The 110,500-nt window shown below is 43.1% G+C and overlaps 1 protein-coding gene, 2 long non-coding RNA genes and 1 other non-coding gene across 8 annotated transcripts; 2 read left to right on the top strand and 2 right to left on the bottom strand.

Annotated features, from left to right (window-relative positions):
- Positions 1-29,134: 29,134 nt before the first annotated feature.
- LOC140134476 (U6 spliceosomal RNA) lies at positions 29,135-29,239 on the bottom strand. Its single transcript, XR_011856303.1, has one exon. It is a non-coding gene; the product is annotated as a U6 spliceosomal RNA (small nuclear RNA).
- Positions 29,240-30,960: 1,721 nt separating this feature from the next.
- On the bottom strand, positions 30,961-90,706 carry B4GALT6 (beta-1,4-galactosyltransferase 6). 4 transcript variants are annotated; one of them, XM_072152020.1, is made up of 10 exons: positions 85,545-85,885; positions 58,709-58,825; positions 53,446-53,559; positions 51,887-52,008; positions 45,660-45,776; positions 38,911-39,098; positions 37,115-37,237; positions 36,551-36,652; positions 35,651-35,715; positions 34,510-34,649 (listed from the first exon to the last, which is right to left on the bottom strand). In XM_072152020.1, the coding sequence occupies exons 1-9, from the start codon at positions 85,660-85,662 to the stop codon at positions 35,679-35,681; spliced, it is 1,038 nt and encodes a 345-aa protein (XP_072008121.1). In that variant the 5' UTR covers positions 85,663-85,885; the 3' UTR covers positions 34,510-34,649; positions 35,651-35,678. The 4 variants fall into 4 exon arrangements, with proteins under 4 accessions (XP_072008123.1, XP_072008122.1, XP_072008119.1 ...); XM_072152022.1 differs by lacking the exons at positions 35,651-35,715; positions 85,545-85,885 and adding an exon at positions 90,686-90,706 and having other exon boundaries at positions 30,961-34,649; XM_072152021.1 differs by lacking the exons at positions 35,651-35,715; positions 85,545-85,885 and adding an exon at positions 90,328-90,379 and having other exon boundaries at positions 30,961-34,649.
- Positions 66,594-74,928, top strand: LOC140132794 (uncharacterized). Of its 2 annotated transcripts, XR_011855712.1 has the most exons (4): positions 66,594-66,723; positions 71,310-71,390; positions 73,628-73,690; positions 73,776-74,928. It is a non-coding gene; the product is annotated as an uncharacterized lncRNA (long non-coding RNA). The 2 variants fall into 2 exon arrangements; XR_011855711.1 differs by lacking the exon at positions 73,628-73,690.
- A 1,347-nt stretch (positions 90,707-92,053) lies between the features above and the next one.
- Positions 92,054-101,714, top strand: LOC140134012 (uncharacterized). Its single transcript, XR_011856022.1, has 3 exons — positions 92,054-92,274; positions 100,460-100,591; positions 100,701-101,714. It is a non-coding gene; the product is annotated as an uncharacterized lncRNA (long non-coding RNA).
- The last annotated feature ends 8,786 nt before the right edge of the window (positions 101,715-110,500 follow it).

Here is a 110,500-nt window from a genome sequence, read left to right as displayed (position 1 = left end):
CATCATCTTTCCCCTCCATGTGGGACACAATCTGAGTAGCTTTTCTAGGTCCGCACCCTTGGCTTACTTTACTTTGCTTACTTCCCATCACAAATGTCTACATCAGCAACACTGCCAAACCTGTCCCCCACAGATACAACAAATCCGACACCTTGTGTGACCGACCCCAAAGAAACTAGATACCAGACTTCCACAGAGGACTCTTTACCAAGTCTCCCTTATTGACTCTTTACCAAATCAACTCTCTTTACTGAACTACTCTCTCCTTGACTCTTTACCAAGTCAACTCTCTTACTGACTCTTTACCAAGTCACTACTAGTTCTTACAGTCATCCACAAAGTCGTTCAGATTCCAAAATGAAGCTAAACGCACACTTGATCAGAGTGGGTCTCCGCTGCACGTGCACAAATTGAGCTCTCTACCTCTATGGGCAACCCTATTGACACTAGTCAAACAGTACTATAGACACTATGATAATCTGACAATCACAACAAAGTATCTCCTACTTTAGCAGTGCGGACCTCTAAGGGTTACTCCCTCCCGTCCCACAGTTTCAGCTAACACCACAGACTGTCTGACCATCCGTCTCTGTCCAGTCTCTGTCCATCACCTTACAAAGTGGTTCTTTGCCAAAAACTCTGAGCTTAGGTTACAGTGAACAACAGTGGCAAATACATAACACAGAGACAGTCTTACCCGGTCCGTCCAACCAGTGAACCAGAAGTGACATATCAAGGGAGACAACAAAAATTAATCTCTTACCCTGAGAGCTCTCTGGTCAGTTCTGTTCACCGAGCTGGCGGGGACACTTCACGGAGGCTGTCTTGGTGTTGTTGTTGTTTACTCCCCCCAACCCACCCAGATGGACGCCAAATATTGTTCGGGATTTTTATGCAGGGCCCCAACAGCCCTCTTGACTTTTGTAAGGTGAGTCCTAATTAACCCTTTCATATGAGAACATAGAGACCAAGACATGTCAATCTCTTAGTCAAGATCTTCTCCCCTTTAATAATGAAAATGCATAATATATAACAAACAGAAGAATCATCAAAGGGGCGTGAATAGTATACTGCAAAGCTATTGGTCATCAGCAAATTCTGGGGAAAGAAAGTTAATTAATTGTGCTCAGTTCTCAGAGACCTTGTACACAGATATTGTTTATACCAATGCTGAGTAGGAGATGATAAGTGGCTCCAGAATCACAACACAATGCAGCCTCGAGGACAGACCGGCTTCTCATCAAATGCCAAAGGGAACTAGCTGACAGGCGAGCAAACAGGCCACACAAAACGAAGTCTGAACCATGACATTAACCTGACAATGGTCAGGGAACATGGCCGCTGTATCTAAGATGGCGGACAGTAGTCAAGATGGCGTCCGAAACCAGTGCGACCTCCTTAACAGCCCGGGACTCATGTCAAGCAATTAGTCTAAACACTCAGCTCACCTGACCCTCACTTGTCCATAGTGTGCACAGATATACGCCCTGAAGCAGGTGCCAAATTGCAGAGAAAAAGAGAAAATATTCCAGCACCCTAAAAGTTTTTTTTAAATTCATAGTGTGTGAGTGCATATAGCCCTTAAAACTACATGTTTTGACTTGATTTTAAGAAGCTTTGAATAAAGAAGATTTCATTAATCCTTTGGAGTGATGGAATATTTTCTCTTTTTCTGTAACCCGGACTCTTACAGCTCGCTCTGCAGACAGTGGCATGCTCTGAGGGCTGACTTGTACTCTTGTAGCCCACTCTTAAATGGCCTCCCACAAATTGGGCTGAAAGAGTCTGGGGCCACACTCGGAGTCGGCTGCAAAAGTCCAGGACCAACCACAAATCAGTCAGCAAGAGTCTGACCCCACCCTTTGAGTGAGCTGCAAGAGTCCAGGCCCACTCACAGAGTGGGTTTCACGGGTCCAGGTACACCCTCAGAGCAGGTTGCAAAAGTCTGGGACCTAAATGAGAGTAGGCTGCTTTAGTGCAGGGCAACCCTTAGTGTGGGCTGCTAGAGTCCAGGTCACCATCAGTGCAGGGTGCAAATGTTTGTGGGCACCCTGAAAACAGTCTAAAGGGCCACCCTTTTGGTGAGGTTTGCATGAGTCCAGGGAAACCCTCAAAGAAGGATACAAGAATCCGTTCCCACCCTCAGGAAGGGCTGCAAGAGTCTGGTCCAACTATCAGAGTGGGATTGTAAGGTCCAGGCCTCTGTTAGAGTGGGCTGCAAGAGTCCAGACCCACCCTCAGAACATGCTACAAAAGTCCAGACCCACCCTCAGAGCAGGCTGCAAGAGTCTGGACCCACTATCAGAGGGGGTTTCTGGGGTTCAGGCCCACCCTGAGAGCAGACTGCACAAGTCAAGGCCCATCCATGGAGTAGGCTGCAAGGAGACTCCAAGAATCCCCCCTAAAAGAGGGCTGAAAGAGTTTGGAGCTACTATCAAAGTGGACTTCAAGAGTCCAAACAACCCTTCAGAGTGGGTTGCAAGAGTCCAAACCCACCATCAGAGCATGCCGTAAGAGTCCTGGCCAACTCTCAAAATGGGCTGCAAGATTATAGGCCCTCCTTTAGGGGAGACATCAAGCAGGCTGTAAATTGCTCCCAACAATTTATGGAGGGTGCACCTGGACTGGTGGAGGCTGTTTAGGCGGAAGAAGTAAAGTTAGCTTGCACTTTAGGGGAGGAGGTCTGCTGCAGTGCACTTTCCTCCTCCCCTTTATTTCTCTATATAAAGGGGAGCGAGTCTCCTCCCCCTCTCTTGACTGGAGATCTGAGATTGGTGCTTTGCTCATCTGGCCGACTTGCCATCTGGGAGTCCAAGTGCCTACCGTTTGAATAACTATGTTTTTGGAAATTGTTAAAATAACGTTGTTAATAAATGCTGTTACCAGTTTTCCACCATCAACCAAAAAACAAAAAAGCTCTGTAGCGTGTGACTCCTAGTGTGTACACCGGTCTACAAATGAGGGCTCTCATAACCCATTAACCAAGCATTTAGAGACATATGACCGGAGTCAGCAATATAAATCAATTTTTCTTTATATCCAAATGTGAAAAGACATAAAACACCAGTACATCACCATATCTTCGGCAAACAGTGTCAATTGTCCATAAAATTGTAGCACGCTAGGAGATCATGGCTTTTCACTGAGCAACCGACGTGCGTATGGTCTAGTGCAGTGATGGCAAACCTTTTAGAGGCCGAGTGCCCAAACTACAACAAAGACCCACTTATTTATCGCAAAGTGCCAACACAGAAATTTAATTTGTGATTTATACTCCCTTCTCTGTCACAATTTTCATTGATACCAGCACCTGAGGACACCAATACAGCAGAAAATAGTCCCAGGTACAGCTGTCACTTTAAAATAGCTCTGTGCACAGCAAGTCCTGGGCTGTTTGGGACTGGAAGAAGATACCTGGACTCATCTATGGTGATGTCCTGAGTGCCCACAGAAAGGGCTCTGAGTGCCACCTCTGGCACCAGTGCCATAGGTTAGCCATCACTGGTCTAGTGTGACGTTTCGGAGGTGTGTCCTCCTTCCTCAGACATGTCTGTGTTTTATGTCTTTTCACATTTGGATATAAAGAAAAATTGATTTATATTGCTGACTCCGGTCATATGTCTCTAAATACCAGTTTTCCACCACCCAACATGAGCCCTGGTCTTAAATGTTATACATGTTTAAAATAAGTTTCTACAGGTTTAATATAATGCTGTTGGTAAAGTGCCGGGTTTACCCATATCTTTAAGTGGGTTAAAGTTAGCATTCCACCAGTTCCACCCTCAAAGAGAACTGCAAAAGTCCAAGCCACCATCAGTGCAGGCTGCAAGAGTCCATGAGCACCCTCAAAGCTGGCTGCAGAGTCTAAGACCACCCACAGAGTGGGCTGCAATTGTCTGGGACCACTCTAAGAGCAGACTGCAAGTGTCCAGGTAACAGTCAGAGTAGGTTGTAGGAATCCTTGCCCACCCTCAGAGCATGCTGAAAGAGTCTGAGGCCATGGTTAGAAGGGGCTACTAGAAACTGGGACCACCCTCAGGGCAGGCTGCAAAAGTCCACCCTCAAAGCAAGCTACAAATATCCGGGGTCACAGTCAGAGCGGGCTGCAGGAGTTCAGGACCTCCTTCACAGCTGGCTACAATAGACCGGAGCCACCCTCAGAGTGGTCTGTTAGAGTGTGCAGCCACCCTCAGAGCGGGCTGAGTCTCCTGACCCACACAGTGCGAGCTGCAAGCAGGCTGCAACAATCCGGGGCTATAATCAGAGCAGGCTGCAAGAGTCCGAACCCACCCTGAGAATCAGTTTCAAGAGTCTTTGTCAAAACTTTGAGCGGGATATAAGCATTCCAGCTCACCCTCAGTGCAGGCTGCAAGAGTCAAGGCCCAATATAAGAGCAGGTTGAAATGGTCCATGCCAACCCAGAGAGCATGCAACGAGAGTTCAGGCCAACCTTTAGAGCTTATTGCAATGGCCCAAAGCAACCCTGAGAGTGGTCTGCGACAGTCCGGAGTCACCATCAGAGTGGACTGCAAGAGTCCAGAGACACCTTCTGGTTGTTCTGGGCCCATCCTCAGAGCAGGCTGCAGGAGACCGGCTCCCCCTCAGAGTGTGCTGCTTGAGTTCAAAGGCACCCTCAGAGCAGGTTGCAATAGTCCGGGGCCAACCTCTGAGAAGAGTGCGATAATCTGTGGCCATCCTGAAAAGGGGCTGTAAAAATCTGTGGCAAACAGTGAGCATGCTGCAAGAGTCCAGGCCATCAATTAGAGCAGGCTGCAAGAGTTCAGGATGTAAGTGTCCAGGGCCTCCATCAGAGCAGGCTTCAGAATACAAGTCCTCCTTCAGAGCAGAGCAGTCTGCAACAGTCCGTGCCACCCTCAAAACGGACTGCAAAAGTCCAGAGCCATTTTCTGAGTGGGCTGGAAGAGTCTAGGCTCACCCTCAGAGCTTTTGCAAGCAAGTTTCAAGAGTCCGGAACCACAGTCAAAGTGGGAAACAAGAGTCCGGGACCACCCTCTGAGGGAACTGCAACAATTTGAGGCTACTGTGAGATCAGGCTGCAAGAGTCCATGGCCATCCTCAGGACGGGTTGCAGAGCCCACTCTGAGGGTGTAAACTACCGTAGCATTCTGCTCTCAGGGTGGACATGAACTCTTGCAACCCATTCTAAAGGTGGCTGCAGAATATTGCAGCCTACCCAGGGGGTGCACTTTCAGAGTGTGCTCTGATGGCGGGCCCTAACTTTTGGCCTCAGACTTTTTCAGCCTGCTCCTTAGATGACTCCGTACTCTTGCAGCCCCCTGTAAGGATGGTCCAGGACTATGGCAATACAAACAATATAATACCCTCTACCTGCAAATAAAAGTTTACAGGAAAAGAACGGTGCAAGCTGGAAAAAATAGTCAGAAAAGATCCAAAGCTGACCACTTTGTTTACAACAGAGCAAATACAAAATTAACCTCCGCCTCTACGTTCTCCTGTTATTGCTGAAAATGATAAAATGAAATAAGCATATCGCACGGCAGTTTCTTTTTTCAATGGGGGAATCCCGGTACTCACAGATCTGAAGGTTGTCCTATCAGGTCAGTGTCCCGAGGCCCACAAAAAGATCAGAGAGGTATGAATGTCCTCCTCTGGTATACCTAATTTGACGCAAGCTGTCTTCCCAGCGTCTCCAAGGTAAGCGGTGGTTCCTGTGCTGCTGCAAATTCCTCCCACCGGGGAACTTCGTCTCTTTCACAGTCGTTCCACTTGCTCTGTCCTCTCTCCTGTTCGTCACTCAAATGAGAAAAGGACACACGATGGTGCAGTAGGTTCACAGTTGTTAAAAAGATTTTTATTAATATTAAAAATAGTCACAAAGGTTGAAATATAAAAAGGCCTTAAGTACAAATACACGCTCGGTAATGCATGCCCAACTCAGAGTTTCGCCTGGGATGGCTTCTTCCGGGGCTTACCGGCGTGTTACAATGCGTGTCTTTTATACCCAAATTATACATCAGTATACACAAACAAATTTATAAGAAAAAATACATATTCAAATGTTCCTCATTTTTTTGCCCATAGAAAGACAAAATATAAGGTGTAAAATATACCAATGCTGTAAAGCTTTAGATCTCCGTGTTTCCAAAAAGATATCTTAACGAACAGGTGTATACACCCAAGTGCATACAACCATACATAGCCCTAGAGCAGTGGTGGCGAACCTTTGGCACGGGTGCCAGAGGTGGCACTCGGAGCCCTTTCTGTGGGCACCCAGGCCTTCAGCCCAACACAGAGTTTGGCAGACAGGACTCAAGGCTTTCTCCTGTGGTCCAATAGAGCCCAGGATGCACCATGCTCAGCGCCATTTTAAAGCAACATCCTTGGCTGCCAGGACTACAGGAGGAGCGGGAAGGTGTGAATAGAGATGGATTGTCATTTGAGCTCCTGCTCTAGGTCCCATGATTCTTCCACTTCAGGAGACCCTGGGGGGAAGCTACAATCCAATTTTCCCCATCATCTTTCTATTGTATTGGTGAACTCAGGACCCAATACGATTAAAAGCTGTGATACAGCAAGAATCAATAAGTTACTGCTGAAATTGTCATGTTGGCACTTTGCGACATATAAATGGGTTTTGGTTGCAGCTTGGGCACTCTATCTCCAAAAGGTTTGCCATCACTGCCCTAGAGTATTCGAAAAATTTATGTCCTCATTTAAAAGAGGAAGAAAATTTAGATTAAGAGAAAAAAAAGGATGGGACATGATCCAGTTATGGAATAATACTAAAGGTATAAAGTGCTATTGTGCTCATGATTAAATTCATGAAAAAAAAAATTATTAAAAAAGTTATTATAAAAAGCATTTAATTTCAAAATCAGCATTTAATCCAAGTGGGGTGAGAGTTTTTAGTTGGAAAATCCAAAATGATTCTCTTTGACTCATTTTCTTATTTAGATCCTCACCTCTCCAGTGTGCAAAGACCCATTCCAAACTAAAAAAAAGAAGGAACCTATGGGGTTTTTTTTGGTGATGTTGTGCATAATGAGCGGACAAGTCTAACTTCCCTTTCTTTAAATTCCTAAAGTGCTCGTTTATCCGTGTTTTTAATTTCCTTATCGTTCTCCCTATATATTTCAATCTGCATGGCCAGACAATCATATAGATAATTTGAGTGGTGTCACAGGTTGTCACAGGACTATGGCAGCCTGCTCTGGGAGTGACCCCGAACTCTTGCAGGCCACTGTGAGAGGGTGGACTGCTCTGAGGGTTGTCTCAGACTCATTTGTATAGTGGCCCTGGACTCTTGCAGTGCAGTTTTATTGTGGCCCTCGATTCTTACAGCTTGTTTTGAGGGTGGTGCTCGACTACTGCAGTCTGCTCTGAGAAAATTTCAGTCCACTCTAAAGGATGACCCCAGACTCTCACAGCCAGCCCTCAGGGTAGCACCAGACTCTTAGTGCACACTCAGCCCACTCTGGCGGTGACCCTAGATGTTTGCAGCCCCCTCTTAGGGTGGCCTCTGAGAATGTAGCCCACTCTAAGGGTGACCCCAGACTTTTGAAGCCACTCTGATGCCTTTTCTGAATATGCCCCCTGACTTTTGCAGCCCACTCAGCCAGTGGCCCCTGTCTCTTGCAGTCTGCTGTGACTATAGCCCTGGAGTCTTGGGGCTCACTCTGAACGTGGATCTGTACTCTTGCAGCTGACACTGAGGGCATTCCCAATCTCTTTCAGCCCACTTAAAGCGTTGTCCCTGACTCTGGCATTGTTTCCATGGACTCTTGCTCCCTGATTTGCTCCCTGGACTCTTACGGTCTGCTCTGAGGTTGGCCACGAACACTTTCCCCTAGAAGTGGGCTATAAGAGCCTGAGGACACCCTAATATTAGGCAACATGCTCAGAGGCCACCCTAAGAGTGGGCTTCAAGGGTCCAGGGCCACCCTAAGATCGAGTTACAAGAATCCATGTGTCCAGGCCTATGCTTAGAGTGGGTTTCAAGCAGGCTTCAAGAATCTGCCCTCAAAGTGAACTGCAGGAGTCCAGTGCCAACGTCAGAGCAGGTCGCAGTAGTCCATCCCAACCTCAGAGAAGGGTGCGAGAGACCCTACTGAAGCCATACTCAGAGTGGGCTGCAAAAGTCCGGAGCCACCATCAGAGTAGGCTGCAATAGTCACCCTCAGAAGGGGTTGCAAGGGTAGTGGCCACCCTCATGATGGGATGCAAGAGTCTGGAGCTCACTCTCACAGCAGACTACAAGTGTCCTTGCCTATGCTTAGACTGGGCTACAAGAGTCTGCCCTCAAAGTGGCCTGCCACTGTCACACCAGGCTGCAATAGTCCATCCCACCCTCAGAGTGGGGTGCAACAGTCTGAAGCCACGCACACAGTGGGCTGCACGAGCCACCCACCCACCGGGGCCACCCACAGAAAGGTCTACAAGAGTCTGGGTCCATCCTGAGAGCTGACTATAAGAGTCTAGGCCCACCAACCGAGTGGTTTGCTAGGGCCCAGGCTGATCCTGAAAGCGTGTTGCAAGAGTCCGGGCCCACACTTAGAGCAGGTTTCAAGCAGACTGCAAGAGTCTGCCCTCAGAGATGGCTGCAAGAGTCTGGGCCCACTTAAGAGCAGGATGCAAGGCAACGGCAAGAGTATTCCCTTAGAGTGGACTGCAAAAGTGCAGGGCCACCATTAGCATGTGATGCTTATTTGGGGTTAGCATGAGATTGGACTGTCAAAGTCTGTGGACACCCTGAGAATGCACTACAATAGTCAAATACCACCATCCGAGTGCGCTACCCATAGTAAAGGGCCACAAGAATCCAGTCCCAACCTCAATGAGGGCTGCAGGAGTCCGGGCCCACTCTCATAGAGGGCTGTAAGAATCTGCGCTCTCCTTGAGAGCAAGCTGCAAAAATCTGGATCCATACTCAGAGAAAGCTGCAAGTCCTGCTGACCCTCAGAGTAGGCTGCTAGGGTCCAGGCCAACCCTGACGGATAGCTGCAAGTGTCCGTGTTTACGCTTACAGCTTGCTGTAAGAAGGCTTCAAAAGTCCCCCCTCGAAGTGGGCTACAAGAGTCTTTCCCACCCTCAGAGTGGGGTGTGAGAGTCTGATTCCACCCTCAGTGCAGGTTTGAACAATCCAAGGAAAACATCAGAATGGGCCACTCTGCAAGAATATGGTGCCCCCTTCAGAGAGGACTGTACGAGTCCAGGGGGAAAACACAGATAGGGCAACAAGAGTTCATCCCCAAACACAGATTAAACCTCAAGAGTTTGGGCCCACTCTCAGAGTGGGCTTCCAAGGTTCTGGCCCTCCCTTAGAGCAGTCTGCAAAATCAGGTCCCACATTTATAGACTTCAAGTCTGGGTCCACTATCAGAACTGGTTGCTAGGCCTACCCAAAAAGAGGGCTGCATGAGTCTGGGGGCACCTTTAGATAGGGCTACAAGAGACTGGGCCCACACACAGGGAAAGAGTCCAGGTCCACTCAAGAAGGGGTTACAAGAGTCTCAAGAGTACAGGTCCGGCCCACTCAAGAGTGGACTGCAAGAGTCTTGGCCCACCTGTACAGAAGGCTTCAAGGTCCCAGGCCCACACTGAGAGCAGGCTGCACCCTCAGTGTGGGTTGAAAGAGACGTAAACCACACTTGATGCTAGCTGCAACACTCCAGACCCACCCTCAGAGCAGGCTGCAAGAATCTGGGGCTATCCTCAGAGGGTGCTGCAAGAGTATCGAGCCACCTTCAGAGAGGGCTATATTAGCCCGGGGCCACCCACAGATAGGGCTACAATAGACTGGGCCAACTCTCAGAGCAGGCTGCAAGAATCTGGGCCCACATTTAAAGATGGTTGCAAGAGTCTGTTTCCACCATTGGAGCTTGCTGCTAGGGTCCAGGCCCACCCAAAGAGAGGGCTACAAGAGACCGGGCTTAGCCACAGAGAAAGCCCCAGGAGTGCTTGCCTACTCTCAAAGTGGGCTAAAAGAGGCCAGGCCCACTCAAGAGGGCTGCAAGAGTCACAAGAGTACAGGTCCTCAGTGTTGAGGCCTAGGCTTTGACTGGGCTGCAAGAATCCGGCCCACTCAAAGTCCAGGCCCACACAGCAGGCTTCAAAAGCCCATGCCCTCACTGAAAGCAAGCCACAGGAGTTCTATCCCACCCTCAGAGGGAGCTGCAAGAGTCCACATCTACCCTCAGAATGGGTTACAAGCATCTCTGGCCACCCTCAGAGTGTGTTGCAAGAGTCCAGGAACTTACAGATAGAGTCTGGGGCTACCTTAGTGTGGGCTAGTAGAGCTCATGTCAGAGTTGGATGCAAGAGTCAGGGGTCCATAGCCACCCTCTCAATGGGCTACAAATGTTTGGGGCCACTCTCAGTACAGACCAAAAGAATCCAGAAGCAGGCTGCAAAATTCTGAACCCATCCTCACATCAGGCTGCAAAAGTGAGCTGCTAGAGTCAGGGTCGTTGTCAGAGTAGGCTGCAAATGTCTGTAGCCATGAGAATGGCCTGCAAGAGTCCAAGGTCTCCGTCAGAGTGGACTGCAGAGTGGACTCACAGGAGGCTGCAAGGGTCTGGGCCACCCTCTGTGAGGGCTGCATGAGTCTGATGGCACCCTTAGAAAGGGCTTCGAGAACCAGGTCCTACCCTTAGTGAGGGCTGCAAGATAATCTGAGAATGGGCTGGGTCCAACCTTGGAGCAGGATGCAAAAGTCTGGACCCCCATAAGAGAAAGTTACAAGAATCAGGACCCAGTCTCAGAGCGGACTGCAAGAGTTCGGGCCCACTATCAGATATGGCTACAAAAGTCTGCGCCCTGCCTGAGAACGGGCTGCAATCCTGGCCCACTATTATAGCAGGATTCTATTGTCCATGCACATCCTGAGAGTGGGCTGCAAACTGACTCTAAGAGTTCACCCTAAAATCAGACTGTAAGAGCCTGCGCCCACTCAAGAGTGTACTGCAAGAGTGCGGGCCCACCCAGAGCAGTATCCTGGAGTACTGTGATCCTGAGAGTGGGCTGCAAGTGACTGAGCCTCCCTTTAGAGGGAGCTGCAAGAGTCCGATGCCAACATTATAGCATGCTGCAAGAGTCCAGGACCTCACTCAGAGCTGCTGTAAGGAATCCAGAGGCATCAACAATGCGGGCTGCAAGAGTCCAAGGCCACTTTGAGAGTGTCCTATCTGCATAACATCAGGGACACCCTCAGAGGGGGCTGCAAGGGTCCAAGGCCACCCTCAGAGTGAGCTGGTAGAGGCCGGGCCCTTAGAGTGACCTGTAAAAGTTAGAGACCACAATCGTAGCAGGCTTCACTGTCCCAGGGCCATCATCACAAAAGGCTGTGAAAATCAGGAGCCAACGTCAGAGTAAGCTACAAGAATCTGGGGTTAACATCAGAGTTGGCTGCTGTAATTCAAAGCCACTTTCACACTCCATGCCCTAATGTCGACCACTCCATTTCGTGGAATCCTGCAGCCCTCTCCGTGGGTGGCCTTAGACTCTTGCAGCCTCTTCTGAGGGTGGCCTTGAACTACTGAGGCCTGTCCTCACTGTGGCTCCAGACTCTTGCAGTCTGCGCTCCATGGGTGGCCCCGGAATCCTGCAGCCTGGTAAGAGGGTGACTCTGGGATCTTGCAGCCCACTCTAATGCTGACTCAGACTGTAGCAGCCCACACTTATGGTGGCACAGGGCTCTTGCAGTGTACTCTAAGGGTGTCCTCAGACTCTTGCAGCCCACTCAGATGGAAGCCCAAGACTCTTACAGCCTGCTCTGAGAGTGGTTCAATAGTCTTGTAGCCTGCTCCGACCATGTCCCCTTCAGCTTGCTGTCATGATGGATCTGAACTCTTGTAGCCTGCTCTGAGGGCGGCGTCATACTCTTGAAGCCCATACTGAAGTTGGCCGTTGACAATTGATGCCTGCTCTGACGGTGGCCATGGTCTCTACTATTGTTCTCTTAGGGTGGACCCGGACTCTTCCAGCCCATTCTGAGGGTGACCATTGACACTTGCAGCATGGTCTGAGGTTGACTCCAGACTCTTCCAGCTTACTCTGGGGGTGACCTGAAACTCCAGCTGACCATTTTGAGCATGACCCAGACCCACTCTGAGGGTATCTCCAGAGTCTTGCAGCCCACTCAGCCAGAGGCCCCATAATCAACCTGGACTTCTGCAGCACGGTCTCAGGGTTACCCTGCACATTTGCAGCCCACTATGAGTGCATCCCTGTTTTTTTGTAACCTGCGCTAAGGCTGGTCCGATAATCTTGCAATCTACCGAGGTAACACTGGAGGTCACCCTCAGAGTGCCCTGGACTTTTGCAGGCCAAGCTGAAGATGACGGAATACGCTTGTACCAAGCACTGAGACTGGCGCTGGACACTTGGCATCCGCTCTGAAGATGGCCCTGGTCTCTTGCAGCCCAGTCTGAGGGTGGACTATTGCAGCTTGCTCTAATGGTGCCCCAATATGAGGCGGCCCCAAACTCTTGCAGCCCTCTCTGAGGTTGACACCAGATGCCACCCTTTAAAGTGCCTGGGCTTTTGCAGCCCAAGCCAAGGTTGGCCTTAGATTTCTTCAACCCGCTCTGGGGGTTGCCCAAGACTTTTTCAGCCCACTGTGAGGGGGGATCCTAATGCATCCATCCCACCTAACAGTTCCCAAAATCTTGCAGTCTACTCTGAGGTAGCACATGAGGCCACCTTCCGAGTGCCCCTGGACTTTTGCAGCCCAAGCTGAGGGTGGTACCATACGCTTGCACTGAGACTGGCCCTGGTCTTTTGCAACCCGGTCTGAAGGTTGTCCTGGACTACTACAGTTAGCTCTAATGGTGCCCCAAACTGTTGCAGCTCATTGAATGGGTAGCCTGAGACTCTGGCAATCCTCTCTGAGGTTAGCACCAGATGCTGCCCAGGCTAAGGATTGCCTTTGGATTTCTGCAGCCCACTCTGAGGGTGGTCCTGTACTTTTTCAGCCCACTGAGGGGAGCTTATGATTCCTCAATCCAGGTTTGAGACTGGCCAAAGTGCAGCCCATTATCACAGTTCCCTGGACTGTTGCAGCCCACTGCCGCCTGCACCAGATGCGACCCTTAAGAGTGCTTTGACTTTTTTAGCCTATGCCGCGGCTGGCCATGGATTGTTGCAGCCCACTCCTAGGGTGGTCCTGTACTCTTGTGATGGCCTCGGACTCTTGTAGCTCAGTCTAAGAGTGGCACAGGACTCTTGTAGCACTGCAAGAGGCCATCCTCAGAGCACTCTTGACTTTTGCAGTCACTCTGAGGGTTGCCCCAGACTCTTGCAGCTGGACTATTGGACCTGGGACCCAGAGAATGGACTAGAAGTGTCCTCCCCTCAACAAGGGCTGTAAGTAGACTGCAAGAGTCTGCCTGGACTTTTGCAACCTAAGCTGAAGGTGTACCTGGACTCTTGCAGCCCACTCTGCAGATGACCCCAGTTGGCAGAGTCTGAGGGTGACCCTGGATATTTGCAGATCGCTATGAATGTAGCCTTGGACTTTTACAGCCTACACTAAGGGTGGTCCAAGAATCTTGCAGGGTACTCTGAGGTAGCACCGGAGGCCACACTTAGAGTGCCCTTGACTTTTGTAGCCCAAGCTGGCCCTGAATTCTTGCGGTCCGCTCTAAAGATGACCCTGGTCCCTGGCAGACTGGTCTGAGGGTGGCCCTGGACTATTACAGCTACCTGTAATGGTTCCCCAAACTGAGCATCAGCCCTCTCTGAGCACCAGATGCCACCCTTCAGAGTGCATGGGCCTTTGCAGCCCATGCTGAGGGTCGTCCCAGATTACTACAGCCTTCTCTGAGGATGGTCCCGGATTTTACAGCCCACAGTAAAGGGGGCTCCTGATTCATCCACCCAGCTTTGAGACTGGCCCATGTGCAACCCACTCTAACAGTTCCCCCGACTGTTGAAGCCCATTGTAAGAGTAGCCTGGGACTTTTGCAGTCCTCTCTGTAGTTGGCCCCAGAAGGCCCTTCTCCATTGTTGGCACCAGGTGTCTGGGCTATTATAGCACACTCTGAATGTGACTTAAGACTTTTGCAGCCTGCGCTAAAGTTGGTCGCGGACTCTTGCAGCCTACTCTGGGGTTGGTACGAGAGACCACCTTCAGAGTGCCCTGAACATTTGTACCCAAGCTGAGGGTCTACCTGGACTCTTGCAGCCCACTCTGAGAGTGACTCCAGACTCTAGCAGCACACTTTAAGGGTGGTCCTTCAATCTTGTAGAATACTTTTACGTAACACCATAGGAAAGCATCAGAATACCCTGGACTTTTGCATCCCAGTCTGAGTGTTGCCTTGGACTCTTGCAGCTAGCTCTAATGGTGTGCCAAACTGTTTCAACCCATTGTTTGTGTGGCCTGGAACTGGTAGAGCCCCCAACTCTTCCATTCCACTCCTGCAGCCCTCCTTGGACTTTTGCAGCCCAAGTGAGGCGGCTCCTGATTTTTTCAGGCATCTTTGAGACTGGGACTTATCCAGCCCACTCTAACAGTTTCACCAACTCTTGCAGCCCTCTCTGTAGTTGGGACCAGATGCAACCCTTAAGATTGCCTGAGCTATTGCAGCCCAAGCTGAGGGTGGCCCTGGATTGTTAAAGCACACAGTTCCCCAGGCTGTTGCAGCCTACTCTGAGGTTGGCACCGGAGGACACCTTTAGAACGCCCTGGACTTTTGCAGCCTAATCTGAGGGTGTACCTGGACTCTTACAGCACGCTATGTATGTAGCCACAGACTTTTGCTTCCCACTCTAAGGGTGATCCCACAATCTTGCAGACTATTTTTATGTAGCACCGAAGCCACCCTCAGTATGCCCTGGACTTTTGCAGTCCAGTATGAGGGTGGCCCTGTACTATTGCAGCCCTCTGGCGAAGCTGCCGGCGGCTTCCAAAAGATGGCGGCGCCTACACAGGCTGCAAGCTACATGGTGGGACGTATTCGCAACAACCCCTCTGCCTTGCATCGGCGAGGGTGTTGCACATCCTTTAGACTGCCTGGGCCTTTCCAGCCCAGGCTGAGGTTGGCCCTAGATTTCTGCAGCACGCTGTGAGGGTGGTCCCAGACTTTTTCAGTCCACTGTGAGAGGGGTTCCTGATTCATTAAGCCAGCTTTGAGGCTGGTCCCGTTCCAGCCCACATTAACAGATTGTTGAAGCCTACTGTAATAGTTGCCTGGGACTCTTTCAGTCCTCTCTGTAGTGACCAGACACCACCATTAAGAGTACCCGGGCTATTGCAGCCCAAGCTGAGGCTGGCCCTGGATTGTTGCAGCCCACTCTAGCAGTTCCCCAGACTGTTGAAGCCCAATGTAAGAATGGCCTGGGACTTTTCCAGCCCTTTCTGTAGTTAGCACCAGATGTCACCCTTTAGAGTGTCTGAGCTACTGCAGCCCAAGCTGAGGGTGGCCTTGGATTGTTGCGGCCCTCTCTGAGATTGGTCTGCACACTCTTGCAGCCCACACTAGGGATGGCCCTGGACTCTTGCAGCCCACACTGAGATTGACGCTGGAGTCTTGCAGCTCTCTCTGGGAGTGACCCAGGACTCTTGCAGCCTGCTATGAGTGTAGCTTCAGACTTTTGCAGCCTGGCCTAAATATAGTCCTGGAATCTTGTAGTCTACTCGGTGGTAGCACATGAGGCCACCCTCAGAGTGCCCTGAACTTTTGTGGCCCAAGATGAGGGTGGCCCTGGTTTGTTGTGGCCCAATCTGAGGGGGGTCCAGCACTCCTGCAGCCCATTCTGAGGATGGCCCCAGACTTTTGCAAGCTACTCTGAGGGTGACCCTGGACTCTTGCAGCCTGCTATGAGTGTAGCCCTGGACTTTTGAAGCCTGTGCTATGTTTGGTTCCAGAAACTTGCAGCCTGGTCTGAGGTTTGTGGCGGAGGCCACCCTCACAGCACCCTGCACTTTTGCAGCCAGACCTGAGGGTGTACTAGAACTCCTGCAGCCCACTCTAAGAGTGACCTCAGACACCTGCAGTGCACTCTGAGGATGACCCGATCTCTTGCAGCCTGTTCTGAGGATTGACCCGGACTATTGGCGCTAGTTCTAATGTTGCCCAACTATTGAAAACCATTGTATGGGTGGCATGGCACTCTTGCATCCCACTTTGAGATTGACTCCGGACTCTTGCAGCATTCTCTGAGAGTGAACCTGGACTCTTGCTCCCTGCTATGAGTGTATCCCCAGACTTTTGTAGCCTGTGCTACAGGTGGTCCCAGAATTTTACAGTTTGCTCTGGGGTTGGCACAGGAGGTGACCCTCAGAACACCATGGACTTTTGCAGCCCACTTTGATGGTGGTCTTGTACTCTTGCAGCCCACTCTAACAGTGATCATGGACTCTTGCAGTATGGTCTGAGGGTGACCCTGGATTCTTGCAGCCCGCTATGAGTGTAGCTCCGGACTTTTGCAGCCTGCGCTAAGGGTAGTCCAAAATATTGCAGACTACTCTGAGGTAGCACCGGAGGCCTTCCTCAGAGTACCCTGGACTTTTGCAGCCCAAGCTTAGGGTGTACCTGGACTATTGCAGCCTACTCTGAGAGTGATTATGAACTCTGGCAGCCTGTTATGAGTTTAGCTTCCAACTTTTGCAGCCTGCTCTGAGGGTAGACCCAGAATCCTGCAGTCTACTCGGATGTACCACTGGAGGCCACCCTTAGAGTACCCTGGACTTTTGTAGCCCAAGCTGAATGTGGTGCCATATGCTTGCACTAAGCAATGAGACTAGCCCTGGTCTACTGTAGCCCGCCTTGAAGATGGCCCTGGTCTCTTGCAATCAGGTCTGAGGGTAGCTACTCCAACTGGACTGCTGTGAATCCTGCAGCTATCTCTAATGGTGCCCCAAACTGTTGCAGACCATTCTATGGGTGGCCTGGGAGCCCTCTCTGAGGTTAGCACCAGATGCCACCTTTTATTGTGCCTGGGTTCTTGCAGCTCCAGCTGAGGGTTTCCCCCGGATTTCTGCTGCATGCTCTAACGGTCATCCCAGACTTTTTCAGCCCACTGTAAGGGGAGCTCTTGATTCATCCAGCCCACTCTAACAGTTCCCCGGACTATTGCAGCCTACTGTAAGAGTGGCTTGGGACTTTTGCAGCCCTCTCTAAAGTTGGAACCATTGCCATTCTTGAGAGTGCCTTGGCTTTTACAGCCTTAGATGTAGGTGGCCCCAGATTTCTGCAGCCTGCTCTGATGGTGGCCCTGGACTCTAGAAGCTTACTCTGTGGGTTTCCCAGGAATCTAACAGCATGCTTTGAGAGTGACCCTAGAATGTTGCTGCCTGCTCTAAGGGTAGCGCCAGACACTTGACATCCGCTCTTGTCATCAAACACTTGTTGCACAATCTGAGCGTGGCCCTGAACTCTTTTGTCTTGCCCTGTATGTTTCAGCCCACTGTGAGGCCTACTGTACACTTAGAGCAGGATTCAAGCAGGCTGCAAGTGTCCACCCTCAAAGTGTCTGGTAGTTCCGCACTGTCAGAGCAGACATCAATAGCCTATCCCACCCAAAGGTCAGGATGCAAGAGTCCAAGACCACTGTTGAAGTATGCTGCAAAAGTCTGGGGGCACCGTCAGTGCGGGCTGCTTAAGTCCAGAGTTGCCCTTAGAGGGTGCTTGAAAGGTACGGGGCCACCCTCAGAAATGGCTTCACGAGTCCAGGGCCACTCTCAGAGAGGACTGCTAGAGTCTGGGCCTTTAAGCATTTTGAGACTTTTTATTTTTATTGTTTCATGTGTCCATGTCTTCGTAAGTCTCCTGGATTTGATTCTATTCCATCAGGAACAAGGTAGGTCATGGTTGTTTCCATTTCTCTCTCTAAATGATAGGGTGGTCACTGGCGCTGCCATTTATACCGTAGCAGGGTGGGTGGGGCAGCACCAGCTGCCTCCTTATTCAGTTTTTGTTTTATGCTAATTAACTACATTTTGATCCTGATTGGTGAGTTGTAAATTCCTGTTAATTAGCCAAGATGTCTGGTCCTAGCTTGTATTACTGTAGGAATGTGGTTAGTAGCCGTTAAAGAGGTCCCTGCACACAGTAATGAACCTTATTACCATATGCATTTACAGATATCTAGTTGAATCATACTAGATTTACAGAGGTATAGAGGTTTTGAACGAAAAGTGTCTAATTAGCCTTAATTTCTGGCCCTAGCATTCATTACTGTAGGAAAATGGTGAGTATAGTTAATGTAGTCTAGCATCATATAGAGGCCTTAATATGGGTCCATAGACACAGCAATGAGCCCTATTACCATATGTGTTTACAGGTATCTAGGTGAATCATACTGGATTTAAAGGGGTAAAGTTGTATCATACAAGAAGTGTCTTGATGGATTTCCTTCTGGAGGTTCTTTGGACATGGTGATGTCATTGAACATGGTTGAGGTTCTATAATATATATATATATATATATATATATATATATATATATATATATATATATATATATATATATATATATAAATTTTCCTACTTTCCTCCTGATTATTAAACTGGGACAAAAATTAATCTTGAAGTCTGTCAAAGTTTTCTGTAATGTTTAACAACAGTGTTATAAACTTTGCCAGATTCATCCTTAGTATCAGACACTAAGATAAATCTGGCACATTCTAAAACTGTTTGTATAACATTAACATACTATAGCCATTATAGTATGACAACCCATGGAAACCAATCACAACTAATTTCTCATGTTTCCATAGATGTCTACAACTTCAAATGTGAATTGAGACTGCTTGCTATGTGCAAACAGTACAGATGGAACATCCTAAACAATCAAAGGTTCATTGGGTTCCCTCCTACCTTAGTTGTCCACCATGTTGAAATGGTTGAGTCTTGGGATCTATCTAGGACAGTCCTCGTTTATGAATAGGTCCTTTCATTTCCATGGTTCTTAGAGTCGGCTAACAATGTTCTTTTTCCCTATTCTTAGCTTTCTTCTTATTACCTGATTCGACCTCTCCCTCTGGTTCTCCATCTTCAGTTTTTTTTGCTCCTTTAGTATTTTCACATTTTTGTTGTCTTCCTCTTGTGCACCCTAGCATTCATTGTGTAGACTGTCCAACAAGAAGTGTCTTGATGCATTCCCTGCCTGTGCACTTGTTCTAGAGGTTCTCTGGACATTGTGATGTCATCAGCCATGGTAGAGGTTCTTTGTGATGTCATCAGCCATGGTAGAGGTTCTATGTCATTGTGATAACATTTACCATGTCATATATAGTACATTTACATAAATATATTTTACTATATTATACATCACATATTTTAATATTTATAGCCAAATAGAGGAAACACATTTTTTTCTTACTTAATCTGCTGAAGATATGGATAGCTAGAAACTAATATAGCTAATGCATTAAAAATATTAGACCTGTCATTTATATATTAAGGGACATGATGCATTATCACATATCAATAGCCATTATAGTATGGCAACCCATGGAAACCAATCACAGCAAAGTTCTCATGTTTCCATAGATGTTTAAAACTTGAAATCTGAACTGTGACTGCTTGCCATGGGCAACCAGGACATATGGAATTACCTACTAAAGAAAAAAAGATTCTTAGGGATCTCCTACCTTAGTTGTCCATCATGTTGAAGTGGTTGGGTCTTGGGATCTCACTAAGACAGTCTTAGTTTATGATATAGGTTCTTTCACTTCCATGTTCTTTATTCCCATTCTTAGCTTTCTTCTTATTCCCTGGTTCCTCTTCTCCCTCTGGTTCCCATCCTCAGTTTTTTGCTCCTGTAGTATTTCCACATTTTTGTTGCCTTCCTCTTCTGCACCCTAGCATTCATTGGGGCACATTTACTGACCCGGTCCGGAAAAGATGCTGAAAGTGCATTGTCTGACGACAATGCACTGTGCCACGATTCAAGAAGATCATGCGCTCGATATCCTGCATGTGTCGCTCACCGTTCAGGTCCACCGGAGTTTACCATCTTCCTCCCGATGCATGTAAGTGCATGGCTTCAGACACAATTTTTAAGTTAAATCCCCCCCCCCATTTCTGCTGCTTGAAAGCCAGGGCCGATGCGCCAAAATCCAGTCACGTGTGACACAATCCCCTTCTAAATCCCTGTCCCAGCTGCACAATGCCGTAAATGTTGGAAAACCTGAAGGAAATGCAGCCACGGGACCCTCCGTAAATAAGCCCCATTGTGTCAAGTGTCCACGTTATGGGAACGCTTCTCTGATAACTGGACTTTTCTGAACAAGGTATAAAAGCACAATTCTCAGGAACAACTTTGCAAACAAGGTATGATTTATAATTTTTCTGCAAATAAATACCAGGAAAAGACAGGATTTCCGGTGCAATTGGTGATGTTTTACAACTTTCTGTCCATCTGACTGACCCTATGATGAGTAGCAAGATTTTTCTCCTCGTAAGTACCTGTGCCCCCCTACTATGAAAGTCATAAAAAATAAATAACTATTTCAAAGTTGCAATTTTAATGCTTCCTACCTTCCAAAAAACTGTATTAACCCCTTAACGCCAAAGCCACTTTTCACCTTCCTGACACGGCCCATTTTTTCAAATCTGCCCTGTGTCACTATAAGTGGTTATTACTTTGAAACGCTTTAACATATCCAAGTGATTTTGAAATTGTTTTCTCGTGACACATTGTACTTCATGTTAGTTGAAAAATGTTGGTGGTATGTTTTGCATTTATTTATGAGAAAATCAGATATTTGGTGAAAATTTGGAAAAATCCTCGATTTTCGAACTTCAAAATGTTCTACTTTTTCCACACATAGTCATAACAGCAAAAAAACTTAACAACTAACATTAACCGAATGTCTACTTTATGTGGACATGGTTTTTTATGCATACTCTTATTGTTGTAGGATGTTATGGGCCTTTGAACGTTAGGTGCGATTTTTCACATTTTCAAAATCCTGCTAATGAGGGACCTCAGGTTTCAAATCACTTTGAGAGACCTAAATAAAAGTAAAACCCCATAAATTACCCCATTATAGAAACTACACCCCTCAACGTACGTGAAACAACTTTTATGAAGTTTGTTAACCCTTTAATTGTTTACAGGGGTTAAAACAAAATCGGATACAATTTTGAAAGTACATTTTTTTGGCTAAATTAATGTGTTTTTCAATAAATGTACAAATTCTCAGTGGATAAAATACCAAAACGCTATACAAAATTTGATACCCAATCCCTCCCGTGTATAACAATACCCCATATGTAGTGGTAACCTGCTGTATGGGCACACGCCAGGGCATCAAGGGAAGCTGCGCCATTCAGAGCAGATTATGCATTTTGGCAATTTGGACATATAAGGGCCTATTTTTTGCGACATTAGATGCACTTTACAAATATTTCATTTTAGTGGGTCATTAGCTTATTGATGAGATTTTATTAACTCTTGAATGTATGGGTGAAAAGAAAAAAAAAGAAAATTCTTTTCGTATTCTTTGGGGGTCGTACACTAAAAATACTATATTATCTTTATTCTATAGGTCACTACGATTACGGTGATACCTCATTTATATAGTTTTTCATTTATTTTACAATTTTACTGGAAAAAAACTAATATAGAGGAAATCTCATTTGTTTTTGCATCGCCATTTTTTAGGAGACGTAACTTTAATATTTATTTGTTGACAAAGCTCGTTTAGGGCTTATTTTTTTACGTGTTGATTTGTCCTTTCAATTGATACCATTTTTGTGAAGAGATTGTATGAAAAATTTACATTTTTAGCGAGTTTTTCGGGTTTTGTTTTTACGGTGTTCACCAAGTGGGCCCAATTATGTTTCTCAGTTATTGTACGGATTGTTATGGACGCGACAATACCAAATATGTGGGGTTTTTTGGCGATTTTGTGTGTTTTTCACTTTATTGCATGTGTATAGGAAATGTTTGTGTTTAGGGGACTTTAACTTTATTTAATTAATTCTTTTTATTAAAAAATGTTTTTATTAAATATTTTTAACTGTTTTTTTTTATCACTTTTACAGGTGTATTCTTCACCTTACACATTGTAATACAGATGTATTACACTGTATTACACTGTGCGCATGCTCAGTGTGTTACAGCCAGGTTCTGCCAGAAGGCAGGACCCGGCTCACGGAGGAGGATCGTGCAGCCCCGGGCACTGGTAGTACTGTGGCTGTGATCGGAGCAGTGGAATCCCCAAAGACCCCCTCCGGAGAAATCTCCAATCGCGGGTGTTAGAGGCGGGTGTCAGCTATAATATATAGTCGACACCCGCAGCTTCTGGCCCCGGCTCCGTTAGCGCTCCCCAGCCCGGCCATAAGAAATTATTTTAAACCCGGATAACCCCTTTAAGCCTAAGGCTGAGTCTTTAAGTACAGAGAGTATTTTAAAGTTTAAAGTGCTGTCCAAGAGGTCCTTTGTGTTGGGGACCTACAAGCAAGGGAATAACTCTGCAACTTTTACTGTAATATATAAGTTTACCACTAGATGTCAGGCTCTCACTATTTAATACAAGGACATTGGTGGATGACTAATGTCGGTCATATTGAATATATTCTTATATTATTAATTATTATTATTATTATATTAGATCAGTGATTCAATTACTTGGTCTCAGGTGTTCGGCCGAGACACACAAGACACACATATTTGATTTATCACTAAAGAAGGGTTCGGTGAATGTGCATATGAAACTGGTGGGTTCAGTACCTCAAACAAGGTTAAAAACCACTGTCTTAGATATTCGATATATATAAAATCAATGACTGCAAGTTCCTAGAAATTCCTTATAGACATAAATCCTTTTTTTAAATTCATTGTGTCTTTGAAATACTGTAGAATAAAGCTTAAGTAGCCTGGCCCTATGTAAATGAGATCATCTGTTATGCAAAGTGATTGTAAATTACCCAACAGTTTGCAGGAATATGTCAACCGCAGTGTTTTCTTCATCACCATGCTGTCAGGCTGAGCAGCTGCTCAAACACAATCTGGCATTTGGTAAGTTGCACAGATAAAGGAGATCCCATAATATATACAAGCTTAGTAATAAAGTGCATGTAAAACATTCCGCTTACATGCTGGATTTCAGCTGCTGGAATGTGAAGTTACCTATATTAAGAGCTAGTGAAAAGAAGTATTTGTCTTTGTGGCCCCTGCACCATGTATTGTTCTACAGAATACTGGCAGAAAGATTGTGAATTATATTAAGGAGAAACCCTGTGAGACATAATATAGGTATAAGGAACAAGTACATAAGGTTCTGCAGAGGTCGCAGTTACACCCACGCCCAGGAGCCTTAAGGGGCCCATAAGGTGTCTTCCCATTATGAGGGGGACAGTACTATAAAGAATATATTGTAGTTATATGGCCTACTGTAGAACCAGCAGCTATTAGTTATGCCTTTGACCAGGAAAGAAATGATGGAGTGGGAATAGTCAGTTAAAAATACCAGTAAATTACTATCTATGATCCATTACAGGACATAAAGCTATATTTATATAGCGCCATCATATTCCACAGCGCTGTGCAGATCATGGACTTACAATCTATGACATGCCTTGTCATTTTGGTTGATTTACTCTAGTACACATATCATGGGCATGACCTACATTGCAGTATTTGCACAGTGATACAAGATGTAGCAGCTCTGAACTTGGTCATTGGAATAATGAAACACCAGCAGTCACACACCAAACACATCTGCTGCATGGGCAAACTCAGCCTTGAAATGTATATTATATATACATACACGAGGGCGGTTCAATAAGTACTCATGTTTGAAAAGAAGACACCATTTTTCAAAAAAAAACATTTTTATTTTTCAACATAGTCCCCTTTTAGAAAAATACACTTCTCCTAATGTTCCTGCCATTTTTTTAACCCCCCCAAAAAATAGGATTTGTCAAACTCTCCAAAATACGTCTCTGTCTTGGTGATGGCTTCCTCGTTTGAGCTACATTTTTTTCCCGCGAGTCATTTCTTCATGTTAGGAAACAAGAAAAAGTTGCAGGGAACCAGATCGGGGGAATACGGGTGCGGCAGCAATTCATAACGCAATTCACGCAGTTTGGCGGCGACAACTCCAGATGAATGTGCTGGTGCGTTATCTGGTGCACCTTCTTTTTTGCCAAATGACGCTATGCTCCTTTAATTTTTTGTCGAAGTGGTCCAATAACTCACTGTAGTATTGTCCAGTGATCGTTCCTTCCTTTTTCTAAAAAAATCCATGAGGATGAGCATCACTGTCTTTGTAGCAGATTCACCGGGAGAAATCCATTGTTTTGATTGTTGCTTAGTTTCTGGTGTGTAAGGATGAATCCAGGTTTCATCAACGGTGACAACTCGACTCAAAAACTCCTTCGGATCTCGCTTAAATTGCTCCACTGCTTCCAAGTTAACAGCCGCATTCGCTTTTTGTCCAGCGTGAGCAATTGCGCTTTTTGTCCACCGTGAGCAATTGCGGCACCCATCAGGCCGACAATCTTTTCATCGCCAACTTATGTAAAATATTCATTGCCATTCCGATCAACACACCTACGGCCTCTGCTACTTTGCACATTTTAGTTCATCGATCAGCGAGTATCATGACGTGGACTTTTCTAATGATTTCCTTGGTAACAACGTCTGCTGGGCGTCCTGGTTGCTCCTCATCAAAAACTGATTTTCGCCCATGTTTAAATTCGTGAATCAGTATCTAACTGTGATCATAGATGGCAAAGTGTCCCCATAAACAGCATCCAACTTTGCTTTTATCTCCTCATATTTTTTCCCATCCAAAAACAAAAAGTGAACGATACTGCTCTTTTTCCATCTGAGCAATAATCACAAAACACGTCTTACTCAAATGGCTGCCAAATCCAAACTAACCAATCAATCAGTCTGCATATTGTTTTGCCGTTGTTTGATAGATGGCAGCACACGATAATAACACCAAATTCCCTCAGGAACGCCCTCTGTCGTCAAACACGGGTACTTATTGAACTGCTCCCGTATATATATACACACACCTAAAGTCCACACTAATGATGAGGCAGAATGGTTTTGTCACTATTGTAGAAGGGTGGTTTTCCTTTCAGTGCTTCCCGACAAGTCTACAGATCACATTTGCTATTTGCAGAGCAGCTGCTTTTCTGCAGGTCCCCGCGTCATTAATGGAAATGAAAAGACACAAACATCAATAGAGTCAACAACTGTAGGGTGTCATGCAAAACAATGGGGTGATGTGTAGTGCTGCTCTCGCCCTACCTGCGCCTTGTGTGTTGTAGGCTAGCTTCACATCACCATGTATTTGTACACATTTATGTTGGGAGAGCTTTTGATATTATCAATAACAATATGCCATCATACGACTGTAAAAACAGAAGGTATCTACGTTATTCTGTAAATAAATGTGTAAAATTATTCTTGTTATTTGCTTGTAAGCAACAATAGATACTATATGGCAGAGGTGGTGAACCTACGGCACGGGTGCCAGGGGTGGCATTTCGGTACCCTCTCTGTGGGCACCCAGGCCATCGCGCAGCACAAAGGTCACCATTCAGGACCCAAGACCTCCTCCTATAGTCACAGGCAGCCCAGGAAGTGCCACGTCCAGCTCTATTTTAAAGTGACTTGAAGTGCAAGAGGAGCAAGGAGGTGCTGACAGAGCTGGATTATCAGTATAATTCCTTATCCGGACCTGTAATTCATCCTGTTAAAGGGACCTTAGAGGAAAGCTACAACGAAAATTTCTCCTTCTTCCTATATTCAGTGTCCTCAGGACATCAATACTTTTAAAACCTGTGACAGAGCAGGGAGCAATAATTTACTTAAAATTGGCATTTGGCACTTTGTGAAAAATTTGTGGCTTTTGGTTGTAGTTTGGGCACTCTGTCTGTAAAAGGTTCGCCATCACTGCTCTATGGCATCAATTTCATACATCTTTCCTAGCAAATATATTAATCCCATAGCGCAATAAGACGTAAGCTTATATCTTGCTGCGCATGGGGGAGTATGAAGAGGGCTCACGGGCTGAGCCCTCTTCATACTCACCGGGCATTTGCTTCATGCAAATGCCCGTCGCTAACACCCTTTGATCGCCGCCGGCAAAGCTGCCGGCGGCATTAAAGGGCCGGCAGCGCGTGGGCGCCACCATCTTGGCTCTGATCGTCGCTCGCCGTGACTTCATTGGAGAGTGGCAATCCGTTGCCATGACAGCCTCGGATCACACAAAGATCCAAGGCTATCATGATCTCTGCTATCTATTATAATGTGCGATTTGCACATTATAATAGATGGTGAGCAAAATCCCCATATACTGCCATACTGTAGTATGGCAGTGTATGATAGGATCAATCAGACAACCTAGGGTTAAAGTACCCTAGGGCAGTGATGGCAAACCTTTTGGAGACCGAGTGCCCAAACTACAACAAAGACCCGCTTATTTATTGCAAAGTGCCAACACAGAAATTTAATTTGTGGTTTATACTCCCTTCTCTGTCACAGTTTTCATTGATACCAGCACCCTTAGGATGCCAATAAAGCAGAAAATAGTCCCAGGTAGCGCTGTCACTTTAAAATAGCTCTGTGCACAGCAAGTCCTGGGCTGTCTGGGACTGCAGGCAGATACCGGGAGTCATCTCTGGTGATGGCCTGAGTGCCCACAGAAAGGGCTCCGAGTGCCACCTCTGGCACCAGTGCCATAGGTTAGCCATCACTGCCCTAGGGAGTCTGAAAAATAGGAAAAAAAATAAATTAAAAAAAGTTTTAAAAACATTATATTAAAAAAACATAAAAATTCAAATCATCCCCCTTTCCCTAGAACTGATATAAATATAAATAAACAGTAAAAATCATAAACACATTAGGTATCACCGTGTCCAAAAATGCCCAATCTATCAAAATATAATAATGGTTTTTCACTGTGTTTAACCCTGGTAAGGGAAAATAGCGCCCGAAGTCACAAATGGCATTTTTTTTGCCATTATGAAAAATAGAAAAAAATTCTATAAAAAGTGATCAAAAGGTCGTACAGTCCTAAAAATAAAAGCATTGAAAGCGTCATCAAAAGTCGGAAAAAAAATGACACATCCACATCTCCGTACACTAAAGTATGAAAAAGTTATTAGCGCAAAAAGATGGCGAAATGAAGAATTTTTTTTCTCTGTAAAGGTGTAAATGTATGAAAACGTTTTAAAACCTATACAAATTTGGTATCCCCGTGATTGTATTGACCCAATCAATGAAATAGACCTGTCATTTGGGGCGCACAGTGAAAGCTGTAAAAACCAAGCCCATAAGAAATGGCACAAATGTGTTTTTTCATCATTTTCACTGCAGTTAGAATTTTTTTCCCAGTACATAGCATGGAATATTGTATACTACCACTACGAAGTGCTATTTGTTACGCAGAAAATAAGCCGTCACACAGCTCTGTAAATGGAAAAATAAAAAAGTTATAGATTTTTGAAGGTGGGGAGTGAAAATTAAAAACGCAAAAACGAAAAAGGGCCTGGTCCTTAAGGGGTTAAACTAAGGCCATAATTGAACAGGTACTTGAACACAACGTGTGCATGTATACTGTTTGCATCCTGTGTGTCATCCATAGGTGAGCGCTGCTCATGTGCCAATGACCATTAAAAATGGGTCTTCTTCTATCTTTTGTGTCTGTACAGTCAGTTTGAGCACTGGGTTATGAAATTCACAGCCATGTGCATGAACCTATAAAAGCAAATGAGGATGTGCAGGAGCTGTAGAGAATATGGCTAGCACACATCATTTCCTCTTTGCGTGCTTTGGCTTGGAATGTACCTTAGATGTAGATATATTAGGACACAATGGGATGCATTCTGCTATTGTATACTTGATGGTTTATTTTATTTCACAGGGGCAGGTACGAAGGAATAAGGTGGTGACAGGCAGGGTTACATAGTCCCCTGTGCTTTCAAGCCAAATTGCCTTAAAGAGAACCCGTCATGCAAAATAACCCCCTAAACTAAATATATTTTCATAAACTGCCATTAGAGAGCATTGCCTCTATCCCTTCATTGTCCCCCTACATGCCTGTAAACCTAAGCAATGAGGTCCTAAAGCTGTATGCAAATGACCTGTGAAATGTCCAATGAAGCATTAGCATATTCAAGCTGTCCACCTCATTCATGAGTGGGAGGCACAGCCACACCCCCAGTGCATGACTGACAGCCTGTATAATGATGTGAGGCTGTATAATGATGTGCTTCCTGGTGCTGGCGCCCCCTGCAGCCTGTGTGTGCATGTGTGTGTGTGTTTAGGAGAGATACAGCAGCTCCAGGCAGCCATGTTACAGCAGAACATGTCAGGTACTTGTGTAGCTGGTGTCTGTCTTTCACCTGTCTATTAGGAGGATGCAGCATGTCAGCAGATGCAGCACACACACACTAGCCATGCTTTACTATACATTACACACAGACATGAGCAGGGGGAGGAGAGGGGAGGGGTAACAGGGGTGACATCACTGCCTCTGACCATGTGACCAGCCTCATTTACATGATAAAAAATAGATTATTTTACAATTAATAATGTATGAAATAACTAGATAAAGGCTGGGATGGGATCCTTGTGAGCTGCTCCAACAGGTAGTAGTGACAGGACTGGTGACACAGACCTGATGACATGTGTCCTTTAATTTCTACAGTTTCTGTCCCCTTACGCTCTGTTCACACTCAAAAGTTTTTCAGATGCAGTTTCCGATGTCCATACCAGTAGTGGAATAAAAAAAAGAGAGGAGCAGCAGCACCACTCATTGATATAATCTCACCCATTATGATCCACAGCGGCTGAACGTGAGAACGCACCCTTCAGGTTAGTAGGCCACAAACCAAGTGTCAAATTGTATGATTTTAGAAATTGAAAACCGTCTGATTTTGATCAGCAATTGGTCCGTTTGACCATATCCTGATAAAAACAAGCCCTCATTCAGAAGGTTTAGAGAAATAAATATAAATAATACATTTAGGAACTGTGGTTGGACCTCAACATGTGAAGTAGGATAGTAATAGGGGGTGTATACAGTTTTTTTTTGGTTCAATAAGGTTTTTTATTGCAAGGTTTTATCAAAATTTACAAAAAAAATGAAAAAAAAATGTCACGTCAAAATGTAACATTGAAAACATATACAGACGCACAGAACAACGATCTTGCAGATCCTCATAATTTACCCGAAATATATCGAAGGCTTCACAAATTTACAAATCATCCTTGCACAGGGTCCAAGCTAATCTCCTCTGTATCTTTCCAGTTTTAGTATATGAGCACGGGGTGTATACTGGTTTTGTTGCGACTTACGCAGACACCAAATCGGATTACACACAGACCCCCATCCGCACTAAGGCTTGTCCTGAAAGTCAAGCCTGCCAATACTACGGCATGGTTTGGACAATTTATTATATTTATATTGTGGGCACTCTATGCAAAAGTTATGAATATCCTGGTCCAAGTTTATACTCTCTAGCTACAAGACAGCATTATTAAACCTGTAATGTAACATTGCTACTTAATAAATCCAAATTGTAATGTGTTCCGCATTGTACAATACTTGTCTGCAGTCTACATTTGAGACGTCTAGGGCCAGCATAGGTAAACACATTGATTTTCCCCAGACTGTTCGAAGTACTTACATTTTTTACAACACATTTAGCATTTTTGGGGTTTTAATGAGGGTGTACATTGTCTTTCGCAGTCGGGGTCACGTGACTTATGTGGCTGTGATGTCACACATTGGGGGCTCATTTACTTACCCGGTCCTGTCGCGATCCCTGCTGTGTGTTGTCCGACGAGGATTCTGGTCTGCCGCAATTCACTAAGATTGTGCGTCCAATTTCCTGCATCTGTTACTTCCCCCACTGAGGTCCGCCAAAGTTCACCTTCTTCCTCCCAGTGCAAGTGAGTGCTGATCTTGCGACACAATTTCGTTTTTAAATTCTGCGGTTTGTCCGACGTCCACACCCCCGATTTGTGTCGCATGCAAGCCGGCGCTGATGCGCCACAATTCGATTGTGTGCGCCAAAAACCCGGGGCAATTCAGGGCAAAACAGTAAAAAGTCGGGAAACCCAACGAAAATGCGGTGTTCGGACCCTTAGCAAATGTGCCCCATTGTGTCATTTCCCCTCCAATGCAGACCATGATTAAGCCTTGGAAAGAAATACGAATATACGATTTTACCTGGAGTTCTGTGTATGTTTTTACAGACGCTGTATAAGTCACCCTGTAAATAGCTGGATACGTCTTCAATATACGGATACCCAATTAAATACAACTTCAGGGAGCTGAGAGATCACACAGTCGACACATTTCATTTTACTTTAAGTTTATTATGTAAGAATGTGGAAGAACAGCAAAATAAGACGACCTTCATTGACACATGCAATGCAAAAATTAAAAAATAAAAAGTAGCTTTGATCATGTGTTTAGAGTCTACTACAAATTAAATAGTGTAAGCGTCCCAGTTCACAGACATTATTGCTATTGTACTGGAGAGCAACATTCTCTTCCAAGACCGCATAACCATTAGCCTATTTAATAAGTAATGAACTGTGCCAAATGAAAAGGTAAAAGTTAGATTCGTCATGCCTTTCTTCTAAAACTGCTACTAATTTATAGTATCCCAATATTGAAACAAGACCAAAATAAACAAGGCACAATAAACACTGCCTGGAATTTAGACTTTGCCTGAAGAATGCATTTTGATGGATTCCCGCGATCTGCGGATCTCTGGATCGCTACATACTCATACATTATAAATTCACAGTGCTGCTGTAGTTGTTGTTCTACACCCTAGAGGAAGCCATTTTGGGGCCTGGATCAGAATTCATGGAAATGCAGCATTACTAGGATCCACTGCCTTATAAATTGTCATGTAGTGTTAAGTGATTCAGGTCACAAAATGTCTCAACTAAAGAGACACATTCCCTATAACAGGGAAAAGTCTATGTATAGTTTCACTTCTAACTTCACTCCCATCCCATAAAGAAGGTTTTTTAAAAAAAAAAATTATGTCATTTACACAAAAGTGTTGTGCCGAATTAGAAAAACATGGCTGCCACCTTTCAGAATCAGTGCCACACTTGCCCACAGGATATGGCTGGTATTGCAGGTCAGATACAAAGTAAATCGAGCCGACATGCAGTAACAACAAGCTGCAGACAGATGCACTATGGGTTCTGGAAGAAAGCCTCCATGTTTTATAAAGGTGGATAAATTATTAAAATAGAAAAATCAATGACTTCCTGCTAAGAAACAACTTAAAATGTGAATCTATTATATAAAGGTTTCAGCTGTGTAAAATCATAAAATTATCTAATCGTACCACGCTAGAGGTACAAAGGCCATAACACTGCATTACATCAAATAAAATGGCATCCATCTAGGCAAAACACAAGGCTCACAGTGTAGGGTGGAGATGCGGAATTCAAAAGGGTGCTTCAAAAGGTAAAAACACTCAAATATGTGACAATCTCTTAAGCGCCAATTTTGAGGAGCGTAACAGTTACATGGAGGAGGTCTATGGACAAGGAGAGTCTGCATGGCTGCAGAAGCTGTAGATAACCTAAGGCCTCTTTCACATGGACTGCAGTTTTTAGCATGATAAAAAAAACTGTGGGAAAAGTTTCTAGAAATTCGTGTGCCTAGTGTGTCATAAATACATACAAAAAGTTTGTTTACAAGTTTTTTGTGCTGTGACTGGATTCTAAATAAAAAGGAAATCTTAATAAAGTATTTATACTTTACTCCTGCAGCAAATTCTGCAAAAAGAAAAAAAATGTAAAAAAAATCTGCAAAAAAAAAATCTGTTGTCCTTACCAACCAGGAAACAGTACAGCTTTCTTTTCTTTCATTACTCTCTCTAAGTGAAAGTTTCACTGTGATTGGTTGCTATGTGTTTTTTAGTTTGATATTATAAATCTGACCCCAAGATCCAACCACTCCAAATCTTTCTCTCGCGCCGTGGTCAGTTGGTGTTGTGCCCAATTACAGGGGCAGACATGCTCGGCTCTGACAACTTCTACCCATCCCCTGTCCCAGCACTGTATCAGGCATTGGGACAGGGGACGGGTGGACACACCAGGCGGGCGGAAGTTGTCAGAGCCGAGGAGGCCTGCCCCTGTAAACAATCAGGACTCGCACCGACAGACCGTAGCGCCAGGTAAGGCAAGTACCGGTGTTTTTTTTTCTTTTCTACCCCAGTTACCCCCAAAAACTCTTCTAATAAGCTGCCATATTTCACATCTGGTTTGAAAACGATAGCCAAGTACGCATCAGTAAGGTGGTGCTTGATAAGTTCTTCATGAATAAAGATGAGCAAATGGGTTCTCACAGTCATAGATCACAAAAAATGGGTCATCACCACCATAGATCACAAACAAAAAGATGATAAAATGTACCAAAGATGAATCGTACACTAAGAAAACCCTCATGTCCAAAGCATCCTTATGACCATTTAGTAATACGAATCCCAAATTCCGCAAAAACTTGCTAGTAACAAAACTTATTCCAGAAACAGCACCAATGTTGCCCATAGGCTCTGTCTGGTGTACAGTAGGCCTATCCACAATTCCATCACACCCCATGGATAAGAGTGGCACTTGTCATTAACTCTTACCTTAGGGTGTGTTCACACAGTTTTGCGCCATTGTAATATATTATAAATACACCTCCAAACGAGATCCCATTGAGTATAATGGGACAAAAGTACAAAAATAAAAACTAAACTAAGTGCACATCAATAATAATTAGGAGGCAGTTGAAAACACAAAAATAACACAAAGATACAAATATAAATGGCTACAAATCAGACACAAATCCCGTGAGATAAGTGTCGTCATTTTCAACCCGTGTGAACACACCCATAGGACTGTCTACTATCAATGTGATCATTTCAATAAACTTTGTTTGTTACTCCTCAAAGACATTTTTAACAACTGTCTGTAACTGTACTGGGTATCCTTGATCATTAAAAAAAAAAAAAAAAACTTCTCTGTAGTTGACTACATGGGGTCCAAGCACCTGAATGCAGCAACTAATCCTCGCTGTACGCCAGATATCAAAGCAGCGCTACCAAATACCACCCCATTGTTCGAAGTTTCCCTCCTTAGAGTATTATACAATACTATGAAGGCAATTTGTTTCGCATTCTTCAGTACAAAGTCACAAAAAAAAAAAAATGTTCTGAAATATTTTATTCTCCTTACCTGTAAAATAAAAGACACAGTGACTACAACAAAACTCATAGACCTCCAAAAAATGGAGAATAAAACCAGTATTCTCTGGAGCGTTGCGAATTCTATTGTACTATAGAAAAAAAAAAAAACAATCACCAACACAATATGTCGTTCTTTAACAGAAAAACATATTTTGGCTCATTCTGAGTTTCACACAAAGTAATGTGCTGCAAATAATAATATACAGTATAAAAAAAATGTCGAATAAATTAGCAACCTAAAAACACATCACACACACACACACAAAAATAAAGAAATATTCTTGGCATCGGCTCCCTGACATTTAACACAGTTGGCACAGATATTTTGACAACCTGTATGTATGTATGTATGTTATGATATGTAGCTTTTATGATATATTATACAATAAAGATGCCATAGAATAAATCAATACAACTACAAATGATAGCGGGATCAACTGTACATTCTGCCCCCTGGTGGCCAAGGCTGCATTCGATAAACCCATCACAGCTGCAGAGACAACCATTGGGAGGTGAACCCGCCACAGCAGACTTGTCTAGAAGGCCTTAAGCTCACAAACCATTATAACAGTTTACAGTCATAGCTGGCCATTAATAAGAAACATGTCCTTCATATTACATAAAGCTTAAACAGATTTGTAAAATTCTAAATATTTACATGTTCCTTTTTCATGCAAATGAAGACAAGTCGGTATTAAAAAAAAAATAAAATAATAATAATAGTACAGTTATACAATAAAGACATGCAAAAGGTGTAAAACAGGAGTCATTAAAAACGTTGGAATAACTTTACATCAATCCATGTGTGTATACATAAATGTATCTACACATTATATACACACAAATATAACCAATGTATTTACACAACTCAAAAATGATATATACAGAAACATGTACACCGGTGGAATACAAAAATTAAAAAAAATATATATATATAACAAAATGAAAATTAAAAAAAATAAAAAGGCCTAAAAGAGGAAAACAAAAAGTACAAACAAACAGAACCAAACATAACTGAAGAAGTAGCAGTAGATTGGTGCAAAACTAAGAATTGTGTTCTTCAACTAAACATCACTGCACAGTGGATTGAACGGTGAAAATGTAGAGCATTTGGTGAGACAAGGCTTTTATTATGAGCAGTCTTCTGCTGTAAACATTGATATAGCAGCTGCTGGCTTCAGATGTATGTATGGTCACACATTCAGATAATTGGAATTAGATATCAGTCACTAGTCTTCCATTGGAGGTGGTCCGATCCTTTCTTCCCGATAGTGCTCCTCTGCTGCTCCGGTAGGCGGCGCAATGATTTCTGATAGTGAGCCTCCTCCATTAATAGTCTTTTACTGGAGCCAGCTCCGGCACTAGATTAACCGTGATGTTTTTATACAACTTGTCTATGATGATATTTGGAGCATATATCAAATTATTTAATCCATCAAGGAACTGCCGTTCTTTAGAATATCGCAGCAATTTGTACCTGTTCAGGAGGGGAAAGAGATTGTCATTAATTTGGATTTTACATCACCTTACAGACACCCAATAACTAAGGGATCTAGAAGTTACTAAAGCAAGGGGCTGGAACACAAGATGAGAGGCATTGTATACAAAGGTTAAATGTTCTAGAGCAGGAAAAGCTGATCACATTGTACATGAGCAATTGTAGCATGTTCTAGAGCACAAGCAGCAGATTAGATTGTACATAGTGTCCTATGAGCAATTGTAGCATGTTCTAGAGCACAAGCAGCAGATTAGATTGTACATAGTGTCCTATGAGCAAGTGTAGCATGTTCTATAGCACAAGAAGCAGATTAGATTGTACATAGTGTCCTATGAGCAATTGTAGCATGTTCTAGAGCACAAGCAGCAGATTAGATTGTACATAGTGTCCTATGAGCAATTGTAGCATGTTCTAGAGCACAAGCAGCAGATTAGATTGTACATAGTGTCCTATGAGCAAGTGTAGCATGTTTTAGAGCATGAAAAAATATGCAAAGTTTTCCAGGATGGGATAAGGAAAACCACGCCTCTTTTAGCTACAATGTAAGGAAGCATCCCCCCTAGTGGAGGATCCATGGCTATAAGACTCCACACGCCTACACAGCGGCCTTAATTAGCAGTCTCCATAAGGAGAACTCTTACTCCCTGACCTTAGTCACAAGCCTCTCGCTCAGCCAAACCCAGTTCCCTACGCTGTACTGAGGAGACCCAATCAGGTCCAAATAATGCTGTCTACAGTGTGGAGTCTGTTCCTTCTGGAATAGATACACTGGTTTGATTTTAATCCTGCATCATGTGATAAGGTCTCTTGTAGGTCATGCTTGCTGTCAGGGGAGCTAAAAGAGGTGTGGTTTTCCTTATCCCATCCTGGAAAACTTTGCATATTTTCCCAGAATTCCCTAGTGGAGCGTCCATGGCTATAAGACTCCACATGCCTACATGGTGGCCTTAATCGTCAGTCTCCATAAGGAGAACTCTTACTTCGCGACCTTAGAGCATGAGAAGCAGATCAGATTGTGCATAGTGTCCCATCTGCAGGCAGCAAGCTATAGAACAGGAGAAGATTAGATTGTACAGAGTTTTCTAGCCAGTCAGAATATTATAGAGCAGGGGAAGCAGATCATACAGAGTACAATCGGCAGGCTGCAGGTTATGGAGGAAGAGGGGTTGAGCAAAATGTACATGGTGTCGCATATGCAGGCAACATAGCTATAGAACATGAGGTGAGCAGATTATACTAAATCTATTCCCATATAGCAGTGGTGGCGAACCTATGGCACGGGTGCCAGAGGTGGCACTCCAAGCTCTCTTTAGGGGCACCCTCACCATCACCCCAGCGCAGAAATCGCCAGACAGGACTTAAGGCCTCTTGCAGTTCCAGGCAGCCCAGGACCCTAGAAGGAAGCTACAATGATAATGCAAAATTCCTCTCCTTCTTTCTACTATATTGGTGTCCTTAGGTGCCAATACAATTTAAACCTGTGAAAGAGCAGGGAGTCATAGGTTACTGCTTAAATTGTCGCATTGGCACGTTGCAAAAAATATGTGGGTTTTGTTTGTAGTTTGGGCACTCGGTGTCTAAAAAGGTTTGCCATCACTGCCATATAGTATCTAAACACCTACTCTTTTTATGGTGATGTTTCAAAACTAGGACTGGGACACAGCAATAAAACACTTAAAACAGGATGAGTGTCTGCAGCTGCTCCCGTTTCTATAGACCTGTATAAACAGCAGCTGTAACCTGACCTCTCAGTGAACAGATAACAGTGTTATCTTTGCTTCTCTAGACTCTGCAGGGAATCCTATTGTAGCAGGGAATTGAGAGTAAGTTATCAGATCAAGAGGCAGGGAGGAGAAGGACACAAGTCTAATGATACTTACCGCCCTAAGAACTGCACCTCTCCTCTATGATGATGAGGAATCGATTTGTATTTCCCAAGGTCTCCATCTGGTCTTGAGACATTGAAGCCAGCATAATGCACCCTTAAATCATACAATAAAATTAAAAATTACTGATCCGACCGCTACCACTCGCTGGTCAAAACAAAAAAACGACACAAAAGCAAGGAGCCAGGGGTTTTTTAACACTCAACATTCCCATCTTTTTATCTGCTTTCACCAACTATACAGAGCACAGGCTGCCATTACCATCCCCCGTGTAGGGGAATAAAGACCTGCCTGTGGCCGGACAAGAGAATTTCTGGTACAACTACAATTGCAACATTATAACACCACCCCTCCCCTTAATATAATACAGGATGCCACCAGCTCACTAATGATATACTCTACTAAACAAATGCTACATAGAACAATGACAGATCTGTTCAATCCAGTCATTAAAAGTAATATGGAGATCTGTGTGACGTCTTTGTTCTCATCAATGACAAACTGTACGAGATGAATGAAAGTGGCTTCCAGTTCTCGTCCTTGAGGCAGTGTACTCACCGGTTCCATAAATCGTCGTCTTCACCTCCCCAGCCCCAGAATGCATTGGGAAATCCATTGATCTTCCTAAATTGCTCCACAGTCAAACCACTGACACCACCAAAGAACTCATTGTAGGGCAGACTGAAAGACATGAGAAGATGAGCCTGGTTACTGGGAGGAAACACAACACACGCGCAACCATCTTGTCTACAATTAGTATCATCTACTGTAATTTTACCAGATATCCTTGATATGTAAGGCTCAGAAAGAAATAAAAAGACAGACTCATATCAGAATAGGCACATATAGCATGAAAATACAAAAACATAAAAAAATGAAGTTGTATTTTTGTTTGTAGATTTATTATTCTTGTGTGATGAAAGACAAAGCATTTTCAGTTCTGCTGTGACCTGGAGGTTGTTCAGAAATAAGGAAAATGGGTCTGTGGCTTATGGCATGGGCTTAGCCTGTTTTTCCAGTTCTATGAATTACTGATCTATTGACAAAATCTTTGACAAGTCAAAAGTTGGACTCCAGAGAGGTTGTGGTAATCTTTACATCCTGTAAGTTGAGGGCCTCAATAGATCATCTTTTCCGGGACATTCACAGATGCCCATTCAGATTACCATCTAAAGGGTCAAGTCAACAACATGAACTCGCGTCCTCTTCCCCACAGTACATCCTGTCACCATTGTTCAACAGATGGGAGACAAACCCATACCGAGTGGTCCGCACCATGTAAGGAAACAAGCAGCGTTAACTTCTAACTTTGCAGCTTCTGCAAGTTTGCATAGCAGGAACTATTAGTTATGGATAGTCCTTAGTCCTAGGATGGGTATTCAGACTCACAAACCAGCAGAGTGTAGTTTACTCTTTGTCTTGATTCCATTCTCGCTCTTCTCGCTCCCAAATCAAAAATCTATGTAGGGGAGATTTATCAGAGAGTTTCTGAGACAAAACTGTTCTAGTTGCCCATGGAAACCAATCAGAGCTCAGCATTTGTTTTAGAAATGGCTGTGGGAAAAAGAAAGCCGAGCTCTGATTGGTTACCATGGACAAGTAGAACAGTTATACTCTAAGAGACTTCTGATAAATCTCCCCCTATGAATCAGCCATTCACCATCTGTCCTACTTTGATCCGTGCATTGATGGTCACAAGACTTACCCAAGTCATTCAAAACCATAATCCCATATGTGGCACTAATTTTTATCCACAGGATAGTGGATACATCTCTGATCACTGGGATTTTGATGTGGAACCCAAAGCAATCAAAATAATTGGGGTGCCAGAACACCCCTTGAGTGCTGGTGGACTTTCCAACTTCTCCATCCAGAAGGGGGATAAGCAACCATCACAGACCTAATAATGTTTGGTTTTTATTCAGTTCATAAAAAATAAGCCTGAACTCTTTTTGATGACCTTTATGCTTTGTTTTACGCTTTGAGTGCTGCTAAATACAAGGTCACCATAACATTGCATATGCATAGCTAGTGTCTATCAGTCATTGTTTTGTTTTTTTTAGATAACATGATGAGAGCAATGGATTTCCCCGAATATGATGTGGAAGGAGCCTTGGACATAATAGAAAGTATATGACCGAACTGATTTGCTTATATGTGTCTGTGGTTAAAGGCACAGGCACATATAATTACATACACCCGAGCCTTTCATCAAAGGAGTCCATTGGAAAATCTTCCTGACAAACTCAAGATGGATGGCTCAGGCACAATGTTTGCACAGACATCCAAACACAGAGGGGGAAAAAAGGCTTTATTTTATCATTTATGGGTAAAAAATAAAGAAAATGACTTACATGTACATGTATTTGTCAAGTTTTTCAGCAAAGTGACGGGGCATTTCCCCACATCCATAATAATTTCTATCGTTTTCAGGAATGTGATCCACATCATGGAAAATTACACAGTCCCATTTTCGATCCTTCATTGCTTCTTTGAACCCAACATTAAACAACATGGCTCGATTGAATGTCTGCGTACCGGCCTGGAAACAAAGAAAAACCTCTTACAAAACACTGCATGGGGCAACGTGTGCAATGAGGACATCGGCATTTTCATTTACTCCTGGTTCCTGCAATAGCTACAACACACCATATAGCAAGTTACTTTCTATATTTTGTAACCACATCACTTGCAGTTAATGTCACTGGGTAGCGGATGTGGTATTCATTACCCGAATATGGTGACACTGGCTGTGACATCACTATTATCATTGTATTAGATAGTGATAGGATTAGGATCATGGTGGTGTCACCGCTTCACTAACTATTGGGTGTGATACTACTTCATAATAATAATATTCATAATAATATGAACAATAATTCACACGTGTTCTAGGACCAAAATGCCCACAACACTACATGTTACATGTGAATCTGAACGTAGACAACATCTGCTTTCTCCCTTCAAATTTATCAAGAAGATTTTACCCATTAAACTGTTATTATGCAAGTGAAATATCAAATATTAATGTTAGATTGATTCATAAAAAATTGGATTTCCTTGTAAACAAAGAATCCTAAAATCACCCGAGCTCCATGTACATGCAATGTTTAGCACAGTGACTGCTAAGCAGAAGTTAAAACTAAAATAGCACGAAATCTTCCTTCCTTTTAAGTGTGGAAGTGTAGGAAGCGCAGTGCTGGCGCCCTTCCAGGAGGCTTCCCTCTACAGGGCAGCACAGAGAGGGCTCGGATGTCACACTTCCCAGTATAAGTGACTCTTCCTGAGCTCACTCTAATACCGGAAGAGGTATCAGGACTCGGCATTGTGACATGTGAGACCTTGGTGGAGAAGCTGTGCCACATGTCCCAGTAGGACGTCACTAAGGATAGCAGAGAAGAGGTGAATAGTTACTAGGGAAACATGGCACAAACAATTGTGGGAAGAGAATCTGCTTAAAAAGGAAATGTGTATTTAAGATTTCACAACAGTGGAGGCCAATAATCAGCTGTAGTCAATGAATATGTGCAATCCAGAATTAGGATAGTACCCAACATTAATTTACCTGACACGACTATTAATACGCCCCCGGTATGTATTAGCAAGAGCCCATCCCAGAAACTCAGGGCTAGAATACTACTCCTTACATTGGGGGTCATTTACCATTAGGCTGGCTCCTTGGGACACTGGCTTTGGCCCTTTAGTACTTACGCTGTAATTGTTACTCGGGATTTTCTTTTGTCAAAAAGTCTCCATAAGGCATATACGCCATCCGAGGACTGGAGTGACTATGACTTATTTCAAAAGTCCACTAGCACTAGCAGTAGTTCTAGATTAACAGCAGATTAATGAAGTGCCAGAAACAGGCCTGTGCAACTTCCCAAAAATCCTATATGTGACTTTTTATCCCCAAAAAGACCGACATAACCAATGATAAATAACCCCCATTTTGTCTAACTCAAATGCGAAGAGGACCACTTCAGCCCCATAGTTACCTTGAGGTATTTGTTAGTTAAGAAGAGGATGTTACATTTGTACAGTCTATCAATGCAATGCACCTCAGTAACGTTCTCCTGTCATGTAGCTATCCCCCTGCACTATGTAGCACTTGGTTATATTCTCCTCCTCTCCAACATCTTACACCTAACCAACCACCCCCCTCTAATGCAGATCCTGCCAGGACCAATGTGGCACTGCACATGAAAGCCAAATTATTGATATCCTGTAAACCTAGTGGTCATATAAAATAAGGCTTGTCCTTGTTGGCATGTCCGCCTTAACAATTCACTAAAAATTAGTCCTACAAGTACGATCACATATGAAGGCAATCAAAGACCATTCTAGAAGCCATGATCAGTATCAACTATTTTAAGTTATCCCCTATCTATCCCAGCGGTGGCGAACCTTTTAGAGAACGAGTGTCCAACTCCAAAGCCTATGTAATCATTGCAAAGTGCCAACATGGACGGCTATTGAGCCTAAAATTACCGACAATCCCACTCCATAAGGTACATTTAATACTGCCACTTGATGACCAGTACTAAAATACTACCATGCTGATAATAAACAGACCACTAAAGAAAGAGCAACATCACCAATTATATCACAAAGCAGGAGCAAGTACAGAGAGGGACCCTGCCGCCACACAGAGAGGGACCCTGCCGCCACACAGAGAGGGACCCTGCCGCCACACAGAGAGGGACCCTGCCGCCACACAGAGAGGGACCCTGCCGCCACACAGAGAGGGACCCTGCCGCCACACAGAGAGGGACCCTGGAAATTGCAGAGCACAACGCTCAGCTATCTCTGACACCTCTATAAACAGTGTACGATGGGTGAAGCCGTGCTTGGCATTTTCCGGCTCACAGGCCTATCTTGCCACTTCCCCCCTTAGTGAGAGCGGTACTCCTGTTCCCCTGTTCGGGGTGCGGGTTCACAAGAGGGACTCTCACCAATCAGCTTGTTATCCGATAGGAGATAACGGTAATAGTTGGTACAAGTCATGCATGATCCACTGAAGTAAGGAACAAGCAAATGAGTTTTCCCAGAGTGGGAAAAGGCAAAAACTAAGCTTCCAGTGCTTTCTTAAATAAAGAACAGCTCCCTCCACATAAGTGGCTGCCTTTCAAGAAGTCTAGTGATATGGAATAATATGAGCTAGCACTGGGGGCCTAGTTTTCCATTTCCTACTCCTATTCTTTGCTAATTCCTTACCCAGAATCCCCAGTGGAGCATGCATGGTCTTAAGGGGTCCGTGTGCCTGAATTGGTAAATGCAAAAGGCCGTCTCTGTTTGGAGAAGAATTGCCATGTCCTACGTCTTTGGCCTCTCACCTATCCAATTAGTTCATGCACAATACCGACATGATGTAGTAATATAGAAACTGTGCCGTGTAACACTAGGTGTTAGGGCTTCTTTATAGTCACACATTGATGTATGAGGACATTGTTATTTTTTCAGACCTGTAAAACTTACTTACATATTCCTTACCCATATTTATAGTTGGTATATTTACCAGTAGATGGCACTGCAAACAAGGACTTTAGCTATTTGTTCCGTGACCTATCAGGCTATACTTGAATCTGAACAGGTTAATATCTACTATACACAGAATTACGCCTACACTCATAAAACACAGCAAGAGCCAGTAAGCCACAGAGCAGGAGGTTTTTATGAGACTGGCCTTAGCTGTGTAGGAAGGTGTATGCCTGGGAGCTATAAGATTTGTGTACCATTTTGCTTTGTGCTGTATAAATAAAAATTTTTGTAAGCCGCCAAGAGATAAGAACTTCCAAAAGAACTATAAATACTGGAGGTTACCCCATTGTTCATTGTGGATGGGACTTTAAGAGATGATTATTGTGATGATTATTGCATTGAGGAAGGGAGGATTATTATTGAAGGGAACCTGGCATTGGGAAGGTCGTTTTTGTCTGATGACAGGTTCCAATAGCTTACCCATGTGGATTTAAAAAAATGCCTGGAATTCGGACTAGAGTCAATTCTTATAAAAAGTTTATTCACATCACCTTTACTGGAATTCGTTATCGGGTAAAAATGACAGGTTCCTTTTAAAGGGGGTTTTCCCAAGAACAGAAAATCAGGGCTACTTCCAGCGCCACATATGTGTAATATCTCAGCCCCTGTAGCCCCCACCTTTTTCACCCGTAGCTATAATTTGCATATGTAGGCTAAAATTTTAAATATAATTATGGAGGATGTCCCACATTTAAAAGCTATCCCCTTTCCACAGATCTCCAATATAAACTGGGAACTCCTCCTTTAAGGCTCAAATAGACTTTACCATAATCATTAGGGCGTTAATGAAGGTTACATGGAACTTTCACAAGTATTGCTGATAATCACATCTAGGTTTTCCATAATGAGTCAATGACACATGACGTGTTGTCACAATGAAGTCACATATCTGGGCACAACTACAGCTTTCAGCATATATTACAAACAAAAAGCAGAGTCACAACTTCACAAAGTCACCAAACCTGGAGGGCTGAAACTTCAGACTAGAAGCCAAACACAGAGAACCTGTCTCACAGCATAAACCAGTCTAAGGAGAACACAAAGAGCCTGCCCGTAACTATGTCACCTTTACACTAAGGTTCCCAGCTCTCATCCCTCAACTTCCTTCTCGGAAAGTATGAAACAAAAGCAAAAATGACAATGGATATAGAGAGAGGCTGGTGACAAGTAACAAACGTGACCGTGGAGACAAAACAATGCCACAAAGGGAGACTAATAATCTAATAATAATCTGTACTCTACAGATGCGATTTATTCTTTAAAGGAAATCTAACATCAGGATAAAGGATTGTAAACCAAGCTCACTGACCTACCAGTGTGTGCCCCCTCTGGCAGGATCTGCTCTTTTTTAGCTTCTTATGGCCTCGGTTTACGAAAAAAAAGCTTTTAAGATGATGCAAATGAGCCTATGGGGCTCCATGCTTTATAGGTGTTAAGCCTGCAGCCTTCCGGGCTTATTTGCATAACATTGAAAGCCTTATTTTCTTTTCTTATGCCCTTGTTTTTAAGAAAAAAAGAGCCGATTGTGCCACAAAGGGCACACACCAGTATGTCAGTATGCTTGGTTTACAATCCTTCATCCTGGTGGTAGATGTCCTTGAACCTTGGTGGTAGGCAGCTCACAGATTAATGGATAACAGCACAAAACACTCATGAGGATTTCGACAAAATGCTCATTTTCACTTCCCTGCAGAGCACACTATATAAAGCATCTATACTGCCTCTCGCATTTCCATTTTGTCAACTGTACGCAAAATGGCGAAAAAGTGGCAATTCGGAAATTTGGCCAAGTTAAAGCATATATGTGGTTTTAATAATATATTTCTTGCTTTACGATTAGTGTGATCCTTACAAAAGTAACTAGAAATTTGTTGACTTAATCCTGCACTTTGCTGGATGTTGGACCTTACGGGGTTTTTTTCTACATAGAAAACTATCCTACATCAACCAAAGATTTCAAGCAGACACCTCACCATTTACGACTCCCCTTAGTTTACACCCAATCAAATCAACACAAAGCTTTGCCCTGACCCGATGGTGTAGGAAATCTCTGGCCCCCGATTCAGACTTTTCCAGTCAGTTCACACTTGCTGAAAACCTATGCCCAGGGTTTTATTAATAATCAAACCCTTATAAACCATCTACAATCCAGCATTTCCATGCTAGGAGTTCCTAGAGCGGCTGTGACAGACTTGTGTTTATACTTGGCAAACATTCTAAGGAGGTGGAGATACAAACACAAGTTTTAACCAATGAACAGGCAGGAGGTGTGGCCCAGACTATGTCAGACTTCCTGCAGGAACTGGAGTTCAACTGTAGTTATTGATCACAGTTTTAGCCTAAAGGGACAAAGCTAAAATGGCCAAGACACAAAATCTGATTAAAATAAATAGCACGTAACATTACAATGGAGACAGCGCCCTGCAAATCAGTTTTAATGTGCTTACATTTTACATTAAAAATGTTGCAGTAACATTAAATATTCATAAAATCATCTAATATTCAGATCGTAAATGTAGTGTAGTGTAAAAGGTGAAATAAGGAAAAAAGCTATTTTTTTTTTATTTTAGACAGTATAAGGCCAATTCAGGACAGTGTCATGCTGATGAGAGGCCGCCATTGCCTCCTAATGAAAGGCACTTTCTTATCAGTCTCTCCCTTTTATATGTTACTACAATGACAAATAGTCCCCATATTAACCCTGTGTTACACACCTCCTCCAGATAATGGTCAAAAAAACAAAAACCATCCCCACAATACTAATGCATACATTCCTATTATGGCAAAATACACCAAGATCAAATGGGTACAGTGAAAGGCCCCATGCGCACAACCATGTGCTTCAACCGGACCAGAACCGCTTCTCAATAGAGATGACAGCTCGGGTTCAACCGCGTGACCAAGATGTTTGGCTGCTCTGCCGGCAATCCGGAACAATTGATGCCCCTTGCTACTGCCCATGGCCATGATTGACCAACCACAGGTTCTGGGGGGGTTCATAGGAACCGCCTTATCCAATCAGTGGCTTCTTCTGACGTCACATGTCTGTGGGAGCCACAAGATAAATACGAGTACACACCTTTGAAAAGATAATCAGCAAAGCACATGGATCAGAGCCTAGAAAGTAAAGATACCGCAGACACGTAAGGATAATAGTGGATACGTTTGTTCAGCCTAAATCCTTTAGCAATTTCCAAGCTTAACTTTGAAATTCACTTGATTCACTTGATTCACTTTGGACTGCCGCCTTCACTTTTCTTGTACTTTTCCATATCTTATACATGGGGAGAAACTTATAACTTGCTTCTTCATATTCACCAATCTGTGAATATACAAGGGGTCCCCTACTTAAAAACACCCAACTTACAGACAACCCCTAGTTACAAACGGCCCTCTGGATGTTGGCAATTTACTGTACTTTAGCCTTAGACTACAATAAACACCTATATTATTTATCAGAGGAGTCTACAATGAAGCTTTATTGTTAATCCTGGTTCTTATGACAACCCAACATTTTTAAAATCCAATTGTCACAGAATTTGGACCAGTACATCATGAATCTTACCTGCTCGATGACATAGAAGGAGAACTCTAAGCGCTGCCTCTGTAGCATAGGGATGAGGTGCCTGAAGAAGATAGGTAGGTGTTCATGGCGATTTCGGAATGGAATAAGAATTGCCACCTGTAATTATATGAAAAAAACTGAATAACTCCAAGTTTAATACAGAGCGTAACACTTAGATTAGTTTGGACTTTCAAATCAACACACAAAAGCCTGTTTAGCTTTAATCTGGGGCAAAATAAAAACGGAAATAAGTAGACATTTTCATAAAATGGGCATTAACCGAGATGAGGTCCCGGGGGGGGGGAAGCATTAAAAACCAAAAAAAAAAAAAAACAACCCTATACCGTCTCTGGCACCACTCTTCACCTCCTGCCTATGTCTGCAAGGCTCAAAAGTGACGCTGTCTCGACATCCACACAGCTGCTGCAGCAGCAGTTACAGGCTGTAGCATGTGAGTGCCTTTGAGACCAGTGATCCACAGAGGCAGGCGGTGATTGTCGCAACACGCTGAACTGGAGCAGCAGAGAGGGCATTAGTTATTTTTATAAAGAGGGAGGGGCTACATTTAAAAAAAACAGATCCCAAAGAAATCCTAATAAAACATGTTACAACATTTATTACCTTCCCTCTTCTTAGATCATGATATAATAAAGTTTTATAGTTTAGCTTTTAACCTGGTAAAAGAATCTGCTGTTTGGATTACTGCCATACAACACTGGGGTCCTGCACGAAGTTTGTCAGCTTCTCCCATGTCTGTGTGGATCCTCTCCCAAACTACAAAGACCTACTGATAGGGAACTGTAAACGTGAGCTCCTCCGGGGACAGTGAGTGATAACTAGGTCTAGAGAGCGCCACAAGCTATGTTATGCTATTCAGAACAAGAAAAATTACCTGATCTCTTCCTTGTTCTGTGGTTGGCGAAAAAGTGGTCAAATCTCAGGTTATTCCTAAGATTACTGTCTGAGGTTGGAAATTATATGAAAGGTTTTAAAGGTTCTCCCATAGCGAGAAGGCAGAGAATTACTGTTCTAATAGCAACTGTATACAAAGCCACATGCCCAGTATTTCGGCAACACAGATAATCCGTTCAGCATGAGCTTGTCAAACTATTCCATGAATGTGTCTTTGAAGAATGAGGACTCATCACTCTGCCTTGTGCTTTCCCATAAGGCAATTATGAAAATATGTAATAAGTGGTAAAAGAAGATGAACTGCAGGTGACAAGAGCATGGAGTGACATAACATAAGATGGGACATATGACCCAGTTTTAGGTTGTAGACTTCCTTATGCCACAACAAAGTGACTACATACATACATGAGGGTTGGCCAAACTCTAGCTGGACACCCGTTCCCCATTAGCCAATGTATATATGGCTTCAAAAACCCCATCCTAGAATGAATATTCTCAGATGAGGTCCTGCTCCGTACTATAAAGACTATGTATTAAGATCATCAAACCCTTTTTCTTAGTCTTTTTTAATTTACATTTTTCCCCTGCCTGTGACACTTTTTGATAAAAAGAGAATGAATGACGTTTTGGCAAACAGGGGGACCGGAAGGTTTATATTTGTAATGAATTACATGCAAATCGCCCCAATACGCAGTAAATTGAGACCCTAACAGTCCAATGGAATAAATTTGAGAAACAACTCTCCTCCAGAATATATCCAGAATATACTACACTCCAACCATTTTTATCTCTACAATGGCAGTCTTGCCTCCATGCTGTCCGTGTAGGAATACTACACCATGGACTCAATTATTAATCAATGGGATCAGTCAGGTACTGCGACAGTACCGAGCACAGACACAGTGTTTTGACTTCCACTATAAACAGAAGCTACTAAGTAGATCTAAGCTTTATCACCAGGGGAGCAAAGGCTCCACATGTATAGTAACTCTGCCTTGTACCCGTATGTAGGATTATATACATGATAGAGAAGGTTACACTGTGTGTTAGGATCTGTGGCTTTTGCACAAAAGACAACACACAACAATATCAAAACGCAAATGAGGTTCAATACTCAATTTTGTGAGAAAAAGCTTAAAGAAAATCTACCATTAAAATGAAACATGAAAAACCAGGGACGCTTACTCATACATCCAGGCACTGTGACTGTGGTAATTTTATTATATTTGTTATCCCTGGCCTCCTTCCTTCTGGAATAAACTTTTACAATTATGCGAATGAGCCTGATGGTCTCTTGTGGGCGTTTCCCACCAGATCGCCATGACAGGATGTCTTTTCACTTGTTGTTACAATAAGCAGAGCAGGTCTCCCCTCTCCCTGCACACACCAACAGCGCATCGAAAAAGCCTGTGAAGCTGCAGCACTCAGGGGCTGTGGAAACACCCACCAGAGCCCCTCGAGCTCATTAGAATAATTGTAAAAGTTGATTTTAGAAAGGAGGCGGCCATGGATAACAAATATAAGAAGATTACCACAGTCACGGTGCCCCAACCTATAACCAAGTGTACTTCAATTATCCATGCATGATTTTGATGGTAGGCTTCCTTTAAATATTTCAGCTTGAGATTCACATGCATTCACATGTGGAGTATTTAAACATATCCCTGAAAAGCAGGCATTGTTATTGCGTTTGGCTGCTTTAAAGGCATTTTCAATATTGCTGGAAGCGTATGCAGCTTTGTTAACATTGGGACACAGCTGCATGCACTTCCAACAATGGAGAAAAACTCTTTCAAAAGCAGCCAAACACATGGTAACATGTTAAAAAAAAAACCATGCATTTCAGATGCACTCATTTCTGGCATGCACTTAAAAATACATCCAAAAACTCTGCATGTAGGATTCCCCTTTCTCTACTGAAAATTCAGACTATACCTCTAAACAAAATGCAATATTAAAAAAAAAAAAAAAAAAAAGTTATCCTAAAATTTTAAAGACCACGTTTTTGATTGTCTCAGGCAGAGGGAGTGGGAGGTGGACAAGATGTGCTACTGTACAGTGTAAAAGCCAATGAAGCCAGAGCATCGAGGTGCTTAGGCAAGACCCCCAGAGCCCTTCTGGTTCAAATTTAGAAGGAAGGCGGCCATGGATAACAAATATTAGAAGATTACCAAAGTCCCAATGCCTGTATCTATGAGTAAGTGTCCGTGGTTTATCATCCTTGATTTTGATAATTTATTTTCTAGAAATTAGATTCTATTATGAAGACTTCCATTAATTTGGGTCTCTTGAGTCAATATCACTAAACAGACAACCACACCGTGCAGGCTACACAGAAAATGACCCTATTAACTACAGCTAAAACCAGATGTTAATATTCACTAAACATTAGCTGGAAAAGCCACGAAAAAACAGATCTGCGTTTTAAATAATCCATTTTATGCCCATGACTGTGACATCAAAAATCAGATTAAAGCAAAGACGGATCAAATACTTAGACTAAAACCTTGCCTGGATTATTAGAGAGGAATATGACAGATAATCGGGAAATTGTGTAAAGGCAATTTTTTCTCTCACAAAATGCACAGCCGAAACAATAGCGCTAAATCCAGATACTAACAAAAGACTTGTCCGAGGATCTGAAGTGTGGACATCACATATACACTATAGCCTGCCTCTGCTTACAGGACAGAGGCAATGCCCAGCTTATGTACAAGGGAAGTTATGGAGGTTTGTTCTAAACTTGGACTTTGAATGTCAGCAGGCCTTACAAAATTTACAAAATCCAACCAGCACTGGTACAAAACAAAAATTGTGTCTGAAGTTACAAAATGTACTTTTTCTGACTTATAGCTTTTTGTACGATATTAAAGATAAGAATCTCATCTTTACAATCAATGGGATTGTAGTTCTGTTTGGGATCAGGCGATAAAGGCATTATGGGACACATGGATAATATGATTTTTAACTTCCTATAGCTCCAGTTCTGTAGCTCCACAAGCCTGATGCAATGTAAAGAGGAGATTTGTATATGTTATGTACTACCAAAAACATTGTTCTGCTGTACAATGGAGACCAAGATACGGGTATCTGAACCTACGTTCTCATACAGCCTGAAAAAGCGACTCTTCTCTGCTCATTTGCATAGGAATTTGTACAGATGAACAGGACATTTCGTACCCCGACTTTAGAGCTGAATGGTGGGGCAGCCCCTTTCACCAATTTTGTCCAGGAAGCCAGAAATATTATAAGCAAACAAAAAACACAAACTTATATGAGAAACGTCAGAGAAACAACTAACAATAGATCTTTAGGAAAAAACTATTTTCTGAAAGGGTCCCTGAACACAATATAATAGTTGGCTAAAGTGACATATTATATATATATATAATATATATAATATATATATATATAATATATATATATAAATAAAAGCACCAGGTCAGCAGAAAAGTTTACAAAGAAAACTACTTTGCTGCAGGAAATCTTCTTTATTGCCTTGTGAGCTGGAATATACACTCACCGGCCACTTTATTAGGTACACCTGTCCAACTGCTCATTAACACTTAATTTCTAATCAGCCAATCACATGGCGGCAACTCAGTGCATTTAGGCATGTACACATGGTCAAGACAATCTCCTGCAGTTCAAACCGAGCATCAGTATGGGGAAGAAAGCTGATTTGAGTGCCTTTGAACGTGGCATGGTTGTTGGTGCCAGAAGGGCTGGTCTGAGTATTTCAGAAACTGCTGATCTACTGGGATTTTCACGCACAACCATCTCTAGGGTTTACAGAGAATGGTCCGAAAAAGAAAAAACATCCAGTGAGCGGCAGTTCTGTGGGCGGAAATGCCTTGTTGATGCCAGAGGTCAGAGTAGAATGGGCAGACTGGTTCGAGCTGATAGAAAGGCAACAGTGACTCAAATTGCCACCCGTTACAACCAAGGTAGGCAGAAGAGCATCTCTGAACGCACAGTACGTCGAACTTTGAGGCAGATGGGTTACAGCAGCAGAAGACCACACCGGTGTCATGGTGTGGGGAATATTTTCTTGGCACTCTTTGGGCCCCTTGGTACCAATTGAGCATCGTTGCAACGCCACAGCCTACCTGAGTATTGTTGCTGACCATGTCCATCCCTTTATGACCACAATGTACCCAACATCTGATGGCTACTTTCAGCAGGATAATGCGCCATGTCATAAAGCTGGAATCATCTCAGACTGGTTTCTTGAACATGACAATGAGTTCACTGTACTCAAATGGCCTCCACAGTCACCAGATCTCAATCCAATAGAGCATCTTTGGGATGTGGTGGAACGGGAGATTCGCATCATGGATGTGCAGCCGACAAATCTGCGGCAACTGTGTGATGCCATCATGTCAATATGGACCAAAATCTCTGAGGAATGCTTCCAGCACTTTGTTGAATCTATTCCACGAAGAATTGAGGCAGTTCTGAAGGCAAAAGGGGGTCCAACCCGTTACTAGCATGGTGTACCTAATAAAGTGGCCGGTGAGTGTATATTGGTATATAGTAAATGCATGTCCATATTAGACATTTCTAGTGGGTTTACATAAAAAACATTTTATTAAAAGGACAACTGTCATGGCGATTTGGGACCCTAAAGGCCCCCCTCCCCCAGTTCTTTTAGACTGTGGTTTACAGGTGGTTTTTACAGGTGAACAGCACATTTCATGCCCTGGGTTTAGAGGTGTAAAAGCTGGTGACAAGCTCCTTTTAATAGGGAAAGCCCAGTATACATGTGGAACAAAATGGCTTTCGTCTGAATAATTGTATTTGGACAAACGCGATCTGATCTGAGTTTTCTCAACTTCCCTATGTAAAAGGTAAACATGTAGACAAATGATAAAGTCACCATTGTTCTCTCTCCATTCAGCTCTAACACTATAAAGAGACTCCAACACAAAGTGCACGGATTGTGCCCATAGGATTTACTGAGCATTGTGATGGGTTACTATAGGTTCTATACACGTGGTTCATATAGAATAGCACAGTAACAAACGACCTGTACTTTGCCCTTGTCCATAACTTACTTAGTCACTTCCACATATTTCCAGAATACTGAAGTATATCACCTATTACGATACTATACAAACATTCATCCTCTGTACAATGTGACACGTAAACCTTTCTTTCCATTACACTTTGCAGGCCTTGGCCATAAAATGAAGTGTTTGCTTAATGCAAGCACTTGTGTGGGTGGGCATATTGACAACATTTACTTTCTTGATGCATTGTAGTGCGCTTATCTTTTGTATGATATTAGTCGCCACTTTTACAGGTAATCTCACCTTCCAGCGAGGAGTGCAGTCTGTAGGTTTCCAGTGACCGCCTGGTCCTATATCCATGTCAGAAAATTGCTGGTGGATTTCTTCTAATGTAATCTCACTCATATTGATATCTATAGGGCCACCTACAAAAAAGAACAATCACAATGAATATTAGCTTGTTTTAGCTTGTATTAAAATTTTACACCTTGGGTTGGTGCTCTTAAAAATAAGGGTCACTTAAAGTTAGGCCAATATAAATGTATGCTTCTACTGTATATACTGCTCCTTCCCTGACAAGAAGGGCAAAAAGAAGTTGTCATTGGCTGATGTGCAGTGACGGGATCAATATGCAGAGAGTCCACACAGAGGAAAGGGTGATTAATTTTGTGTCCACCAGCATTAAACATTATTATGTGAGCGACAAGTAAAAAGGTTAATAATAAACACTGCTAACCCTTCATGGGATAAACAATGACTTGGATGGTGAATGGTGGGGCAGCCCCTTTCACCAGTTATGTTCAGGAAGTCAGAAGTATTCTAAGCAAACAAAAAATACACAAGCTTATATGAGGAACGTCGGGGGAACAACTAACAATATATCTTTAGGAGAAAAGTATTTCCTGAAAGGGTCCCTGAACACAATATAATAGTTGGCTAGTGTGATTGTAAGTATATGCAAAAGTACAAGGTCAGCAGAAAAGTTTACAACGTTTGGAAGAAAAAACCTTTGCTGCAGGAATTCTTTATTGCCTTTTGAGCTGGAATATCTATTGGTTTACAGTAAACACATGACCATGTTGGACTTTTTTAATGGGTATTAATTTTTTTTTATTATTATTAAAAGGACAACAGTCTCAGCGATTACTTATGGACTGGTGGTTTAGTGCCCCAAATCGCCCTTTCGCTATTCCTTCTGTGCCCGCTATTAATATAGAAAACCTTTATACTTGCCTCATTCCAGAGCTCCCTGTGCCAATGCATCTGGTGGACTATACCCCGGCTTCACCTTGCACAATGAAGCTGGGCTGTACCGCTCCGGCTTCATTGAATCACTATGCAGGCGCGTGAAGTTTAGTGTTCCGGATTTCCCTGACAGTAGGCTGTACCTCTCTAAGAATAGCCTCCCTACCAGAACATTAATGGGGCATATAAATATAGATATAAAACTGCAGATGATGTTGTGTTTAGCTAACACCTTGGTAGCTCTGTAACCCCATTGTTTTGTTGATTCGTGCGGACACATAAGAGCCCTCAAATCAGAGATGGAAGCCATATTATTTTTATTATTAACAAAGTGACTGAAGCCGAGTATAAAAAAAACAAAAGATAGAGCCATAAGTTCTTCTCAGGCGTAAAATGTCAAAAGTGATTATGGGGTTTCTTTTTTGTTGCAGTTTTTTTAATTGTTATTTATTTCACATTAGTGACTTGAACCTATTGCGGTGCCCATGAGAAGATTCTTGCTTTTATATACTATGGGTGCCCAGTTTTAAAAGACAGCTTGAGCCCTTGAGACATAAAGGCCACATGAATTTGCAGTTACAATGTGCATCCAAACCAGAGGTCAAGACAATACATACGCATAAAAGGCAGCTTCTCAGGACATGGAAGATGTGGAGAGATTGTGAAGTTTTCTGGGAGATACATGGTTGACTGTGCAGTGAAATCTGTAGAGTTTGTACCATCTGGATAATCTGTGTGGGGGGGAAACAAATTTAAAATTAATAGAAGAAAACAGTCCATAGCAGCAGCACCCTCCACCCAAAGGCCATGTGTAACGTCACACTAACACATGAGCATATAAGAATCGTACACTATTCGTGTCCATAGGAAAACCCAAACAGAAAATCATTGCAAAACAGCAGAAAATGCTACACTTGCATTGTACATTGTCAGATGAATAGAAGCTATAGTCACATTGCGCTTATATGATCCGTTCAACGTATATACTGAATGTATCCATAGAGATATACAGGAATCCTTTTTGCCTCGGCTTGACCAGTATACCTGGGATCGTGCAGGAAACATAGGATGGAAATATTACGTCATTCCACCTGCTGCCTCCTACTGAGTGACATTTACCACCAGTAGTCACCATAATAGCCTGCGGGGGACAATGGTGGGACCATTGAGTACCGGTATATATGCAGACATCCTGGACATCAGCAGCAGCTGCTTTAAAAGGAGGAACCAGAGGACACATACAACTCAGTTAAGGAAAAATACTTAAAATAAAAATCCGCACTGGCAGAAGAGAAAAGTAGTAACAAATTTTATTTAATCCACAATTCATTAAAATAAAAAAAAAAAGTGAGATCACTAAGAAGAGGGAAAAAAAAAAAAAAGGATTCGGACCGAAACAAATCCTAGTCCTTAATTATACCATACAATACAAATGTAAAATTGAAAAGACGCCACCTGAAACTTCAATTAGATAGAGGGCGTGGCTACACCAGTCACATGACCGGGCACAGGGGGCGTGTGCGTGTGAGTCACACGATCGAACAGGAAGATAATAAGAAATTGCATGACTGTTATGATGACATGATATACAAGGGGAAAAAATGTGTTATTGTACCGTGACGTGTCAGCAAATCATGCATGGTATGCATTCAAGGATGGAGTCCCATTTCATAATATGAAGTAAGTGTTTAGTAGTAAATGTTACAGTAGGCATAAAAGAACAGAGTTATATGTGGAAGTCTAAACAATTCAAAATCGCTAGCTATAGCAAAAAGACCCTGTGTTTATCAATACAAAAACATCAAGCTTCAGGCATATGGAGCTTCTTGGTACCATCGCCACCACGTTTGTGGGATCTGTTCTATGGCAGTGACTGTCATGGGGTGTGCAGAGCCTCCAGGAGAACCACTAAAATGTTTGGAAGCTCCAGATACATTACGAGTGCTAGGAATATTATTAGGATCAGCACCGCTAATTTCCATATCGTAGTCTGCACTGCATACATGTCAGCAGGTAAACCACATTGGAGGTTTCACAATTCTGATATTTATTTTTATGGGATTCAGGATTCAAAGGAGCATGTTTTGTGCATGTAACGGCCCCCACAGCACACACCTTATAACCCAACTACATAGGGTTGGTGCCCTTTCTGTAGGTTTCCCAGGGTGGGTGCTTTGGTGGACACACATTGTACACCTTCTCTTAAAAGCTGACTAAGTGTTTTGTCCTGATAAAGAATATGTAAATATTTCTTTATGATTTCAGTAATTTCCTGGTATTACAGACTATACTGAGTGGGTTTCTTGTTCCTGGCCATAATAGGCACCTCTTTATTTTTAAGACAATGTGGCAGATTTACTTACCTGTCCCCGTGCGTTCCCCGACGAGAATGAACAGCTGCTGCAATTCACTACCAGGGTGCGCCAGAGATCCTGCATGTGTCGCTTCCCCGATCAGGTCCGCCGGAGTTCACCTTCTTCTTCCCAATGCATGCAAGTGCTTGGCTTGCGACAAAATTGTAAATGTTAAATACCACATATTGTCCAAATCCGTCGAATCATCCGTCGGCCCGCCCCCCCGTTTGTGTCGCGTGAAAGCAAGTGCAATTGCGACACAATCCAATCACATTTGACGGATCCCCGAAAACGTTGGAAAGCCCACGGAAATGCGGCCGCAGGACCTAATTAAATAAGCCCAAATGTGCTCGATCTTTAGTGTTTGCAATACTTCAAGTTCTATGGTATAATTTGGGGCCACATCCCCTTTGATGTAGATGCTTAGTAATAATGTGACATTCTGCATCATATGACGCCCCAGAGGAAGAAGCTGTTTTGGCCCTAATGTATTCACCTATAGGAAGGTTTCCTAATTTTGTGACATGGGTGACAACTTTCAGCTCTGAGGGATGTGTTGCCCAATGTGGGTTTACGATTAAACTTGGTGAAAACCTTTGCTTGTGTGGAATTTCCCTCAAGATATATGTCTAGAACCGGGATGCCAAAAGGCTGATGATCAAAAGTGAATTTTAAGTTGTGATCTTTTTGTAGTGCAAACCACTGAGCCCCCATGCTGCCCTCATTGATATTAATGGTTGATTTCCGTTATCGAGAGGATTCTCTCTTTACAACAAAGGGCTACACTGGACTGTGAACATGACGATGACAAATGGCAGAATAAAAGTCAAATCCAGGAGCTACTGGAAAATATTAATAGCTCACAAGTAATAAAACACTATTAAGTTTATAGATGGAAAGAAGAGGTCACAGGGATGATAAGGTCCCAACCTTTTTTACCATAACTTTTTCCATTACAAAAAAAAAAAAAGTTTGGTATTAACACTGTAAAACACAGCAAAGTCCACAGTAGTGATGGCATGTTCTAAGCTCTAAGTTATCAATATTAACTTAATTATTATCAAAACGTCAATTATCGTGAGGCAACAACTGACAAGTTTATTGAATATCGCACACACATGATGCCAAGACAGAGATTTCCGTCTCAAAGTTCAGTCTGCGCCGACAAGTCCTGTGACTCCCAGATATGACAAACCACTGGAAAAATCTTTATAACCATGTCCATGCAGGGGGCTCACTACTGTCAGCATATGCACTTATGGATCTATATGGGCGAAGTGTGGTAAAAGCTGTATACCTGGCAGCGTGTGGTATGGAGGTGGTGCCAGGTGGCGCAACACCCTTTAAAGAGAAGCGGTCACCAAACACAAATGCTTTAACTACAAAGTTTGTAGTACATCCTACACCTCCTGTTACACAGAGACGGAAGTGTGCGAGTCCTGACAGGCCAAATGCATCATTGTGAGGTGACACTTGGCCAGAACATATTTCCTTAAATCAATCCCACCCATGTCTTGCGTCACTGATTGATTGTATTACTCATCTGGAAGTAAAATGCAGAGGAAGATACTGCAGTATAAACTCCAAAGTATTACTCCTCACATTACATTCCTGGATGATGACCATCGTGTCCGGTGAAAGAATAATCCCCACTAGAGATGAGCAAACATGAACTTCCCATCGGGTTTGGGTGTGCCTTGCACTACCAGGACATATCGAAGAGACTGCTGAACAGCCATTCTGAGAAAATTAACACCCCTAGCTACTAGCCAGGGCTGTTAATGGTCTAGGCTAGTTGTTAGGGGTGTCAATATGCCCGATAGTCTGTTCGTCAGTCAATCCGCAGTATGTCCGGGTCATGCAGGGCACGCTCAAACCTTGAACGGGAAGTTCAGGTCCGGTCAGCTCCAATCCGCACCTCTTGTACTGGAGTGACAGAGGTCTATTTTGAAGCCGGTTTGACAGCAGTTTTGTCCGTACAAAGATGCAGACAGGGTTAGGTTGCAGCACTAAAGATTTGTTCAATCCTGGGGTGAACAACCTTTATCGGCCCAAGGGACGCAGGTTTTGCATGGTTGCTTTAATTGTTAGCAGCAGCAAGACTTTAAAAAATGTTTTTATATTCCAAGATTGTAACTTGTTGCACTGGATCTCATGCAGCTGTATTGTGAGATCTCTACATTGAGATGCTCCACAGTCCGCCTTTTCTGTTTCGAGTAAAATCCATGGCAGGCTTCTGGTTGAATACTGCAGCAAAAACTTAGGAGAGAGGTTGTGGAGCAGCTCAAAGCAGAGATCTTAAAGCACAGCAGTGTGAGGACACTCCCAGAGTTTACAAGGGCCACCAGCAACACTGGAATATAAAGGTCTCTCAGTTCTGCTTCTACAAACAATACACACAAAGGTTTAGTCACACAGATCTCAGGACTGCTACTAAACACCTCCTTTATCTGGATAAAACTACAGACAGATTCCTTTTAAGAACCCCTGTTCATAACACCCCTGGAAGCCCTTCCTGGCCATGCGTTTCACAGAATACAAAACTATTGAAGCCACACCCTTTATGGAGGGTAAAATTCTGGGAAATCTATAGGGAATGCCATTGATGTAGGACATGGGATCCTAAAGTACAGGGAAAGAAAGCACACAACAACAAAAATAGAAAAAGAAAATACAAAAGTTCTGCCAAAGTTCTGCCAAAGTGTTCTGGAATCTGACTGCTTATCATGACAGGGTTCTTAAAAGAACCTTATTTTCACTAAAAACAGGTTGCAAACGCCCATTACAGCTGCATTGCAAATATGTCTTTCTGCTTTCTCCAAGCATTTGCATTACACTATAATTGTGTTATAACTTGCCCTGCATCATCACAGAATCCTCAGTGTAGTCCCAGGGGCTGGGCTTTGGTTTGGATGCATTTCAAAAAACATGTGACTTTTCTGTGTTGCAGACTGCTCAGCTCTCAGTCCCCCATGTCTGTGCTCCTGTACAGCTCCTACCTCATGCTCCTTCACAGAGGTCACAGTGGGAGAGGGAGGAGCTGTACAGCAAGCGGGAGCTGAGGAGTGAGCAGCAGACAAGTCATGTGTTGTTTTTTGAAATGCATCCAAACCAAACCCAACCCCTGGGACTACACAAAGGATTCTGTGAGGGTGCAAGGAAATTGTAATTTAATGCAAATGCTTAGAGAAAGCAGAAAGGCATATTTGCAATGCAGCTGTAACCTTTCTTTAGTGCAAATGAGGTCCCTGGTGACACACAAGCCAAGAGACAAACTATAAAAATCCAATCAATATGTATATAATAGGTATGTAAGTGCTAATTCATACTGGAAGCATTCCATCAGGTTCCTGGATAGATCTTACAAAGCAGTATTCCTGTCGGCCATGGTTGATCTGTCAATACAAGGAGGTGTGTAGCCAAGAGTATCTACACATGCCGAATGGCTATGGAAATTACCCCAATGGGCAACATCTAAAATGAAAGAGTCTAGCAATAAAAGTGAAAGATTAGATGAATGTCTTACCTGTTCCATTGAGCGTGCTGTTTTTATTGGTATATTGTCTTAGTATATTCCCAATGGTTCGAACGTTGTCCCTTAGCATGATACCTTGGGCTTGCACCATGAAGAGGTAGGTGTTGGCTATAAAAAAAAATGTATTATTATCTACATGTATTTGTATAGTAAGACGATGCAAAGAAATCACACTGAAAAGAAGCTGCAGACATATTTCTGTAGGAGTGGTATCTATCAATGCCTTAGGGGTACACGGAGTGGCAATGTCATCAGCTACTTGCGGCAGGAGTCATGTATTTACATTCTGCCACGTTTCCTGCAATTCTACAGCACGAGGTAAATAATAAATCATCCCTTCTATTATAATGGAAGATGTGTAAACACCTTGTCACAATGTTACTAGTTCACAAGCCTGGAATAGATGATAAATTAACCTTCTCCTGGAAATTCTGATACAACCATCAGCAATGATCACGCTCACATTTCTGGATGGCTTCTGTACTTTGGTCATTTATTTTTGTACTTATGGCAAGGAAGATCTATACCTTGTTGTGGCACATGGGGAAAGATGCTGCCAGTTTATCTACCCAACGAAAAGGTTAAAAATCCAACATTTCCAACTGGTCTTTCCACCAACTTTCGTAGAAGGAGACCCCCCCATTCACATATGATGATGACCCACTTCAGCCAGAGATTAGGCAGCAAGGGACCTGGGTAGTGTCAAAACTAAGGATGCGGGAGATTGGGACGGAAGGAATAGGCCCTTTAAGTATGTAACTGTATTCTTATCTCCCATAAAGCACTTCTCTCTGCACTTTACCTTCATTTTTCACAGTTATGTAATCAAAAAAGCCATAAGAGATAAGTAAAAGTATATGATTTACAAAGTTACACAAACTTACATGTAGACTTAAAAAAAAATAACTCCTTTTCCGTCCCTTTAACTTTTTTTTTTTATATGTACAGACTTCCATGTCAATATCTGTATATAGTAAGAAACACTATGGGGGAATTTATCACGGCTTCTACGCTGGATATCTGGCAAGAAATTAGCGATTATGTGACCACACCAACTCCATGCCATGTCGGTCTGGCAGCGGCATTCCTGCCCTTGTGTACTTTGCAGGTTTTTACGCAGAACTATATCAGGTCAGACCTGACACAGTTTTGCCCAGCAGCCACACCACCTGATGGAAGCGGGAGCGGGGTTTTGGCCACCATCATATGCAGGGATACGATAAATCTCCTAACATAATCTATTATACAATTTTTACTAGCTAATTCTGTATAGAATTTCTATACAGCATTTACATGAAAAAGGATCACCGTGAAGATTACCGAGCATCTGTATAGAGAACACCATCATTGCCCTGATAATTGATAATAAACTGATTATTTACACCTCCAATATGCACAGATCAATACACAATAATTCTCCATAGACCCAAATTATGGAGATCTAGACTGCCGCTGCCTATAGCCATGAGGCTGCCGTAAAGCGCTTCATTACATGCTGTTAGAAGAACTTGATAAGATGGCAGCTGCCATAACATTAGACAAAAATACTCTTTTGGAAAGAACAGTAATAGATGACTTATTTCCATTAATATGCCAGGCAGTGTTGTTTGTACGATATGACAGATGCACATATTCAGGTCACTTTTAGGGGATGTATAGGGTAAGGGCACCCCTGGGCTAGGTAGTTGTGTAGGTGTATAAAGAGACAAGTATTATTAAACATACATTAAATTGGGGAATCTGGAAGGGATTTTGTATTGGGCCTCTCAAAAGGAAAAACAATCCCCAATGGGCAACATACTAATTACATCAGAAGATGGGAGTCAATAGGACAGACCGTTCAGCCTGCAGGTTTTGCATATATTTGATGTTAAATTTAGGTCACAATGATCATCTTAGGGATAGCAGCACAAGGACTTTATTGCATCATATTCCCTTCTGACATGCAGTCTTAGTGATCTCCTTAGATGCACATGAGAAAATTACACCTAGAAGCGATTACACCCTGACACTGCGAGGAGATAACAGTTACTGAACCATCTGAGCAACGCACCATCCGCATCAATAGCCGAGTGCTAGGAATGTGCCAGATTTCCAGGAACAAGTCTCCGAGCAGAGCCCAATCAGACAAGGTTGCCATTGCAGCAAATAGCCCATCAAGGAAGCTACACCCAACCTGGCGTTTGAGATAACAATGTCAGACATTTGCATGAATTTATTTCTCTAAATGTTCCAACAACACAAGGCTAAAGAATGGCGCCATACACACTAAATAGAGGGAGTTTGTATATGGCTGATCGGATAAATGTCTAATCGAATGGTGCACTCAGGTACAAGAAATGGACATAGGAATAATTCAGAACTTTTATTAAAAAAAGGGTCTCAAAGGGAACCTGTCATCAGCAACTGGCCTTGTAAACCACTACCAGTATATTGTCATGCAGAGTTTTTGTTTCTTTCATGGATCTCAGTGAGATGGCATCATCCAGAAAGTCAACTTCAAGTGAAATGTAAATTGGTTGTATAAAAGTCAAAGTGGGGAGCTCTGAACACCTCCTCATATGTGATGGACATCATGCATCAGACTTCAGGAGATCAGGTTAGTGATGTCTCTAGATGCAGGAACATCAGTTACAGTAAAGAGAGAGCTTGACTTCAATGTTAAAGTCTCCGCCTCCTTGACTTTATACAACCATGTTAACATCTCATTCCAAAGTTGATTTTCTGGATGAGACCACCACACTGGACCATGACAGAAACATGAGCTGGAAGGTGTTCAGCCGCTTGGCAACACACCGGTAGTGGTTTATTAGGTCAATTTCTGCTGTTATTACGTTAAGACCTTTTTTAATAAAAGTTCTGAATTATTCCAATTTCCATTTCTTGTACCCGAGTGTGCCATATGATTAGACAATTACCAGATACTCCCCTTAAGCACCCTGCCCAGTGTGGCTCCTGCATACAGGCTATATCTGAAGGCGGCACCAGCTAACACCAGATTGAAGCTTTGACTAATGTGCGCCTATAGCACAACCAAAACTGTGAGCACGTTTTCACCTTAATGATTTCACAGTATTAGCGCTTCCTCCTTGTCCGCTTTTTTTTTTGGTCTACTACAAGTATATGGTTGAGGTATACCTACACTATGTAACATTGTATAATTAGTTATAATATTAGTATATGCTTATTAAATATATATTTTGTAGTTATTTAGACTTTGTTCTTCTGCTTATTGTGAATCACTAGAGAAGTTGATCTTGCATGTGGATGTTATAACTGGCATTTTACATACGGGTTTATTGTATACAGCTCCTTATATGAATTGAATTGTTGGGCATCAGAGAAAGGGTGGCGGTCTGTATTCCTGTTACCATTCCATCAGTCATTTTCAGTCCGCTTTTGTGTCTTAATTTTGTATCATGTGTATGACTTATTCTGTGATCATGTGTTATGTTAAAGTTAATAAAGATTCAGTTATTTCTATTTTCGTACACTTGTTAGGTTTTCCTTTAGTGGCCGAGGCAGGTCACTATTGCAGTCATTTCCTGTGCGTCCAGAGGAAACAGGAAGTAGAGCCCAGCGCTGGAATCAGGAAGAGAGGGGAGACAAATATTTTTTGCATTTGTTAATCTATTCTAACCCCTTTCACAATTTTTGAAAAAAAGCAAAGTCTTTCCGTATGGGAACCAGAGCCAGGTAAGTCAACGCCGGGGATTAGTAGTATTGGCTACTATTACAGACCCATTCTCCATTCTTACTTATTAGGAGGTTCCCAACTCCTGTGCCCATATATGGGCCAGGAGTGGTCTTTATTAAAGATCCAATTCCAAAAAGTCAGTTTAGTGTAGAGGCAATCTTATAGTACATTGCAGTAATAAAGATATAATGTCGTTTACAGCCCAGTCTACAAACACTAGTGATAATAGTAACTGATTATAAGGCACTGATTTTAGTCTCCTCGGACAGATGGTCTATTCCACGATAGGTTCATTTCCTGGATTTTTTCTTCGATATATAAAAAGGTACTGCTCAGCTCAAGTCATACCTCCCCTGGCTACTATTAGATAATACCTCGGAGACCATTGTTATTCGTAACAGGAAACCTTGGCATATGTCCCAGAAAAACAGAACTAACTCAATTACATGTCTCCCAAGGTGACCGATTCCATCCTGGTATACAGAGAAACATACTAGGCTAGCGTGCGGCAGGGCAACTTCATACTTCCTTTCTTTCCAAATGCAGGAAAAAGTAGATATCCCCACAGGCGGATCAGACACAACTTCCACAGCCGACCCGCAGAATCATGTGGGAGTCACAAGGCTACTTCTACACATCCACCGTCAATTTCCATTTGATATAGATCTAAGATGAGTCATTCGGCATGATTCTCACATGACAATTTTTGTTTTTTGTTTTAATTGAATCACATGGCATTGGAGGTCTAAAATGTGGTTAATATTTATTAAAAAACAAGTTATATATCAGGCAATCTACATTCACTTGTTCTGTGCCTCCCAACACTAGGAAGTTCTTCATTGTCTTGGCTGTCAGCCAGTTACTTTTACTTATTTTCCAAATCAATTCTTTTTGGTTGGGCCAAACAACATACAGAGATTGCATGCATCTTCAGAGAATCACTGCAAATATTACTACAAGCTACCAGGACAAGTCATGTACACACAAACACTGAATCCATAGTCCGGTTTTGGGGTTTGTATGTCACCAGTGTGTCACGCATTGTTGAGCCAGAAGTCGAAAAAAGAAAAACAAAAAAAAACGCAAGAGTAAATGAATGGCACCCATATAGCATTCAAATTTTTCACTTTCCCACAGATTTATGGAAAGGCCTAAGCCATAAACATCAACAGAAATAGGACATGTTTTCTACAGCCTACACACACTTCAGGGAAAAAAAATAAGATCACATATAGTGGGTACAGAAAGTATTCAAACTCCTTTAAACGTGTCACTTTTTTCAATGCAGCCAATTGGAAAGATCAAAAAAGTTCATTTCCTTTGCTCATTAATGTACTCCATCTCCTCTTGACAGAAAAAAAAACTGATAGATATTTTTGCTAACTTATTACACAAGAAAAACTGAAATATCGCATGCTCAGTATTGAGTAGAAGCAGCTTTGAGCTAGTACAACCATGAGTCTTCTTGGGAATGATGCAACAAGCTAGTCACACCTGAATTCGGGGATCAACTTTTGAAATTATGCTAATGAGCCTAAAGGGCTCTAGGGGATTTGTTACCAGAAGCTACAGCACGGAGGGACACTGATAACCCCCAAGAGTCCTTCTGTATCCATAACATCCCTGCATGTAACATAAATGTAACACACATGCATCATACAATGCTTTCACTGTACTTTACATGCCGCACATTATTTTTTTTTCCCCACGTGAATGATAAATGTGTGCAGAAACTAATGGACAACACTCTGACTAGTGCCAACCTGCAGCGCATCAATATGCAAATCCATGGGTCAACCTCAGTTTTCTTATATGGATTCAGCTTTTTTTTATTCCCCCATAGTTGATCAGATCATAAAATTCATAGGACATATGACTACACTGCCATGGACTTCTTCCATCCCAATGTGTACTATGACTCATCTCTGAGCAATACCAGCGCCATAAACTGCTTTAGAGTTTCTTGTTAAAGGTATATTATAGGGTCAGACGTTCACTGATATAAAGATGCCATAACCTCATAGGACCTGACGAGGTGACTTCACCTTTCACATTGTATACTTTTACAAACAATTTATCCACATAAAGCTCAGTGAGGAATAAATACTGCCGGATTACTGTTACCACTGGCAGCACAACTATAATAAAAAGGAGAAAAAGCTGTAAATCTATTGGTAAATAACAAAATGCAAATGTCAACCATGTATCCCAAGATAAACCCCAGCCAGCAGTGACACGCCTAGGAGCACCTGAAGCTCCTTGCACAAACATGTAGCGATCACTCCAGTGGAAAAGATAATAACATAACTACTGGGCAACCGAGCACTCAGGGCCGAGGATTTCCAGGTACTTCAGACACCATTCCATGTGGTATTCCACTTCATTTCTTTACAACCTTTATTATTGACACTTCAGATAAACCAGACTTACACTTCTACATATATTGGCACTAGATTTACAATAATATGTAAGATAACACTACTGGACGTCGCTTGTTTTCCTACCGCCCAGAAGTGGCCATCTGATGCCATGAATATGTTCTAATTTTGGGAATTTTTTATTTTTGTGTTTACAATTAAATGAAAATGCATTACGGTATAATTACTAAAGTGAAAATACTGGGGCAGGTTTATCAAGCTAAAAGTCAGAATATTCTTCGTTGCCCATGGCAACCAATCACAGCGCCCCTTTAAAATATTCATGAGCACTGGTAAAACGCAAGCTGAGCTGTGATTGGTTGGCATGGGCATCTAACAATATTCTGACTTTTAGACAGCTTGATAAATCTGCCCCACTATACAGAAGTATTGATGAAAGGAGACATTGGGGGAGATTTATCAATCTGTCTGCACCAGAATGCCCTCTGCCACATTTACTTAAAGAGGACCTGTCACCCCAGAATTTCGACACTAGGAGCTGCTTACTAAAGTAGGCACCTACTAGTGCTTGAACAGACTCCGCAGTGTTAGAAGGATAGCGTTACCGGAAACACTGTGGCGGGGTACAATGTAATCATCGGAGCGCTTGCAAAGCGAGGGGGCTGGGTTGGGGCAGTGACTGCCGCATGACACGTGGCAGTCACTGCCACCCTAGGGAACGAGAAAGCGGTCCAGGGAAGAGGCAGCGCCTCGGACCGCCCCCTCATGAAAAGCGTCAGACCATTTTGCAAGCGGTCCGATGATTACACTGTACCCTGCCGCAGTGTTAGATAGCGTTACCGGAGGTTTCCGATAACGATATCCTTCTAACACTGCGGCGTTTGTTCAAGCACTAGGAGCTGCTTACTTTAGGTGACAGGTCCTCTTAAAGGTTTTAGACCATTTTTAGGCAGTTTTCTGACTCTAAAGCACAAGACTAGCACAGTGGTCTGCGCCTCTCAGTAGCGTTTCCATTGAAGTGTATGCAATTGCTTACAGTGCTCATCGTACCAAGCCCGGGCGCCATAGACAACTATGGGGGTGTATATGTAGCCGTATATAGTCCCCCATACGTTTGTGTGCATGGACCCTTAAACTGCACCAGATTAATTTTTTATTTTTTTTTCCTCCCTTTAGTATAGGGTCATGGTTGAATGTCTCTTTACTAGTATAACAGGTAAAATGATTTTAATATTCATAACAAAACAACCATAATTATATCACTGCACCTAAGGGAACATCCCTAAGAGACGCAGCAGATTCTCTAAAGAGAAATTTCCGGTGGAAAATTTGCAGTGTTTACATTTTTCGTCACAGAGACCAGAGATTGCCCGTCCCAGGTAGAGGAGACCGCTCCATCAGTCGTGGTGTCAGGTATTGAACCCCAAGCACTCTCCTCCTATAGAAATCTAATTTTGGCATTTTTTGTGTATATATCCTGTGAGTAAATACCATGAGCCTTCTACAATAACCTTCTGATTAGTCCATTGTACACGAATCATGTGACTGATGTGAACAAGTGAGTCAATACACTGGGTGGGGCTCAGATTAAAAAGAGCCAATAGTTCATTTGTGTGTCTGAGGTAAAATTTACGCAATAGCACTGTGGTTTGTCAGACGCCTAACACTACTTTTCTCTCTTCCTTATCAACCATTGTTAGTGGTGTATGCAGAACAGGTTCGGCATGTCAGCTTTAGCAAATAAAAAAAAATTGCATGTCAAAGAAGTGCAGTGTTCAGGAGTCTACAGTAAATTCTCCCCTATGGCTCGATTATCCATGTAGTTCCTACACTGAACCGTCTCACGGAGACAACGCTGATGTCAGGCGTGATTTTTCGCATGAGCAGTCACTGGGAAGATGCGGAGGGGGGAAAAAAAAGCCTTGAAAAAGGTAAAAGTAGAATGAGAAATGTTTGTGATGATATAAACTATGTGACAAGGTATAGTAATGTGGAGGCCAAGAAGCAGCAGAAGATGCCACCACATTGGTCACCGCTTCGCTGTTAGGGCAGATGAACACGCATGAAAATTGCCCGCGTGCCGCTCGTTTTTTTTTGTTTTTTTTTTAAATGGATGACTGCAATACGCACAATAGTTTTTAATGGATCAGTGCCCACAGCAGGTTACTTTAACGGTCCAAGTGTCTATCCCTTAAAAAGTAGAGTATATTCTTGTCAAAGTTTGAAATGTGCATGCCAGACTGATGTAAATCGGCCATGAAAAATTGATAATATGGTGTATTATTGTCAGACCGGTTTTTGCCTCATTATTGTGCTGGAAATCTTTGGGAGCATGAAGGGGTAGAGAGCGGGAAGCAGAGCCTGCAAGCATGCTGCATACTACTGATATGCTGCTTATGCACTACTACAAGGCCGCCGACACAAACCTTGCCTCGTTGCTTAAAGGAAGACTCCAATCAAAGCTAATTGAATAGTGCATGGTGCAGGGCCGGAGGGGCCTCATTTTCATTGTATTCATAGAACCTGGATGTGTGTCCTTCCAGTCAGGCCCTGCCCCAGGTATAATACAATGAATCAGCTTTTGGGAGATTTTGGTGTGGGAGATTTTAGACTGGAAAAACCTGCATCAACTTGTAGTGACAGCAAAGGGGATGAGATTCCATGAAGCCACGTTACAAAAAAAACTAACTTTCGGGTTTAGATCCCGCAGCAAGTCAAAGACTGATGATAGTTCAAGGTAACACTCCTTTCAGGAGACGGTCACGCGTGGCACTTCAATTTGTGTCTATAAACAATGGAAATGCAACTGGGCGGGGCTTGGCCCGAGCACAGACGCATTTCCAATGAAACACATGCAATTGGTAACAAGTTCTATGTGTTTTCCATTGTTTCCATTGGAAACGCATATGCAGTTCAAGCACCACGCATCTGCTGCAACACCAGCTCAAGTATAGAATGAAGTCAGTTTTAATTTGCAAGGCCAGCAAGAACAATTTTACTACTGAAAATGTTAATTATTTTTTTTAATGGAATGGGTGTGGAGCATATGTAATACAACAATTTTGCAAGAAGAAAAGCAAATATACAAAAGACTTGCAGTAAAGGGAATGCAGAAATACAGAAAAACTCCACAAAACACTTCAACATGTGAAGCCAAAACAGCAACAAGTGGCCCAGATATGCCAATAAAGTGATGAAAGGAAGATAGGGGAACTGACCAGAAGGGATGAAACACAAGTGAAACACAAGGGATACAAATGTAATATTCTTCTCCGAAATGAATCCTGTTAATATGAAGTTCATCGGTGCGTCTAGATGTCAGGTGTTTGTAGGGGGTCAGTTGTCAGGTGTTGTCTATCCTCAACAAACCACCTTTTCATAGCGGCGTATCCATGACATGCTTCCACAATAGAGAGCAGTAATCTAATCTGTCCAGATCCGTCATCGGAAGAATACATTTTAAAATAACCCCAATTGTGCTATGCAAATCCCATAATATACACCCCCGACCCAGTGTGACTGTACAAGAGCTCCTTCAGGTTCATGTAAAAGAAAATAATAATAGGGAGGTCACTTGTCTTCACTAACAGCCTTATCACTTAAGGACTTCCCCAGCACAACTCCTTTCACTGACAATAAGGATCACTGCTCCTAATGTGTCCATATAATAAATATCTGTATTCCCAAGTGCTGAAGCACTCCCAAATAATCTCCAGTGTGCCTTCTCACAGAACTGGCTGTATTTTAGGGCTGACCGCACAAGGACTTCTATATCAGTTGTCTGACAAGCCCTGAAATATTTGCAATAACTAGTGGACCACCAATAATTGCAATTAACTCCCACTGTACGCCATTTATACACAAAGTCGGCGCAAATGTGTATGATTGGAGGTGTGAGGGGTGGTGGAGTTGGGCTGGTGAGGGCCATTCTTGGCATTTAATTTACAGTTCATCTAGATGGAACTGATGTGGATCATAATGGGTGAGAAAATATCAGTGAGGGTGCAGCCACATCCAAAAAAAAAAGGGTGGATTATAATGTGCAAGAACATATAATTGGGGGACGCAGCTCCTCTTCTTTTCACTCCACTGCTGGTTTGAACATCAAAAACTGCATCTGAAAAACTGAATGTGTGGACACGCCCTGAGGGCGAGGTCACGCGTTCAGTTTTTCAGATGCAGTTTTTGTAGCCAAAAGCGGATCATAATGAGTGAAAACATGTCAATGATAGAAGCTCCAGCTCCTCTTTTTTAACTCCAATCCTAGGTTGGACATCAAGAAAATGCATCTGAAACCCCAAGGGTGATGGCACATGTGGCGTTTTGAATGCGTTTTTGGGCCATTTTTGAGCAGTCCGTTAAAAACCACTTGCGTTTTTGACAAGTTTCAATTAAGATAATTGGTCATACCTGTCAAAAACGCATTCTTTTTCACCTAAGGGTGATGCCACACTTGAACCCACTTTGAATCAGTTTTTGGCCCGTTTTTAAGAAAAACACATGCTTTTTGCTTAAAAACTGGCCAAAACGGGTTCAAAATGCCATGTGTGCCGCAGGCCTTAGTGTTATTGCAGCAAGTCGGCCACAAAAGGCTGAATAAGCAGTGCGGGTGGATACAGTCAATTACCTATAACCACCTTGTTATCAGATTCCAAAAAAATATAAAAAAAACTTCAATAAAAGTTTACCTGTATGAAAAGTCTAAATACAGACTCAAGGACTGACATGAGAGGTACAAATCCCTTAAAGTTACAATGCATGGATACCCGCTGGCAGAACATGGTTTTTAACAGTCAATAAACAAACAATCATTTATTTGGAGGGGGGCATGCACCGAGATGCCCTCCAATGTTCACTTTTGGAAGGAAATTGAATAGCTAGGCTTAAAGGAAATCTACCATTTGTTTTTATGCATTGTGAATCACACATGCCTTGAGAATGCTGTAGCTACACCGATGCAGAAACATAACTTTTTCAGTCCCTGGATCAAGTGGTTTTGGTCAAGAAACTGTTATAAAATTCAGGACCTTGGGAAAGCAAGGTGCCCTGGCTGGCATACATAAAAGAGCTGACTGAACTGTCCAGACAGGACTAATCAATCTGAACTGGATAACTCATACACAGCAGCAGGGTGATGGTGCAGCAATTGATTACTTCTGCCTGTCAAAGACAACTCAATGAATACAGCGTTCTCTAGAGGAGTGCATAATTAAGATAAGAGGAGAAGCACTGGGGCAGCCACAGGAGCGACAGAGCCTCATCATAATTTTATAATATTTTTTTCATCAAAACCACTCCTTTCAAAGATTAAACAAGATATGTTTCTGAATCAGTGTAACTACAGCATTCTCAAGGTACGTTTGGTTCATAATGCATAAAAGCAAATGGTAGATTTCGTTTAATGCTCCCATAACACTCAATCCGATGACTTTCAGTTGGCAATTGCCTAGTGTGCAGGGAAGTAATATAGGAAGGTAGATGACTTTGCATTTTTAGTTGTTTTTTTTCTACTTCATGCTCTATTGTAGGGTCTTCTAAACATTGCGCTAAGGAAGCATAAGAGAAACTACTTTAGCCCTTTCATTTCTAATGATAAAATATTAGCATGATCATTTAAAGGGGTTATCCGGGTTTAAAAAATTTCTTATGGCCGGGCTGGGGAGGGCTATTTAAACACAATAAACATGTACTTACCTCCTCCGGTGCTGCCGATGTCCCGCGCCGCGGTCCCTTCGATCCGTGCCCCTGTTTGTTTACAGAGGCATGGATCCAAGGGACCGCGGCGCGGGACATCGGTGGCACCGGAGGAGGCAAGTACATGTTTATTATGTTTAACTAGCCCTCCCCAGCCAGGCCATAAAAAAATTTTTAAACCCGGATAACCCCTTTAAGACAAGTTAGGGAATACTGGACCACTGCTGATGTGAATAAAGCACTTGAGGTGCGATAGAAACGTACTAATTATCTGTAGCAGACTTTAAATAGTGCGCAAACCCTTTAGATATTGTGGTGCAGGCTTTATGAAAATCTATATAATACTTCAGAGCTGCATTCACTATTCTGTTGCAGTCATGTGTGCGTCTGGCCACTCAGCCCATACTCACCAGCTCATTCATTACAATGACCAAAGGAGCAAAGGTCAGACAATCAATGGGGTCTCTGTGACCACAGATCAAGCAGATAATCACCTATTTTAAGAAAAGATAAATTATTCTGCCTGGAATGCCCCTGCAATGCAAATGCTGAGAAACCATGGAGTGCTGGGAGAATTCAGCTCTGAAGCCTTCAGAGATGTTAATGCAACATGAATGATGATATACAGCTCGGAAGTGGGAGAGTCTGAATTACTTTTCAACACCCCTAGAGTAACTTGGTGAAATGTATGAAGTTACCAATGTTGCCATTTCCAAAAAAAACTTTTTGAAAACTATATCCGAAAGATACAGCAATACTAAAGTGCAACTCTAGTGCCTCGTATAGTTGCAATAGGGGAAATTATTCTGCTTTTTATCTATAGTTCTTTTCCACAAGACTTGAGAAGTCGCAGAGAAAAATAGCATTCTTCCTGGTTGGCCCTGGCATCCATCAACAAACTATAGTAAGTAATTTACAGCCGTCATAAAACATTTAATAGCTGGCTGATGAGCTGAGGGAAAGTAACAGGGAACTGGATTCCCTCCGGCTCCTTCTTCCAACCGAATACGTGGATACAAACGTGTCAAACCTTAGGATTTTTTGTTTTATTTTCTTTTTACATTTTCTACTGTATTTTCAGACCCCTAAGGGTCCTTGAACCCTAGGTGGTCTAACTGATCCTAACATATACTGCAATACTACTGTATGCAGAAAATGGCAATTTTCTCAATGATTTAAAACCGTGTGCCACGGATTGTGCTGAATAACATGTTGGACAGCCCGTGAGCCCTCTTCATACAAGTTGGGGAAGGTCATGGTGTGGCAAAGGTTACATTTTTCTGAAGATACTGTAGTTACACTTTAGCACATGAATGTCTGAAGCAGGGCTCCATTGAAGTCATTGAAGTAGCATGCCCAGCTAAAACTTCATTAAAGAGAAACTGTCAGCAAAACTTGACCTAATGATCTACCAATCATGTTCCTTTTATGGCTCAGTGTAGTGGCATCATCCAGAATATCATCTTTGAAGTGAGATGTAAAATGGTTGTTAGAAATCAGAGAAAATGGTACTGAAGTGAAGCTCTCCCTGTCTCAGAATGCTCCCTTCACATTAATTGACATAAGGAACAAGACTGCAGGAGAGTGAGTAGTGATGCCTCTGGACACAGCATGGTCAAGGAGGAATTCTGTGTCAGGGAGAGCTGGACTTCAGTGCTAAACTCTCCTTATTCTCCAAGACTGTATACAACCAATTTACATGTCACTTCAGAGTTGATTTTCTGGATGATGTCACCATACTGGGCTATGAAAGAAACTAGTTCTAGAAGATGTTAACCTGCTTGACAACATATTGGTTGGTTATTAGTAGGTTATTCTGCTGACAAGGTTTCCTTTTATTTTTTTGGGCTATAGCTGCAGATTCTTAAAATGCAGCTTTCCTGAACATAAACTACAAGCAAATATGGGTAAAATTATTTCCAGAATGCAGTTTTGTATTAGAAGAATGGTCTGTTTCATGGGAAATAGATTTTAGTTTAGGCCCCTTTGCACGAAATAAAAGATCTGTGCCATGTTTATACATTTAGGATAAAAGATGCGAGGTGCTTCATCCGGGTGATGCAGGCTATAGATTTTACTTAAACAAAGAGCCCACGTCGGTCCTGCGTGGGAGAGAGGAAAGTAGGATTTCTATAGCAACTGAAGCTCAGCAGTATTAAAAAGTAAAAGAGCAGCAGAGGCGCTACTGCAGCTCCCATCTCCAGAGACCTTGCATTGCCGTGGTTGCATGACTCAGTGTAAACACAGGCTCAGCCAGACAATACTATTGAGGAACAAACAGTCAAGTGTTGCAGCAACACCAGCTACAGGGAACTTGCCTGACAACTTCACATTTTCTGAAGACAGACACAAAGACATCAATATATATAAATAATAAAAGTCATATTTTACGACACGATGTTTAGAGAGTTAACAATGTTAAAAAGGAACTTGTCACCAGAATTTACCCTGGCTCCCTAAGGCAGGGTATGAAATATCCTATTTATGCAAAATCACCTTTAAAGTCCTATGCAAATTAGCCGAGAAGAGTCACTTTATACCTGAAAGGAGTCACTTATGGAGGCTGGAATTTTATAAAGGACATTGCGCTCCCTACCTGAGGGGCAGGTAGTTAAGTGGGCTAAAATCTGATGACCCTTTAAAGACTACAACTTCTGAGATTGAGGCACCCTGGGTAAAATAAGCATGTGCAGACAGGCTGTATGTAGGGAAACAAGATCTCACGGCCTGCAGAGGTATATACAAGGATGGTCCTTATAGAAAGGTACTAGGCATCCACACAACACATCTTCCTTAAAGGAAATCTACCATTTCAAAAAAATGAAAAAACATGTACACATACTTACCTAGACTCCTCTTCATTTTGATCCCTTCAGCTTCACTCACCAGGATAACCTAGAAAAGAAACTTACAATTAGCAGCCGGAGCTCAGGGACGAGATGTCCAGGGCCCCGGGTTGCTAATTAAGCACGCCCCCCTTCGTGATGTCACCTTCCTCTCCAACATGGGAGAGAGAGGCATCCATCAGACAGGAGGCGTGAATTCACCTCCCTCTGCGGGTGTGCGAATAATTAGCACCCTGGATTGCCAGACATCTTGTCCCTGCACTCCAAGCTGCTAATTATTCGTTTCTTTTTTTAGGTGATCCCAGCATGTCAAGCTTAGTGAAGAACACAGCCAAGATCAAGATGAAGAGGAGTGGAGGTAAGTATGTGTAGGTGTTCTTTTTAATGGTAGATTTTCAAGTGGGTGCACAAAGTAAGAATGACATGGCTGTTTTTCTTCAAAGCAGGTACCACTAACATCAATGGAGTCAATAGAGTCACCATCAATGGCTATGCCGCTACTTGGTATAGGAAGAACCTAGAAAGAACCTAGAGCCGCCGCCTATGGAACAGCATGGGAAAACTGCTCTGAGTGCAAGATCTTTACCAAATTAAGCATTATGATCGCTCCTGGCCATCGCTGTCCTACACAAGAGAGAAGCAGATTGAGGGCAGAAACCACGTGATCCAGTCCTACTAGTAGTGGTTTTTAACACAGGAAGCATAGTAATATTGAGAACATATGATGGTCTCATGATGTCCGACACACATCCTCTTAGAGTTAACCTTTTCCAGTCTAGTCATTGCCGCTCTATGACTCCTTCCTTATTCTTACAATTCTTCCTTCTTTGGCAGAATTCTCATCTCTCTGCTGGCAAGGGTAGAAACGCTTGCCAGCAGAGATAGACGGCCACCAAGTTATTTTTAGCCATTTGATGTGCAGAGGAAATCACTTAGGCTTGGGCTGCGTGTAACCTAAAGGATTTTCCACAATGTAGAAAAAATGTAGCTTAGTAGAAACATAAAATAAAATTGCAACATACACTGTATAGCCTATAAATTCTAGTGACGTCCATGAGACAATAGAATATGGAGAACAGATCTTTACGGCCAGAATCAACAGTGCATAACAGAATAATGTCACTTTATGATTGCATGTTACTCAATTGTGAAAATAGCTACTGAAATTAACGTCTATTGTTATGTTGGGGTTAAGGCGACTACACATGTGATGTGCAAAATGAATCAGACATGACATTTCAAAGAAGACACAAAACGTCACATTCTAGTTAAAATGTTTCTGTTCCTTGAACAAAGATTCTTTTTAAGTTCATAAAACCACCTGAGGAAGAGCACAAGACAATAATTTGATATCCACCCAGACTTAAAGATAACTGGTCATGCAAATTATCCCACCCAAAATAAAGAATCAATTAAAAGCCATGATTAAAAATCATTGCCCCCATCTTTAAATAGTTCATTTCCAGGACTACAAAGTTACATAAATCTGTTTGTAAACTTGCAACTCACCTGATGAAAGTCACTCATACATATTAAAATTTTATTAGCATTTTCCTGCCTCCTTGTTCCTGATTGACAGGTCTAAGTGCTATGATATTCTGCAGGGTGGAACAATGAGAAAGAGCTCTGTTACATCATTGGGTACTTAAAGTCATGTGACCAGGATGACATGATCTGAGGTCCTGTTACATTTGCTACATCTACCCCAAGTATGCTTACATGAAATCACAGCAAGCCTCCATGGAGGATGGTGAGAAGAAGTCCATGGAGGCTGCTGTTATTTCATGTGATCAGATAAACACATAGGGTAGACATAGCCAATGTAGCAGGACATGGTCATGTTATCCTGGACACATTACTAAAAATGTGTAAAGCGTTGCAGAATTTGATGGCGCTACATAAAGATTATGATTATTATGATGATTATTATTATTATGCGTCCAATGATATAACAGAGCTCTCTCTCTCAATATTCCAGCACATAGACCTTTCAGGAACAATTTCAGTAAAATTTTACTATTCAGTGTTTGGGTTTCCTCTGGGTCCTCCGGTTTCCTCCCACACTCCCACACATACTGCTAGGTTGATTAGATTGTGAGCCCCATTGGGGACAGGGACCGATGTGGCAAGCTCTGTGCAGCGCTGTTACCTGTGTGTGCTATATAAAGGAATTATTTATTATTATTATTATTATTATTATTATTATTATTGAGGACTCAGTCAGTGTGAAAGGCTCACATCAGGTAATTTGGATCTAAGTTTACAAACTGATTTTTGTAACAATGGAAATGAACCATAAAGGGATAAGGGCAAGGCTTTTTAAACATAGCTTTTATTGAAGTTTTTTATTATGACATGTTCTCTTTAAAGGAAGTCTACCACATGGATGCAGCGCTTCTAAACCAAGCACATACACTTACATGCTGGTGTGCACCTCCTAAAACAGGATCCACTCTTTTTGCTTCTAATAGCTGAAATTTTAAATTATGCAAATGAATCCTGGCTTTGTCACAGAAGCTCCTTCTGGCTCATTTACGTAATTTTAAGAGACTGTTTTCTGAAAAAACGAATCTTTAAGAAGCAAAAAGAATGGATCCTGTTTCAGGAGGCATACGCTAGCAGGTTAGTGTGCTGAGTTTAGAAGCGCTGCATCCAAGTGGTAGATTTCCTTTAAAGGCATTCTCTGGGTTCACAAAACAGACGACCCTTATGTTCAAACATCTCTGCATCCCATCTATTCAGTAGCAGACGAACAGGGTATTTTAACTTTGTCTCATTCACATGAATGCTCAAGTGTGGAGGTCCTCAATCTGAATCCAACCATCATAAGGATTAAAAAAAATTTAAGGAGTCCCTCCTTCCCCACAAAAACAGTCCTGTCCCTGACACTGTGGTCGGTCTGTGCAGGGTCTATGATTCCCCAAGCAACTAAGGTCATGTACCACCAACCATACTTATTACCTACATGCAAATTAGTACATAATAATCTCAATCTTCCCAGTCGGACCTCCATCAATTACACAAGAGTTTCAATTTTGCATTGTAATATCTATGGTAGAGTCTAAGAAATGTTCCCAGCTATCTCCATCCCTCAAACAGACAAGAACAGAGATGTACCAAAGAATCACTGGGGCACATTTATCAAAAGTGTCATAAGGTAACACAGAGATGCTGGGTGATAGATCTGGCATAATATCAGACTACTTTACTTTGCAATTATTAGTTGCCAGGAAGAGGCAAAATTTTAGTGCATCACCATTATTTGTGGAGCACTGATGTTTTCCAGTGACGCCACGACCCCCATCAGAAGTGATAAAGGACAGATTGTGATGGTCGATTTCCTTTAAGCAAAGCGGAACTGAAACCTGTGGGAATGAATTTGTCAAATAAAAGCGAGAGTGATACAAGTGAGTATTAGTGCTTATTAAATACACATAATTGTATGATGTATAAATGTTACAGACAAACTCCATGACTCAAAGTCACCATAGATTGCTTCATGAGTCACAACCGGCTCATATCAGGCAGAACTAGACAGAAGTGGGACAGGTCAAAACGGTGACAGTCATCACTAAGATACCGTCTGAGGAAGGGGGCGTGCCCCCAAAACGTCACACTGTGTATACCATCTCTGTGGAGTGTGCACAGCGTGTGAGGAGTCTCTGCCGCCTCATGTTATGCCATGTAAAGTGCCGCATAATTCGGTAAATTAGACTATTGGCCAAAACGCCACACAAGGTGCCCAAACGACATCTACCACCAGGATAAAGGATTGTAAACTAAGCACATTACTTGCTGGTGTGTGCCCCCTCTGGCAGGATCTACTCTTTTTATGCCATGCTTTTTGAGAAAAAAAAAAGGCCCAATTTGCATATCTTGAAAGCCTTTTTTTCTTAAAAACAAAGGCATATGAACCATAAAGAAGAGCAGATCCTGCCAGAGGGATCAACTTGGTTTACAATCCTTCATCCATGTCCATGTTTTATTTGCATATCTAGCTGTTTTCAAAATATGTTGTTTGATAGGAAAAGTACAAGATCTGATTGAAAAACTATGTTTGTGTAGCGATATATTTTATATAATCACTAGGATATACTGTTTGGCTGTTTCTAATTCAATTCATACTTTCGATGCAACGTGCGGATGGGTCTATCATTTTACAGAATGTGGTTTCCTATGCACTGGCGTAAGGCGCCATATTACTCAATGGGCCCAGAATGCTTTGCTGTTGTGTGGATTTATTATAAAAAAAAACCTGAGCTTCATTGAAATAAAGTGCTGAGCAGGAGAACCATGCTCAGCAGTCAGTAATAAGAAAATGCAAAGCAGCACCCACGGAAAATCAATAAATCACCAAAGCATTTAGTAAAGAGAAGGCAGGCTCTCACATGCAATAAGGAAATGCATTCCCGAATCTCCAGGGGCGTGGGGGGCGGCTAAGGAACACGAGATGTATGCTGCAAGGGTCATGTGCTCAAGATCATATGGTAATTATCTCATTACATCAGAAGGAATAGAAAATCTGGATCAATATAGACACTGCCCTGTTTCACTCATGTCTAGTAATATCACCCATGTATTAGAAATATAGCTGTATTCAGAAAAAGGAAAAAAAAGACACTCAACGTAATAATAAAACATAAATAATGTCACAAGAACCTATAAAAGCCATAAAACTGGTAGAAGGAAAGTCACAAGACAGAAATCCGTCATGTCATGAATTCCACATGACAGAAGGTGCACGTCACCCGGACAGAGGAGCTGTTGACAAAACAATAGGCTAATGAAGGGGATCGTTTTTCAGATGAGACAACCATGGAGGTGGCCGCTTCAGAGTGGCTACTGTGACACGGCAGATAACAGCTGGACAACAGCACTCAGTCTATTAATGCCGCAATGTGAGACGCAGCTTTTATCTTACCACCTGTCTACCTCCGGGTGAGGCCAACATTGACATACCTGGCATAAAATATTTAGTACAATCTAAATATCCAAAAACCAGCCAATAATAAGAGATGCAGAGCAATATTCAGGCTTCATTTGCACATATTTGCATATACTGGCAGTGACAAGAGGATCCCCCTGCAGCTGCCCATCACCTGTGTTTTGGAGGAGTAGACGGTATATACCACCTGATCCCTGCAGGGTATACAGACAGGGTGATGATGCTTTCATGTGACACTGCTCAGCACAGAAGGGCCACACACCTAATACATCAAATTATTGTCACAAGCTGCTTTATCTGTCATGTACCCTAAACATCACAGGGTGACCTTTATAACGTATAATGTAAACTTTAAGGTAAGTACACAAGACACTGACCTGCCAGCTTACATTATCCAGCAATACATATACAGGAAATGAAGGATCGGTAACAATATGTGAAATGGAAGGGACAAAGAGCCACATTCCTGCGTTTAACCATCTCATGTTCAAGTCGTCCGGATTCTAGAAGGAACAAAGAACCCTATGTATCCACCTAGAGGGATGAAGAAAGTAGTCTGCCCAGGTTCACAGTAGGTCAGGGAAGTTAGAGGTCGCTTTATGGAGACTTTGTCATGCTTGCTGTTAAGGGGGACTTCTTTAAAAGATAGCCAAGAGGCAATGTTTTCCCCATCACATCCTGGAAAAACATATTTACACATTTCCCAGGTTCACAATAGTCAGAAATGACTATGGATCCTATTCCCTCGTTTTGACTTTCAGTGGCCTATAGGTGATATTGTCATCTCATTAAAGGGAACCAGTAACCACATTTTTCACAAATACAGGTAGACACAGGTTCCCATAGAGCCCTAGTAACAAACCAACACTTATTTTAGCTATAAATTGTTCCTCTGAGATTCCCATATATTCAACTTTATAGTTTTACCTAGTATCTAAGCATGGCTACAGCGAGTCAAGGTGGGCGTGGCCTCCTCAGGCTGAATCCATCAGCTCCTCCCCTTGCTATCTCTGTAATGTCATGTGACCAGGGTGACATCATCGCAGGTCTTATAGTTTTTGTAGCATTAGAAAACTGTATATATATCTCATGAAATCACAGCAGCAGCATGGAGAGGTGTAGAAGTCCATGCAGGCTGCTGTGATTGTTTTATGTGGTCAGATATGTACAATGGGTACAGTTTGTTAATGTTAAGTTGCTTAAGAAACGGTGATGATGTAAACCTGATCATATGACATTAGGCCACGCCCCTCAACTCCCTCCAAAGATGCATAGATACCAGGCAAGATTATAACTCTGATTTATGGGGATCTGAGGGGAACTATTTTTAGCCAAAATAAGGGTGTCAGATTACTAGGGCTCTATAAGAACCTTCCACTACCTGTTCTTGTGAAAAACGTGGTGACAGGTTCCCTTTAACACTGTATTGCTCACAGAGCAGCATGGAGGATGCCATACAGAAAGCTCAGACAATTCATAAGGCACTTGAAGGTTGGGGCCATCCCAGGAGTCACTGATCTATAAAAAATACCCATATAAAGATCAATTTTTTTTTTTATCAATGCTTCATGGCTATCAAGATAAGTTTCTGCTCCTAATGAAGGCACTATGCATGACCTACTATTGGCTTAGGAAGCATTTTGCAACCCAGAGTGTACATTCATTATGTAGTCACCCATTTATCAATTGGGGGGGTAGAAAACCCTGCTTTCATTAAATGCTCTTCTCCTTGTGCTCATTTACGTAAACGCCCCAGACAGCGGACAGAAGACGCTGCAGTGGAAAGTCTGTGTTAAAGTGATACTTGTTATTTTCTCACTGAAAGTTGAGAATACAAGCAGTCCAAACACCTCAGTTACTTACTCAGCACTGGTTCAAGATATAGCCAGCCTCGGTAAGAAACCTAGTAGTTTCAGAGGCTTTGCAGTAGGCCTATAAAATATTTGCCACAACTCGTATATTTATATTGTGTAATAGAAACAACCTGTTACCCAATTGTGGAAACACAATTTCAGCCCATTTACCTTCTATCTGATCTTCTTCCTATGCTCAACCGAAAAGAAGTGGTGGTCCTACTGCATGCATACGACTAGAGGCCCTGCACAATGAGGATGGGGAAACTTTACACCAACGGAAAAAAAAACTGGAGGACATATCCAGGAGCAACCATATACAAATTAAAGGGAATCTGTCAGCAGATTTAACCTCACAGCGGTGTTGGATAACAGCGCTACAGATCTGTACAGCAGCAGAACTGTGAAAAATGCATTTATCCAGACATTCCAGGATTGCAGCTGGATGCGAAAAAATGTAATCCAGGATTGCAGATGGATTCAGAGCACTGGTGTGTGTGAGAACTCTTCAGTGAGCACAGCACAGCTCTGTCCCTCTTAACCGCTATAGTATTCAAACAGAAGCATGAGGGAGGGGCTGAGGAGCAGAACAGTGCAGAGACATCACACACCAGTGTGCTCCAAATCCAGCTACAATCCTGGAATGTGAATGCATATTTTACAGCCCTGCTGCTACCTTCTATAGCTTGGTATGGTACAAATTTGCTGACATAATCCATTTAATAGTAAAGGATATATCTGCCATGAATCCATAAAAATAAGTTTTCCAAAATGGACAGTCTACCTGTACATTCCCGTACATTGGTTATTTTACAAATCTGGGACACTCAGTGAGATTTCTAACTTTCCGCTACTAAGCAGTACAGAAATTTATCAGGTTATAATCCGTCAGTCTGACACTTACCATTACGCAAATGAAAAGCAGATAAACTTTTTTCCTGCCGATATCAGAGGTCCAGGGTTCTCACAGGTTACACAAGTTCAGAACCCGGGTGAGCAAATCTCTTTAACCTCTGAATTCTGGACAGCGATAAATGTACCCAGTCAATACCAACTGGAAATTTTTATTAAGTTTTATTAGCAGATGAAAGCCAGGTACAAAATGCATATGCCCACAAAACACTGCAGAGCAATGCTGTACAATGTCACTGCCACACCAACACAATGTCACTGGCACACTCGGAAATCTTGTAATAAAGATCCCAAGCAATATAGTTCCACACTTATGAATGACCAAGAAGTAACTACATGCAGCGTTACATCTGAACAGGGGCCTTGCATCAACAACAAAAAAGAAGCGGTCCCTTTAAGTTACTGCCAGATACCAGCACACATCTAACCACCCGTGACGGGAGGTTCTGGCGTTTCCTTCCACTTTTCATGACTCAAGTCCTTTTTCCACTTCCTTGGTTGCAAAAGTTCTTCCCACTAAATATTAAAATGTAGACAAAGTCAGCTCAAGGTCACCATACACATCTGATGCATATCGCCTTGCAGGACCACCACCTAATGTGTATGGGGGTGTCCAGCCTTCGCCTGTAAATGGGAAGCGGAAAGAAGAGTCTGCTATGTTTTTTTTCATCCTAACTCATCCTTTCTTCCCAAGGGACATAAGCTTCCATTAGAGGAGTCTGGCAGCAGATTACCCCTTTCTCCCTTGTGAGAACACATGAACGATAGGCTCTGTAAACTAAGCATGTTCATGGTTAGGGAAGAGGGGGATCAGCTGTCGGCCAAATAAACAACTAACTTATGCATAAAAATGGAGTTACTAATGGGCCCCATTCATCAGGGACCCCAAGTGGACAGACTTCTAGGTTTCTGCCGAGCTTCTTCCCACGGAGCTATAAGACATCCAACATTCACTGGCAGCTTCCAGAAGATCAAACAGTAGCCCTTTAGCCCCTTAGCAGCCCATGAGCGATCGGGGTGTGAGGTCCGTTCACAATGCCATGAAAAGAGTTTTGTGGCTCAGGAACACAGCTCATACACGGGTCCAGGAAACCACAGGAGTCCATTAAAATACATGCGATTTTGCGCTGACCCTTGGCCCATAATTATGTTTGTACATGTACAGTGGATACACCAAACAATATAGTTACATGAGATTCACCACTGACCTTCTTCCATTATACTGTCTCACTGGCAATATCACTGCCATGTAAAATTCACTTTATTGCCCAAGATGTTACTAGTGGGTAGTATAATCTTTACTGCCAGTAAGTCAGTGGCCACCCACAATACCCGTGGTGTAATAGGATCACACTGGCAAAGATACCTACAATAAGTTTTGGGCAGGATGCAATCTATAAGCAGAATGTTAGCACAGCAGAAGGAAAACTATGAGCAACACAGGATGGGAAATAGACACAACTTCTGTTTCATCACAACCCTGACAGGACCCAGTCACCACTTCTCATTGGGCTCATAAAGCCGAGGATGACAGATACGGATTCCTATCGCTGTGGAGTAACACTGATCAGGATGAATACAATGTGACATATCTCTGCTTTCTCATAGTATTTCACATAGAACCCCCCTATATCCATAGATGTAATATTCACACACCCCTCATATAGGGTCAAACATCCTCATGCACCCCATATTCTTATTCTATGCTGGATTAAGAGGTCCCAATACTCACTCAGGACATTCTCCCTATGGAGCATGGTTATCCTAACAATAGTTATAGCATCCGGCAGGTTTTCCCAGTATTTACATGTGAGCTCTATGGGTACAGGGACATGTATGAGTACATTACTCATACAGCAATGTGGAATATACTAGTGATATGCAAATAGTGGATAGAAGGAGGCATTCTCTATCCTCCATATGTGCCAAAAGAAGGGGCAGCGGCTGTTTCCCTGCCTTTTAATGTTTCATTTCACCTAATAAACAGAAAAGGAAACCATTGAGTCAACCCACAGCGTCTGCAAGGACAAGGCACATTTCTGCTGAATCCCACAACGACATTTGCATGAGACTCAGGAAATGTTCTCTTTAAGCCTGGCACACCACTGCATTTGGGTGGTATGACATGTGCCATGTACTGATAACAGCGCCCCGATCACATCCTAGAAGTACTGTAATACCATGGACCAGGCAGACATACCTAGTATTAACAGTGCATGCTGGGAAAAGCTTCAGGTGACCAGCTCATACAGAGGCTTGTGATATGTGACACTATAAGCAAGTGGGAAAGTCCCAAAGTAACATATACACTATAGTATAGCATGACTTCTGCTTTTCCATAAACATTATGGCTTTAGACATAGCATTCCAATAGGGGCTAGGGGGACACTTTTTGTCCTCCATTGGCATAAAGGGGGATACCATATCAATCAATTTTTTAAGATACTCAAGTTAAAATGGACAAAGCCAGTAGCAGACATCCTCTGTGTAGTGGATGTAGATATATATATATATATATACACACACACACACATATATTCTTGGCTACCATTCATTACAATGGGAGCATTGTAATTGCCATTAATATTTTGTGAATACATATGAATGACCAGATCAGATTGATTTAAAGGGGTTTTCCAGGATTATGATATCATCAAAATCTGATTGTTGAGTGGGCCAATATCCACAATCTCCATCAATGAGTTCTTTGGAGAGGCCATAACATTTCTCTACTGCAGCCTCTCCACTGCAAACAAAGCACAGCGCCAGTATAGTATAGTGGAAGTGCTTGGAATTGCATTCAAGTGAACGGGACTGAGCAGCTGCATGACTACTTAATAAGAACACTTTTAAGGGGATCTGGTACCTCTCCTAAATATTTAGTAGGGGGTACACCTCCTACTCTATCACAGGAAAAATTTGGCATGTTCTGATTTCACTGGACATAAACTCTGGACTGAACCAAGCATGAATGTATATGAGAGAGACGCAAGGAATGGCTGTAGACTGAACAAGCTTCTAGATACCATTAGGCATGCAAGATTCACACAGCAGGCCCTCCCCTGACAGGGATCTAGCAATGTCTCGGTGTCGGAGACCTCAGCGCGGTTACTAATGGACACATAGTTACCTCCCGACACAAAGATATTTGCATTGGCTTCAGTCCTAATGACATTCTTTAAGCATTGCTACTGGACTGTGAGCCTCATCTATACACAGGCCAAGTAGGAATGTGCCTATCTTTATAGGACAGATTCCTATACCCTGTCACATTCCCAGGATAATGAAGACAAACCTACCCACCCCTGGGGTGCCACCAGGAGCACCTCTCAGCCATTGCACACAAACTACCAGTTACACCCCTCCAGGAACCAGTCGCCTAGCAATAAGAGTCCTCTGTGACATCAATACAAGCCAAAAGTTACATTAAAGTATCATTATTAAAGGGACGTATCCTAACTGGCAACATAAAAGTTATAACATTTTGTAGTTGTCCTCCTGCACATGTCATAAGAACCATCCCCTCCAACTGGTTCCTGAGTTTGTCCCTCCGTGCTCACTGTATCACAGATGCGTATTCCATACCTGCCTAAAAATACAGAAGAAGGACCCCAACCACGGGTCCGATCACCCCATACACATAGCTATAACCATAATACTGGCACACCGCAGGACACCAAGTGACATCAAGTGACATCTAGCTGTCATCTCTCACAACTTACACAGTAAAATGATGCATTACCTGTGGATTTCCCATACAGATTTGCATGAGCGAGACTCAGAAATACTGATCCACACATTGCAGACATTTTCCTTGCATGACTTGACCCTTGGCATAATTTTGCCTCCTGTTACTGCAGATTTCCACCTTTTGCAAAATATGTGGTAAAATCTGCTGCAACATCCAGGGACAATAAACCTAATTCATGACACGGACAAGCAAGTCATCAGACAAGTTCATTCATTGCATTCGGGAATACTCCCATACAGACAGATAAGAGATCAGGGCAATGATGGGTGTTAACATGCCAACCAAGTTGGTAGCACATGTCATCCGGACTTATCCGAATAGTAGGCGCTCCGTATAATACCAGATTCCATAGTTCACCCTATAATGTAGGACATCTATACATTACATATATATATATATCCCCTATTATAACGTGCCCATGTAGGGTACAATGATGTGGACGCTCCTGGACGGGCATATACCCACCAGAGCTGTGCCTGGTACAAGGGAAAGGGCACAATTCTTCCTGCCCAATAATTATAATGACAGGGTGATATGACAGGTCTCCATGCAGGGTGCCAGAGGTTTACATAAGCAGCAGTACTGGCACATCTGGTGCCCCCCATGCTGTCCTAAACAGGTGCCTATGTGCTAAATGGCAGTCATGAGGGGAGCAGCCCCCCACCAGCACCATGCCATTCAGCCCGCTCCAGAAAGGAGTGGCAGGGCCCTGCTCACCCCCTGCCCCCTCACAGGCCACGGTGCCACTCACCTATGCCGGGGGCCACATACACGAAGTACAGGCAGGACGAGGACAGCGAGAAGAAGAAGATAAAGGCGAAGATGGAGCGGTTAGACACCCGCAGGAGCCTCCCGAACAGAGGCCTCATGCTGCCCGTAGACGGAAGGCGGCTCTCAGAGGAGCTCGCAGGCGGACCGGGGGCTGCGGCTGGAGGACAAGCCCATCGGGTGACAGGAGTGATGGGACGAGGAGGGACCACACCACCGGGAGGAAAAGCCGGAGATCGCGGCGGCGGCGCTGGCTGCACACAGGCTGCTACACCAACCCCCAGGGGGAGGGGAGAGGAATCACATAGCAGCGGCGGCGGGAGGAGGAGGGAGGTCACTGGGAGGAGGAGGAGGAGGAAGAGGAGGAGGGGGGCACCGGCTATAGGAGGGACTGCTCAGCACTGCACGGGGGTCCTATAGGAAATTACATCTGTACAATCATCGGGGAGGGGGCCCGGCATATGGGAGGATATACCGTATATAATGTCCCTCACAGGGAGGGGGCCCGGCATGTCACACATATATATACATCATCACATAGGGGGATATACCGTATATAATATCCCTCACAGGGAGGGGGCCCGGCATGTCACACACATGTATACATCATCATATAGGGGGATATACCGTATATAATATCCCTCACAGGGAGGGGGCCCCGGCATGTCACACACATGTATACATCATCATATAGGGGGATATACCGTATATAATATCCCTCACAGGGAGGGGGCCATAGCATGTCACACACACACACACACATATATATATATATATATATATATATATATATATATTACATCATCATATGGGGGGAATATACTGTACATAATATGTCATAGAGATATATACATCATCATGTAGGGCAGTGGTGGCGAACCTATGGCACGGGTGCCAGAGGTGGCACTCAGAGCCCTCTATATGGGCACCCTTGCCATCACCCTAGGGTAGAGTTTGCCAGACAGGACTCAAGGCCTCTTGCAGTCCCAGGCAGCCCAGGACCCTAGAAGGAAGCTACAATGATCATCCAAACTTCCTCTCCTTCTTTCTACTGTATTGGTGTCCTCAGGTGCCTATATAATTTAAATCTGTGAAAGAGCAGGGAGTCATAAGTTACTGCTTACATTGTCGCATTGGCACTTTGCGAAAAATACCCAGGTTTTGGTTGTAGTTTGGACACTCGGTGTCTAAAAAGTTTGCCATCACTGATGTAGGGGGATATACCCTGTATAATAGCACTCACAGGAAGGGGACCATAGCATGTCACACACACACATATATATATATATATATATATATATATATATATATATATATATATATATATACATCATCATATGGGGGGCATATACTGTACATAATATCATACACAGGGAGGGGACCATAGCATGTCACACACACACACACACACACACACACACGTATATATATACATCATCATATGGGGGGCATATACTGTACATAATATCATACACAGGGAGGGGACCATAGCATGTCACACACACACACACACACACACACACATATGTATATATATACATCATCATATGGGGGGCATATACTGTACATAATATCATACACAGGGAGGGGACCATAGCATGTCACACACACACACACACACACACACACACACACACACACGTATATATATACATCATCATATGGGGGGCATATACTGTACATAATATCATACACAGGGAGGGGACCATAGCATGTCACACACACACACACACACACACACACACATATGTATATATATACATCATCATATGGGGGGCATATACTGTACATAATATCATACACAGGGAGGGGGCCTCCACATGTCATAGAGATATACACCTTATATAGGAGGATATACCCTGTATAATATCCCTCTCAGGGAGGGGGCCCCCAGATGTCGTAGAGCTATATACATCATCATATAGGGGGGATATCCCTTGTATAATAGCACTCACAGGGAGGGGTCTCCACATGTCATAGAACTATATAGATCATCATATAGGGGGGGATATACCCTTTATAATAGCACTCACAGGAAGGGACCATCCACATGTCATAGTGCTATATACATCATCATATAGGGGGATATACCCTGTATAACAGTGCTAACATCTGTACAATCATCAGGAAGGGGACTGCTCAGGATGTCATACTGCTATCTGTTTGTATCACCATCTTGGCTGCTTGCCTTATACATAGCTCCCAACCGTCCCGATTTTGACGGGACTTTCCCGTTTTTCGTACCTCTGCCCCGCGTCACGGGCAGCTATGATATTGTCACGGATTCTCCCCCCAGGTCCCGCTGTGTCCCGCTGCTGTGTCCGCATAGTAAATACTTTGAAAGTCTGAACTCACAGTACAGAATGGCTTCTACAGACATCGGGAGGGAATCCTTTTCAGAGAAGTGTCGGGCTTAGCGCAGAGCAGGAACCACGTCATCAGCTTCAGATCTGTCCATATATGGTCACTGCATCTCCTAGGGTTCCCCAGAGCAGACATCGGGCAGGGAATCCTTTTCAGAGAAGTGTCGGCTTAGTGGAGAGAGCAGGGACCACGTCATCAGCTCAGATCTCTATCTGTCCATATATGGTCTCCAGGTCTTCCCCAGACACAAGCTCTTTATATAATTAAATTAAATAAAGTTTTGGCCAGGCTGAGATTCGAACCTGGGACCCTCTGCACCATAGACAGGAGCCTAACTAACTGAGCTATAAGCCCAGTGATACAGAGCTGAGGATTTCTGGTAAGTAAGACATGTTATCTGCCATTTACACTGTGATACAGACTAATGCACTGATATATAGAGAGGGATCTTCTCAGAGGTTATTATTGTAATTATTGAGACTATTATTATTATTATTATTATAAATTTTATTATTATGGAGATGATTATTAATAATGGTAAAAATAATAATAATCATCTCAATAATAATAATAATAATAATAATAATAATAATAATAGTCTCAATAATTACAATAATCTGAGAAGATCCCTCCCTATATACCAAGGCAGTATATAGTTCTTAGTTACCAAAATTCTCCACTTGTTAATCACAGAGGTTATAGCTCAGTGGGTTGAGGCGCTGTGTTATTATTGTACATGGACACTGCAGGTTCTGGGTTCAAATCCCAATGAGGATAATATTTTTTTTTTTTTAAATTATGATTTTTATTATTTTTAATATGGCTAAAATTTGGGGCGTGGCCAGGGAGTGATTGGGGGTGTGGCTTAGGGGGTTCGCCTCTTGTCCCTCTTTCCTTTTCCCAAATGTTGGGAGGTATGAACCTTATATATATATATATATAGTGACCGTACAGGGGGGGGGATATATCCTATACAATGGTGCTCAGATATATACATCAGGGAAGGGGCCGCTCAGTATTTCATACTGCTATCTAAATAAATCATCACCTTAGATATAGATATTTCTGCCCAATATTTCTCCCCAACTGTTCTAGTTGCCCACAGCAGCCACTCAGAGCTCAGCTTTTATTTTCCCATGTTGGTTAATAAAATTCAAGCTTAGCTCTCATTGGTTTCCATGGGCAACGACCAGTTTTACCTATATGATCCGTTTAGTAATCAATATACCAAACACAATGCTGCATAAATCTGTACTATTGTTCCACTGTTTATATGGGTGTGTATAATGCTGGGAGGGAATTGCTAGGCCGGATGTGTCATAGTTATCTATATGGATCATCTAGTCTACAGTGATGTGGACCAAATAGTGTATAGGAGCGTATAGCTATAGTAAGGGGTTACAGGGGTCCTCCAGTGTATATTGTGCACGGGACACATAGTTATAGTGAGGACTGTTCATGAAGATATGTCTTATATCTCACTTATTATCTACATGTATCATCTAGTGTACAGTGATTAGGTTTATACAGTCTATATAAGTGTATATAAGGGGACTGCAAAGCAGTATATACCTTATATATGTTTTATAGTCAGTGTCTACATCAATATGGATCCTCCAATGTGTAATGCGCAGGTTACATACACTGTATAGGAGGGGACTAGTCAGCAGTATATACCCTATACATGTTTTATAGTTAGTGCCTACATCAACAGGGATAGTATAATGTATAATGAGCTTATTACATACAGTGTAGAGGAGGGAACCGATCATCAGTATATACCCTATATACTGTATGTTATATAGTCAGTGCATACATCAACATGGATCCTCCAATGTATAATGAGCTGATTACATAAAGTGTATAGGAGGGGACTATTCAGTGCTATATATCCTATATATATTTTAAGCCTTTTGCTCACAAGAAAGTTTGTTCAGTGAAACTTGACCTGTGTCATTGAGCAATTTCAGTCCAGTGATTCAAATTTTGGTTCAGGAATTCCTTCAAGAGCATGTAGGGGCTTTCTCGGTCCAAACTCAATTGTAGTCCCTAAGCTTTAAAGTCAGAGAATACACAGGGGTGCTCCTGCCATGAAGCAAGTTGGCCCTATTGGTGGCACCACACTCAGGAAGTGGGGCAGCATAAGGGTTACAAAGCAGGACCTGACACCTAAAATAGTGCTAAGAGTGACCCTCTCTGTGCTGGGAGGAGATTGGCCTAGAGGAGTGTAAAAGTGTAGAGATGACTGTGCTGGTCCTGCCTCCCATACACCTGCATGGGCATACCACTCTCCCATTCTATAATTCACCCCAGGAAGCTGATAGGTCACATGACTTTAGCCAGAGGTCCATCACTTATTGGTCACTGATTGGTCACTTTTAGACATGGAGAGCGAAAGTTACCATATCCTGTTTACAACCAGAGCCATCTTATGTCAGTTGTCAGTCTGTGCCATATTGTGTCAGTTGAGCCCAGGGCCGCATCTGCCATGAGACAGGGTGAAGATCCTGCCTCAGGCGCCAGATGAACGAGGTGGGCGGCAACTGCTTCTTGTAATGTTGGTGATTCGGGCAACCGCCACCACAAATACAGACCTTCCACTGAGAAATATTAATGGCATCTATGTCTCACAGATGCCATTGTTGTGCAGAGCAGCTCTCTGTATTCGCTAGGGGACCCTGCACAGAGACAGCGCAGTACCGTATATACAGTTGCATAAGCCAAGTTTTTCAGCATAATAAATGTACTTAAAAACCCCACCTCAGCTTATTGCTTGTTCATGTCTCATGGTGGAACTAGTAAAAAAGTAAAAAAAATATTTAATAATAATAATAATAATGTTATTCAATAAAAAATAAAGTAATAAATCAATAAAAATGCCCATAAGGCCCATAACATATAAAGAGACATATTACGCAAAAAAAGGCTAAATCATAACAAAAACCCCACATATATAGTATCACCGCATCCGTAACAACCCGTAGAATAAAAGTAAATAAATATTGAACCCGTATGATGAATGCCGTAAAAAACTGTAGAAAAGCCCACAAAAATTATGATTTTATTAATAGCATTATGGGTTTTTGTATCAGATGTTCATATTCCTGAAATACCCCTTTAAGGTCTTGGAAAGGAGATTGGTCATGGTCAGTTAGGATCACATGTTTGGATTAATAATCCAATTGGTACTTTCTTAATATTAGCTTGGCATTTTTAACTGGACATGAAATAGCACGATAGTACGGTAATCAGGGGTAGGTGATGCTTAAAGGAAACCTACCATGAGGAATCTACTATCAAAAGTAGATCTGATGGTAGATTCCTCCTGCCTGCATATAAACTGTAATTTAATAATCCTGGAATCTGACCTAACTTGTTAAAAAGCTTTATTTTAGTCATATGTAAATTAACTGCAGAGGCTACTGGGGTGTGGAGTAGCCTTAGATCCCAGCGCTTGGCCAGGCTGGTACACGCCCCAGTAGCCTCTGCAGTTAATTTACATATTACTAAAATAAAGTTTTTTTAACAAGTTAGGTAAAATTCCAGGATTATTAAATTACAGATTAGGGCAGAGGCAGGCAGGAGGAGTAGATTCCTCATGGTAGGTTTCCTTTAAGCATATATAATGTATATGTGATGATGGGCATATATATGTCACTACTGACATAGGACGTATAGAAGCAGTATTACTAGGAATAATGTGATCCTCTGCATCACACAGGGACCAAAGCCATTTACATGCTGGTAATGTTACAGAGGACTAAATGAGGGCTATCGGGTAACATATACATGTGCATACTGAGCTGTGCAGTGATGATCAGCTGTTATACCTGTCACTCATGGCAATGCACTGTCCAGTGCCATATGTAACATGATCAGAAAGTCAGACAGGTGGTCCGCAGTGCCTGTACAGAAGGAGTACAGCCGTGTTCACACTTGCCTGTATATTTAAAAAAATGTCACACTTGCATGTAAATATAAAAAAATGGTGCAATTTTGTGCAGGTGCTCCAGAAAATCTAATAGTGGCGCACGCTATTACTAAATCTAGTCTGTTTCAGGATGTGACACAGTCGCACCTTTTTTGGTGCACTTTTCAGAGTCACTTGGCGCAGACACAATAATATATCTAGGCCATTGTGAAGCCCGCTGGAGAGATGGCAACAGGCCCAGAACGTTGCATAGTGAGTGTAACCCAGGTGAGGTCACCATGAGGTTAGGTATAGGTGGTTCCATATTTCTGAGGGGCACGCTTATTAGAAGGGTTCCTTTAACCTCCCACGAAAACACACACACACAGGTTCTGCAAGCTTCTGAGTCTTCTGAAAGTAGTGAGGAAACGTGTATAAGGTAATTTCCAGGTGTTTTTTTTGTTGTTGTTTTTTTCTCTGAATAGCTGTTCCTTCCTTCGTAGTAAAGGTGACAGCCAGTGCAGTGGAGAGACGATTGTCACAGTCCGGACTTTCCAGTACATATCAGGTGGCTGCTGGGGACGGGATTAGCTGACGTAATGAGTCACGGAGGGTTGGGTGAAGGTTAGTTTTGGAATGTGACATCATATATTGTTAGCAGCACCAGGATACGTCTCAAGTTGTTGCTTGCACGATCAAATAGCCGCACTGGATGAGTAGCATATCATTGTCATATATGTAGTAGAGACCTCAGAGAGGAGTTGTGATCACCAGGTACAGCTGCATGTCCTACTTGTACATTCACTAGGCTAAAATCTGCAATGAGAATTAGCAAAACAAATAATTTTGTTGAATTTGGTAATCCACTGTACCGCAACTGCAAGTTTCTCCTAATATTAAGAAAGCAGTGAGTGACCCCTTACTTCATTGCCATATCAGACAGCGCTGATTCAAATAGGTAATGTTAGACTCATAACTGTATATGTGTCAGAGTTTCCATATGCAGATTACATTACCAATCCAACCAAATAAGATGAGATGAAATAGAGAGACAAGCAATATAATATTGTCCAGTACAAATACAGGCACCCTGACCCAATTATAGTGAATGTAGTCTATTATGTGACAAATCCAGCACTGTTGTTTTTTTTCTTCCTGAAATGGATCACAATGGGCCAGATCTATTAGACTGGCTGCGCCAGTTTTCCATCTGTCTTTGTAGTAGAGAGAATGGGGCATATTTATCTAGCAAATATGCAAATTATTGACAGGCTACTTGGGCGTGGAGCAGCCTATCTGGGCTGTGGGAGAAAAGGCTACTCCACACCCCAGTAGCCTCTGCCATCCCACCTCCTGATCTTGCTTGTGCTCTATGCTTATGTAGTCTCACCACTGGCTTCTTTGGAGGTCTTTGGATGTACATCTCTGCATACATGTGTCGCTTCCGCCAGCACTGATGCAGGAGAAACTGTGCATGCACAGAGCTCAGATGAAGCCAGTGGCGAGACTACAAGCAAGATCAGGAGTGCGCCAAAGCCACGCCAGGGGGCAGACAGCAAAGGCTACTGGGGCATGGATTAACCTTAGCCCCAACAGCCTGTACAGGCTACTCCACACCCCACTAGCCTCTTCTGATAATTTGCATATTTTCTAAATAAAGTTTATATCACCTTTGGCAACAGCCATGGATTAAAGAAAAACAGTTTAGGGCGGGCTCATGACAAAAGGAAGAACCTACCATCGGATATACCCTAGTGGTAGGTTTCCTTTCTGTGAAAACATCTACTTCCAGAAAACAGTGGTGGTTGACTAAACACTTATCAAATTACTACCAACATCCAAATATCCATTACTGCTACAACAACCTACCAGAAAGTATCCCTTACAACCATAGATCAGTCAACAAATGATTAGTGCACCAAAAAGTATGTAAATTGCAAACAGTTAAAAGTAATTTATTCCATATTTTTCACATGTAAATGATCCGAAATAATCCAAAACGCAATTACAAAGCTATGTTATCAAGGTAAACGCTGTACCATCACGTTTATGTAAAGTTTCTTGTTTCCTCAAGTCCATAAGTGACCAAGAAATAAAAATAATTATTAATTAAAAACTTTTGCCTCACAACAACCTGGCTGGATTTATGTGATGCCCAAGAAGGCAACAATTCAATGGGTTAAAAAAAGGGATAGATTAATCCAGCACTCTAAAAAAGAAAAAAAAAATTTATAAAAAAATATGCTTATTTCCATGCAGTGCTCCCCCTATTTGTCCTGACCCATCATGTGGGGAGCTAAAAAAAATTCTTTTAGTTTAATCCCCTCATTGTGATAGGAGACAATTAAGTGAATTAATAATCAGTGAACTAATCTCTTGCTTTAAGTGATCTTTACATGATCTTTTTGTGAAACTGTTTTCTTATGTTGTTGTGGTTGTTGTAGCAGTAATACACATGTTTGTTGTTATTTATTATGATGGTTCTTGGGTTTGTAATGGTATACATCATCCTTCTCTCAGTTCAATAAAAGTTGTAAAAAAACATTGGCCATAAAGTCCAACCTATAAACCCTACTTTGTTGTTCCAGAAAAAGACAAAAAAAATCAATTGGCTCATATTGGGGAACAATTTCTTCTCAACCGCAAATATGGAAGTCAGAATGGCTCCATTGGCATCCTGGCCCCTTTTGAACATGTCAAAATTATCAGCCATCACAACCTCCTGTGGCAGAGAGTTCCATAATCCCAAGAAGAAGAATCCCTGTCTATGCCAACGATAGCACCGCCTCTCCTCTTGATGTAGAGACTGTCTCTTTGTCTTGACCAGAGGCCTTTCCATAAAAAGACTATTAGAAGCCAAGGTCTCTGTTGGTACTCTATTCCCCATTGGTAACTCCCCTCTAGATTTGCAGATGCAGTAGTTGGGGGGGTTCCTTCTGTCTAGAAACCCACCCCTGACACCCCTAGAGAGTTGAGAGGTCTATGGATACCAGATTTACGTCAGTATAATAATGCAGCCCAATTGATAGATATCTTTGATCAGTTGTACTATGTCATATGGGCACAGATTAAAGCAGTAACCGCCAAAGCCTGCAAGCGCAAATACTGAAAGAAATACAGTAAGTACTTAGTGTTTTAGTATATGTGTTTCAGTTGTAATTGTCTGGATATTGCTTTATTTAGTTTATAATAATAGGGTACCATATTCTTCATTCGGGAATTTATATGTGGAGGATGTTTCTGGCCTTCCAAACTATTAGTCCTCTTTCATACTTGTGTTGCAGATCACGCTAGAGTCTGATCAGGGAGCGATCAGGATTTGATTTTTTATCAGTTTTCAGTCAGAGTTTGTTCAATGTCTGAGTTTTTCACGTGTGTGCTCTTCATGCGCACATAACGTGCGTGAAAAAGACTCAGGCCTGTGATCTATCTATTCTATGGCAACCAGTGAAAAACGCATTGCACTTGCAAGTGTCTCAGAGTGCGATGTGTTTTTGATGCATCTCCATAGACTTGTATGGTGCGTTTCACACGCGTGACTTGCAAAAGTAGAGCATGTCGAGATTTAAATGTGCTTTGAAAAAAAAAAAAGTTTTTACAATGGGGCAGATTTACTTACCTGGTCCCATCGCGGGTCTGGAGCAATTCACTAACATCCTGCGTCCGAGTTCCTTCCTGTGTCGCTGCTGCGCCGAGGTCTGCCGGAGTTCACCTGCTTCTTCCTGGTGCATGTGAGTGCTTGATCTTGCGACACAAATTCTTTTTTAAATTCCGCGGTTTGTCCGAATTCTGTCGGGTTGTCCGACGGCCACGCCACCCGACTTCTGTTGCATGCAAGTCGGCGCCAATGCACCAAAATCCGTTCGTATGCACCAAAATCCCAGGGCAATTCGACGCAAAACGGAAATATTCGGGAAACCCGACGAAAGTGCTGCGTTCGGACCCGTAGTAAATGAGCCCCAATGGGTCAGAGTGCAATGCAAATTCTGCACGTCAAAAGCGCATGCAGAACACGCACGTGAAAAACGCAGGTGTGCAAGGGGCCTAAGTCATAACGTTGTCTTGGAGTTCGGTTTGATATAAACACAAGAACTTTGGACGTCTGCATTTTGTAGCCCTAGCAACTTGGCAAGTTACATGCTCTATTTAACGGCACATAATTATTAGAGTAAATGCCATGTTTCTGTCACATGAGCTCCCATTGAATAATTCGGCAGCATTCATAAAATTTGTCACTGATAGCATTCCAGAGGCCGGGAAATATGGGAGAATATTTCCAGAATTTGCCATTTATATAACAATTTTTGGGCAAAATACATCATTTACTTAACGTTAAAGGGGGATTTTCTAAGTTCATTGTGTATCTGTATGAAGGATATACTTTATAATTCATGTAGTTGTAAAATGCTGTTTATTAACTAATCTGTCAGACGGGCTGACGGCTTGTTTGATAGCGTTTTCTGACCTTTCCTGAACAATCTTTACTTCCTAATGCAGCTGATTTGTAATGCATGGCATTTTTTATTTCACAATGTACGTTTCACTACCATGTCACAATGTCGTATCACTTTTTAATACTCATTATAGTCATTATTTCCAGAGTGATCTCATCAGACCTCAGCGCCCACAACGTCTGTCATGTGACGAGCAGCTGCGCGCCGAAGATGGTGATTAGGAGGAGAAAATAGGCTACCGGGGCGTGGAGTAGCCGCCTCGTGTAACCTCAGATGCGGCTACTCCACGCCCCAGTAGCCGCATAATAAAATTAGCATAAAACTTTGATAAAAGTTCCAAAAAAAGTGCGGGGACGTGAGGATTAGCCCTTAAAAGGGCTATTCTCACGTCCCATTGATCCACCTACCACCCGATCTACCTTTATAGGTAGATTTGTGGTGGTAGGTTCCCTTTAAGGACTCTTTCACATTGGTGTTGTTTTTCACATCAGTGGTTCAGTGATTTCCACGGAGGCCTCACATAGGCACTGTTTTCAATGGGGAGTTTCTTTTCATTGATGAGGCTGAAACCGAGGTGTTATGTTTTCAAAGAAATGATAAATCTCCAGTTTTTTTTTATGCAGATGCAGAGACAAAATGCAACGGACAACGGCACCAATGGGAAATAACCCTTATGGAGAGGTTTAAAGAGAACCCGTCATGCAAAATAACCCCCCTAAACTAAATATATTTTCATAAACTGCCATTAGAGAGCATTGCCTCTATCCCTTCATTGTCCCTCTACATGCCTGTAAACCTAAGCAATGAGGTCCTAAAGCTGTATGCAAATGACCTGTGAAATGTCCAATGAAGCATTAGCATATTCAAGCTGTCCACTCTATTCATGAGTGGGAGGCACAGCCACACCCCCAGTGCATGACTGACAGCCTGTATAATGATGTAAGGCTGTATAATGATGTGCTTCCTGGTGCTGGCGGCCACGCCCCCTGCAGCCTGTGTGTGCATGTGTGTGTGTATATAGGAGAGATACAGCAGCTCCAGGCAGCTATGTTACAGCAGAACATGTCAGATTCATGTGTTGCTGATGTCTGTGTCTCTCACCTGTGTATTAGGAGGATGCAGCATGTCAGCAGATGCAGCATACACACTAGCCATGCTTTACTATACATTACAGACAGACATGAGCAGGGGGAGGAGAGGGGAGGGGTAACAGGGGTGACATCACTGCCTCTGACCATGTGACCAGCCTCATTTACATGATAAAGAATAGATGATTTTACAATGAATAATGTATGAAATAACTAGATAAAGGCTGGGATGGATCCTTGTGAGCTGCTCCAACAGGTACAGGTGACAGGTCTAGTGGCAGAGACCTGATGACAGGTGTCCTTTAAAGGGGTTGTCCAAATTCAGCAAATAATTGATATTGTGTAAGGAAAAGTCATACAATTTTCCAATATGCCATCTGTGTCAATTCCTTGAAGTTCTCTAGACCTCTGCTTGCTGCCTTTTTATAGAAAGCTTCTATTTTTACTTGTAGCGGATAGAAATCTGTACACGGTTTTGTGATGCAAAAGCAATTATTATCACAGAGAGTAGATAGAGCAGTGTGATATAATGGCTCCATCACAAGATCACGGACAGATTTCTATCCACTGGACAGAGAAGCTTTCTACAGCAGGAGAGCAAGCAGAGATCTAGAAAACCATGAGGAATTTTATAACTATTTTTTACACAAACCATATCAATAACGCTGCAAACACCCAACTCTCAAGCCCGATGAACTCGACTGAACTCAACATGTCAGTTCACTCACGGTTTGCAGCGTTCGGGCCGTGCGATCCGGGCAGCATGCATTGCAAGTGTGATGCGAGTTCATCGCATCACACTTGCAAGTGTTTAACGGGCCCAACACCAATGATAACCATTTAAATCTTGGGCCGGATCAGCACCCCCTCATGATGTCATTGGGGGGCGGTGAAATGTTCCCATGACATCTGGGAGGCCCTTCATTTTGATAGTTTTGTAAAAGTCTGCCGCAAATAATATCTAAATGTTTAAATTTTGCCACATAAAAATTTTAATACAAAAGATCAAAGAGTCATACAGTCCGCAAAGCTCCTCAAACAAAAACATACACCTTACACAGGTCTGTACACGGAAATATGACAGGAGAAGTGGTCACACACAATTGTCAACATATTCATACAAACATCTAGACAATTAAACAGAATAATGGCACAGTCAAAAATGTTTTTAAAAATCAGTCTTTAACTCTTTTTGGTTTTTGTGTTTCCATTTTTTGCTCACCACCCTAAAAAATCCATAACTTTTTTATTTGAAAGGGCTTATTTTCTATGCAACAAATTGTCTTCCGTAGTGATGGTATTTAATATTCCATGCCGGGCACAGGAAAGCTAGGAAAAAATCCAAATGTGGTGAAATTGGAGAAAAAAACACATTTGCATCATTTATTTGTGGGCTCTGTTTTTTTACTGTGCACTCCAAATGACAGCTCAAATTTATTATTTGGGTTGGTATGCTCACAGAAATACCAAATTTATATAGGTTTTACAATGTTTAAATTAAAACCTTTTGTACAAAACAAAAAAATAGATTTTGCTCTATTCTAATGCTAATGATGCAAAATGGCATAAAAGTGTCGATTCAGAGATTTTGTTGCTATTTCCGTTCACCACCATCAATAGCCGTTTTTAAATTTTGATAGATCTGGCATTTTGAGACGCGGTGATACCTAAGGTGTTTTTATTGTTTATTACGTTTGATATCTTGGGAATGGGGGTTATTTGAATCTTTAGTTTTTTTATATTATTTTTTTAACTTTTTGTAACCAAACTGCAGAAACCAGATGCCGTCTCTCAAATGCCTTTGGCGGCATCGGAAGGGTTAGCACTCATAGCGGGTATTAGCGGTGGGTGTTTGCTGCAATATGTAGCAAACCCCACCTCTGTATGAAGAAGGCTCAGCCCATGAGCCCTCTTCATATAGCCTCCATACCTCACGCTGTACATGTGAAGATTCCTCCTGCCTGCCTCTAGGTTCCTGGATTATTAAATTACAGATTAGGGTCATATGCAGGCTGAAGGAATCCACCATCAGTTCTACTCTAGTAGATAGTAGAACTAATTACATTTTACATGTTAAGGAGGGTCCAAGAAAAAAAAATCCTGTCATATCCGGCCATACACCGTATAATGCCCTTGTGGGGCAAGTAGCTATGAAGCTGTACCTCAGTAGTGCATACAATCCTTCCTCTCCACCTGCCCTTGACCAGGTGCGGATTTGCTCCTAATAAGTCAAAAAAAGAGAAAAAAATGGTACATAAGTGTAAAGTCGCAAGGAGCACCTGGAATTTAAAGATATATAAGTAACACGGCACATAGTGCAGACAAGGGTGTACTTGAGAAACAACAGCAAAAGTCTCTTGCAAAAAAAAAAGTTGCAAAAAAGAAAAAAAAAAAAAAAAGCAGAAATTAAAGGGGTTATCCGGGTTTAAATTTTTTTTTATGGCCGGGCTGGGGAGGGATAGTTAAACATAATAAACATGGACTTACCTCCTCCGGCGCCGCCGATGTCCCGCGCCGCGGTCACTTCATTCCGTGCCCCTGTAAACAAACAGGGGCACGGAAGCCGCGCACAAGGAGCTTCCGGTCCGCGTTGTGGACGGCTCCTCCCATCCGTCCCTATCTCTCAGCGTTGTAAGCGCTGGGAGATGGTGCGCATGGGAGCATCCGGCCGGCCGGAAGCTCCCTGTGCGCACTGTTACTGAAACCGGCGCACGGAGAAGACGGGCCGCGGCAGCACCGGAGGAGGTAAGTACATGTTTATTATGTTTAAATAGCCCTCCCCAGCCCGTCCATAAAAAATTTTTTTAACCCGGATAACCCCTTTAAGGTCCATGTCCCCCATTCTGTCTATGACAAGATTCCAATAATGAGAATGAAGGCAGATGTGATGGGATTGTCATTGAAGAGTCAGTGAATTGCTGGAGATTAGCATTTTCATGTGACCTTCTGGCAGTCAGAATTACATTGATAACACTTGTGCTTTGAATTAAATAGAACTAAAACTTGATGACAATGAATAAAGCAAATATGCAATTCTATTTTAATATTTTACACATGTGAATTCTTCCTCTATGCAAAGCAGATTCCAAATCTCCTGAAACACTGGTTGGGAGAGGTGAGGCCTGAACAGAGGCGAAGGACTGTGCATGTTATTCTGCAGCCTCCTATGCAGTTGGAATATATCCAACAGTGACCCTTTCAACTGGACCAAATGGTAAAAGAACTATTATAAAGATCATATTACATTAATAATGTTTAGTCCAAAATAAAGTCAAGTACATTTAAATAAATTTTTAATTGTAAACTTTGTATTGTTTTGTTAGAATTATTGTACAACACGTTGGGATTAGCCAGATGAGAAAAGATGATGGAGAACCATACGAGGATGCATACTGTGTTCTGGGAGAATATCGGCAGAAGAATAACTAATATCCACATGGTCCTTTTGGATCAGAACGAAAAATTACTTATACCAAAGACATTATACGTCACGGAGCTGGGAGGATGGCATATATTGGACACATTGATGGGGGATAGCCAATATCGACACCAAAAGAAGTGGTTTTGTGGAGGGGCTGCGATATATGCAGCATATTTGCACGAACTGCACTTTAAATAGAGGTTTGAGTACTATAGGCGTTTTAGTAACATCATTTTAATGGGTCATTCATTCATTATTATATATATAATCTTTTTTTACTTGGTTTTGCACAACTTTTGTTTGTTTTTTTGTGTTCACTGTATTTTTGTAAGCAATTTTTGAGCCTGACTTTGGTGTGTATAGACGAAATGGAACAAAGGTGTTTTTACCTGTCTGATACTTTGGACATTAGCACTGTCACTTTAATAAGCACTTAACACTTTATATATATGATGCGGTCCCCCCCGTCCTCCCCTTCCCCCTTCCTCCCTTACCTCTTCTCTGAACACAGGGACGCACACTCCTAGATCCATGGGCAGGTGTGCGCACGGGTGCTGAGTGGCTCCGCCGCTGTCCCGGCCGGCGGCAATGCGCATGACCGGGTATCTGATAGCGCTGTCGGAAGTGGGGAAGGAGTCGGACCCGGAAGCTGCCCGTGTGTATAAAAACCGGCCTCCCAGCGTCAGTTTTGTACCCCCTGAAGAAGCGTGGGCGAAACGCGCGTTGGGGAGTCCGGGAGGCAACCACAGATGGCATACAATAGGTAGGACACTTGTCTGTTAATTTATATGGATGTGTTTATTATAGAACCTAGCAATATACCCTGTCATGTAGTCATGCGGCTTTCTGTCTCACCGGACCTTTTGTTTTGGATTCCCTCTGCATAAAACTTATTAATTACATCATTTTAATAGTGTATGACAGTACAATTTTGTGTCGTCAAAAATAAAGATTAATATGTATTGATTTTATATGAACGCTGTAACTCCGTTTGTTTGTGGTAATATACTAATTATGGTGGAGTAGTTATAGATTCTGAATATGGCAGGCCACGTGCCAAGACCCTAACTTCAGCAACATGAAGATAAGGTATTTATTACATTTAAATAAAACTGTAATAAACCAAAATATCTTTTCAACATACCCCTTTGACTATGATCTTTTTACCTGCTTGTCTAATAACCATATGGATAACGTGTGATGTGCCATCAGGGCAATACTGATGGCTACCTTAATACTAAACCATTCATTAAATACCCTCCTTAGCACTTTTTGAAGATTGCATAAAGTGCTTACAAAGCGCTTTACCCCATCTCTTAGAGAATTGCACACCTGCACCGGTCTCTCCCTCTCATTGGGGCACATTTACTAAGGGTCCGCAGCCGCGAATCCGTCGGGTTTTTCCCGAATATTTCCGCTTTGCGCTGTATTTCACGGGATTGTGGCGCACGCAATCTATTTTTGGCGCAAACTTTCACGCGACAGAAATCGGGGGGCATGGCCACCGGACAACCCGAAGGATTCGGAAAAACCGCGGAATTTAAAAAGCCATTTGTGTCGCAAGATCAAGCACTCACATACACCAGAAAAAAGCAAGTGAACTCCGGCGGACCTCGGCGCAGCAGCGACACCTGGTGAATATCGGCGCACGGACCTTATTGAACGTCGGAGAACCCGCCGCTGGATCGCGACTGGACCGGGTAAGTAAATGTGCCCCATTGTCTCTGCCTACCCTGACAACGCCTTTTAATACATTTGGAAACATAAGGAAACCATTCCCTCCAATACACTCCCATTTAGAACAGGTCCAAAAGTCTTAAGGAACTTCCATAATGTTATACTGATGTTATCTGTCACATATAGGGTAGGAGTTAAGGAGACACAATGGACGATACAGTACTCAGTGTAACACCTGTGACCGACCTTCAGCATCATCCTCTGTCCCTAAATTATGGCAAAGGATACCCTACTGGCTGTAATTTTTTACTTAGTTTGCATTCTCTTCTGCACGTGAACTTATTCCACTCCTGGACAGCTGCCTCCTCTACTTATATTCCTATCCTGCCAGTATTGATGTCATGGAACCATACTAGTTACCTTCTGGAGTGGGTCTATTGCCTCCTACTTCTGTACTGCATAGTCCTCTTTTATTAGGGGGGGCAATTTATGGTATGATAATTTTAGGGGTCTAAATTTATTTTGGGCTAAAGTATATTGTTCATTATAGGGTTAATATATAGTATTATTTATTATGGAGTGTCTCAATTGATTTTGGGGACAAAATATTTAATAATGTGTTGTTCTGGAATTATGCTACATATATCAGACATTATAATGTTGTGCCACCATAATAGAGTGAGACCTCCAATGTGGCTTAGGAGGCATTGACCTTCCCTCTGTGTGTGAACTCTGCTTTATGTCTCTGGCAGTGTTTAAACTGTTGCACCTGTGACACAGTCAGGGGTTTGTTGCTGGATGGGAGGTATTATCCTCTCAGCTTGTGTTGCTCAGAGTAATGCAGCAAGCTGAAATCAAGCACCGGACCAAACTTCAAGCACCGGTCCAAACCGGGTTTTCAGGGTGTTCCAGCTAACAAAGCTGAGCTGGAAGTGTGCACAAGAGAATGGAGTGAGCTCTAGTCTCAGAGGGAGAAGCTTGTTCCAAGAGCAAACACGTGTCCTGTCTAGGAGGACAGGTTGGCTGTTTTGGACTTTAAATGAACTAAGTGCTATGCAGCAGCTTCTGCAAGGTGTGAACATACACCAACAATTTGGACTATTTGTGAAGACCCTGCTACTGGGTGAGAAGGCCAAGCCTGGTCTGTATGTTTATGTTTTAAACAAGCATGAAGACAATGCTGGATTTTTGTTCCATTTGTTTTGTGGTGTGAATAAACACTGAACTGAACTGAGAACTGTCTCTTTCCCTCTGTCTGCGACCGCTGCCTAGCTTATACCTGAGCAATACCCCACAATTGGTGGCTTGGAGCGGGCAAAACGCAGTGAGGGTGGTGCAAAACCGGAGTTTTTTTCTGGGCACCATTGCATGTCGTGGATTAAACCTGCAAAGTTTCAGCTAGCATCACCGGACAAGATGGAGGAGCTGATTAAACAACTTGTGCAAGCTAATGTTCAACAGCAGATGGCACACTCTGAGGCTATGCAGGCCCAGCAACAGACTAACGACTTACTGCTACAACAAATAAAGGCGCTGCGTGAGACTCCAACAGTGGTGACCCAGCTACAGCCTGCGGCCAGAGAGAGAGTCCGAACTGCGCTGAGAAAGCTGACAGCGGAGGATGACGTAGAGGCCTTCCTGGCGGTGTTCGAGAGAACGGCAGAGCATGAGGGGCTGCAGCCTGACCAGTGGGCTGAAGTGGTGGCCCCGTTCCTGACTGGCGATGCGTTAAAGGCATATTTTGACCTCACTCAGGAGGATGCCCTGGACTACAAGAAGTTGAAAGGTGAGATCCTGGCACGCATGGGAGTCAATGTTTATGTGCGGGCCCAACGTGTATATCAGTGGGGGTTTGTGGAATCCCGAGCTGCCAGGTCTCAAGCTTATGACCTACTGCACCTGGTAAAAAGGTGGCTTCAGCCTGAGACTTTAACCCCAGCCCAAATAGTGGAGAGGGTGGTGGTAGACCGTTTTGTGCGCACCCTGCCGGTTGCCATTCAGCGCTGGGTAGGTCAAGGTGATCCAGGTAATTTAGACCAGCTGGTTGGTCTGGTCGAACGTTATATAGCCACCCAGGACTTTGTGCGGGACTGTACCCCTACACGTAAGCCACCCCGTCCCTCACCCCCACTTGCAGTGACTGAGGAAAAGCCCCGACCTTCTGCTGGGAGTAGCTCCCCAACGATGTCCAAACAACGTTCCACAAAGTTTCGTGAGGTCCCCACACTCCGCTGTTGGCGCTGTCATGTCCTGGGACATGTGGCTGCAAATTGCCCCTTGGCCTCCGAACCTATGGACTGTGGGTACGCTCGCCGTACTTCCTTCTATGCACGGCCTGTATGTACCGCTGACGTCCTGGATGCAGATAGGGCACCTCCCATGTGCCCAGTGTCCGTTGATGGGTGCAGGGCTAATGCACTACTTGACTCAGGGAGCCTAGTGACCATAGTACGGGATACCCTGGCGCTACCCTCTCAGTTCACTAGTCGCAAGGTTCGAGTATTGTGTATTCATGGAGACTTAAAAGATTATCCAACCGCACTGGTGGTCATAAAAACACCTGCTGGGAGGAAAGTCCACGAGGTGGCAGTAGCATCAAATCTGCCCTATGACCTAATTATAGGAAGAGACTTTCCATTATTCTCTGCACTATGGCCATCGTTACTGCATGTCAGTCCCCAGGGGTCAGGGAGAGCAATAGCTGAAGGTCATGTTCCAGACCTAGAACCAGAACCTTGGGAACCCGAGGCGGAAGGGCCAGCGGTAGGGGTGACCGCCACTTCGGTGGATGATGGGGAGACACTACCAATGAATGTAATGGTTGGGGAAGTAGAGGACTTGCCGCCAGGCCCTGAATTGTCAGACTTAAACGTCTCTGGTGACAATTTTGGTACGGCGCAACTCCGGGACCAGACTCTGTCCCGAGCCTGGGGGAATGTGTTAATGGTTGAAGGTGAGCCACAACAACCAGGAGCTGAGGCAGTTTTTCCTCGTTTTGTGGTTCACCATAATTTACTGTATCGGGTCACCCAACTACGGGGTGAGAATGTTGAACAATTAATAGTGCCTCAGGCATATCGTAGGATGGTACTGGATCTTGCTCACCAACATGTTTTAGGTGGACACCTTGGGCCGCAGAAAACCCAGGACCGTATACTGCAGCGATTTTACTGGCCCAGTGTGTTCAAAGAGGTGGAAGAGTTTTGTAAGTCCTGTCCGACCTGTCAAATAACTAGCCCCCAGCAGCACTTCCGCAGTCCCCTAGTACCCCTCCCAATTATCGAGGTACCTTTTGAGAGAATTGCCATGGACCTTGTGGGTCCAGTACCTAAATCTGCTAGGGGTCACCAACATATTTTAGTTGTCCTTGACTACGCAACCCGGTATCCAGAAGCAGTGCCACTGCGTCATACCTCTGCCAAACTTATAGCTAAGGAGTTAATGGAGATGTTTTCAAGGGTTGGGATACCTAAGGAGATTCTGACAGACCAGGGGACTCCCTTCATGTCGAAGGTCATGAAGGAACTCTGCAAGTTGCTGGGGATTAAACAGTTAAGGACTTCAGTTTACCACCCCCAAACAGACGGCCTGGTGGAGAGATTTAATCAAACTTTGAAAAATATGCTGAAAAGAGCAGTGTCCAAGGATGGAAGGGACTGGGATCTGCTTCTGCCCTATCTTATGTTCGCAGTGCGAGAGGTGCCCCAGGCCTCTACTGGGTTCTCGCCCTTTGAATTACTATATGGCAGACATCCCCGAGGTTTGCTGGACGTGGCCAAAGAGGCATGGGAGCAACAGCCCACTCCGCATAAGAGTGTCATTGAATATGTCACTAAGATGCAGGAGCGGATGGAGACAGTGTTGCCCCTTGTCAGGGAACATATGGAGGCGGCTCAGCGAGCCCAGAGTCAGGTCTACAATAGAGTAGCTAAGGTGCGGAGCTTTAACCCAGGAGACAGAGTCTTGGTTTTAGTACCAACGGTAGACAGTAAGTTCCTCGCAAGGTGGCAAGGCCCTTACGAAATTCTGGAAAAGGTAAGCAATGTAAATTACAAGGTACATCAGCCAGGGCGGCGGAAGCCAGAGCAGGTCTACCATGTCAATTTGCTAAAGCCTTGGAGAGATAGGGAGACCTGCGTTGGGAGCACCCCGCAGCCGGTATGTTTAGGGGAAGGGAAACCAGTACCTCCAACTGTTCCCGGGGAAGCGGCTGCCACAGTGCGCATTGCTGACAGCCTTTCCCCTAAACAGGCTCAAGAGGCCAAGGAGTTCATTAGTCGGAACACGGACGTGTTCTCTGACCTCCCTGGACGTACTTCCGTAATCCAACATGACATTGTCACGGAGCCCCAGGCAAAAGTCCGGCTAAAGCCGTACCGGGTGCCCGAAGCTCGGCGACAAGCCATCACGGAGGAAGTACAGTTGATGCTGCGGCTGGACGTAATTGAAGAGTCAAGAAGTGAGTGGGCAAGCCCAATAGTTTTGATACCCAAACCAGATGGGACGCTACGTTTCTGTAACGATTTTCGTAAACTGAACGAAGTGTCCAAATTTGATGCTTATCCCATGCCCCGGGTGGACGAGCTAATTGAGCGCTTAGGACAGGCCAGGTATTTTTCTACCTTGGACCTCACTAAAGGGTACTGGCAAGTGCCCTTGACGGAGGCTGCCAAGGAGAAAACTGCCTTTATCACACCTGAGGGACTATTTCAGTATAAAGTGTTACCCTTTGGCCTACATGGCGCCCCGGCCACGTTCCAGCGTTTAATGGACATTGTGCTTCGTCCACATCGGCGTTACGCGTCAGCGTACCTCGATGATATTGTCATTTTCAGTGCTGACTGGGAGAGTCATCTGGCAAAAGTGCAGGCTGTAGTAGACTCCCTCCGTAGGGCCGGGCTAACTGCTAACCCAAAGAAATGTGCCATAGGGCTAGAGGAGGCACGGTACTTAGGCTATATCATTGGGCGTGGAGTCATCAAACCCCAGATGAATAAGGTAGAGGCAATACGGAGTTGGCCACGACCTGTCACCACCAGGCAAATAAAGTCATTCCTGGGGATGGTGGGGTATTATATGAGATTTATTCCCCATTTTGCTACTGTAGCGGCTCCATTGACAGGGCTCCTGAAGGGACGTAAGACAGTGATGGTTCGCTGGAATGACCAAGCGGAGAAGGCTTTTTTCGCTTTGAAGTCGGCCTTGTGCGGGTCACCAGTCCTGGTGACACCCGACTTCAAGAGGGAGTTTGTAGTACAGACCGATGCCTCTGAAGTGGGCCTCGGTGCTGTACTATCTCAGGAAATTAATGGGGAAGAGCATCCTGTTGGGTTCCTGAGTCGCAAGCTCACCCCAGCCGAAACCAGGTACAGTATAGTGGAGAGGGAGTGCCTAGCCATCAAGTGGGCACTCGAGTCTCTCCGCTATTATCTGTTGGGGAGGAAGTTCCGACTGGTGACTGACCATTCACCTCTCAAGTGGATGAGCCAGGCCAAGGAGAGGAATGCTCGGGTCACCAGATGGTTCTTGTCTCTACAGAACTTCAAATTCACAGTGGAACACAGAGCAGGCCGGCTACAGGGGAATGCAGATGCCCTGTCCCGGGTGCACTGTCTGGCGAGTGTTCATCCCCTCAAGGTTGAACAAAGGGAGGGGGTATGTGACACAGTCAGAGGTTTGTTGCTGGATGGGAGGTATTATCCTCTCAGCTTGTGTTGCTCAGAGTAATGCAGCAAGCTGAAATCAAGCACCGGACCAAACTTCAAGCACCGGTCCAAACCGGGTTTTCAGGGTGTTCCAGCTAACAAAGCTGAGCTGGAAGTGTGCACAAGAGAATGGAGTGAGCTCTAGTCTCAGAGGGAGAAGCTTGTTCCAAGAGCAAACACGTGTCCTGTCTAGGAGGACAGGTTGGCTGTTTTGGACTTTAAATGAACTAAGTGCTATGCAGCAGCTTCTGCAAGGTGTGAACATACACCAACAATTTGGACTATTTGTGAAGACCCTGCTACTGGGTGAGAAGGCCAAGCCTGGTCTGTATGTTTATGTTTTAAACAAGCATGAAGACAATGCTGGATTTTTGTTCCATTTGTTTTGTGGTGTGAATAAACACTGAACTGAACTGAGAACTGTCTCTTTCCCTCTGTCTGCGACCGCTGCCTAGCTTATACCTGAGCAATACCCCACACACCACACATAGTCCCTCTGCAGCACCGCTATGGTCTGGCAGTAGTTAACTGTTGTGATTGACAGAGCTCAGTACCTGTTTGTATCCTTCCCACACTTAGGGGGACATTTCTAATTGCCAACGCTTTGTGCAAACATTGTATGACAAAGGCCTAGCCCACTCACTGTGGCGCATACTTCCTGAAGCTTTGACCTACTGATGCATCTACAGTGGTGGATATACTGCCGGGCTGAAACTGGCGTGGAATTGCCAAAAAATCATGCAAACTTCAACACTGAAAGTTCACAGGCTATGGCTAGCTTCCTGTTTGGCGTTTGTATGCTATACTTCTCAATCATGGCTTTCATATTTTTGACTATCTCTTTTGACTCATATTTTGTGCTCTATCTGCTATTTTTGTTGTGACCTGGACCCCTGACATTGCTTTTTATGTTGTTTGTGAGTCTTATTATGTTTCTGCAGGGTGACCTATGGAGGGATTGATTTCATAGTTGTCCCGTATCACCTAGGGTACGCTGAGGTAAGCAGGCAGTTGACAGTTTGAGGGGCTCATCTTAGGGCTTACTTATCCGTCCAATCCGTCGAGTCCAGAGTCCCCATTACAAATATATATATATCTGCAACAGTAATAGTACTGTATATAATTATTACTTTAGTGGGCATAAAAAATATATATTTTCAGTTAGAGGATTCTATAAAATGTATTCAAGTCATAATATTTATCATAATTTATAAGTGTGGGGGCACAGCGTAATCAGTTGTGTTTTGAGGAGTATGCATTTAGGAGCACATTGCTGTTGTCCAGGAGACATTATACTGTAAGTGACTATGGTATTTTTAAGGGTGCAGTGTGGATCTAGGGGAGAATATAGCTGCCAGTCGTGACCCGGAGAAATCATAGATGTCTGGGTACGAAGGAGTGGATAGGTACCGGTAAGTTTTTAGATGCCACCTCTGCCTTTGTTTATTGAGTACTGTCGAAACTTCTAATGAGCGTCACATTGAAGTGTTTGTCACATGGTACAAGATGATAAACTACAGGAGATAGTGGGGCCCACAACATTTGCCTGTATGAGCCCTGAAAAGACAGCCCTGTACAGTTATTAGTCTAACTTGTATTATTCCTACGGACTACACTATTAGTGACTAAACTATTGGTTGACAGGAAAAATAACTTCTTCTTAAAGGTAGGTATGTAGCATATGTCTTTATGATGAAAACTCAGCTGTCCTTCTAAAGTCATTTATTTCTGGGGACTGAGTCAATAGAATTCTGAAGAGCTTGTTCCTTGCTGCTTTAGCTCCTAGACATATGCACTTTGCTGTGATGCTTCATATCACCAATTTATCTCAAAGAGAACTGTTTATAGTGCCAACAATGACAAATGTAATAAATAGTGATATTGTTAAGTACAGATAAAAATGTTGGATGTACATATAATTAGTGATATCATTGTGAGTGCCTGTATTGTTAATGAACTTATACCGTTATTCTTAACATGGCTTAGGGAAGGGTGGGTTACAATTCCAGTATATATGCTGTCATATGATAGTCTATTTATGTGTAAGATGGACTTTGGGGCACATTTACTTACCCGGTCACTGCGCGATCCCCGGACTGTCCGACGAAAATGAAGTCTGCCGCGATTCACTATGATCGCGCGCCCAATATCCTTCATGTGTCGCTTCCCCGATCAGGTCCTCCGGAGTTCACCTTCTTCTTACTGGTTCTTACTTAGGCTACATTCACACTACAGTATGGGGGACGTATATACGGCCGACGTATATGCGGCCGATATACGTCCCCCATACACTCCTATGGGCTCACGGCCCTGTACGGGA

Source organism: Engystomops pustulosus, chromosome 5 (assembly GCF_040894005.1).
Source record: "Engystomops pustulosus chromosome 5, aEngPut4.maternal, whole genome shotgun sequence".
Taxonomy (NCBI): domain Eukaryota; kingdom Metazoa; phylum Chordata; class Amphibia; order Anura; family Leptodactylidae; genus Engystomops; species Engystomops pustulosus.
Note: the sequence above shows the minus strand (reverse complement) of the source record. Positions and strands in the feature narration are given on the sequence as shown.

What these genes read in the sequence shown, in the direction of transcription:
- B4GALT6 (XM_072152018.1), bottom strand. Translation starts at nt 85,662, where the DNA reads ATGAGGCCTCTGTTCGGGAGGCTCCTGCGGGTGTCTAACCGCTCCATC. An exon ending in TGAGAAGCTGCCTTTTATGC is followed by an intron (nt 52,009 to 53,445) that starts GTATGTATTGTC and finishes TCTTTTTTGTAG; the next exon opens with GTGGCCCTATAGATATCAAT. An exon ending in CCTTCTATGTCATCGAGCAG is followed by an intron (nt 39,099 to 45,659) that starts GTAAGATTCATG and finishes CTTTGTTTCCAG; the next exon opens with GCCGGTACGCAGACATTCAA.